Source organism: Pelodiscus sinensis, chromosome 12 (genome assembly GCF_052426305.1).
Source record: "Pelodiscus sinensis isolate ZL-2025 chromosome 12, ASM5242630v1, whole genome shotgun sequence".
NCBI classification, from domain to species: Eukaryota; Metazoa; Chordata; order Testudines; family Trionychidae; genus Pelodiscus; species Pelodiscus sinensis.
The window spans coordinates 33,256,234-33,400,412 of record NC_143063.1 but is presented as its reverse complement, the minus strand read 5'-3'; the positions used below and the strand labels follow the sequence as shown (position 1 = coordinate 33,400,412).

At 39.6% G+C, this 144,179-nt stretch overlaps 1 long non-coding RNA gene across 1 annotated transcript; it reads right to left on the bottom strand.

The window, feature by feature from the left end:
• Nucleotides 1-27,455: 27,455 nt before the first annotated feature.
• LOC102452250 (uncharacterized) lies at nt 27,456-135,976 on the bottom strand. Its single transcript, XR_012906806.2, has 5 exons — nt 135,715-135,976; nt 82,444-82,618; nt 37,007-37,122; nt 35,749-35,973; nt 27,456-28,662 (listed from the first exon to the last, which is right to left on the bottom strand). It is a non-coding gene; the product is annotated as an uncharacterized LOC102452250 (long non-coding RNA).
• Between the last annotated feature and the right edge of the window lie 8,203 nt (nt 135,977-144,179).

Sequence of the window (144,179 nt, the reverse complement as noted above, 5' to 3'; positions counted from 1 at the left end):
GGAATAATGCTGCTAAATTTTGGTCGATAAGAACTGTGTTCATGTGCATATTCAGCACCTCTAAGAAGAGAGCACATTGTAGCATAAAGGATTCACTATTCAGTACTTTATTTAGATACAAAACGTCTGCAACATATTAGGAGTTGCCTCAGTGATACTTATTATACACAGTGCTGGTTTCCTGAAATGGCAATTAAATCCCACCTGTTCTACAAGGCATTTCCTACCCAGCAAGGGTATTACACTGCAATGAATGCTTGCTGGCCTGAAAAGAAAGACTCTCCCTTCTTGCAGTAGATAAGAATGATAAGGCTACGGTACTGCAACCTGCAAAACTGACATTCTTTAGTTCACACTGATCTGGTCATATTTGCCCTTTTTCCAAAAAAGAAAACAATCACTTTAAAAGATTGCTCTCATACTAAAAATCAGAAGTATTGGTCGTCCTGAAATACTGCATGCTCGATCAATGCATAATGCTGATTGTGACTCTGATCATGCTCTTGTTAGAGCCAAGCTCCAATTTATGTTTAAAAAGATCTGTTATGAGAAGCCAAAAGGTCAACCTGGCCTGAACATCATCAACATGAAGGATTCTGACACTCGTGCAAAGTTTCAGTGTGCCTGAGTTTGTTCTTAAAATGATTAACCTGATTCCCCTGATTCTGCCTTGTGGGAAAATTTTAGGTATGAGAGACAGGCTACTTCCAAGGATGTCTTTGGAACAACAAAGGAAAATCATCCTAACTGGTTTGCAGCATCTGAACATCTACTGCTCCCGTTTATAGAAAATGGAAAGCAAGCTCCCACCTAAGTCTACTTCAACAATCATCCAACCTCAGAACACTCAAATTAAAGAGGCTAATGCTGTGTTTCAGAAAGCCACCAGAGAATGTTTCCAGAAGTAAACAAGACCTATACAGAAAGATTCAGATCTGCTCTGAAGGAGGGGACCTTCTTGGTACCCATAACAGAATTATAGTGGTGCTTGATCCAGCCTGTGAAAAGACCACAAACCTGAAAGCTAATGCAGGACAATGTAGCACTTTAAAGACTAACAAGATGGTTTATTAGATGATGAGCTTTCGTGGGCCAGACCCACTTCCTCAAATCTGAGGAAGTGGGTCTGGCCCACGAAAGCTCATCATCTAATAAACCATCTTGTTAGTCTTTAAAGTGCTACATTGTCCTGCATTTTGCTTCAGCTACCCCAGACTAACACGGCTACATTTCTATCACTATTCTGAAAGCTAATGGTGTTGCCATATTGACTAAAGGCAAAAACAACTTGAGCGATAGACTGAGCCTCACAAAGGCCTCTATTCAAAGGATGTTGATATCTATTGTATTGCCTTAGCTTCCATTCTCCAACTTTCAAAGACACAGGAGCTGGACCAAATACAAACTCCTGAAGATGTAGAAAAGGCTATCAAAGAGTTCGCACCTGGCAAAGCAGAAGGGAATGGCCAGATACCTCCAAAGCTCCTAAAGGTGGAGTGAAGAAGCCTTGAAATTCCCATCTATGCACATCTCTGTGCTTGTTGGGAACAAAGACTTACACCTCAAGATCTGAAAAATAAACGGGACAGAGTAGACTGCAACAAGCGTTGATGGATATATTTGCTTAGAAAGGTCAGCAAGTTACTTGCAAGGATCCTGTTGAAAACACCCCATAGTGCTTGCTGGGAGAGTCAAAGCTGAGAGCATAGGTTCAGACCCGGATACTCCACAACTGATAAGTCCTTTTAATTTGCACTTGTTGCCAGGGGTGGCCCGTGGATGTAGGCAACCTCAGTAGTTGCCTAGGGTGCTGTGTTTAATACGGTGCCCAATGATGATGTCATGCCATTGAGGACTATGGAGGTGGGTGCGCTGATCGTGCATTCCACTTAGGGCACCAGTTGCTGGAAGCTCTCCTCAAACCACTCCTGCTTGTTGCAACAAAACAGCTATGAACAGACATCTCATTAGGTAGCATTCATTGACCTATGTCGCCTATCAAGTTACTTACCTATCCTGCTAATAATAGGGTTGTGTTAATTTAGATTAATTAGGTAAGAGTTAAGAGCTGTAATGCAAGAAATCTACTAAAGGCTGGTCTGCAGCACAATGTGCCCTGCCTGCCCAGTGCCTCAGACTGGAGCAACTGGGGGAAGGCATATCTACCTGGCCAGAGGGCTACACTCAGGGGCGTGGGAAGCAAGCATAGTAAAGCTGCTCTCAGCATTCCCGCAGGCCCTTTGTGTTAGCTTGACTGATGTTTGGTTCAGGTGTAATACACTAGACCTTATATCCGCCCATTTGTGAAGGCACAGTCACAAACAAGATTCACTGGATGGGACATGTAGAGAGCATGCCTCAAGACTGGCTCCTGTCTTGATTTGCTCTATCACCAAATTTAAAACTGCCTGCAACACAGAAAGGCTAAAGATCTGATGGAGTGACAAGGTCAAACAAGGACTGAAGGAATTCAGCATTCCTCCTGACAACTGGGAAAATCCTGCCCACAATTGTTCAGTTTGGAGAAGCCGGGTTAAGACTAGTGCAGTTACCACAGAGAGCCCACTGGAGAGCCTAGGCTCAGGCCCACAAGTGAGCCAAGAAGCAGAGTATGCTTCAACTTCCATCTTGTGAGTGGATCTATAGCCATCGTGGGAAGGTTTGTGGCAAATCATGCATTGTGCTGTTTTCACCATACTATTGCTGAGCACTCCTGACAGACAGACTCTGTCACATCTCCTTTTATCTGTCAAGATGCAGATGGCCATATAATACAGTACAGAAATCAATGAAAACTAGCCCATTGAAGTCTAAGCAGATAGTGTGGGGGGGAGAAAGACCACATTACACCTGAGTCCCTTTTTACTCTGTGTAGGGACTGAGTGGGAAGCACCCCTGAGCACACTGGAGAGAAATGAGATCAGAGTGCAAGTGATAAACTTATATTGGTACCCAGGTACCCCCTCCCTGCAGCCTTCAGAACACATGTAGCTATAGCTCCATGGGAGTTGTGATGGTCTCCAGCCACCCACTCATCACTATCACCTGCTGGTTTTCACTTAGGAGGGAGGAGTTCCTAGACACAGATGCATGGAGGGCTAATTAGTTTACCATCCCACTGTCATGACTATTGGTTTTTGCGGTATAGACTTATTTGATCCTGACCTTTCCCAGCCTCAGGTCTATGAAAGCACCTGCAGACCAATGCATCAACTCATTTGATCCTTCACACTAAACTTCTGCTCTTCAATGAAGAAGACCTACATTTCCTCTGAGATGTCGTGAGCATGGGATAAGACTTACTCTTGTTTCAAGAGGCCCTTTTCAGAGGTCCTTTGGTCTCTTTCCCCAGCCCCAGTACTTATTTTTAAGTGATCCATATGAGGATATAACTCGTATAGCTGTCCCAGTCACCTGCTTTTCTATAAATGTTGATCAAAGAAAATAAGTAGCAGACATGACCTGAGAACTGAAGTTGTGGGGGTTTTATTTTGACCATTTGGTCTACTAGGAGCTGTGTTTCTCATTCTCTCTCAGTCTACTTTCAGAATCTCCCCCAAAGCAAAGTTTGTTGCAAACATATGATACCTGCACAACTAACACAAAGCTTTATAGTCAGAGGAATTAAAATTCCATAGAAAGGGAAGTCTGAATTCCTAGTGAGAGGGAATGTTTCCCCATAGATTGTAGCTTTTATTCAGCATATATGCAAACTCAGTTTGGTACTTTCCATTTCAAAAGCAAAGCATTTGTTTTTATTAATTATTAACATTGACTTCCAAGCATAAAAAAATATGCCAAAGAAAATCAAGTGCTTAGGTTATGAAACCCTGTTGTTCTCACAAGGTCATTAAGGGAAGGGGATAATATTATGCCCTTGTTCTATTTTGACCTTTGTCCTGTGTTTAATTTTCATCTGCAAATTCCCTTGTGGCTCTGACCCAGATATTGCTTCTGTTTTTTTCACATTTCATTTTCAACTTGAAAATTTCAAGCAGAAATATTCCGGCATCGAGATCAAAAGTTACAATAAAATACACGAAACTATAAGGCCCTGATTCAGCAAAGTTTTGAGCAAGAGCCTGAATAAATTTAAGCATATGAGCAGTTCCAATGATTTCAATGTGTTTGTTAATGAGTTTAAACACAGGCATGTGTACAAATGCTCAGCTGCTTTGGGACATATTTGCTGCAGACTTTCTAATTGTTCTAATTTAAAGAGTTTTAAAATGATGTTTGAGATTTTGTTTGTATCATTTAGAATGGATTCCAAGTTTTATGACTGACAATAACTGTATATTCACTGGCACCAAGACATACAGTGCATCAATTTTCTTTCATTTTTGTTTCTCAAACACTACGACAAACACAACACTATAAATATGTGACATGACTAAATGATGAAACAGCAGCTTCCTGCTGAAATTTTAAAGCGAGATAGACATTGTTTTAGCTGAAGAAGCCATTTAGATCCCAGCTGTTCCCACTGAAAAGATGTGGCAGCCATCAGCAGAAATAAGAAATGTTCCCTCTGTACATATTGAAATGAGTTTTATTTCCTCTCAGTTTTGTGCTTTTGCCAATGAAAGAGACAAGCTAATTCTTCCTGATATCTCCTCCCAAGTGCACATTTTTAATGAGAGGTATCTTAGCACCCATTACTGCACGCAGGTAAAACTTTGCAGCTTGCTACTGAGCATAGAAGAAACCCTATGTATGATGATAAGCCATTCAACAGCCTCAGAGTTGGAGCTGAGAGGAAGAGAATAGTTTACATGTAGCTATCAAAATTACTTTGCTACATTTGTGTGGTTTGGGATAGAATAAGAAATAGATGTTTGGGGGTAGGTAGAATAAAATAATGTGACATACCCCAGTGTGAGATGCCAGGTAAATTCTGACTTCTTCACAGTAACCACTCCAAGGGTATGTCTACACAGTAACGCTATTTTGGGATAACGGACATTATCCCGAAATTGCGTTCTGCCATTCAAAATAATGGGCTTCTTATTCTGGCTTCCTGTAAGCCTTGTTGCACGAGGATTAAGGAAGATGCCGGAATAACAATTTATTTTGAAATTATTGCTTTGTATAAGCTATTTTGAAATAAACTATGGAATCTGCCTAACTCAAATTGCATAGCTTATTTTGAGGTACATGCTACTCTGTAGACATACACTAAATTTTTTTTAATTTGATGTGGGCTCCAACATTGTGACTGATTATGAACAATCTAGTAATACATTCTACAATGAGAAGATTTAGCCAATGTTGCTCAGGTCCTTAATTCAAATACATTTTGTTTTTCTTCATTTAATTCATTGCTCTGGAGTGGGGCTGGGGATGAGGTGTTCAGTATGCAGGCTGCCCTGGGGAGGGAAGACATCCTAAGACCTCTCTCTCTCTCTCTTTGCAGCAGCTTGGAGCCAGATGAGAAGTGTATGTCCATGGCTGCTCCAGCTACAGTGGGCATAGCCTTGGGAGGATCAGATAGACACACACTCTGAAATGTATAGTAGATAGCTTTCCTTTTTCCCCACCTCTGCCCCCTGCTGGCCCATTAAGGTTATAGCTAATCTGGTTCCCATGTCTGGTCCTTGCTGCCCCCTGTGGTCATTCTGCAGTATAACTCCCTCCAACTAGACCTTTCCATTTTATGAGAAAAATAAATCAAATTCCATGCACATCCCACTATGCTGGCCCAACCATGCCCTGACATTGCTTTAAGTTATGATAAGAGAAAGCTACATGCAAAATTTGGTGGTCTTAGCTTTTACCATTTAGGAGACGCTCTTGAACAAACAGTAACAGACTGATGGACAGACAGACAAAGACAGATGCACATTTCTAAAATATATAGTAAAACATAAGAATTCAATAACCTGAAATCTTATCTTGTGGGTATTAATAAACTTAGCATGTCCTGGTGTATATTCAGAATAAAATTGCTAATGATTGTGATAGAATATGTGTCAATATTTTCATCCAAAGGGAAGGTTAAGAAGCTGGAACCACTAACATCTGTCCTTGGAGACAGGCATAAAATGCATCATATTAAAGATTTTGCTTCTTTTTCCACAGGCAATCAATTACAAAATATTTGATTAAGAAAACATTGCATTAGTATTGTATTCTCAAGCTACATCTTATCATTTTCCTGTAGCATACTGTAATGACAATCAGAATAACTCATTATTCCAAGTAAGGAATATAGTCATTTTCTTCTTAATGATTGAAGTGAAATGTATCTTTGGGGACCATTTTCAGTTTACTCTTTTACCCTAAAATATTTTCATTGTTAATATTTCTCACAGTGCTCTTGCAGCCTAAAAAGTGTATTTGCAGTATCTTCGTGCATATCACTTTAAACATGAATATTATTTCTAGTTAAATACAGAGTACAATGTAATGTGCTAGATAATTGCCTACAAAGGTAGAGACTTGAATACAGTTAACCAAGCATAGAACTACTGAACCTATTTGTATGATGCATGCATTTCATCCAAGAACTGACAAAAAGTAGATAACTGACCTTCACATACTCCTGTGAAATACATAAGTATCACAAAACTGAGGTAGAGAGAGGTTAAGTGACTTTTCCAAGGCTAAACAATATATGAGGCAGAGCAAAAAATATAATAAAGAATTAGATTGTTAGTCCTTATCTGAAAAAGCTATCTTTTTGGTCTATGTTTATACAACTCTTAGAAAATGATGTTCTGATTGAGCATTGAAGCAATTATTGCAATAAACTAACTAAAATACGAACTTGGCGCCCACTCTCCTGCTTTAGCTACTAGAAACACAGCTCCCCAGGGAATTTGAGGAAAAGGCTATACAATTATTTAAGAATCTCATGCTGGTTTCCCCAATCTTATTATCTATCTTCCATTTGGCAATTTTTACATCTCAGCTAGAATGTTAGCTCTTACTCTGAAAAATGCCCCAAAGGATTCATATGAGTAATTTTGGCAGATGATTTCTAGGAATTTAGAAAAAATGGCATTCACCTTGAACTATCAAGGCAAAGATATTTCAAAATAAGATCTAAAGTTAGACCTCTGAATACAGATTAGCAGCCAGATTTTCAAAACTATGTAAGTATATAATGGTGGAAATCAGTGTCAGGTGGCATTTTCAAAAGCATCAAAGTGAGTTAGATACCAAGAGCTCATTGTTTTTTTATATAGATAGGTGTCTCACTAACTTGCTTAAGAACTTTTGTAAATCTGACTAGGTATGATTCTCTTAGGTGTTTAAACATCTTTGAAAATCTGATCCACAGCAACTCACATGAAGTCAAGTAAATTTTCGTAACCCGTGTGATGGGATGGACCGCCTCTGACCCTCCGAGGTGAATCCACCCCAAACTGACTCGGCAGTCACCCTCGCACTCCTCAGGGTGGGCCAGGGTGCGTGGAGACTTTGTCCACCGTGCACAGCCACAGTGGCCCAGCTGAGTGGCGGGGGTGAGGTTAGGCGCATGAGCAGGACGTGGAGGCAGGAGGAGCCAACGCCGATGGGGGGAGTGACATCAGCACGGGGGCCAGGACACGAGGACGTCAGGAGGATCAGCGGGTGATGTCAGGAGGCGGGTAGGTTAAAAGGGAGGCAAGTTCCAGGGAGAAGGGGGAAAGGAGGAAAAGCAGAGGAAGGAAGCAGACATGGCACAGAGGAAGATGAGACTTTGGCATGGGGAATGGAAGGGGGGGTTTGGCGTGAAGGAGGGGAGAGGAAGACAGAGCTACCAGACCACGGGGTAGGAAGCAGCCCAGGGCGGGGCCTGGAGGTTTGGCCGGTGAGCCGGCGGGTTGCGGGCTAAGACCCCCACCAGCTGGACAGGTTCAATCGAACCTGCCCTTAGTGCCCTGGGCTGGGGCCCATGAGAGAGGGCAGGCCTGGACTCCCCACCCCATGGCCAACCATACGTAGAGACTCCACTAGGAGAGGCGCCGGACACCTGGGGTTCCCGGCGCTGGAACCCCCCCCTCCTTAGGGGTTGTAGGACAGTTAGGGACAGGCCACCCGTATACTGAACTGACCGGTGGGCTCCGCACCTCAACACCCAGAAAAACACACACACATATTTAGGAGTCTAAATATGGACTCAGAAGGATATAGGATTCCTATTTTATTAATATTGTTCCTCCTTCTCCCAAGAAGCTAGTCAATATTCTCAACCTTGATGGCTTGTTTACATTACATGCATGCTCTGATATTTCTTTGGCAAAATCCTGTGTATTTACAAAGTTCTGTTTTCTGAACACAGTAGAAATCAACAACAGATAACAGTTTCCAAACTTGCCTTTCTAGCCTTTCAGGACCACATTCTCAATTGCATCTCTGGTTTTCGCTGTTTTGTGACACACAGGCACAATCCTACAACGAAACAGGACCCAATGAAATCCCTTGGTTCCCACAGCTTACTTGCTGATAAGCTTATCATGAAACCAATGACCTTGACTTCTGTGCTCCACAACTAACTTATTGTATCTAGGAACTTTTTCCATTTAGTCTGAAGAGTAAAAAGCACACCCATCATTTTGAGGTAGTCTGTGATTACATAAATATCAAATACACTTTTGCTGACAGCCATTATCACTTTCCATCTTAAAAAACATAACCTAGCCCTAGACCAGACATTTTGAATCAAATCTTGCCATTTTCTGAGTTTTGAAACAAACTGTTAGTCAATTAAGATATACCTCTACATTCCCAGCACAAGTGTGTTCTAGCTGCATGAAGGAATAGGCAGATAAGTGATTGGTAAGATAAATCACATTTCCACTTCACGTGGCCTTCATTGTACCAATCAATACTCTAGAAATGGAGCTAAGTATAAGGGCTTGTTTAATAGTCAGTGTTTGAGGCCACAAATTACCAGCAGATTGTCTAGGATTTATTGTTAAAAATAGCACATTTGCATTGGAAAGGAGGGGATTATTATTATGAGATAGGTTAGTTTGTTCCATTAAACTGATATGTAGTCTGTGAATCCAGATAGCACATCCCAAGCAAGTCGATACACTCTACAACTGACACAGAGATGTAGAATGTAGCTCTTAAAATGAATTTTAGTTTATGCAAAAAAGAAGGAAGAGGGTCAAACAGCAAAGGGAAATTGAAAAAGTATAGATGTCATGACAAATAGGTACAGAGGCCTGTGAGCTATGAAATGACACTATAGAAATAAGGTGCATTAGATTTTTTCCAATGTCAGATTAAATGCATGTTCTAAAATATTATAGCTTTTAATGATTTAACCCCAAAGTAATCTGGGAATCTCTATCTAATAGAAATAATCTGTAAAGCCCTGAGCCTGCAAGATTAGTTTTGACTTCCATCAACTGTGCAAGTGCATATTATCAATCATCTTATTATAACACGATAGGGAAAAAAAAATCCACAAATCTTGTGCACTTTGCAAAAAAAAATCCACAAATTAAAGTCATTATGATTTGAAAATGTGATCAATTTATTTTCTTCCAGGTTAAATCATTGCATAATACATTTTTACTGAAAGGAACAGGAAAAACTTCAGAAGAATAATGTATAGAGTTCTGTGTGGAGACAAATTTTGATCCATGGATGTGTATATTTGCAGATGAAATCAGTATCTGCTGATAACAGGGCAGGAAACCAGTACCCCAGGCTCAGCGTTTCCTTCAGGCAGAGTTGCAAGAGTCAGTCTCCCTGGGTTCGAAACACGGCAGGACAATCAACCATCTGGGCTCTGGTTTCTCAGTCAAACTGGGCAACAGTCAATAAGAGTCAGTTTCCCTAACTCCAAGCATGGCTGGGTGATTAGCACCCCGGGCTATGGTCTTTCAGTCAGTCTAAACTAGTTTCAATAATAGCCCAGGTTTTCAATAATAGTCCAGGTTCTCTTTCTTCAAGCAGGGTGGGGTAGTTAGCAATCAGGAGCTCTGCTCTCAGAGTCAGACAGAACCAGTTCAATAGCAGTCTGGGTCCCATGGCCTCCAAACAAGAGAGGGATGAATGCCACCGCAGTCTACTAGCTCATGTAAGTGGTTGTTCAATATAGTACATCTTTCTGGCCTACAGAGAGGAAGTACTGCCACCCAGGGTTGGGGTGATAAGAGGGTTGCAGGCCCACCCAACTGCACTGCATCCCAACCGAGGGCCCCATCAGTGGCAGGGCAGTCCACAATGGGACAGTGGGAATCTACCCATATCATGTTGACCTGGACTCAGGCTCACCAGGTACCAGACTACCACCTGGCCCCCTGGTTATTTCCACCATCCCCCCTCAAATGTATCAGGATCCCTGGGAAATCTTCCAACTCCTCTGGGTACAGTGCCAAGAGCATCAACAGCAGTTCCCCAGTGTCAGTGCTCTTTGGAAGTCTGGGTTGATCCCCGGGGCAACAGTGGCTCCCCCTTGTGCTTGCCTCCAGGTGCCTCTACTTTCCCACAACTGAGCAGTGGGGCCAGGCTTTTTTTATTTCTCATCTTGTCCTGCCCCTCTGCTTCCTTTAAGGTGGGACATGGTCCTCCTGGCTCCACCCACCCAGGGCTGTGGGGGGGAGGGCATAGCTACTCCCTACAATTCCATCTAAATTTATTTCAAAAACCTTACTAAAAACCAAGATATAGCACAACTGCTGTTTCCCCCCACATCCATTAGGCCAGTAACCCGGTCAAAAAATAAAATAGGTTACTTTGGCATGATTTGTTCTTTATAAATGTAGATTGGCTATTACTTATCTTCTCATTATCCTCTAAGTGCTTACAAATTAGACTGACTGGACTACAATTCCCTAGGGCCTCTGAGTTCCCATATTTAAAGACAGGTACTATGTTTTACTGTCTCCAGTCCTCTGGAGCCTTACCCATCCTCCATGAATTCTTAAAGATAATTGCTAAAGGTTTTAGAGGTCTTCAATATATAAGCATGCCCAATGGGTTATCACAAATGTGAATCCCCTTACAATGTCTATCAAAGCTAATGAAAAGAGTCTTAATGACACTGGATCAGACTCAACTCAAGTGAATTGTCATAGTGCTGTTGAAATCAATGAAGCTATGACACTCTACACCAATTGTGAATCAGGTTCATTCAAGTCAATGCATTCTTTTACTTTAATTCAAATGGAATTCAGATCAGGCCTCAGTGTTTTCAGGTCAGCAACTCAAGTGATTTTTTTTTTTTTCAGGGCTCACTATTATGTTACTCTGAATATCTTGTCTACTGACTTCCCAGCTAGACATCTGGAAATCACTATGTGCAGCAGGAACAGAATCACCATTGTATGGAAAGATTTGTGCACTTTGTTTGTTGTATCTCAAATGAAACTCTAATTTGGTTTTCACAAAAGCTAACTGAAAGTAATTTAATTGCAATTGATTGTTAAGAGGATACCTTTTCCAGTTTATTGAGTCTATAAGAATGTTGTATAATTAGTTCAAAACTGCACAGGCAATAATGTAATTATACTCTTAGCAACTTTAAACTTCGAAGCAATGTTTAAACAGTTAATTAAAAAATTAAAAGATAATGATATATTAAATGTCTTTAATGTTGATTGCTAAAAATGCTAATCAATATTTGTTAAGTAATCCAATTAACTGGGTAATCTAATTTCCAATATCTCTGAAGCTATTCAAATATAGTTTTATAAATATAGCTTTCAAGCTTTATAAATATTCAGATAAACATTTAATGTAAATTAACAATCAATTACACATTAAAATCATTGCATTAAACATTGCATTATTATTATTTGAACATGGCATTATGGAGAGTCTCTGAGTAGTCAAGGACGCATTCCTGTATATACTTGTGAGCAAACTGCTGTAAATTGCACGGGGAACCATTCTGACATAAACTGGGGTGAGGACTGAAGAATACAACCACCTTTGAAACTTCATCCATTACAAGCTGTGTAGTTTAATCTTGAGACATAGCAAAGAATCTAGTGTATAGTCATCTCTTCTCTGCCCATAAGGATCTGCTCAGAGATGACAATTTAGCAATGTTTCACAAACTTTATGAGAACAAGACTCACCGAGGCATGCTTTCTAATAGACTTTATAAACATGACATCCATTATTCCCTTTTCAAATGTGAAATAATCAAAATTATGGAAATATTGGATGTCACAGCTTTTTTTCCCATTGCTTTTCAAACTAAACTCTCCTCCTCCCCCAAAACTTTTGGATTTGTAATATAATTAGAGCATAATTTTCCCATTTTGGGGGGATTTAAAAGCAACCAGATATATCATGTTGGACCACAGGTGTTGCTGGACCAGAGAGTCCCAGATTAGAGAGGTTTCACCTGTACTCCTAACCTGAAAGTTAACTGGGGCAGAGACCTTCATTTCTGGTATGTTGTATGGCTCTTGTTGCTCTAATAATGATCATTAAAGGGTAGGTTTTGCAAGTGGCTCTGTCAGGTGCAAGCACATTCCCGCAACATATAGAACCCTGTTGACAGTGATGGGGTATTCTGCAAGTAAATGGATGTGAGCCCAAGGGGCTTTGTTTTCAGCATTTGTCCATAAATAACTACTGTATATAGAGAACCCCACGTGGACACAGTAATATTGTGAGAGATTAAACGTTAGTGCAGACTTTGCTTTTACAGTACTCTGTGTGTTAATTTTTCGTATGCTTATTGAAGCCTGACCCTGCAATCCAATAGATAATGATGGACTGTTACATCTCTCAGGAGCATCACTGCAGTTGAAAGGCACTGCGGGGGCATCGAGGCTCACATGTATCGACAAGATTGCAGGAGCATGACCTTAGTGGAGGAAAAGTTCATGTACCTGCATTGCAGCACAACAACATTAAAACAGCATGAAATTAGCAAGTATCATTTTCCTGTTTCCCAGGGTTAGCAGGGCACCTTACATTTCCGAGGGCCAAAGAATTCCAAGGAAAACCCAAGGTGTTCCATATCAGTTTCAGTCCAATCAACTTTTAATTTTTATTTTAAATATTAAGGCATTAAAAGTGATGCTGCTTTCGATCCCTGAGGCTTATTTCAAGAAGGTAAGTTAAATTCATTGCTATAATGCCTGGACTTATTGATTTTTTAAGTTACTATGAAATGTCCAAGAGAGGCTTTAAAAGAAGTCATGAAGGGTGAAAAATAGAACAGGAAGTGAAAAATTCTCTGAACTGAAGCATTTAACACTGTCTACAATTTAAGATTTCACAGTGTTTGTTCTCTACATTGTGTCAGAACTATGGCTCTTTCTTTGACAGCCTTTTTTAAAAAGTGTGTGACAGTTTTAACTGTAAGCAACACTGAAGGACAGGAACTTGATTTCATCATTTCATGGTTGTCAGCTCAACAGACAGGAAGGTATATCTTAGGACAACACACTTCTCAGCAGCTGCTTTCATGAATAAGAACACACTTCCATCATTAGTCTTTTAACCTATATAACGTGACAACAAAATTTATTACAGCAGCTAAAGATTCGTGACATTACCAAGAATTCAAAATAGTTCTTTATATAATTTGCATCTGCTGAGTACTTGAAAGAGACAAGGTATCTGAATATCAATTATATTTGTCCTGTTCCCACTAAACTAGATTCAGAAGTATTTTAAAGGCTTTAGAAATATCATCACATCAGAGGACACCAAAGGATCAATGAGGGTTACAGAATCTTGCCACCTCTGTGGGGGAGGAGAGTTTGCATTGTCCATGTGGTCTTGACCTTTTCAATGTAGGTAGGATGGAAGGAGAACCCTGTTGCAACAAGTGTTTGATGTGTAACTAGTAATTTGTCAACATGCAGCAATTCCAGTATATGATGTACAGGAGTTCCAAGGTTATAATCCTTCCCTCACCTCAACCCTAAAATACCCCATCTAGAGCATCTAGTATTGCCAGAAATGCTAGCTTTTTCCATACCTCTTGTGCATCTCTCCATTAGGAGCCAAACATTTATTCCTTTCTTATCTGTGGGGGAGAGGAGAGATATCGCCTCTACTTAATTTTCCTTGCACATCACTGCAGGGAACAGACTTCTTTGTGAAAGTCTTAATTAAAGGGTACAAAAATATATCAATATTGTCTATGTGCCAAACTTTTTAATCTTTGGTTCTTACTCTGGAAAACTCCCATGGCAGCAAAAGGGAGCTTTACCTAAAAAAGTCCAGAGTGGGGACTGTGCAGTAATTAAAGTTTAGAGAATTGTCTAGAATTGTCAGTATTTACCTAGCAAGTTCACATTATGAGAATGTGACAACCAGCACAAAGCATATGGAGATTCTAGGCTAAGGCATGACAGTTGTCAAATAAAGCAGTAGTGGAAGAAAAAATTAATTTGAGATTGCTGGCATTTTCCAGAATGCCAGTCAAATGAAGATAAGGGGAAAATACTGTATTGTACATACTCAAACACAATGGGATGGATTCTTAAGGGCAGCCCCATAACATGTACAAGTTTGGGGTGCACAATTATTTACAGGTAGAAACTCTGCGGGCATGGCAATACTAGGAAATTATTCTCAAATAACTTATTTTGAAATAATAATTCCCCAAATAACTATTTTGAAATAATGTATTCACACTACAAGGAAGCTTCAAAATTAGTCCGAGGCAGGCTCCCTTAAAGTGCACGTACTACCTCGGCTTAGAACCCCAGGGAACACTGGGGTGTAATTACTTTGAATGACTCTGGGAAGCTGTTATTTCAAAATAGCAGCAGTGGAGCATCCACACTACCTCCATTTTGAAATAACTAGTTCAAAATAAGCATTATTCCTTGTGGAAAGCAGGAATTTTTTTTTAAATAATCAGCCCCTCATTTCCAAATAATGGGGATGCTCTGCTTGTGAGTGTGGACACTCCGCTTGTTACTTCAAAATAAGGGGAGTTATTTTGAAATAACTCCCTAGAGTAGACCAGGGCTAAAACTATGCCTCTGGATTGACCTGCTAACCATCTGAACACTCAGCTAGTAGTATAAAAATAGGATTTCTATGTAAATTTAAGAGGCAAAGTTTAGACCACTTTGAAAGTGTGCCACTATCCATTTGGTGTATCCAAATGGCTGAGAGGAAATTTTGAAAAGAACAAAGGTGGGATAAGTGACTAACTCTTTGATTCTCAATGGCATTTGAAGGTCTCCTCGTAAGCCCATGGTGAGAACAAAATACATATTTGGTTTATTTACAAATAATTCATTGAAAGTGTCTCAGAATCAATCCAAAATGTAATGGAGAGATAGCACACAAGTCATATAATACCTGGCTTTATTTTGAATTGATTAAGTAATAGGAAATTCTATAAAGATAGCTTCCAGAGGTGTCCCAATCCTTTATTCCAATTTCTTTTCATGATGTTAGTCTGGAAATACTTAATGTAACTAATATTCTCTTCTTTCTTTTCTACCCTAACCTTCCCAAGAACAGAGGTAATACCTTAAAAAAATCTAGCCCGTTATTTGCCAAACCTGTTAGAAACCAGGCCCCAGATGTATATTACCTGCAAATAGTTAGTCACATGGTTCAAAGAAAGACAGTTTCAGTGGTATGCATGAGTACACAGCTGCCACTACACATGCTTCAAATGCTGAACTTCCTTGTCAACAGTGTTAAGCACAGTTTCTTCAACTTTAAAATGGGGTAAGATATCTACACCACACCCAATTTTCACACACTGAGGTTTGAGTGGCTTGTTCAATGCCACAAAGCATATATCAAGGCAATCTATTCAAACCACACACAAAGATGCATCTTTACTGAAAGAACGATTCTAACAAAACAGTCAAAACATGCACAGGGTAACAGTGGATAAAATGCTAAGCTGTTCACTGGTTGGGAAATTATTACTCTACCCTGTGGGATCAGGGAAATACTGTTATCATATTCCAGAGCTGGCACAGAGGTCCCATGGGAATTCTGTAGCAGAGCAGAGATTTGAACCAACTGTGTCTTAGGTTGGTGACCTAAGTATTGGGTCACCCTTCCTCTCTGAACAAGTTTCCCTTCTGATTCCAATGGGACTATTTGCAAATAAACAGGGTACTACATATTGTAACAATTGCCAAAACCAAGTGATAGGTAAATATTATTATAGAACAAATTGTATATCTTTTTTTCTAACAACAGTAATTAGTTTAAGAGATCAGGGTTAAAAAGATATGTCATTCCCAAAAAACAATCCAAGGTGTTTGTGACTTCCTTTAATATGGGAGAAAAAAATGGTAGTTGTATAAATATACCTGATTTCAATCATATGCAAATAAAGTTAGCAGAATAGCCTTCATTTAAAAAATATTTATTTTAGATACAAGAGATGAAGTGATTATAGTGGTTCCCATACTATAATTGAACTGTTCTGTATTTTAATAATTATACATTTTGGAGGGAAATGGGATTATTTTTTACCTAATCTAATGTAATCTATTTCTATTAATTAATGAAGACTTTTTATTTTTCCCAACCTAGGCTATATTCAAACCAGTGACCTAGAAATAAAATCTTCAAAAGCTCATTAGCAGTGATTTTCAGCTATGACTGTTCCAACAAACACACTTGCCTTTTCTCCCTGGATTGGAGAAACCAAGTGAAATACACGTAAAGCTATAAAATATTTTTTGAGCAAGAAAAAGAAAGGAGCTGGAATTTCAAATGTCTGTTTCTTTATAAATATCTGATCTGGTCACCCAAGTTCTCAAATGGATGACTGTTCTGCCAAAATACTAGTGTAAGTGCATCACAAAACTTGTGACACATTGCTTTTTATGGAGTAGTTAGTTATTCATACACAGATTATATTAGTACATTTCTATAAGTGACAAAAATAACTGATGCTTATGGGAAAATATATGACATTTGGGTGTATCCTAAGAAATCATCTTCAGAGGATTCAGTATGATAGCTTATTGTTATAGAAAAGTCGTTCTTCCAAGAGCTAATATCTGAAATCCAGCAGAAAATATATTCTACTTTCCACTTTTATAGTTTTCTAAAAGAGATTCTGGATAAAATAAGATTAGAATAATAATTGCAAGAAACACAAAATCAGGTAGACAGCTTCTTCTCCTCCATCCCCAAATAAATAAATGTACATTTTACGTTTTGACAAGTTTTTGCTGTCCTTTGTAGCTCAATAGGTACCGTAGATAATTACAGTCTCCTCCTTTTGAGTCCTAGGTTTAAGTGAATTCAAGAATGAAGTATGAACAAGTATCAGAAGAGTACATACTGTGCATTCTGAAAAGCTGGCTTAATGGTCCAGGACATCATATCCTGCAACAAATGAGTATCCATTCTTTAGAGTATACTCAGGACAGGGAAGCAGTCATCATGATCTTCATTTTTCCAAGTGTCGCCAATGTATTCAGGTGCTTGGCTGTTCAAAACTTGGCATCTGAATAACAAAACCTCAAAATCAATGTAACATTTAACTTGAAGCAATTGTAGGGTAGCAAATAAAGGAGGAAGGTGCTGACTACATTTAGTCAGGTGAGCACATCTCTGCATCAGCTGAAGTCGATTTCTAATAGCAAAGGGTAAACACGGAAACAGGGAATTGCAGTCATCAATCCCAAAGAAGAAAAAAGGCTTGAATCCTCACTCGAGTATCAGCAGGAGACATAAAATGCTGCAACCTCCTAGTTATGCTTCTCTGTTGGTAATGAAAAACCTTGGAGACTTTAGATATGTGAATTTTGAAGGCTGAGTCAAAAATAACCTCCAGTTTGTTGTGTCAATCGCTAACTGTTAGACATCAAACAGCAGAACTAACGGGGTGGCTTTTTTGAGAAAGGACAATACTAAGATCAAATTATCATGGCCTTTGTCACCCTAAAATGGCACTGTAAATAATTACCCTACATTTAGTTCTTCACTCCAGATGCAATGCTAAAAATGTAATGCAGAATGCACAGAATTTGTAAAAAAAATTTATAACAGTAGCATAATTTAGATAGTACCATGATACTCAACTCTCAGTTAATTTTTTTGAATTTTTCAAATCAATTTTAGAGACTTTTTAAGGGATGGATGTGTAATTGAATACTAAACTGTATTATATTGTTGTGCTGATGTTTAAAATGCATTATTTAATGCTAGCTTTAGCCATACCAGGCAGAGTATTAAAGGATCTTAAAACACTTTTGGTGTGTATAAGCAAGCTTCATAGCCAATCTATTTGTGGGATAGAGGACCATGACATGGTGCCAGTAATAAATGAAGACCATAAAAGAAGAACAGAACAGCAATGAAGTTTGCATACAAAAGGACTAAAGCAACAAAGATTGGAGAATCTCATAAACATGGCACTTTTCAATGTCCCGGAGTATTTCAGCTTTATCAGACTTTCGCAGTGGACACACAGGAAACTGTTTTACAAGATTTCAGATTGCAAACAAATTCTACAAAGAAACTGGAGATATACAGATGAGGGATGTTAAATATTGGTTAACTGAATAGTTGATTAACCTCATGAATTCTTATCGGTTAGTCGACTATTCTATAGTCCCGGGGGTGGGGCCGGAAGCCAGTGCACTCTGGCCCCAATCCCAAGAAATCCCCTGCAGCATGGGGCAGCAGCATGGGATGCCAGCTATGAGCTAGTCCACACAGACTTCTTTCACGTTAAATTATTTCTGAGCGCAAATACAACATAAAGGTATATGGGGATGCTGTGGATATACTCAGATCCATGATGGAAATAATTCATTCAGATGCAAAAAGCAACCCTAATAGATATTCAACTTCAGAAAATTCTAAGCTACCTTAGAAACAGCTATCTCAAGAATCTGAAGGACTCCGAAAAAAACTTGCACATGCACAATTAAGTAAATCAAGTAGACTCATGATTAAAGGCAATCACATCATAATTCCAAACAAAACGAGAGGAGAAATCAGTGTGGATACTGGGTATCAGAAAGGACATAAAGAACAAGGAATCTGCATGTGAGCATCACAGAACTTAAGATCAATATACCACCAAGAATCTTTATAACAATGCCTCTGCCAAAGAAACCTTGGAAGAGACCAGCTGCAGATGTATGCAAATTTAAATGACATCATTACCTGATCATCCTGGACTATTTTTTGAGGAATATAGTAGTAGCATACTTGGAGAACATGACATGCCACCGTGCTATCAAGAAAGTGATGTGCACTTTTGCTCTTTTCAGTATTCTAGAACAATTTGTGATGGACAATATACCACAACTCACTGTAGCAGATTTTTAAGTCATTTCAAATGAAATAGGAATTTGATCATATTACTAACATATAACAGTAACAGCTAATGAAGAGACTGATAGAGCTGCACACTCAGCCAACAAAATACTCCAGCATAAAGATTCATTCTTCTCTCTTCAGAGCAACTGCCTATAGTCCAGCACATGTCCTGATGGGAAGATAGCTCAGAACTACTGTTCCAGCTCCAGAAAAGTATCCATCCTCAGAGTAGCCAAACATGAAGAAAACAGCCAAATTGGACAAGGCAGCTTAAAGAGCTTACGAACACTTTTATAATAGATGTCACTCAGGGTATGTCTACACTACCACCCTAGTTTGAGCTAGGGTGGTAATGTAGGCAACTGGAGTTGCAAATGAAGCCCAGGATTTGCATTTCCCGGGCTTCATTTGCATAAAGCCGGGCGCCACCATTTTTAAATGTCCGCTGGTGCGGACTCCGTGCCGCGCGGCTACATGCGGCACGGACTAAGTAGTTCGGACTAGACTTCCTAGTCCGAACTACCATTACTCCTCATTGCACGAGGAGTAACGGTAGTTCAGACTAGGAAGCCTAGTCTGAACTACCTAGTCCGTGCCGCGTGTAGCCGCGCGGCACGGAGTCCGCACTAGCGGACATTTAAAAATGGCGGCACCCGGCTTTATGCAAATGAAGCCCGGGAAATGCAAATCCCGGGCTTCATTTGCAACTCCGGATGCCTACATTACCACCCTAGTTCGAACTAGGGTGGTAGTGTAGACATACCCTCAGATAGACAACTGCCATGGGCAATGGGTGAACTCCTGGCTTGGGGAGGCGGCTGAAGCCCTGCCCCTTCTGGCTGAATCCCTGCCCCTTCCATCCACAACAGCCTCAACCCCCTTCATTGCGTCCTCTGGGACCCAGCTTCCCTCTTTGAGGCCACTGGTCCCTGTTGCTGGTCCCAGAAGGACAGGGAGGTCATGCAGCTTGGCCCCAGTACCCTGTCCCCAGTGCGCCATAGAGCTGGGTTGGGGATCACAATCCCAGACACTTCTGAGTGACAGGTGGGTGGTGCTGCCCCAGACTCCCTGGACCATGCCACCTAGCCAGCCTTGAAGACCATGATTTCCTTGCCCCTCCTTCCCCGCAACCTAGACACAAGACCCAACACTGGGCTGCCAGATCTGTCCCAGGGGCACATGTTGGCCACCAGCCTGCCTCCTTTGCTCAGGAGCAGGCAGGAGGGAGCCTAGAAGTAGAGAATGGGGGGACCTTCTTAGGCATTTTGAAAATGCCAAATTTTCCCATTTCTATGATACCTGCTGCTCATGACAACTCCTGGGTCTAGAACTTGGTGACCATATTAATGTCAAATTGGATGGAAAAGAGATAAACAACCCTACTCTCATAAAGATCACACCCAGATCACATGTCATTGAGATGGACAGTGGGGAGTTCAGGGGAAACAGTTGACATCTACAGTTTGTTCCTCAGAGAGAGTGTGATGGGGAGAACATACCCCATACTGAAGTCATGGGGAGTAAGACACTGTGGGCGGAGGAAGTCTCGATCCTATACCCAGACTGGGCATGCTCCAAGTGCTGGAGCAGTATAAGAGGCAGCAGAGCAGCTTAGTCTGGGCTGACCAGGGAAGGAGAAGGACCTCTTGCTGGAGCTCCTGAACTGCTGCAGACTGCCACCCCAGGGGTGAGAACCGGAGGCCCGAGAGACAGTCACAACATGACCCCTGTGGGATTCCAGGGAGAAGCAGCTACTGGAGAGCCGGAAGACCCAACTATTATATGGGACACTGATTCAACCAATATGGTAGGAAGTGACCCAGGGAGGGTGCAGGAGTGTTTCTCTCTCACCCTGGTGTCCTAGGTGCATTTCGGCCAGATTCCCCACCAAGGGAGTGGCAGACTGTACTGCTGCTCACAGGGCCCTGAGTTGGGAACTGGTGGATGAGAGTGGGCTTGGTCCCCCTACCAGGGCATTAGCCCCAACCGCACTGACTCTGGTTAGTGGGCCATACTGCCCTGGAGTAGCGGCTATTAACTGATTGTGGCTAGTAAGCCATACGTCCCTGGACTGTGGGCTATTATTTACTGACTTGGGCTGGTGAGCCATATTGCCCTGAATTGAGGGCTATTCACATACTCGGGCTAGTGAGCCATATTGCCCTGAACTGAGGGATATATATATTTACTCTGGCCATTGGGCCACGCTGCCTGACGAGCAGGGCTGCTTATAGACTTGGGGTTACCCAGACACTGGTGAAGTTTCATGGATTATAGAGATGGCCAACTCCCTTGTGGCCAAGGAGGTGGTGTGCAAGGAGTGCTTACAACGCCGCGTGAGGTGGAGAATGTGGGCACATCTAGGACCTGCTAAGAGGTCCCAATAGTGAGAAGGTGGGGCAAAGGAACCCCCCTTGCCTCCTTACCTTTTGTTTTTCCAAGAGTAGTTTGTGCGGAGATGGATATGGATAAGTTCTTGCTATGATGGCAGGAAACCAGCAGCAGCAAGTGACCCAGCACCCACAGCAACAGTCACAGCTAACACAGCAAACCCATCAACACCAACTACAGATGACGCAGCAGCAGGAACAACAGCAATAGCTGCTTTGAGAACTGATAACTCAACACCAGGCCCAGCAAGAACATCTGTTTGAACAGATCCCTGATCTGCTGCAACCAAGAGGGTCTGCAAGCCCAGTCACCTTGGGGAGAGGGCCCAATGACACTGGACTAGGGCTACCCATCCGCTTGATTAAGATGGGACCAGGAGATGACCCTGCGGCCATTTTACATAGCACTGGCACCATGATTAGTCCATTTTTGGTGACCATGCTCAGGCTCCCAAAAAGCCTGCTAATTCATGCAAATGTGCATGTTTTATATGATGATAAAGTGGAACTATCCTCACATATTTGCAAAGGTCACAAAGAGCCATTCGATAACTTTTTTTTTTTTTGGTAGCATAAATCATTTTTTCTGACCCAGCCCTTCTGAGGAAATACTGGAAAGTACAGGTGGAAGTGGGATCTCAAAATTCTTCCAAACATATTCCACAGTTAAATAGGCTGAGAGAGATGTTTGATTAGGCAAGTAACGGCTGCCTGAAGAAACGGGACAAAAAGCCTCATAAGATTTGACCATCACTAATAAATATCCATACCCAATGGCATGATGTTGAATATTGACACTGACTTACTTCAGAATTACAGTTATTAATAAAAAATGATGATATATTTTTCATCTTAAATACTTCATATTTTAGCATTATAAGGCAAGTATTATATAGTTATTATGCTATTATTATTGTTATTAAATACCGTGCGACAGTATTGAGAGATCCCAACTAAGATTAAAGTCTCCATTGCACTATGGAGTTTTCTATAGACAATCTAAATAGACAAGGCAAACAGATGGTGGGAAGAGAAACAGGCTAAAGGTCAAACACATTATCCAGACCCTGAATTAGAACCTAGGTCTCAATTATTTGCCCTAGCCACACTGCCTCTTGAGCAATTCTGTTATTGAAGAAGTCAGGCATCAACCCTATTAGCTATGACAGGCTAAGCGAGCACTATACAATGAGCTAAATTGAAACCTGACAGTGTGCTCGGCACTGCACAAGGCACGGAAGACATGATGGGGCCAGATCATCAGCGAATGTAAATCTGCAAGTTCTGTTTGCTTTAGTGACGCTTCAACAATTTATAAGTAGCTGAGGGCCTTGCCTGTGCGCCAAGGAAATTATAATTCAGATTTATGAAGAAGACATTTTGTATCTAATATAATTGATTACAGCCTGGAATGCGAACAGAACCTAATTTGTACTAATGAATCCTATGCATAACACAGCAAGGCATTTAATAGTATGGAGACCAAAAAATGCCAAACCAGATGTCATTTATGGTGATGACAATGTGCGCAGATGGTTATGTTTCCCGTCCCTCTCTGTCCCCTTCAAGTTTGATAAGAACGCATTTGAGTCAGGAGATTCCTTTAAAATTCAGTGCATATTAATTCCATGCCACAGTACTCCATGTACTCTATCCTTCACAACCCTATAATAGTTATCTTTGTACTATGGAAATGCTTGTCTGCTCTGGCAAATTTTGATAAATGGAACTTCAGATTAAAAAGAATATAATCAGGATTGAAGTCAACATATCACTTGGGGAAAAAATAAACCTGACTTCATTAAATTACAGAAGTTCAGCATGTGTGTGAGATATGGCAATAAACAATAAATCTAATTTATATCTATAAAATATGTATTAGTATTCACATAATGTATATTTTTTCAGTTAGCCCATACATATTTTTGTTGGTGGACACACTTTTTGTGTGTCAAGAGGAAAACATATTTTGTTTTGTTTTTTGCAAAAACAACACTCCATATCAATGTTAACTGAAAGTTCCATACATCTATAATATAAGCTTTCCCTAAATTATTTTATGTTTGCCAGATCTGCAAACCTATTGTCTTTATGTTAGGTTGTGCTTTCATAAAACATGAGTTGCTCAAATTCTAAATGAAAATTTAAAACATTATTTGCCAAAATGTCAATCAAGTTTCAAGTCAACTTTGGTGTCTAATGAATAACAGCATAGCTATTTTGGTGTATCAGAAAAGAATCTTGACTCACTAAAAAAGCAATTTAGAAAAGGCAGTTTGCACATATTCTTTACTGTCATTGAATGCCATAAAACCTATACAAGGTGGGTTATATAACAGCCCTTCTCTTGTATTAGAAGTCTACACAAGATTATAAAATTAAAATATAGGAAGCAAAAATTTAGGATTGGTTTTAATGAAGGAAAGACAGGTGTTTAAATTAATGAAGACTGTGCAAGCTAAGTAAGAGAACATAATAGAAAAATAAAATAGCTACTCAGACAAGACAAATAGGAATGCATCAACAGGCATTGTACAGAATTAGAATGGCACAGCCAGGGAGACAATCTTTTTATCACAGCAGAAGTATATACTAAAATTTTCACTTCACATTGTAATGTCATCTAAGGAACAGATGGCAAAATGCCACTTGAACAGGAAGATGTCAAGAAAGAGTATTGTCAAACGCTATATAAAGAGCTAAGTGATGCTCCAGATATTGCTTTGTAAGTGTAAGGCCATGATCTACAAAGTCTTTAAATATTCCCATTTATGAAGCAAAAACTAAAATAAAAAATTCTCTCTGCAAAATCTCCTTCCTGTACTCTAGCTTCAGAGAAAGATGACAGCAGCCCCAATGTATTTCAATTAAACTGTAAAGTCATAGACTGCTGTAAATGCTACATCATTCTAAGTATACTTCAATAGTTTATAGCTGACAAGACCTAAGTAAGGACTGAACTAAGATAATTGCTGTCACCTTTAGGAGAAAAACAAACAAACAAATACTTGCATACTTCAAAAGCCTCAGGGGGTAGCCCAGTTAGTCTGTAACTGGAAAAACTTAAACAAGGAATAACCTATCAGCACCTTAAAGACTAACAAACCATGTAGATGGTATCATAAGCTTTTGTGGGTACAACCCACTTCTTCAGATGAATGTGAAGAAGTGGGTTGTACTCATGAAAGTTCATGATACCATCCACAAGTTTTGTTAGTCTTTAAGGTGCTGCTAGACTACCCATTGTTTTTTAAGTTTCTGCTTGCATACCTATAATACTTAAATCAGCTACAGATCAGCTTTCGACACTTCCCAATTCCTTCCAAAGCATGGATGTAATGAGCTACTCATTATTATTTTTCTATAGTAAAAAGAAGGGCAACCGGTTGACCTCAAAGTGGAACTGATGTTTTGCTGCCTTCAGCTACTAATACTTGCTACTAAAAATGACACAGTTGAATTCCCTCACTTTTTCATTTTTCCATTTATGATAAGATAGCAATGTGGGTGCTGCTAGAGGGTTTGGGGCATAAAGTACAAATTGTTGGCTGGGTGATGATCAGTAATCTTGAAGTATAATATAGAGACAATGTAAGTTTCAGCTTGTTCCTACAGGCTGTATAAACAGCCATAAAAGCACTCAGAAGAGATTGGTCATACTCCTATGACAGTATAACTGAATGCTAATTATACTACCAGGAAAAAAGGCATAAGTGGCTACAGATCTCTATTTCACTGTGTAGTCAAGCTTCTAGGACTGAAAAATCCTGCTGATAATACTTTAAGAGCAAAGGAAGGTAACGGGCTCTGGCAACATGCTCTTGCTGATAATATGGTTTGGTTATTTAAACAAATCCATGTATCCAATTATGAGTCATCAAGCTAACAAATGTATAATAAGATCACAGAGGGAAAAGTGAGTTGTGTGCCAGGCATTTCTGATCTCTCAGAGTGAAATCCACCATATGGCAAGGGACAGGATAATGTACTAAGACCTAATCACCAGAAATTGGTCCAATAAAATATATTACCTCACCTTGTAAAAAACAATGAGTACTCCAGTAGCACCTTAGAAATTAACAAAACCCACCTTGTATCTCTAATAGAGAGCACAGACAATTTCCTGGGCTGCTGCATGGGTTAATTTCTTCATAGATAAAACACCCTTCATCCACATGGGAAATATTAAGGACAAAACTTCATATTTTATGTTATTGTACTTAACATGTTAAAGCAAAACAGATCTTCCAATGAAGTCCAAAGCACATCTCGCCCTATAGCCATAATAAATACATAATAAATTAGAGTTTGCTTATTTTTCTTTTAAAAAACCAAAATGGTTGCTTGTGTTCCATTTTAGTATATCATTGATTAAAGACTTATTTTATTTGTAAAGAGAATATTTACCCAGAGTTTCTCGGATCCTGAATTCAATTAATTTTTGTTTTTCTTCATTTAAACCATTGCTCTGTAGCTGGGCTGGGGATGAAGATTTCAGTATACAGGCTCTCTCTCAGGGAGTGTGGACAACCCCAGCCCTCTCCCATTGCAGCAACTTGGAACAGCTGAGAAGCATCTCTCCACAGCTGCTGCAGCTCCAGCGAGCATAGCTGGAGGACAGGTGTGCATGACGTCCCCTGGCTGGAGTAGGTCCAGGTTTGTTTGCCCCTCACGCTCCAAAGCTTTCGAAAGTGAAAGTAGTCCGGGGGGGAGGGGACAGAAACCCCTCCCCTTTTTCAAAAAGCTGCGTAAACCTCATTTTTTTGAGGAAAAGTGGCTTTTTAAAAAAGGGAGGGAGGTTGCCCAAAAAAACACATCTAGACTACTTTGCATGAATTTGCATATACTCTTTCAAATCTTCCCCGTAGTCTAGACGAGCACAGAATGAGGAATATAGCAAAGTGTGCACTTTTCCCTCACTCCCTGGTGAAGGGGAACAGCCAGCAATAGTCCCATATGAATCAGGGAGGGGGGAGCTTAACCCCCCACCTTCGCCCTCCCTAAAACGCTCTTGTGGGTGGGAGGTTCAGGGGTGGGACACTCCCAAATTGAGGGTGGAAATGTGCCCCAGCTAGCTCCTTTCACCTGCCTCTTGTTTCTGTATGGTTTATGAGAAGCAATCCCATTGCAGGCACATCTCATTTTCCTTACACAACCAAACCCTTACTTTGTTTTAAGTTATGATAAGAGGAAGCTATATATTGAATTTGGTGGTGCTAGCTCTTACCATATAGGAGATCTTGAACAAAGAGACAGACAGACAGACTCTCTCAAATATACAAGTGAAAGAAATATAGTTAATATATTAACTTTTCCTTTTTTGTTTTGCGTGTTAAAATTTACTCCTTATATAACTATAGGCAAAGATAATTGAGCCTATAGTGACAATTCTGAGTACTTACCTATGTGAGTCATTCCATTGAGTTCTCTGGTTCATGTAAGCATGAATTTGTTTACATAAGCATTGCAAATTGTATCCCTCTGTTTCTAATCCAGGGTGTAAGCACAAAATAAAAAAAATATTAAAACAACTTTTTAAAAAGACAATCTTTCTAAAAGCGCACACCAAAAGATTAAAAATATTTTTTTAAAAAGTACACCAAAAAGTCAAAAGTAAAGTTTTACGCTAGCAATGTAGGAGAAAGATTGTAGGAGAATGATTCAAGATACTTGCTAACTGTTAGCCATACAACCTTTCTCCTACATTGCTAGCTTAAAATTTTATTTTTGACTTTTTGGTGTACTTTTGAAAATTATTTTTAGTCTTTTGGTGCACTTTTAGAAAGATTGTCTTTTTTATTTTTTTTTATTTTGTTGTTTTTTTAGGTCTTAAATCTAGTGTGTTTAAACTAATAAAAACTCCAAGGTTTGTTTTAATATGTTTATGTATGTTGAGCTAGGCTGTTTTACAAAATGCTTTTTGCACTAGGTATTACATTTTTAATTAAAATCAGTTGTGTTTAAGACAAGGATAAAGTAATTGAGGTGATCAATCGTTTTGTTGGTTAAAAGGAGGAAGGCTTCAAAGACGCTATAATTCTTCTAAGGAGTTTTTTGACAAACATTGTCGCCCATGATTTTGTTTGGATCAATTTCATCGATCTCTATGCTTTCCAAAGAAGAGACTCGACTGTGCACAATAAATGGTTGAGCTAGTGCAAACTATTGAGAGCCAAGGTTCACAACTGCTCTGTCCACCGTGGTCCCTTGTAGTTTGTGGACAGTGATTGCATAAGCATGGATGATTGGAAGCATTCGCTGCTCCACCAAGTCATACCCAAAATTCACTTGAAATTGATATGTTATTGGCTCGATGATGTGCTTTGCGACATCACCTTCTAATTCAATTTCAGCTTTAGGGATATCGGTTTTGTGAATTTGGTAGTGGCAGAAGTAGGACCATATTATATTGGTGATGGTGCCAATTTTGCCATTGACCAAGCCTTTTGCTTGATCAACATAGTACTAAAGCATAACTTTAACACCTACATGTACTACAATTATCTTTGGAATGCCTGCCATTTGATTGATCGTTATTGGGATAGCTTGATAAAGATTAGGCACTCGTCTTTTCTGCTCAATGAGAGTATCTTGCTCTGTGATTGTGAACATTTGGAGGTTCGCATTGTCTAAAGTTGACATAACTTGATTATTGTGGTTGCCTACCATTTTACAAGTTGGTATGATTCTCAAAGCTTTTCTGGGTGAAAAGTCCCCTTTTTGTTTGCTTTCCTCACATTTATGCAGTAAAATATTTAGTCGTTCTTGCGTGAGTTTTTCCTCCAGAAGATTATTTAAAATTTTGATAAATGTTGTATCCCCTCGCTGTCGCGTGTTTTCAGTCAATTCACAAAGCTAAAAGGTGACAGAGCTGCACAGTAGGTCTCATTGAAACAGGTTGCTTATAAATGGGACTGCCTGATACTGGTGTAAGTTGAGGGAGACCACTGAAGATGATGTTCAGGACTCCCAAAAGTTCATCAACATTGATCAAATATTAGTTTATAGAACTTGTTACCCATAGCTTCTTCCTCTGGATGTTGTTATGGTGGATTTTCTGCTCCTTGTTCTTCTTCCTTCGGGGCTTTTCAAAATAAAACAAGATGTACTATTTACAGTATTTCTAATTCATTAGAGTATTATGAATCAAGTCCACAGATATTACATCCAGCACTACATTATTTTGCTTGGTTCCTACTACTAGTATCTTACAGATGGTAAATATTTGTCCTTTGACTATAATATTTGTATTGATTGTTTTCCCTGCCCTCTACTTAATGGTCACATATATGTGACTTTCTGCTCATTTATTTAAAATCATAACAAACCTTGGTAGTAATCTAACTTAAAGACAGATTTCCTCATTTTCAAGATTAAGTCCCTATCCTGTATAAAATGTGAGACTATATAACATCAGAAATAGCCATACAAAAAGAAAAGAAAGTCAAGTTTACATTGTATGAGGGTGAGTAGCATACAAGGTTTAAAAAAGAGCAATCAGGTAAGTTCATAGAATTCCATGTAGGTCCTCAGCACTGGAGCTGAGAGAGAAATTTTGCATGAGATTCAGATGGGCCCTGTTCATCCAGAACACGATGGGAGGTAGGCGTTATGGAGCACCTCATTATTTAACTGTACAGTGGATGTTCAATGCAGCTGCTCCATAAAAGTAGGCATATAGTAACAGATAAATGGATAAAGGATTTGAGGAGAGGTGCTTGGTAATTGAGAGACTGACAGTAGCTGGGGATTTCTATAATTGATATGGCCTGGAGCCAATGCCCCGCACCCAATCATTATAGTTCACTTTACCTCTTTGATGAGGGAGATGATTGGTGGGGTCTTGGTAATGGATTTGCTGAATCTGGATGGAAAGAGGGGAGTTGGTGAAGCCTTCTCCCTGGGACTGTAAGGTCCCAACAATGTATCTGCTTGAGGGGCCTCAGTGGAATGTGTGTGCGTGGGAGGGAGCTAGTAAAGGCTCTCTCTCTCTCTCTCTCTCTCACACACACACACACACACACACACACACACACACACACACCCACCCACCCACCCACCCCGCCAGGTCAATTATGGCAGAAAACAAAGGAAGGTTACCTGCACTGTACATGTTCTCTGCTGGCTAGTCCCAGACATCTAATAGTAAATATGTGGCCTGATTAAACCCATAGCAAATGTCTCCTGTCCTTCTTTTGGCATACCCAGACAATTGCCTACACTCTCCATAAAAGCAAAAGTCACTTAAAGCTATGTCTAAACTGCACTGCTTTTCCAGGATACCTCAGGTATCTGGAAAAGCAATGCTGTGTCCAAGGAATGTGTCCACTTTTTTTGGAAAAAAAATCATCCCTGTAAACCTTGTTTTATGAGGAATAAGAGATGTGTTGAAAGAGCACTTTTTTCTGAAATTTGGCACTGTGTAAATGTGCTGAATTTTGGAAAGTCTCTTTAGACATATAGCGGAAAAAGATATGCAATTTGTGTACCACAAATTGCGTTTCTATTTCTGACGTACCATTGCAGTGTATACCTAGCATTAGAAACAATATAGCAAAAGTGCACCAATATGTTGCTACTAATGAGCATCTACTGTATTGGCTTTTGAAAAATGTTTAAATATTTCTCCTGTTCTCCAATTATACCTATAACAATTTCTTCTGAGTACCATATTTATCCCATTTAAACCCTATTTTGAATGCTTACATGAGGGCTGTGTCTACATTGGCATCCCTTTCCGGAAAAGGGATGCTAATGAGACACTTGGGAATTGCAAAACCACGGGGGATTTAAATATCCCCTGCGGCAATTGCATTTACATGGCTGCCGCTTTTTTCTGGCTCGGGGTTTTTGCCAGAGAAAAGCGCCAGTGTAGACGCGATTTTCCAGAAAATAAGCCCTTTTCTGGAGGATCCCTTATTCCTACTTGAAAGCCCCTCCCCCCGGCGCACTGCGCACCTTACAGCTGCACCTGATTGCAGTTCTAAGGGACACCGCATGGCCCCCGGCCCCGGGTGCGCAAAGCCTGATGGCAGCTCTAAGGGGCAGTGTGCAGCCAGGTGCATAGCACCCCTTACAGCTGCCATCAGGCACCCCCCATTGGTTGGCACCCCAGGCAGCTGCCCAGCTAGCCCCCCCTTAATCCGGCCCTGATATTGGTTTATAAAGGAGTATATACAATTTTTTGTAAAAAAGTGAAGCATCGAAGAACAGGGGTTGGCTAATCAATAGGTTAGAACAAAAGTTGATGATTTTAAGATCTAATGAATTGAATAGCTAATATATTTTCACTGTAGATCGGCAGTCATCAATAGCAGATCAGGATGTTTTGCTTACCTGAAGCATATGCAGGCATGGAGAACCACAGTTTCCAGTAGCAGTGGTTTGTTGTTCCTGACAATAGGAGTTGTGGGATATGGCAGCCAGTATGTACCTCTCCCAGCTCCCATTGACAAGGAAGAGCAAATCGTGGCCACTGGCAGCTGAGGGGCTATATGTCTGAGGACAACAGGTAAACAAAACTTTCCAGCCCACCAGCGGCTTACTCTGATGGGCCAGGAGCCAATGTTTTTTGCCATTTTTACCTCTCCCTTTTGGGGAAGGTTTATAAATGAACAGTCAAGTGAATGAGTACATGTGGTAGGTAAAATTGTGTGCCCTGTGTATGCAGATCAGATTAGATGACCACAATGGCTTATTCTACCTTTATAAATCATTGAGTCTCTGTCAACTGTAATGAGATGATAATGAGAACTTTACGGCTACGTCTACACTGGCATGATGTTCCAGAAATGCTTTTAACAGAAAAGTTTTCCGTTAAAAGCATTTTCGCAAAAGCACTTTTTCCGGAAAAGCGTCCGTGGCCAATCTAGACACGCTTTTCCACAAAAGAGCCCCGATCTCCATTTTCGCAATTGTTTTTTTTTTTGCGGAAAACAGAACTATGCTGTCTACACTGGCCCTTTCGGGCAAAAGTCTTTCGGAAAAAGACTTTTGCCCGAATGGGAGCAGCATAGTTTTTCCAGAAAATCACTGATGAATTTACATTAGATCATCAGTGCTTTTCCGGAAATTCAAGCGACCAGTGTAGACAGCTGGCAATTTTTTCCGGAAATCAGATGATTTTCCGGAAAAACTTGCCAGTGTAGACACAGCCTACTTGAATGCCAGGGTTTGGCCTATTCTTATCCATCTTACGCCTTCACAGAAATTGTCTAGATAGCAGAATTGTGGGGAAGGTTGCACTACAGAAATGGGAGCAGAATTTTGGCAGTCAGTGCATGCAATGCAAGAAAAAATGCTACAACATCAACCACTAAATCTCTTATATTTATTGATCCTGATGGCATGTAGTAAAATTGGCTCATTCTTTAATCTCTGGCAGGGTTCTTCATTTATTCAGTTTTGGTTAATGAGTAGGACCCTGCACTTCACCAGACGTCATCCTTTCTAGATTGACTTATCTCTATTGGGATATGGAAATGATTTACATGATTTACATACTCATTTGACAGTGGTTATTTGTGCAGACTCTTTCTTCTGTCCCATATATATTCTGGTACTATTATGAACCATTAGTAAGTGTCAGCATATAGCTTTGGTGCCCCCCCCTCCCCCTCCCAGGAGCACTCAAAGAACTGAATTGTGTCTCAGTTCTCTTTTATTATAGGGGAAGGTGAGTTTTGAGAACCTTTCTCTTGGAGTTTCTTATTTCTCGAGCTGCAGGCAGCAGTGCTGGCTGGTTTGTTTACATATTTATTTAAACAGAGGGTTGTGGCACCAATACCCCACACATTTGCATAAGAAGAATAGCTAGCAGGGCACACAGCTTTGCCAGGCCCCTAGCAAGGATGAAGAGGCTGGCTCCACACTCCTGGAAGGAGCAGTGGTTTGGGTGGAAGGGGCAGGGCAGGAGCAGCCAGCCCTCAGTATTGTCTGGAGCGCGCCATGCTGGGTCTCTCCCAGAGTGGTCTTCACATCATGGCAGTACTCCTGCGGTGATTTAATGGGCCCAGAGCTCTAAATTCCATCATTGCTGTAGTAGTGGTGTTGGCAGCTGGAGCCCTGAGCCCTTTTGAATTGCTGGGCCCTGGGACAACTATCACCTTTACCCCTATGTTGACGGGCCTGGGAATAGCAGCTCCACCTTAATACAGGTAAACCAGCAGGCACCCCACACATCCTATATACATCTTAAAGGTGAATTCCAAGGATCAAAATGGGTCTCCCAGTGGTATCAGATGGCAGAACTAAAGAGAGGAATAACTTTTACCATGGGAGGCCTACATGGTTTCTCCAAAGCCATTCACTGATGAGGGTGTTACAAGAGCAGACATTGTGGTTGGAAAGAGAAATGCAATGAAGGAAGGAGGACAGAAGAGTGGAAAGAAGGAACAAATGAGTTCCCAAAAATGAAGGAAGAGGGGAGGTTGAAGATGATGAAAGTCTCACACATTACTCACTGGCTGGGAGGTCAGAAGACACTGTGGTGGAGCCAATAGGGGCACTGGGTGGAGGCACAATGTTGAGGGAGATTAAGTGATAGGCATCAAGAGTCTGAAGCTAGAACAGTGAGCTGCTTGGTGAAGCAGTCAGCTGAGTGCCCTTTTGACTAAATGATACAGGGTGGTATTTCATACAAGGGAAGTGTGCGGAGGGTGAGGTTTAGAGTCAAACAGGTTGTCAGGACTGTTCCTCACTCCGGCATTTAAATTTATTTATTTAAAAAAATGATTTTTATTACAAAAAAGATAAACTTGATAAAGCATATTTGGTTGCTAGATGGTATAGAGTAAGGAAGATAAATTAAAAATAGAGAAAAGTCTCTGGGCACAATGCTAGATGGTAACTGGGGAGGGGAGGCATAGATTCTCATAGAGCAGTTCAAACCAAACTAGAAAATACAGGGAAAATACCCTAAACGTGACTAAATTCACTTTTTTCCCCCTTCTACTTAATTCCAGTCTCTTCTTTGTTCAGTCCACTCTTATGCTCCAAATTCCTTGGAGGCACAGTAGCTGGGTTTAAATTATTCTGTCTCTCTCAGCTCCTGGTTTTTCTCTTCCCCACAAAGACTATGTCTACACTACAGATTTTTTGCAGAAAAACTGCCATTTTTCCACAAAAACTTGCAGCTCATCCACGCTGGAAGCATGTTCTTTCGACAGTAAATTGACAGTAAATTGAAAGAACAGAGGAGTTTCTGAGCAATTGGTATTCCTCTTTCTAGGAGGAAGAAGCCTTTTTGCGAAAGAGTTCTTTTGCAAAAAAGGCATGTGTGGATGGGGAAGAGGGGTTTTTTGCACAAAAAGAGGAAAGAGGAAAAAGCACAGGTGCCCTGGTGACCATTCTGTGCACACCAATCAGTGCTTACTTTCGAGAGAGCATCCATGCAGCGTGGACGCTCTCTTTCACAAAAGCCCATCATTTTTTATGTGGCTTTGCAGTGTGGATACGCTCTTGCGCAAGAAGTTTTTGCAGAAGATCTCTTCTGACAAAAGCTTCTTGCGCAAATAGCCTCCAGTCTTGATGTAGCTAAAGAACACATTGAAGGAATCTTTCTCCAATTCAAATTTCAATATTCTATCTCAATTGGTTCTCTAGGCCTCCTGGTCAACACATTTAGTAGCTACCTGAGTTTAACCCCTTAGGCCGTGTCCAGACTCAGGGTTTTTTTCGGGAAAAGTAGCCTTTTCCCGAAAAAACTTCCCCTGCATCCAGACTCAAGCCGCGTTCTTTCGAAATTATTTCGAAAGAACGCGGCTTTTCTTTCGATGGCGGTAAACCTCGTTTCACGAGGAAGAACGCCTTCTTTTGAAAGTTCCTCTTTCGAAAGAAGGCGTTCTTCAATATAAAGAGGCCGTCTTCGAAAGAGAGCATCCAGACTCGCTTGGTGCTCTCTTTCGAAAAAGCGGATTTCTCTTTCGAAAGATCCGCCTGCAGTCTAGACGCGATCTTTTGAAAGAGGCTCTTTCGAAAGATGCTTTCGAAAGAGCCTCTTTCGAAAGAAGCCTGCAGTCTAGACATAGCCTTAGTGACCAGATGCTGGTCAGCACTCCTGGGTTGCGTCTAGACTGGCATTATTTTGCACAAATACTTTTAACAGAAAAGTTTTTCTGTTAAAAGTATTTGCACAAGAGAACGTCTACACTGGCACAGATGCTTTTGCACAAAAGCATATATTTTGTGTAAAAGCATCCGTGCCAGTGTAGACGCTCTCTGTGCAAGAAAGCTCCGATGGCCATTTTAGCCATCGGGGCTTTCTTGCACAAGAAATTAATGTTGCTGTCTACACAGGCCCTCTTGCGCAAAAACACTTGTGCAAGAGGGCTTAACCCTGAGCGGGAGCATCAGAGTATTTGCTCAAGCAGCACTGATTTTGTACAGTACAAGGTCAGTGTTCTTGTGCAAATACTCGCGGCCAGTGTAGACAGGCGGCAAGATTTGGCAGTCTAGACACACCCTGCTGTCCATTACACAGGTCAACAGAGTTGTAGTTGAATTCACTGTAAATGAGAGAAAAGGATTGAAAGAGGGAGCAACACATTAAAATCAGAGAAGAAAGGCAGGGAAAAGTAGTAGATGATAGCAATGTGGTTGAGGAGTGAAGATTATAATTGAATGAGGTATTTCTCAAAAGGAGGATAGTAATAATAGGGAAAAAAGATAGTGAGAATATATTCATATTTGGTAGGCTGATTATTCATTTCAATATGGAAAGCATGAATATTGTCTCTTCTGCTTATTTGAAGGTTGTTGCTTGTGGAGTTTTTGTTTGTTTGTTTGTTTTGCCTAGCCTTATGTAATTTTACTATTTTTTCCCCACAGAATAGAAGGGATGTGACTGAGATATGGAAAGATCGCATGCCTTACATGTATTATTTTGATGCCTTATCTTTTGGTATTGTGAGTTTTATATCAGTGTACAATCTCTTCTGTTTCTACTGTGCTTTACTGCCCTACCTTTCAACTTAAAATAAAATGTCTAAAGCTACAGTTTTCATGGTTAGGCATGATTGCTATGTGTAAATTTATGTTGACTATTCCTAAATGACTATTCCTAACTTTCTCTTAACAATTAAAGGGGCTATGTAGGTATTTTCTTTGATCTACTTGTGCCTCTTATTTCCAAAGTGGTGAAAATAATTCTGCTAAGGTTTTTCCTACTTACGTTTTCAATTGTTTTCCAAATCACAGAGTGAATTTACTTCAACTTGAGTTCATCTGTCTCAAGAGAGCTCCAGTTTTTTCACTATTTCTTTTTCTTGTCTGTAGGAAATGCATGTCTATGTTATCTGTCCCCAAAGTAGGTGCATTTACCAGCACTATTATCTGAAGTTGTTTATTGGAAACAGTTTATAGCTTGATGACTGAATTCCTCAATGTTAAGATTCATCTGGATAATTGATAAATTATATATTCAGCATTTTCTAAATAAGGCAAACAGTTCTTATTCACACAATTCACATTTTTTCCAGCAAAACGTTATTATTGAAATTAAATACTATAGTGGCTTCTCAGAGAATAGTATCAGAAGCACTGACTTTTAATGGGGCAATGCATTTTAGAAGCAAGTGCTGAGTGAATTGTAAGTGACTTTACAAAGGGTTCAGTATTCCCCTTTCCTCAAATTGCTAGATTTGACAAATTCCATATAAGATTTATTGCATATTATGACTGCTTTGTGTAACAGGTCCAAATTTGAATTCCATATATTTCTTAAACAAATAAAAAACACTTCACAGCTACTTGAATTTCTAGGTTTTGATGCTGAAACACTAGGTTATATTAAGTTTCTAACCCCCCAGTTGTGAACACTATATGTTGATAATTTATGGTAATTATGTTACAATTGTAATGCTACAACTGGTTTTGTGTGCCACCGAAGCCTATTCAATTACAAATGAACTGCGCAAATTAAGCAAATAATGAAAATCTATACATTTTCATTAACACAGTTGTTCCAATGACTGATCTCTGAATAAAGTACATTTTAACTTTCTATGAACTGCAAGATCTGATTGCGTGCATTTTCCCATTGTGCTGGTAGCATGCAGAGTATGAAAGGAATGTAAACTGGTGGCAACAAAAGCAAATTTCCAGTGGTACTTAGTGTACTGATTGTAATGCACATGTAAGATTTTCATGGCATTATGCAAGATTAATTTGTCATTAAAAAAAGAGGTTGAAGAGCCCATGCATCAAAACTTAAGACACGAGGTTATTGCTTTTGACTGCTCACCCACCCACAGGAAAAAATTCCCAGCATTGTATTTTAAAATCTGCTGTCCCTCGACTGCATTCTGAAAGCTTTAACATATCCCAGGAGGCAGCATGATAGGTAATCACTAACTTGTAGCTCACTCTATTCCCCAGCCCTTTATAAAACATTCCAGACAATATGCAGTAAAACACATTTAGAAACTTACAGATTACGGTATTGATCTTCCTCTCACACAGAGTCACAAACATCTCTGTTCCACATACATAATATTGTGGCCATAAATACATTTGAATCCTTCTGTTTCCTTCATTTTGGGGGTGGCTGCAATAAAAGACCAACATTAGGTGGCCAAATGGAGTATATATTTCTGTGAGATTTTATTAAAATGTTGATGGTAGTTTAGATCTTCAATTTTAATATGGAAAAAAAAAACAGCAACAAAAAATTGCAGGAAATCAATGGAAAGAAAGGAATTTTCAGCTGGTATATTACCACATTAGTAATCATAGGGTAAGGGGATCTTAATGTAATGCAGTGACTGTACTAAGAATAGATACAGCTCTTTAATATCTATAAAAATACACACTTTACTTACAGTCAGTAAGATTATTGTGGTAGCCCTGACTGCCACAGACAGAAGAACATAGTGATAGAGTGCCTGCCATGTGCTGGATATCTGAATTAGAACTTCCTCATGATTTACAGAACTCCAGTCTTTCCCTTTCTAGCCAGCTCCCTCATAAAATGTATTGTGTGGACCAGACCGTCGACAGGGAAGACAAACAGGGTAGCTGCCCCAGGGCCTGGTGAGTTTAAGGGACCTGAGACTCCAAGATGCAAATGCTGCTACTCACTCAGCAACAGCGTATGGAGCCCCTGACCCCTTTGAATCACTGCCAGAGCGCTGTGCTAGGCACACCCTGGGGCTCAGAGCTGGGGTAAGGGAGGCCAGCAGCACAGCCCTACGCAATGCTGAGGGTTGGCTGCCTCTTCCTCCTGAGGCTCCACCAGAGCTGGCCCCTTCCCACACCTTGCCCTGAAATCCGCAGTGGCTATCAGTCCTGCTGTGTGTGGAGCAGTATTCTAGAGTGCTGCTAGAGAAAGGATTGCCCGTAACAACAAGAGTTCCCAAGAGTACTAGGAACACATTTTGCACTTATTTTCTCTGATGTAGGCTGTGTTGAACATATGAGAATAGTCCCAAGTGGAGGGAAAAGAGACTTCGGAAAAGGACAGATTTATAGTTAGGATGTGGAACTGGGACTAAGGAGATGGGGGTTTAATTCCTGGTACTGCCATAGACTTCTTGTTCGGCCCTGGGCATATGGTAGTTTCTCTCGAACTCAGATTTACATCTATGATGAGGGGGCCGCAATCTTAACTTGACTCACTATTTGTAAACAAATGATAAAAGCAAGCAAGCTTTGTGATTACATTTAAGGTGAACAGGAGCAGGTCTAATATGTCACATCATGTGGGATCCAAGTCCCAAGGAAAGTGTTCCAATATTTGGGTTGCTGAGATCAAGAAATTAACTGTGGCTGTGGCATGCTAGGTACAATATCAAAATCATTTGTAGTTAATTACAAATCACATTCAGTTTCAAGTGTTCTGTTTTCCAAGGGTATAAAAGCCCTCCATAAAAAGGTATCAGTTAAACCCTTAAAATTGCAAGAGGCTAAACTGATATAATCTTGCTCTAATTCAGGTTGTTGTGATTGCTTTTCTATGAGGGTAATGAAAATAAATTAAGAAGGTCATGTTACATATTTTCATCGAAGTCTGTACAATTTCATAATGGTATTTTATACTTCGTTGTTTCCAAGAAGTTGAAAGAATTTTTAATTGCAAAATAAAATAATTATCACACACAAAATACACATGCAAATAATAAAAACCTAAATTAGAGTTTTCTTAATGCTTCAGAAACATATTACTACTGAGCATTTACCTTATCATATCTAATTGAAGTCAAAGTCTGACAATGGCACAGTATAAACTTAAAACTATAAACCCAAGTGATTTATCATCCATTAACAAAGAAGCTGGAAGACTTCTGTCAGCCCATAAATACAAACGATTGAAAACACAAAAGTAATCAAATTAACTAGTATTTTTGAGCATATGTTTACATTGCCACATGAGATACAATAGTTTCAGTTTATTTAAGAGAAAATACAATAATGAATTCCTGCATTTCAACTACAAGATTTAGAATGTTGTTACCAGCATATCTATATTCAGGGCTACTAAGGAACTTTAATGATTCAAACTAAAACAGAATGTTCATACACTAGAAAGTGACAAAGGACCTTGTCCCTCATCAAACATGAGTGTAACGTGGAAACATATATAAATATAGAAAGGTAGATTTGGAAGGAGCCTTGCAAAATCAGCTAGTCCATGCCTCTGTACATAAGAGCATAAGAACAGCCGTACTGGGTCAGACCAAAGGTCCATCTAACCCACTATCCTGTCTGCCAACAGTGGCCAGCATCAGGCGCCCCAGAGAGGGTGGACCGCAGACAATGATCAAGCGATTTGTCTCCTGCCATCCCTCTCCAGCCTCTGACAGAGGCCAGGAACACCAATTCTATCCCCTGGCTAATAGCTTTTTATGGACCTAACCTCTATGAAATTATCTAGCTTCTCTTTAAACTCTGTTATAGTCCTAGCCTTCACAGCCTACTCTAGCAAGGAGTTCCACAGGTTGACTATATGCTGTGTGAAGAAGAACTTTCTTTTATTAGTTTTAAACCTGCTCCCCATTAATTTCATTTGGTGTCCTCTAGTTCTTCTATTATGGGAACTGATAAATAACTTTTCTTCATCCGCCCTCTCCACACCATTCATGATTTTATAGACCTCTATCATATCCCCTCTCAGTCTCCTCTTTTCTAAACTGAAAAGTCACAGTCACTTTAACCTCTCTTCATATGGGACCCATTCCAAACCCCTAATCATTTTAGTTGCCCTTTTCTGAATCCTTTCCTAGGCCAAAATATCTTTTTTGAGGTGAGGAGACCACATCTGTACACAGTATTCAAGATGTGGGCGTACCATAGTTTCATAAAGGGACAGTAAGATATTCTGTGTCTTATTTTTTATGCCTTTCTTAATAATTCCTAACATCCTATTTGCCTTTTTGACCGCCGCTGCACACTGTGTGGAAGTTTTCAGAGAACTGTCCACGATAACTCCAAGATCTCTTTCCTGATTAGTCATAGCCAGATTAGTCCCCATCATACTGTACATATAGTTGGGGTTATTTTTCCCGTTGTGAATTACTTTACATTTATCCACATTAAATTTCATTTGCCATTTTGTTGCCCAATCACTCAGTTTTGAGAGATCTTTTTGGAGTCCCTCACAGTCTGCTTCTATCTTGACTATCCTAAACAATTTGGTATCATCCGCCAACTTTACCACCTCACTGCTTACCCCTTTCTCCAGAACATTTATGAATAAGTTGAACAGGATTGGTCCCAGGACTGACCCTTAGGGGACACCACTAGTTACCCCTCTCCAATCTGAAAATTTACCATTTATTCCTACCCTTTATTTCCTATCTTTTAACCAGTTCTCAATCCAAGAAAGGACCTTCCCTCTTATCCCATGGCCATGTAATTTTCCACAAGAGCCTTTTGTGAGGGACCTTGTCAAAGGCTTTCTGAAAATCTAAGTATACTATATCTACTGCATGTTGTCTACTACCCCTTGTCTGCATGTTTGTCAACCCCTTCAAACAACTCTAACAGATTAGTAAGACATGATTTCCTTTTACAGAAACCATGTTGACTTTTTTCCAACAAATTATGTTCTTTTACATGCCTCACAATTTTATTCTTTACTATTGTTTTAACTAATTTGCCCGGTACTGAAGTTAGACTTACCGGTCTGTAATTGCCAGGATCACCTCTAGAGCCCTTTTTAAATATTGGTGTCACATTGGCTACCTTCCAGTCATTAGGTACGGAAACCGATTGAAAGGATAGGTTACAAACCACAGATAATAGCTCAGCAATTTCCCATTTGAGTTCTTTTAGAACCCTTGGATGAATGCCATCTGGTCCTGGAGATTTGTTAACATTAAGTTTTTCTATTTGTTCCAAAACCTCCTCTAATGACACTTCAATCCGGGGCAGTTCCTCAGATTCATCACCCACAAAGAACGGTGCAGATTTGGGAATCTCCTTAACGTCCTCAGCTGTGAAGACTGAAGCAAAGAAATCATTTAGTTTCTCCACAATGGCTTTATCAACCTTGATTGCTCCTTTTATATCTCGATCATCTTAGGGACCCACAGGTTTTTTAGCAGACTTCTTGTTTCTAATGTACTTAAAAAACATTGTCTTTTTTTGTTTTGTTTTTGGCTAGCTGTTCCTCAAAATCTTTTTTTTTTTTTGCTTTTCTTATTACATTTTTACACTTGATTTGACAATGTTTATGTTCCTTTCTATTTATCTCACTAGGATTGGACTTCCACTTCTTAAAAGATGCCTTTTTGTCCCTCACTGCTTCTTTTACATGGTGGTTAAGCCACGGTGACTCTTTTTTAGGTCTCTTGCTATGTTTTTTAATTTGGGGTATACATTTAAATTGGGCTTCTGTTATGGTGTCTTTAAAAAGTTTCCTTGCAGCTTGCAGGGATTTGGCTCTAGTTATTGTGCCTTTTAATTTCTGTTTAACTAACCTCCTCATTGTTGTGTAATTCCCCTTTTTGAAATTAAATGCCAGTGTGCTGGACTGCTGAGGTGTTCTTCTCACCTGAGCAATGTTAAATATTATATTATGGTCACTATTCCCAAGCGTTCTGTAACGGTTATCTCCTGGACCTGATCCTGTGCTCCACTCAGGACTAAATCGAGAATTGCCTCTCCCCTTGTGGGATCCTGCACCAGCTGCTCCAAGAAGCAGTCATTTAAGCCATTGAGAAATTTTCTCTCTGCTTCTCTTCCTGAGGTCACATGTATCCAGTCAATATGGGGATAATTAAAATCCCCCGTTATTGTAGAGTTCTTTATTTTGGTAGCCTCTCTAATCTCCCTCAGCATTTCAATGTCAGTATTGCTGTCCTGGTCAGGTGGTTGGTAATATACTGCTAATTTCTTATTATTGGAGCATATAATTACTATCCATAGTGATTCTATGGAACATGTTGATTTAATATTTTTATTTAATTTGATTTTACATTATCTTTCACATACAGTGCCACTCCGCCACCCACCCGGCCTGCTCTATCCTTTCGATATATTTTATATCCCTGTATGATTGTGTCCCACAGATTTTCCTCATTCCACCAGGTTTTAGTGATGCCTATTATGTCAATCTCCTCCTTTAATACGAGGTACTCTAGTTCACCCATCTTAGTCAGACTCCTAGCATTTGTGTAGAAGCACTTTAAAAATTTGCCACTACTTATTTGTCTGCCCTTCCCTGATGCATGAGATTCCTTTATATGCAGTTGTTTGTCTGCTCTGGCCCATGGTTTGTCCTCTCCCCTCCTCTCTTTCTGACTACAGCTTAGAGAATCTCTATCAATGGATTCTTCTCTAAGAGAAGTCTCCCTCCGATTTACATGCATCTCTGCACCAATCGGCTTTCCCCCATCTCTTAGTTTAAAAACTGCTCCCTGGCCTTTTAAATGTTTAGTGCCAGCTGTCTGGTTCCACCCTGGTTTAGGTGGAGCCATCCTTCCTGTATAGGCTCCCCCTCTCCCAAAAGTGTCCTCAGTTCCTAATAAATCCAAACCCCTCTTCCCTACACCATCGTCTCATCCATGCATTGAGACTCTGAAGCTCTGCCTGCCTACCTGGCCCTGCACATGGAACTCGAAGCATTTCTGAGAATGCCACCATAGAGGTCCTGAATTTCATTCTCTTTCCTAGCAACCTAAATTTGGTCTCCAGGACATCTCTCCTACCCTTCCCTACGTCATTGGTACCTACATGTACCACGACCACTAGCTTCTCCCCAGAACTACACAAGTCTATCCAGATGCCTCAAGAGATCTGCAACCTTCGCACCAGGCAGGCAAGTGACCATACGGTTCTCTCGGTCATCACAAACCCAACTATCTATGTTTCTAATGTTCGAATCACCCACTACTGACGCCTGCCTCTTCCTAACATCTGGCATTCCCTCCCCCTCAGAGGTATCCTCAGTGCGAGAGGATACCGCAACATCCTCGGGAAGGAAGGTTTCCCTCTGCTCCCATTGAATGCTCTGTTCCCTTGAGACTTTCATCCTCCTTAAGAGCACTGGGGCTCTCAGACCGGAGGTGGGACAGTGCTACAGTGTCCCGGAAAGTCTCATCAACATAGCTCTCTACCTCCCTTAGCTCCTCCAGTTCAGCCACCCTGGCCTCTAAAGCCCAAATTTGGTCTCTGAGGGCCAGGAGCTCCACTCTGCTGCTGGGCTTCTGTCTCCATATTTTCTTATGAATAAATTTAAGTATAAACTGGGCTTATTAAATCTCTGGAATATAGATTATTGTAAAAGTTAGGTTTAAATTAGAAAAGTCTGTACTGGGACTGGAGCAAGTATGCCTACACTATCTTAGGGTATGTCTACACTGCCACCCTAGTTCGAACTAGGGTGGCTAATGTAGGCATTTGAAGTTGCAAATGAAGCCCGGGATTTAAATATCCTGGGCTTCATTTGCATCTTGCCGGGCGCTGCCATTTTTAAATCCCCCTTAGTGCAGACTCCATGTCCGTGACTACACGCGGCATGGAGTAGGTAGTTCGAATTGGGCTCTCGTGGAACGAGAAGTACCGGTAGTTCGAATTAGAGAGCCTAATTCCAACTACCTACTCTGTGCCATGTGTAGCCACAGGCACAGAGTCCACACTAAGGGGGATTTAAAAATGGCGGCGCACGGCAAGATGTAAATGAAGCCCGGGATATTTAAATCCCGGGCTTCATTTGCAACTTCGAATGCCTACATTAGCCACCCTAGTTCGAACTAGGGTGGCAGTGTAGACATACCCTTAGGTTTGGCTCTAATCCATTCTTGCAATGATAGCTATACTACCACCTTTACTAGAAGGTGCTCCAGCGTTACAGAGTTAAATCTTAGGGCTTGTCTACACCAGATGGTGGATCTACACTGCAGCTGTTGATTCACCAGCAGTCAATGTATCATGTCTATTTAGATGTAATAATTCCATCTCTGAACACTCTCCTGTCAATTCCGGTACTCCACCAAGGTGAGAAGAGTAGCCAGTGTTGATAGGAGTTCAGTCCCCATTGACTTTACTGTGTGGAAGACACCATGGTAAATATGGTCCGGGGTGGGGTGGGAGGGTAAAGCAGACTAGGCCTTAGAGTCAGTTGTGTTGGAACAACTAGTTTAGTGGAGGTGCTGAAAGCCATTCAACAAAACTGTAAACCTGGTATTTGATAGAAACCACTTCAATCCAAAGAGTGCTGCCTCAGCATCTCTAGTTCCAGCACCTGTTCTTAAAATTAGAATCTCCCTTACCACATATTAATCCATTGCTTCTTGTTCTACCTTCAGTGGATATGGGGAACAATTGATCACAAGTCTTTTTATAACAACGCTTAACATATTTGAAATTTGGTATCAAAGTTCACCCATCAGTCTTCTTTACTCAAGATTATACATACTAGATTTTTTAAAAACCTTTCTTCATACGTCAGGTTTTCTAAATCTTTCTCTCCTCTGGACTTTCTTCAATTTGTCCATATCTCTTTTAAAAATAGCACCCAAAACTGGACACAATATTCCAACAAAAAATCTGACCAGTGCCAAGCACAGCAGGACATGACATTATTATTAATACACTCCTGAATTGTATTAGCCTGTTTTGAAACCACATCAGACTCTTAGGTTAAAATCAATTTTGACCAATTATAAACTTCTAGGTCCTTTTCTGCTACCAGTTATTCCTCATTTTGATGCTTTGCATTTGACTTTTTCATTCTTAAGTATAGTACTTTGTACTTATCTTTATTGAATTTCATTGTATTGATTTCAAACCAATTCTCCTATTTGTCAAGGGCATTTTGAATTCTAATCCTGCCCCCCAAAGTGCTTGTAAAACCCCCAGTTTAGTATCATCCACAATTTATATAATTCCACATACTTTCCACTCCATTATATAAGTCATTAACTAAACATTGAGTACTACTAGCCCCAGGACTAACCTCTTCTCAGATACATTCTCGGGGTTTGATGATGAGCAAGTACTCTTTGGAGTATAGCCTTTCAGCTAGCTGTGCACCCCCCTTTCAGTAATTTCATCTATCCCATATTTCCTTTAGTTTGCTTAATAAATGTCATATTAGACTGTTAAAAGTCTTACTGAAAGTCAACATGTTTTATGAGTACTGCTTCCTCCCATCCGCTAAGCTGGAAATTAGGCTTGTCATTATTTGATTTTGACAAATTGGCTGTTACTTATTACCCTATGATCCACTATTTTACAATCTGATCATTTAATAATTTGCCCCATTGTTTTACCAGATATCAAAGTTAAGCTCTCTCAGATAATTCCCTGGGTCCTCTTGGTTTCCATTTTTAAAGATGAGTACTATATTTGCCTCTCCTCTGGGTCCTAACCATTCTTCATGAGTTCTCAAAGGTAATCACTAATGGTACAAACATTGTTTCATTTACTTTCTTAAGTACCCTCAGATGAACTTCATCAGGCCCTCACAACTTAAATACATTTAACTTTCCTCAATATTCTTTAAACTTTTCTTCCCTTCTTCTGACTTGTGTTCCTTCCCCCTTTTATTATTGGTGTAATTTTAGTCTTAATGAGACTTTCTCCATTCATAGCCTGACAAAGTTTCTGTTTAAAGTCTCTATTCACCATTCTACAGAAAACTCACAGATATCTGAAGACCATGTAATAATCTGCTGCCTTTATATCATGGAGGCTGGAAATGCAGAGCTATCAAATAATCTTGAGAGAAATCCAGAGCAGGATGAAACTGATGGTTCTAGATCTGCAGCCGGCAAGAGTAAGTCTCAGGTCCGACACTGGATTCCCAAAATAAAAAGGATGCCACACAGGTATCTGTCAATCACAAACAGTTTTATTTCTTGACAGCTAACAGCTGTGCCCCATAGATGGAAGAACAATATAACAAAGAAAGCGGCATATATTACGTCCCTTCCCGCAAGCCTGGGACCCTGGGTAGGCTGCAGACGAAGCGGGAGGTTGTCTCAGTTTCCAAAGTGCTGGTACCCAAAGCCCATCGGTGAAGTCCAATTTGCTAGGCTCTGAGGCAGCCTTAAATACAGTTTTCCTGCCCTGTTTGGCAGTTTGGAAATTTCCAGGGCTTACTCATTAGTGCCGATGTAGAGCTTAGCTGTTAGGTATTGATCTGGCTCTGATCTGGTTCTTCTTGTCCTTTGGCCCTGTTTACGTGATCAGTACGTTAAGGTAAACAGAGTTGTTTATGCATTCTTGTCCTTTAACCTTATCTTGTACTTGTTCCTTCTATGCTGGCAACAATGCTTATCGTAAGTGGTGTATGTTCCCAAAGACTTGCTTCTGGCTCATCAGATATAGGGGAAAGGGAAAGGAGGGAAGAAATGCAGGCCTCACCACCCCTAAACTAGCACGTTCAAAGTTCTTCCGCAATTGACCACTACAATATCCAACAGTATTTTACTCAGTTTTAGCTCCTGCTGTAATTAATTCACTTATAATCTCCTCCCCTCACATCAGCTGCAGGAATGCCCTGCATTCATTGAGGCCCAACTATATCAAATACAAGGGTAGGCTGATTGAGCCATCAACTTCTGCTGTTTGAATGAATGGAAGAAGCATGAGCAATGGGATGGAAAAAAAATAAAAAGGTACTGTATTTTGGTTTGTTTTAATATGGTCTTTGACCCATAACAACACTTCTCTTTTAAGGCTTTTTTTTTCCTTTTCTGATTATCCACAAACCACTGGGAGCTGTAGAAATGTAGATTTATTCTGTGACTTGTTGTCTTTCTGTATCATTTTGCTTTTTTCCCTCTATCACTAATGCAACATGTAACCCAAAGGCACTGAGAGCACTGAAAAGGGAGAATGAAGTCTGCTCTACAGCCTTAAATGAGAGCCAGTTGGCTTTTAGTTCATGCAGTAGAGGCACATGACTTTAGCCCGTAAGGTCATAGGTGTAATCCCTCCTGACTATGACCCAGGTTTGTCAGCTTTACAAGCCGGATCAACTGCTGGGAGGTCTCAAAAACTCAAGGCGTGCTTCCTCAGCTGAGAGAAGTATGTAACCCAGAGGCATTTTTACCACTAACAAAGGAGAGTGAAGTCAGCTCAACAGCCTTAGATGAGATGGAGTAGACTTTTAGCTTATGCCGTAGAGACACATGACTTTAGCTCCTAAGGTTGCAGGTTCAATCCCTCCTGCTGACAACTCGGGTTTGTCAGCTCTACAACCTGTTGAGGTATTTCAGTTTACACAATAAGCTTAAAGAACTACCTACTTTCCAAAATCACTTTCATCCTGTCAGACACAAGATTGTATGACTACTTCCAGAAAGAGAAATTCACCTAAGTAATTTAGTCATTCATTAACTAACTGATTGCTAAGGCAAGGAAAAAATGTTTACTATCCTCATGTAGCAATATTCTCAGCAGTATTACCCTGTTACCAGGTTAGAGGGAAATGCATTTTAAAAAAAACCTTAGTCATTATACATTGAGGAATAAGAATGAAAGACTAATAAGATCCTCATGAAATCACCAGTTCCCCATAGACCCTTGAATTCTTAGATATTAAAGACTCAAAAAATGCTTTAGTGGTTTTGTCATTTCTTATCTTGTAAGCCCAACACTCAATATATATTATATTCACATATGTTAACTGCCCTAATGGGGTATTAAGGAAGAAAAGTGCGTACAAAGTCTAATTAGGCATTTTAAAAAGTAATTTTATACATACTTTTATGATCAAACAATATATTATAAAACAAATATTTAAAACTTATCTTAAAACCTAGCTACCCTGATAAGCATAATTTAGAAATCTTTAATGAATTCACCTCAATTAGCCTTTAATTAAATAGCTCATTAAAAACTGATTTGAATACTGCTCATGAAGAAATCCTTGTTCAACTGTTATGACAGAGCAGGAAGTTAATGAAGCTAATATTAAACAATTTTTGGAGCACTCTGAAAGTCATATTACTAGGATAAAACCCTGAACTTTCTATGACTTCCAAAATCTTACCATAATGCCCAATAAAGGGTTCCTATATTGTGACAATGCAAGACACACTGCGGTTCTAACTGTATGTTTGTGTAAGAAATTCCCTAGTCAGAAAAGATATATATATTAATTGATGAAATCTGCTATCAATCTTTCTGCTACCTTTAAAAGACAGGGCTGTTTAGAAATCCTTGAAAATAGTATATATTTTTCTCCTTTCTATTCTTTTGAAATATGAAATAGCCACCATGATCCTTAACTTTTCTCTTTCTTGGAAAGACACACACAAACACAGCAAGTAAATTATTTCAAGGCTGACATCAAAACACTCACTTGCTATTGCATATTAGCTGCTTCTTCCACACAGTGTGCAGTGGGGGTCAAAAAGGCAAATAGGATTCCAGGAATTATTAAGAAAGGGATAGAAAATAAGACAGAATATCTTACTGCCCCTGTATAAAACTATGGTACACCCACATCTTGAATACTGTGTACAGATGTGGTCTCCTCACCTCAAAAAAGATATTTTGGCCTTGGAAAGGGTTCAGAAAAGGGCAACTAAAATGATTAGGGGTTTGGAACGGGTCCCATATGAGGAGAGGTTAAAACAACTGGGACTTTTCAGTTTAGAAAGGAGGAGACTGAGGGGGGATATGATAGAGGTATATAAAATCATGAATGGTGTGGAGAGGGCCGATAAAGAAAAGTTATTTATTAGTTCCCTAAATAGAAGAACTAGAGGACATCAAATGAAATTAATGGGTAGCAGGTTTAAAACTAATAAAAGAAAGTAGTTCTTCACACAGCGTGTAGTCAACCTGTGGAACTCCTTGCCAGAGGAGGCTGTGAAGGCTAGAACTATAATACAGTTTAAAAGAGAAGCTAGATAATTTCCTGGAGGTTAGGTCCATAAGAGGCTATTAGCCAGGGGATAAAATGGTGTCCTTGGCCTCTGTTTGTCAGAGGCTGGAGAAGGATGGCAGGAGACAAATTGCTTGATCATTGTCTACGGTCCACCCTCTCTGGGGCACCTGGTACTGGCCACGGTCGGCAGACAGGATACTGGGCTAGATGGACCTTTGGTCTGACCCAGTATGGTCATTCTTATGTTCTTATGTTCTTGGAAATTTCTTTGATAGAGGGAAAAACCTACATTAATGGCCAATCCAGAGAAAAATTATATTTTTCACAATTTAAAAAAGTGAAATTCTCTCTGTTTTCAGCTTGAATTCTCTTTGAAAATACAAATTTCTCTACTGCTTGTAGAAACATCATTTGGGAATGAAAACCTTCATGAAGAAATCGGTCCTTTCCCTTCAACATAAGTTTCTTTTTCTTAAGGTGAGAAAAGAATAAAGGGCTTAATTCACCATTGTACTACATCTAGTATGTTCATTTGCACCAAAGCAAAGCACTATTTGTCATCACTTTGTAGTTGGTCTATACTGGCACAAATTAGTACAGGCTGCCCCCGACTTGTAACGCGATCGGCTCCAGGCATAGCGTTGCAAGTTGGGGGTGTCGTAACTCGAGCCCACTTTTACAATAGGTGTTGTACGCCATCGTAAATGCAGTGCCAAGGACATAAATTGGAGGATTTCAGCCCCTTCTGCACTTATGGAAAAGGTCATAAGTGCAAGGGTCATAAATCAGGCCGTCGTAAAGCGGGGACCTCCTGTCCATGAGATATGATACAGAGCTATGGTGATTCAGGCCTAAAATGATTTCCAATATTTGATTTAAATTACATAATTGTAGGAACCAAGAAGCAGATATACTTAGTACTCATTTTTTTTTTTTTTGTTTTGGGGGGGATTTTTGGTTGGATTTTTTTTTTCTAAACTGGTACTCTCATTTCTAGTTTCTGCTTGATAATAGCTGCTTACGTTTAAATGCACAAATGACAGATGGTCTTTACATTCTTCTTTAAACCAAATCTCTTGGGTCATTTTGACAGAATACAGAAAAAAAAAACCTAACATTTTATCATTATTTGGAGAAAGGTCATCTGGTCAAGGCTCTATTGTGAAAATTTGTTTGCACAAAGGTTATTTTGAGGCCATTCCCGTAAGACCCCAAGTTGCTGGCATTTCTGAGCTTTCACAAAATGCTAAGAACTCATTAAAATAACTTAAAACAGTGAAAACAACCCAGCTTCAAATGACAATATCCATTTAGGGGATTCCAAAAATATTTTAGATTTAGGAGACAAAGCCATCACAAACCACATAGTACTAAAGCAATTACACTTTTTACACCTGGTGGAAGAGCTAGTCATACATGGATAAAACTGAAAGGTTCTCTGAACATCAGATGGAACTGAACAGTTCTGACTTCAGCAAAGTTCTACAACAGACCAGAAAGATGGAAGAACCATCCATGTCTTCATCTATTATTTTTACACTACCTGCAGCAGATGTAGGCAAAACACCCTCAGCCCATAGATACAGCAGGGACTTTCCGCCAGACATGCCTGCTTGTCTCACACCTGCATGCCACACAGAAAAGCGACTTCTGGGCCATTTGTGTTCCCTAAACTCTGAGCAGCGGGGAGGGAGGAGTGGTGCTTCATGCGCTTCTCCTGCCCCCCGCACAATCCCATGGTCGGTTTCTGACCAATGGGAGCTGCCTGGTTGAAAAAACAGGCAGGGTGAGAAGCATCACTCCCTTCTTCCCTCAGGTTCTTATTCACAGAGCACATGGCCCCTGCAGCTTGTGTGGGGCAGAGCAAGCTCCTGCCTGAGAAACATTCTGGGCTGCTGGCTGGGAGTCTCACAGGTAAGTCTCATGGCCAGAGCCTACCTCTAGTACACCAGCTCCTCCTGCCCTAGGTCACAATCCCTTCCTGCCCTAGGTCATAACCCAAACCTCTGCACCCTACCTCACAACTGCCTCCTTCATGCAAACTCCCTCCCAGACCTCATAGGCCTTTTTGCACCCCAATCCCTTGTCCCAGTGAAAGGCAAGACAGACTCTGTGAGCCAGATCTTGCCAGATCTGGTTGATACAGCTGGCCTGCTGCTCCCCCATCTCCAGGCCATTCGAGACCTGGGGACAGGGGAGCATGCGAAGTCTCCTCCCCCACCAGGGATGTGTGGCCCCAAAAGGAACTGTGACTACTTAAGACAATTAAGTGGGCCCCCCCTTCAAAAATTATTGCCCACACCTGACCTGGCTTAGAGCATACTAGCTGTTTTGCAGTACAAAGAGATGACACAGGCATTTTCTTAAGTGACATACAAAATAAAATTCCCATCATCACTAAGGAATTGATGCTGCTCCCAGTCAATTCACTGGGAAAACTTTCATTAATTTTAATACGGGTTGTGCCTCCCTTAATAGGAACTCCCTAATCCGCCAACATTTGGGGTCTGGCATGGATGTGCCTGGACCAGACCCCAGGAAGAGGAAGGTCTGGTTGTTATGCAAACGAAGGGCAAGAGTGCCATAAGGGGCACTGGCGACTCAGTCAGTCTGCTCTTATTAAGAATGCAGAATACTGCCCTTAATTAGGAATAAGGGTTTTTAACTGCAAAATCTTTGGTAAAATTCTGAGTATCAAATTCACATTTCTGAATTAGATAGAGTGCCGTCATGTGAAGCATGGAAGAAGATAGCTCTGACAAGTGCTTCATCTCACATTACATTTCAGTCTTTGTTTATTTAACATAACTGGATTTCTGGATTAATAAAAAACCTGCATCTATTTGCAATGAACTGCAGTGATCCAGGTCCCTCATCCTCCCCAGAAACCAGAACTCTTTCAGACGGAATATTAACAACGGGCTGTGAGGTCACCTACCCAGGGATTTTGCTCATCACCAATAAAAAGTAGTGAGCATTTGAGGAGAGAATATATAACTGGATTGGGAATCTCACTAAAGATTAGAGTTCTCTCTTTCTGTCACATAATATACAGCACATACATCTCAAAGAAATGACTGAAGTAACAAAATATAATTTGATAGAGAGAGGGGAACACATAAAAAGTGTGCGCAATGGTTGTAATTCTCCTATTCTAATTGAAATCATGCATAATCTCCCCAATATCATCGCCTTTTTCCCTTAAAGCAGTATCCACTTATGCTTATCAAGTACATTGATCAAGAAGGTTTAATTTAGGGGAAAAAAAACACTCTACTGTCCTTTACCTGTAACATCATTTGGAAATTTTTTATGCTACTTCTGGGTTCCCCATTCCAAGTAGCTGTATTTTCTAGGTTTCACAATATAGATACCCCAATTTGGAAAAATATGAGAACCCACTACTGCCATCCCCATCCTTATCTTACACAAACCTTTGTCAATCCAAACAGTTTTTCCTTTAATATCCCGAGATGCTTGAAGAGAGTTTCTTTTTTCATTTCACCCGCCATTTTTTATGTCAGAGTTCTGGCTAAGACTAGAAGTGAAGTGCCAATATTGTAAGAAAAGCTGTTCTTGATGAATTTCTGATGTAAGTGGAAGTTCTGGAATTTAAATGAATGTTTAGACATATAAATGATTTCCTGATCAATTTTGCTTCTGAAGTGCTTCAAGTACACTACAAACAAGCAGCCTATATTTGGGATTCTAATTCAAACAGAACATAAACACAAAGCATTCTGAGTCACAACAAAGATCCAGGAGGGAAAAATTCTGTGGACCAAATTAATGGCAAAACTTCATTAATTTCAGAGGAATTGAATTCATTACACAATCCCTACAATTTCCAGAGTTCAATAAGTAGCTTTATATGACATTGCTACATTTTTGCAGGGAGAAGCTACCATTTTGTGAAACAAAATTTATGATGAAACATGTAACAAAGGAGATGCACGTCTCATTGATGGAGATTTTACTATCCCATGCCCTCATTCTTGTTCTGTTTCCCTTAACATAAAATAGAAGTTATGGTGACTTACAAAGAAAAACTGCACTATATGAACCAGTGCTTGACCCCCAAAACCGTCATGTCTCTTTCCCAAAAATTCTGTTCAGTAGCAAAATGATACACTGCATCAAGCTGTATGTTGGTACCAGATGTCATGATCAACTATTTATTGTTCATCATGAAATGAAAATTCTTTGAAAGACATCTAAGACAACATAACTTTGTGCACTTCACAATAGAACTATAGAGCTAGGAGATTAGTCTTATGCATCTAGCGAGAGATGGCAAACAAAGAAAAATAACTAAAATGCATTTATCTTAACTCATCATACAACACATTAAGCACTTTACATTTTTAAAAATGTTATTGAGCACTTATCAAATGGATTTGTCAATGCTTAGCTGAAATGTACTTCAAATTACTGTTGCATATTAATATGCCTCTTGATATTTAAATGTTTCACTGCCTCAAGGAATGAAGTATTTTACTCCAATAATATCAATAAATCCATGGCAAGACAACGCTGTTTTTTCTGCTTTAATAATATCCATGGACCTACTTGCATAAAGCTGCATTGATGTCTTTGCTCACAGAAGCAGAGAAAGCCCAATGATATCAGTGTGGGAAAGGACAATTTTCATCACTTCGTTTTGAAAAAACTGGGACCCCAATACTTAGAGGCATTTCTGAATAAGATTAATCCTAAGGACATGTCTTCACTACCCACCAGATTGATGGGCAGCAACCAATCCAGCGGAAGTCAATTTATCATGTCCAGTATAGATATGATAAATCAACCACTCAGTGCCCTCCCATCAGCTCTGGTACTCCATCACAATGAGAAGCACAGGTGGAGTCAATGGGAGAGCATTATCCATAGACTTTCCAAAGTGTAGGTATTGCAGTAAGTAGATCTAAGTACATTGATTTCAGCTATGTTATTCACATAAGTTAGATTGATGGCCCACAGTTGTGTAGACTAAGCCTAACTTTTCAAGTGTACATAATTTTACAAGGATTATATATTGACTCAAACACATGCCCTGATTAGTTAGGTCAAGTGCAAAGTAAATGCACAGCTGGACCAATGTGTTTTTCTCTTCAATGAAATACTTAGACTATGACTATGCTAGACAGCATCCAGCAGCACAGTGGTGCTCTCTAGTGTAACAGCTCTAAGCTATGTGAGAGCTTTTGTGTTACTTAATCAATCCACTTCCAATGAGAGGATGTACCTATGTCAGCAGGAAACACTCTCCCACTGATATAGCACTGTCCACATCAGCGCTTAGATTAGTGTAACTCAGTTTAGTTGCTCAGTGGGGTAACTGATTCGCATCCTTGAGGCCACATCTTCACTTACTGTGCTGGAGATCCATCTTGTGGCACTTGATTTAGCAGATCTAGTTAAGACCTACTAAAATCAGAAGTTAAGGGTAGCTCCAATCGATGCCAGAACTCCTCACAGTCATGAGGAGTAAGGGAAGCTAACAGTAATATTTCCTCCCATCAGCCTCCCTTTGAGAAGACAGCGCCAAGCTCGGCCTAATGTAAGCTGACTCCAGCTCCATTTACATACCTCAATCAGACTTTGCAGATCTAGTGTAGACCTGGCCTGACTGACATAAGTTATACCAACATATGTGGTAGTGTAGATATAACCTAAAAAGCTGCTCTCTCTGGATTGCACAGTAAGTTTTGTGTGAACCCCCCTGAAAATGGAGACCAGAAGGATCTATAATGCAGAGTACTTACCCATGCACCTTACCTTCCTGTTCTTGCATGAGGCTAGTTTTGAGGAAAAAGTAGTAGTCTTACACCTGTATGACTCCATAGCTTTTCCATTGCCCAAGACACTATTTTCCCAGGCCCCTGGGGTAAGGCAGGTTGCCATGGCCTGGCCAATGGACAATGCCAGAGTAAGACAGATATTCGTCCAGCTATATGGCCATATCTGGAAGGCAGACTTGAGTGAATTAGTAATTATTAGTGATTTAAACTCACCAAATCCATCATGTGATATATTTAATAAACAACTGTTTCATAAATATTTGCTAAGTACATGCTGCCAAAGCATCTATATGCATTCTAGACAGCTTTACAGTGACTATTTCTTAAAATATGCGCCTTAAAACTTATTTTATATGGTTTAATTTCAAGATTAAAAGTAGGTCTCCTGGTAGCAGTACTGAAAATATTTGATGAGAATGCAGGTCGTTAACAATAGCTGGTGTTTGCATTTTAAAAGAAAGCCTACTTGTTTAGCCATCTTTCATCTGTCACATGAATTTCATATTATTTTTGCATCTCAATGTCTTCAAATGTGCTATTCCCACCCACCCACACCCCCCAAAAATCAAGATACACTAACTGGTGTTCTCTCCACAAAGGAAATATTTCTAGTGCTATTGAATGTACCTCACTGTGGACACACATATTTCATAATCATCTGAGAATATTCAACAAGGAGTATACTCTGCTTTTTAATAAGGAAAAATAAAGCAAAACACCAAGAACCCATGCAAGAATCCCTAGGGGACCTTGATGAAGAAATCTGCGCAAATGAAACACAGATAATGTAGTCTCAAATTAAACTACTCCTGTTTTGCATACTGCCCAGATTCTCTGCAGTGCACACATCCTAACCCTGAGCTCTTCCCCGGATATGTTCCTTATCTTGGTCCTTAGAAGACAGTTTGAGGTTGTCCTCGCCAGTTAAATGTTCCTCTGGCCAGATCTGGGACTTTTTAGAGACTTTTTATGCCACTCTGATTCAAGACTCTGGGTCCGATCTAAAGTTCATTGAGAGCAAGTGATTTAATAGGCTTTGGAAATATGTTCCACTGGGCTGATTTTCAAAGGTACAGGAACCACAGGTTATACAATGGCATGACAGATTTTTTCACCCATTTACCACAATTGTGCATACAATTGGAAGCTAGGGTACATGAGATTGCACACAACCCTGGGTTCTTGGTCTTCTGAAACTAAGATATGTAAGGTCATAAATGCATCTGAAATAGTAATAGCAGATGGCAGTTTAGGATCTCATTTTATAGCCCTTACTCAAGAAAAATCCTTCTAATTTAATGAACAGAAAACAGCTCTACTCAAGAAGGCCTGAGGCAGGAGACACAATGTATCAGGAATTCTAGGTCATCTAAACAAAGCAGAATCCAAGGACATCCGAATACTTACTCCAAAGAACCTTCACAGTTTGTTTTATATGTACAAGAATATTTACCCAGAGTTGCTTGTGTCTTTAACTCAGACACGTTTTTTTTTCTTCATTTAAAACATTGCTCTGGGGTAGAGCTGTGGATGAGGGTTTGCAGGCTGTCCCAAGGAAAGAGTACAGCTCCGATCCTCTCTCACCACAGTAGCTTGGGGCCAGAGAAGAAGCACCCATCCATGACCACTGCAGCAAACACAGCCAGGGGAAGGGTGCATGTCCCAAGCTGAGGGATAGACAGACCGACAGACAGACAAACTCACTGAAATAGCTGCTCCTTTCTCCACCCCTGCCCTCTGCCATCCTTTTCCCCATCTCTGGCACTTCGCTGTCCCCTTGTGATCATTTTGCAATACAACTGTTCCTTCTACCAGACCCCCCTCTCCCTTTCCAGTTTATGAGAAACAATCAAATTACATGTGCTTCCCTTTATCCTGGCACAACCAGACTCTGGCCTTGCTTTAGGTTATGGTAAGAGGAAGCTGCATACCAAATTTAGTGGTCCTAGCTCTTACCGTTATTGAACATATGGACTCACAGATGGACAGACAGACAGACACACATTTCTAAAATATATAGTAAGAATTTTTCATGGGCAGTCAGACTTTAAAAAAAACTTAGAAGCTCCACCTGCCAAAACTGACATTTGCTGGTACCAACTGGAGCTTATACAACAAAATGTCTATCCTTTGCTAATTTCATAAACACTTATTTTGTGGGCCTTATTTCCCCTAGGTGTGTTTTTTTTTTAAGGAAACCAAACTATTTCAGAACAGATCTTCTGATAAGTTTTAGTGCTTGTGTGTAGGTTTTTAGGCTTCAGGGTGGTCTTTTATGCTTATTCATTATTAATTATACTCTTGTGTCAACAATTAATTTGAAGCAAATCAGGGTGTGACTCTACCTTGCTCCGTATAGGAATAGCCAACCATCTAGACCCAGCTGACAAGCATTAACAGTTTGTTAATGTACTCTGATCTAGTCCCATATCAAAGAGGACTAGGGCAAAGAACATTAAGGAAAAGTTAATGCATGTCACTAAAGTCCAGAGCATCTGCAGCAGGCTACTTTAAGGAGAGCTCCACCCCAGCTTGCTGCAAATATATATTTATATGGACAAGCCTTTAGTCCCATTTTGATTTGTGTTTCCATGGTCAGTTGTACTGACATTTACTGTAGTGTTTTCTCTGTCATACTCCATTATTACTCCTAGCCCAAGTTAATTAACAGATTCTGTGATACACTAACACAACTAGGAATGATTAAGGATCATACATAGCTTTTCTCCCCCTTACCATTGAGACAGTAAAAATCACAAAATTACCTAAAGATAGAGCTGCATAGATCATAATCCAAACATAACTGAGATTTGGGGGGAAGTGATCTGCATTCAAAGCACTGTGACTAGACCCATCTCTTTTACTATAAATATTAATAACACAGCACCTTTAAACCATGCACAGGAATCCCTTGACTCATTTCTAGCCCAATATATGTCTGACACCACTTGCAGTTAAATCAGTATAAATCTGATCAGGGTCAGACCCTCTGGATTTTGGAGGAAGTTTTCTCTGTTTTGCAGGAAAATGGGTAGTTTTTATTTTAATAAAGAGACATTTTTAGTTATCAGACAACACATCACGTGTCTTTTCTTTTTTGCTACTTTGAATTTTCCAACACTGAAAATAGTAGCATGGCCACTCTCTTCCTGTATGTTGCTTCTCTCTTCCTATGGCATTTAAAGATTGAACAGAAGGAATGTGGATGCATTGGACATGGTCCAGCAGAGGGCAACCAAAATGATTAGGTGGCTGGAGCACATGACCTATGAGGAGAGACTGAGGGATTTGGGCGTATTTAGTCTGCAGAAGAGAAGAGTGAGGGGGCATTTGAGAGCAGCCTTCAACTGCCTGAAGGGAGGTTCCAAACAGGATGGAGAGAGGCTGTTCGCAGTTGTGATAGATGGCAGAACAAGGAGCAATGGTCTTAAGTTACCGTGGGGGAGGTCTAGGTTGGATATTAGGAAAAACTATTTCCCTAGGAGGGTGGTGAAGCACTGAGATGTGTTTCCTAGGGATGTGGTGGAAACTCCATCACTAGAGGTTTTTAAGTCCCAGCTTGACAAAGCCCTGGCTGGGATGATTTAGTTGGGATTGGTCCTGCTTTGCACTGGGGGCTGGACTTGATGACTTCTCAGGTCTCTTTTAGCCCTGGGATTCTATGGTTCTGTGGAATAGTTCCAGGGAGAAAGCATAGCTAAAATGTGCAGCTGTGATTCACTACAGACCTATGACAAAGACTTTATGACATTTTTATGACTTAAGCAAATATAGGCAATTCCCTAAAACTCCAAGGCCAACTCTCATAAATTGGAATAGTTTCCTTGAAGCTCACAGAGCTACACAAGTGTAGACCTGCTGACAGCATTTGACCCACTATTCTGGAAATTTCATTGCCAACATGCTAAGGAACCAAATTGTGATTTTTCTTTTGTTTTATATCAGCAGTTGCCAGGAACTGGTATGAAAACTTTAATATTGCCTTGTGCTAAATCTACAAGCACATACATTCTTCATATAAAGGACTTCAAGATCATGTCATTATAGAGATGTCAGTTCTCTGAAGTATCAAAATAATACACTATCAATAGTGCATTATACAAAGCTTCTGGTGGTCAGAACAAAAAAATACTTACAAAAAAGCAGCATAATTTTATGATACACTGTGAACAGAAAAAGCACACTGGAGACTTGTATCTATATAATATTCATTGTATGAAATAAAAAAACCTGGCCCCTACTTTAAATAAGTCCTATATATTTTCCCACAAACCAGCCAATGAGGCTTTTCTTTCCAACATGCATTAAATGCTAAAAAATTGTATGACTAAAATATTTTAGACATTTACTGGTTTGATAAAAATCTTCTGAAAGGTTCTCTTTTGTCTCCCCCATTTCCTTTACTTTGCATTTCTTCCAGCACAGCAGAAATAGCTTTGTTATTTCAGCTGGTAATAGTTTAACAGTCCTGTTGTAAATTTTGCAGAAACTTCAATAAACACAAAATGATGTTTGGTGACTGTAGCATGAAAAAAAATAGTTTCACACAGTCTTTTTTGTGACTATTAATAATATTAATAATATTTTCATGGAGTCACATGGTACCTAATGACCTAAATAAATCTTGAGAAAATAGCAACTCACTTCACTTTTTAGTATGTATAATCTTAGCCTTGAAACATTAAGCATTATATTACATCCAAAACACCGGAATTTTGGGGGCAATCCAATCCAAAATAACCATGGCCTCCTGGGCCACAAGAACGGAGGAAGTCTGTCTATATTATCTCAGCAAAGAGCCAATTTATTCAGAATAAAGGTTATTTGTTGCAGATGCTCCCATGCAATCTTGCATTGCAGTCAAAGAATTGTGGAGCAATCTGAAGGTAAGGAAGGAGAGAATTCATACAGGTTCACAACTGCCATGATAGGATGACATACTCCACCCTGAAAACCAATACAACTGGTAATAATCATCAACATTTCAATTGACAGAATTCCCAGCACACATCTATAGTCAAAGTGACAAGGTGGGTGGAACAATATTTTTTATTGAAGTAACCTCTGTTGGTGAAAGAGACAAAACTTTGAACTTACACAGGATTCATCTTCAGAGTTGCACAAAATAGAGTCAAAGTGACATTCAAAGCCACTAATATTCAATCTTCTGGCATTATGGAAACAAAGTCTGGGAAAGGTTGGGTTGTACCTGTTTTGATTTGTGTGGTAGTACTTCCACAGTATGTTTTGCATGGTATTGTACTGGGGTTCCATTCAGACCCTTTGGTTGAGTCAAACACAGTCCGTGTACAAAATAAAACAAACCACTTCCGGGTACTATTCCAACAGTACCTTGCTCCGTGCCCTCTTTAATGTCTCTCAGTTTGTTCTCACTCTGGAAGAGAGTGGTTCCCCCAGGACTTCCTTCCTGGAAGCAGTATCTTTGTTCCCTCAGGGGACTTTTAGTCCCAGCCTTTTGGCTGAGTCAATATAGTCCAACTAGCCAATTAGCCTGTCATAAGATGGGATTTTTCAGGTCTCTCCTCCACGTCGGTCTTCTCTCCTGAGCCTCCGGTCTCTCACTTCGTCTCTATCCGGGATGTACACTCATCCAGGCCCCGCCCCATGGGTGTGTACGTCACCGCCTTGCCCCCCTTCGCCTCCTGCCATGGCGCTCAGCTGACTTCTGCACCGCTCAGCCGGGCCACTGCGTGGGAGAAAGCGGCTCAAGCATCCGTTTGGGCCCTGCGCTCCCCATTCAGCACCCCCGTGCTGCATGGGAAGTGTGGACCCCAAACAGCCACTTGCCCTATTTGCTCCCATGCGGTGGCCCAGCTGAGCGGTGCAGAAGTCAGCTGAGTGCCACGGCAGGAGGCAACAGTGCCACCCAGAGGGAACAGCCAGCGATTCAGTGTTACAGAGTCTCAAACATTGGGCTACTATATATAGGATTCCCCTTTTTGGAATGCCTCATTTTCTAGGCCACTTCTCCTAGTGACTAATGAACTGTCAACACTGGGCCACTTATTCCAGAAAAGCATCTGCTTTTCCGGAATAAGCTGAGAACTGTCTACACTGGCCCCTTGAATATCCGGAAAAGCAGTGACGATTTACTGTAAGAAATCAGCTGCTTTTCCGGAAAAACTATGCTGCTCCCGCTTGGGCAAAAGTCCTTTTTCCGGAAAACTGTTCCAGAAAAGGGCCAGTGTAGACAGCACAGTAGTCTTTTCTGCAAAAAAGCCCAGATCACGAAAATGACGATCAGGGCTTTTTTCCCGGAAAAGCGCGTCTACATTGGCCACGGACGCTTTTCCGGGAAAAGGGCTTTTCCAGAAAAGCATCCTGCCAATGTAGACGCTCTTTTTCCAGAAATACTTATAACGGAAAACTGTTCCGTTTTAAGCATTTCTGGAAAAAGGTGCCAGTGTAGACACAGCCATGGTGTGTTCAGGAGGACCCAGTACTGTCTTGTACTCCATGCCCCAGCCCAGGGACCTTGTAGAGAATAGCTGTCTGTTATGTCCATTCCAGTGCTGTTCTAATTCCCTGGTCTACTTCTCTGTGGCCCTGTGTCCTCTTTGCCCTTACCTCAGGACTGTGTCTTGTTTACTATGAACTCTCCAAACTGAGCTGTCAGTGGCATTCCTACTCTTCTGGCCAGTCAGTCACCCAGGTCTCACCCTCCTGGAGTGCCACACAGCAACTCACTGCTGCTTTGTTATGCAGCTATTTCATATGCCCTTCCTGGCCTCTGATTGGCTATTTCACCTGCAGCCACTCTAGCCTGTTCAGAAGACCTCTCTAGTGCCTTATTTCCAGTGCAGGGTGTGGCAGGAGCACGAGGCTTCAAACAGGAGGCCTCATGGCCTAGTCTACCCTGTCACAGATGTAAAGGAGGAGGACCATACTAACACATTTATCAGAATATATTATGTTTAAAATTTAGAAAAAAAATCCTAAATGAAGCTGAAATACCTAAGGCATAAAATCCACAAATATTTTCACCTTTAAAAAAATACATCTGAGAAGAATTGAGAATTATGGAGATTTGCTCTTCAAAAACATCTCTTGCAACCTGCCAAGCCTTACAGTGAATCAATGCGTGAACAAAGACCAAGTTAGAGATGCACACAATAATTCATACATAAAATTTTGAAGGAATCAATCCCCCAGCATTTTGTGTTAACCACCTCATTCCCATGGCTCTATTTCTGATATACTTCATTGTAAATAATAAAGAACAGATGCTAAATTGTGTGGAACATAACTAAGACTAAAATGAACTACATTCCTCAAAAAATGAGAGGCAATTTAGAAGAATGCTTCCTTTGGAAGGATGCTCTGTGAGATTTCTTGTTGATTGGACCCAAGGGTCTGCACTAGATGACCTATAAAGGACCTTTCCAGTACTACATTTCTATGATTCTACTTTGGAACAATTTATCTCAAATATATATTAACTCCCAATTACACAGAAATACTCTCAAGCATTTAACTTAAAATGGCCTGGAACAATACATGAGGAAAAAAATAAATGTGCATATAACCTCTATAGGATTAAATTTCAGGACAATCAACCACAAAAATCTCACTGGATTTCTACAACTCGTAAGGAAAGCTAGTTACCTTTTTAAAAGATAGCTTCTGCAAGTGCTTTATGAAAAGGTATTTTCTTCATATGCCATAGGTGTGCCCACCAATGTGCTCTTTAAGGGATGCAATTTGTACAGATTTCAGGGAGTAGCCCCTTCTGGGATGCCTCAAGCAAAGAGCTAAAAGCAAGCTATCTGGTGACACCTTAAAGGCTAACAAGTTTATTAGGGCAGAAGTGTTCATGAGATACAAGTCACTTCTTCAGGTGCCTGAAGAAAAAGTGAAGGAAGGGACACAGATGAGAGTTTAAATAGTTTAAACAGAGACATAGAATGACTTTCATTATAATAAGTAATTTCACCTTCAGGTACTCTCACCTTCTCTTCACTATTGGAGGTGAGCCACATTCACTCTGATTTAATTAGCACTGTCATTACACTCCCAACTATATAACCCTTTATTTCTTTCTTGTCAAGCTGTTGAAAAAGTGAGACAGCTTATGCCCCAATAAATCTGGTAGCCTTTAAAGTGCCATTGGACTCCTTGTTGTTTTAGTTTGTACAGAGAGTGATGCAGTCTTCCTTAGCATCTTTAGCCATTCTCTGCAATAACTATTTTGGAGATAGAATTCAACTAGCTGGCTTCAGTGGCTGTGAAAAGAAAACAGTGGCTTCTTAGATCTAGTTTAACTGCCAAAATTCTTATAATCTCTATGTACAAAGCAGACAGATCTGCAGATATAACAAATGGTGTAGCATCCTTATAAACTTTGCCAATCATATAAAATAAAGTCAATAAATTATGAAGACATGTAGCAACAATTTGTTGAGCTTTGTAGCTATCAAATACATTAAATATTTTGTTTAACTTACAAGATTACTATGCTGCCACACACTCACACTATGGCTGATGCCATTATGATTTTATGTTAGATATCATTCCTACTTGCTAAACAATTTTCCACTCCTCACCTACAAATAATAAATATGTTTCCCAAAGTCTTAAGTAGCTCTTTTCCTCTTTTTTATTTCTGTGTTCACTAGATTATGTCATTTAGTATGTTACGTGAGTGTACGTTCATACAGTTGCACAATTTGTTTACAAAAGGCTAGAATTAATATTCCTCAATATTACAAATAACACATACTAAATATATATATAGATACAAACCTCTCTCTCTCTCTCTCTCTCACTCACACACTCACACACACACTATACAAAAACACTATGTGTGTGCATGGGTGCGAAAGATGTTGGATCGGAAATTTTCTTTCAGATTCTCTTGTTGAGGTAAATAGTGGTTCACTGCAAGATAGGTGCTTAAAATCACTAAGAGAAAAGACTTTTTCTCAGGGTGTGAAAGTGATTTTGGAGACATCTAGAAGTGAGAAATATGGCCTGAACATTTCTTTAAATATATTCCTGAATTATTTTCTAACTAACAAAGTCCTTGGAAATCTGTGTTGTCACTATGGCAACTTGGGCTTACAAACAAACAACCTCCCAAGAGGTATGAAGATGACCTGTGTGAAGAACATCTCCCTCTTTCACTTCTCTTCAGTTTATCCTCTCCAGCTTTTTATTCTGATACTATGCATATTAATATAGCTGAGAGGTTTGAAACAAAAATGGCTGAAATAACTTCTCTCTGAGGACAGCACTAATTGAAGGAAATGTACAAGATACTTGGACATTGCAAGTTTATATTGAAAAAAAATTAGGAAAAAAGTAAATATGTAAAAGAGGGAGGAGTATCTCAAATGCCAATCAGATTTAGATTCATAAAGTTCCCTTGCTATGTAAGTAAAAGAGAGATAGACAAAGCCATTCAGCAAGATCTATCCTCTAGCACAATTCTGCATTCAAGTATGCTAATTCCTCTTAAGTTCCATAAACATCCCTAAACATATTACATTGAGAACTAACAAGACTGTAGTGAAGGATGCAGTCCAGAAAAGGAGAAGTGGCAGCCTAACATCAAGAACTGTGCATTATCTGAGCAGAAGGAAACAATATGACTAAGGAAAAGATATCAGCATACAGATATGAAAAGAACATACCAACAGCCATACTGGGTCAGACCACAGATCCATCTAGCCCAGTATCCTAACTACCAACAGTGGCCAATACCAGATGCCCCAAAGGGAAAGAACACAACAGGTAATCCTCGATAATCCTCACGTGATCCCTCTCCTGTCAGCATTTATAGACAAACAGAGGCTAGGGACACCATTCCTACCCATTCTGGCTAATAGCCATTGATGGACCTTACCTCCATGAATCTATCCAGCACTTCTTTGAATGTTAAACTCCTAGTCTTCACCACACTCTCTGGCAAGGAGTTCCATAGGTTGACTGTGCACTGATCAAAGAAAAACTTCCTTTTGTTTGTTTTAAACCTGCTGCCTATCAATTTCATTTGTTATTCCCACAGTATAAGAACTTGGGGTAAGTAAATAACTTTTCTTTATTCACTTTTCCCACGCCAGTTATGTCTATAAATGTCTATCATGTCCTACCCATAGTCTCCTCTTTTCTAAGATGTAAAATCCAAGTCTTTTTAATCTCTCTTCATATGGGACCTGTTCCAAACCCCTGATCATTTTTGTTGCCCTTTGAACTTTTTCCAATGCCAATATATATTTTTTGAGATGAGGAGACTACATCTGTATGCAGTATTCGAGATATGGCCATACCATGGTTTATATAGAGGCTATAAAATATTCTCTATCCCTTTTTAAATTAATCCTAACATTGTATTTGCTTTTTTGACTGCTGCTGCAAACTGAGTGGATGTTTTCAGAGAACTAGACACAATGACTCCAAGATCTCTCTCTTGAGTAATTGTAGCTAAATTAGTCTCCAGCATATTGTATGAATAGATGGGATTATTTTTTCCAATGTGCCTTACTTTACATTTATCAACATTAAATTTCATTTGCCATTTTGTTGCCCCATCACTTGGGCTTTATCTACATTCCCAGAAGAGGCAATGCAAATGAAGCATAGATTAGCATTTTGTGCTTCATTTGCATAATCTCCCAGGGAAGCATAAGGATCTTGCACAAAAATGATTTTTTGCACAAAAGGAAACGTCCACACTGCTTGTTTTTGTGCAAAAACCCCTTGCACAAAAATGGACTGGAAGAGATTATGCACAGGGCTCGACGATCGTGGTGAAAACCAGTTGCCAGCCCTGCACTGCTCATGTGCGAGACCCACACTGCGCATGCGCGAACCGCCAGTGAACAGGGCAACCAGCTGAAATCTACTTGCCACAGGCGAGTAGATAATAGATTTGTAGAGCCCTAATTATGCAAATGAAGTGTGAGAAAATGCTAATCCATGCTTTATTTGCATTGCCTTTTCCGGCAAATTGTGTACTGTAGCCATAGCCTTAGCTTGGTGAGATCTTTTTGAAGCTTTTCACAGTCTGCTTTGGTCTTTACTATCTTGAGCAGTTTGGTATCATCTGCAAATTTTACCACTTCACCATTTACCCCTTTCTCTAGATCATTTATAAATAAATTGAACAGGATTGGTCCCAGGACAGACTCTTGTGGAACCCCGCTAGTTACCTCTCTCCACTCTGAAAACTTACCATTTCTTCCTACCCTTTGTTTCCTGTCTTTTAACTAGTTATGGGTCCAGGAAAGGACCTTCCCTCTTGTCCCATGACAACTCACTTTACTTAAGAGCCTTTGGTGAGGGGCCTTGTCAAAGGCTTTCTGGAAATCTAAATACACTATACCCAATGAATCTCCCTTGTCCACATGTTTGTTGACCCCCTCAAAGAACTCTAGTAGATTAATAAGGCATGATTTCCCTTTACAAAAACCATGTTGACTTTCCCCCCAACAAATTATGATTATCTATGTGTCTGATAATTTTATTCTTGACTATAGTTTCAAGTAATTTGCCCAACACTGACCATAGACTTACTTGTCTGTAATTGCCAAGATTACAACTAGAGTCCTTTTTAAATATTGGCATCCCATTAGCTTTCTTCCAGCCATTAGGTACAAAAACCGATTTGAAGGACAAGTTAGAAACCACAGTTAATAGTTCTGCAATTTCATATTTTAGTCCTTTCAGATCTCTTGAGAGAATGCCATCTGGCCCCAGTGACTTGTTACTGTTAAGTTTATCAATTTGCTCCAAAACCTCCTCTAATGATACCTTAATCTGAGATAATTTCTCAGATTTGTCACCTAAAAAGAATGGCTCAGGTTTGGGAATCTCCCCGATATCCTTAGCCGTGAAGACTAAAGCAAATAAATCATTTGGCTTCTCCACAATGACTTGATCATCTCTGAGTGATCCTATAGAATCTTGATCATCCAAGGGCCCCAATGGTTATTTAGCAAGCTTCCTGCTTCTGATGTACTTAAATATTTTGCTATTACTTTTTGAGTTTTTGGCTAGCTGTTCTTCAAACTCCTTTTTGGATTTTCTTATATTTTTACATTTAATTTGACAGTTTATGCTCCTTTCTATATTCTTCACTAGGATTTGACTTTCACTTTTTAATATATGTCTTTTTATCTGTCACTGCTTCTTTTACTCGGTTAAGACAAACCACAGTGGCACTTTTTTGGTTCTTTTACTGTATTTTTTAATTTGGGGTATACATTTAAGTTGAGCCTCTATTATGGTGTCTTTGAAAAGTTTCCATGCATCTTGCAGAGATTTTACTTTTGATATTTCACTTTTTAATTTCTAACCAGCTTCCTCATTTTTGTGTAGTTTCCCTTTCTGAAATTAAATGCCATAGTGTTGGGCTGCAGAAATGTTTTTCCCCACCACAGGGATGTTAAATTTTATTACATTATGGTCACTATTTCCAAGCTGTCCAGTTATATTTACCTCTTGGACAAAATCCTGTGCTCCACTTAGGACTAAATCAAGAATTGCCTCTCCCCTGCTCCAAGAAGCAGTCATTTAAGTTTTCAAGAATTTTTATCTCTGCATCCCGTTCTGAGGCGACATGTACCCAGTCAATATGGGGATTGAAATCACCCACTATTATCGAGGTTTTTTTATTTTGATGGCCTCTCTAATCTCCTTAGCATTTCATAGTCACTATGAGTATGTCTACACTACTACCCTAGTTTGAACTAGGGTGGTAATGTAGGCAACCGGAGTTGCAAATGAAGCCCGGGATTTGAATTTCCCGGGCTACATGTGCATAAAGCCAGGTGCCGCCATTTTTAAATGTCCGCTAGTGCGGACTCCGTGCCATGCGGCTACAAGCGGCACGGAGTCCGCACTAGCGGACATTTAAAAATGGCGGCGCCTGGCTTTATGCACATGAAGCCCGGGAAATTCAAATCCCAGGCTTAATTTGCAACTCCGGTTGCCTACATTACCACCCTAGTTCGAACTAGGGTGGTAGTGTAGACATACCCTATCACTGTCCTGATCAGGTGGTTGATAGTATATTCCTATGGCTATATTCTTATTATTGGAGCATGAAATTACACTACTCCTACTCAGCCCAGCACTCCTCCAGGTCAGTGGTCTGCTCACAGTGCCCCTCATCGAGCCCCTGGACGAGGGATTGCAGGCAGGCCATCTGCTCCCTCACAATGTCTCCCTGAGTGCAGGCATGACCCTGTGCTGTGTGATTTCATAACACAAGAATCCTTAGTGGTGGCTTGTTGTGGGAAGGTGTCCCTCCACGGAGGCTGGAGTAAAGCAGGCCTGTTCAGGAACCTTGTGAGAAGGACTGAGGGGTTCCTGTGTGAGAGCATCATGGGTTTGAGTGCTCCAGACTGACACCCACATACAAAGGCTGTTGTGCAACCCCCAAGCCAAGTAGGCTAAGTGAGGAGCATGAAACCCACCACCTGTCCCTGCTTTGTGTATAGGGAAAGTTATTGAACTCACCTGAAGTACCTTCCCCTATGCTTGGGAGACATTCTAGGAGAGGAGGAATTGGCTTCAGGGTGAGGAACAGGTCCTGACTGGTGGGCATGGTGGGCAGGCCTCCTCCTCTTCTCCTCAACCCGCCCACCTGGTGGCTGACAACAGGCATGTCTTGGCTGGACTCAATGATGATGGGGGGAGGGGAGATGACCAACCCCCTTCCAAGGATGGCTTCAAGCTAATCATAGTAGCAACACATGTGTGGTGTCACCCCAGAGCATTCACTCTGCTCCCTGGCATTTTTGTAGGCCTGACAGAGCTCTTATTTTCATCCAGTCCTGGTCAAGGAGCTAGGTATGGCCTTCATTGGCCAGGTTGGCGGCCATCAGCTGTACACATCAGCATTGCACTTTCTGGTGCGGAGATCCTGGAGGCTGGTCTCCTTGCCCCATGCCTGATGAGATCCAGGACCTCTGCACCAGTCCAGGTCAATGCTTTCCTGCAGCCCTGGCCAGTGGCAGCAAAGGGTGCTGCGGGAGTGCTGGCAGCTATGGGGGGCTCAGAGGGAGCACTGGGGTATGCCATGGTTCCATCAGCTGCTGCTGCTTTATGGCATGGGGCTTGTAAAGTCGGCCATGTGCCATAACCACTTCTCCAGCATCCTTTTCCACAGGAGAAGGAGAGCAGTGGAACTGGCAAGTGTGGCCAGAAGTGCAGCTGTGAGAGACTTCTGGAGGCTAATTATTTTGAATTAGCAGCACCGGATTCTCCACCCTAACACTATTTCAAAATAATTTAGAAATAAGCGTTATTCCAAGAAGAAAGCAGGAGAACAGATTTCGAAATAACCAGCCTGTTATTTTGAAATAATGGGCTTGGTAGTGTAGACATTCCGCTTGTTATTTCAAAATAAGGGAGTTATTCCAAAATAACTCCCTAGTGTAGAACAGGGCTCAGAGTTAGAAAGTTTTTCTAAATATCCAACCTAAACCGCTCTTGCTGCAATTTAAACCCATTGCTTAAATCTAGCTGAGAATTTAACTTTGTCTCCTAATTAAAGAGTTTAAGTAGCCTTCCTTTGCTCTGAGTTTTTAATCTTTGTTCACAATACTTCCAATTAAATTGTGGGAAAAAAAATCTTGTGGCTTTAAAATACAATATTTATATTGGATGGAGCAACCTTTTTCATTTTCTGTATTCAGCATATTAACAATTATTGCCATATCTGTATTTTTCTTTCATAAAAACATATGAAATTCTAAGATTTAGATAGAAATCTTTATATTCCATATAGGGCATGATACTCTGGAACCAAATAGTAGTGTGTAGTTCACCAAATTTTACTAACAAAGTTCTCCATTAAAAATACAATTATTTATGACAGCAGAATTGAGCTGAAAAGTTGTGCTACTCTATCACATGACACTATTTAAGAAAGAGTAGTAGCAAGGACACTATTGAGCTGCTGTATAGAAAATCCAATAGTTTTGAAAGAGTAGATCTTTGAGATTCAGGATATCCAGGGATTTGGTATGATACTGAAGCATTAATCCTAGACACAAAAGCCAGAAAGAGCACATGCTCTGCTGAAGAACTGTCCCATTTGATGACATTGTTTATGCTACAAATTATGCAATAGCTGGTATCTGGGCACATGTGCTTGGAAAACTGCCCGCAAACGTCAAGCCAAATGCTCCTCTGGTGTAAAATGATGCAGTTCCATGGCTCTCCATGTAAACATAGCCACACAATTGATGTTTGTTGTCTTATAAGTGAGCCTAAAACAGCCTTCAAAACACGTGGGCAATTTGTACATTTCTTAGTAAAGGCGAACAATATACCACCTCTTTGCTGTAAAAATGAATGCTGATGCGTGTGTGTGTTTATGTGTGTGTAAGTGTAAAACCCTTGTCCATAAAAAGGGATCTTTGTTTTGTGATGTTTAAATGATTAATGATGGCAGAGCTGTGATGTGGATCACTAACAGCAGTTCAGGACATGGCTTAAGTCAATAAGAAATAGTAATAGAAATGTAGCCGTGTTAGTCTGGTGTATCTGAAGCAAAATGGAGGACTATGTAGCACTTTAAAGACTAACAAGACTAATAAACCATCTTGTTAGTCTTTAAAGTGCTACATAGTCCTGCATTTTGCGTCAATAAGAAAGCTGTTCTCACTTTTATCACCAGAGTGTAAATCAGTTGGGTTTTTATTTTAAATATTTTAAGCTAGTGCATATTAGAATAACCTCTAAAGATCAACTGAAATCTTAAGGGTAAGTTCTAAAAGTATAAACTGCCACACAATGCAGCTTAAGTTTTTTTTGTTTTTGTTTTGCGGTATTTTTGTCTATTGGAGAACTTGCAAGCTATAAAGCTACTGAAATTATTGGAACTTGGGCACCAATCAAATACAATTCCACCTCAATCTATGATTATATAAACAAGTGAAAACCTTGTGTTGATATATTTTAAAAAATCATGCTATATCAAAACTTTTCATATTGTTCATTATTTCCTTTCAGTTATTACACAGATAGAATATAGAGTGTATAAACTGGCTCAAGATTCAAGTTACCTTTCTCCACTTGAAAAGTGACCATTTATTCATACCTTTTGTTTTCCATCTTTTAATCAACAAGAAGACCTTTCTTCTTATCTCATGACAGCTTAATTTACTTAAGAGCTTGGTTAGGGACATTCTCAAAGGCTTTCTAAGGGACATTCTCAAAGGCTTTCTAGACATCTATGTACTCTATATAAACTTAATCTCCCTTGTCCATATGTTTCTTTACCTCTATAAAGAATTATAATGGATTGTTAAGGCATGATTTCCCTCTATACAAACCATGTTGACTCTTCCCCCAATAATTATATTCAACTATGTGCCTGACAATTCTGTATGGGTATGTTTACACAGCAAAGTTATTTCAAAATAACAGCCGTTATTTCAGAGTAACTTTACTAGCATCTACACAGCCAAACCGCTATTTCAAAATTAAATCAAAATAGCAGAGAGCTTATTTCGAATTTGGTTAACCTCATTCCATGAGGAATAATGCCAAATTTGAAATAGCTATTTCAAAATAAGTTCTGTGTAGACACTCCTCTCCCTCCCCCACCCCCTTAAATAAAGAGAGTTTGTGTTAATGAAATACATATATTGTATTTTACATCAGGAAAGGGGGTTAGGGAGGGGTAAGTGGAAGGACGTGAGGGAGGAATGAGGCACAAGCCCCCAGTGGGGCAGACCAGGGAGGCTCTTAGTGCTTCTCAGGGTGGCAGCTCTCCCACATGGCCTCCTGGATACTGACAGCCCCCTGATGGACCTCCCAGATGGCAGCCTGCAGAAACTGCAGCAAGACTCGCAGCAACACATCCAAGAGAAGCATCAGAGTGTCCAGGGGCAGCTCTGGCTCCATGTTGCAGATTACTGTGGTGTCCCGAGTGAAGGCAACCAGAGCAAGCAGAGACAAAATGCTTTGCTGTCCTTCACTGAGGTAGGTAAGCAAGCAGGGAAAGCTGAGAACTGGCTGTCCAGGGGGGTCCCTTTAAGCACAGGCCTCAGAAAGCCTCAGGCAGCATCAACACAAAGTAACTCTTGACCTGATGCCTTGCCAGACCTGTTTCTGGCCAGCCTTAAATGCTATTTAGTGTCCACTCAGAGTGGACATGCTATTTCAAAACAGCAAAAAGCTATTTCAAAATGCATTTTGTGTGAAGACGCGTTATTTCGAAATAAGCTATTTTGAAATAACGCTGTAGTGTAGACATACCCTACTTTACTATAGTTTCAACCAGTTTGCCTGGTACTGAAGTTAGACACACGGGCCTGTTATTGCCAGAATCACTTCTGGTTCCCTTTTTAAAAATTGGCATCACATTGGCTATCTTCCAGTCATTTGATACAGAAGCTGATTTAAAGAAGAGGTTACAAACTACAGTTAGTAGTTCTGCAATTTCACATTTGAGTTCTTTAAAACTCTTGGGTGAAAGCCATCTGGTGCTGGTGACTTATTACTGTTTAGTTTATAAATTTGTTCCAAAACTTTCTCTAATGATGCCTCAATCTGGGATAGTTCCTCAGATTTGTCATCTAAAAAGAATGACTTAGGCCTGAGAATCACCCTCACATCCTCGGCCATGAAAGCCGATCCAAATAGTTCATTTTTTTTTGTCTGCAGTGGCCTGATAATTCTCTAGTGTTTCTTTAGCATCTCAGTTGTCTAGTGGCCCGAGGAGTTCCGATATACTTAAAACATTTTCTATTACTTTTTGAGTTTCTGGCTGGATGTTCTTCAATTTCTTTTTTTGGCCTTCCTAATTATATTTTTACACTTCATTTGCCAGAGGTTATGCTCCTTTCTATTTTTTCTTATAATGGATTTAACTCCACTTTTTAAACTATGCCTTTTTATCTCTTATTGCTTCTTTAGCCACGGTGACACTTTTTGCTTAGCCACAGTGTCATTTTTTTGGTTCTCCTATGGGTTTTTTTTTATTTGGAGTATACATTTATGTTGAACCCTTAATATAGTGTCTTTAGATAGTTTCCATACATCTTGCAGGGATTTCACTTTTGGCATGTGTCTTTTAATTTCTGTTTAAATAACTTACTCTTTCTTTGTAGACCCCTTTACTTAAATTGAATGCTATGGTGTTGAACTGATGTAATGTTTTCCCTACCACATGGAAGTTTAATCTTATTCTATTATGATCAGTATTACCAAGCAGACTTGTAATAGTCACCTCTTAGACCAGATCCTGTGTCCCAGTTAGGACTAAATCAAGAATTGCCTTTCTTCTTGTGGGTTCTAAGACTAGCTGCTCTAAGAAACAATCATATAAGGTGTCAAAAATTTAATCTCCTCCTGAGGTGACATGTACACAGTCAATGGGAACAGTTGAAATTCCTCATTATTATTTAGGTTTTTTATTTTAAAATAAAATAAAATAAAATAAAATAAAATAAAATAAAATAAAGTGTGTCTGTTCTCTCCTGGGATTTCACAGTTCCTATAACCATCCTGGTCATGTGGTCTGTAATATGTTTCTACTGCTATATTCTTATTATTAGAGCCTGGAATTACTATTCATAGAGATTCTATGGTACAGTTTACGTCAGTTAAAAATTTTACTTCATTTTATTCTATGGTTTCTTCCACATAGAGTGACCCTCCCCCACCAGCATGACCTATTCTGTTCTTCTGATGTGTTTTGTACCCTGATTTTAGTGTCTTTTTTATTATTCTCATTCAACCAAGTTTCTGTGATGCCTATTGTATTAATAACCTGATTCAATATGAGGCACTCTAGTTCACTGATCTTATTATTTAGACTTCTAGCATTTGTATAAACACTTTCAAAACTTGTCACTTTTTTGCTGTCTGCCATTACAAGATATGATTGACTGGGACTCCATCTCATCAGGTCTTACCCATGTTGTAACATTTTTCATCTTCTCCTCCTCACTAGGACATTGAGGATCTCCATTAATAGATACTCCCGTAAGAGATGTCCCAATAAGGGCCACATGCTCCTCTGAAACCATTAGTTTTCCCACAGCCTTTAGTTTAAAAACTGCTCCATGACCTTTTTAATTTTAAGAGCCAGCACTCTGATTCCATTTTAGTTTAGCTGGAGCCCTACCTGGCCCTTCATGTGGAACTGGAAGCACTTAAGAGAGCATGGAGATCCTAGATTTCAATTTCTTACCTAGCAGCCTAAATTTGGCCTCCAGGACCTCTCTCCTACCCTTCTTATGTGACTGGCTCCTACTTTTACCGTGACCACCAGCTCTTTCCCACCACTATGCATAGGTCTATCCAGATGTCTTGAGAGATCCACAACCTTTACACTAGAGAGGCAAATCACCACGCGGTTCTCTGAGTCATCACAAACCCAGCTATCTTGGTTTCTAATGATTGAATCCCTCTTTCCAAATAGCTGTCTCTTCCTAATAACTCAAGTTCCCTCCCGCAGAGAGGTATCCTCAGTATGAGATGATAGCACATCATCATCTGGAAGGAGAGTCCCAGTTATGAGAGAGTATTTCCTTCCACACCATTTGGACATTCTCATTCCCTCAGTCTTTCGCCATCTTCCATAGCATAGAGGCTTTATGACTGAATATGGAATTGTTCCACAGTGTTCTGGAAAGTCACACCTACATATCGCTGTGCCTTCCTCAGTTCCTCCTTGTCTCCAAAGCACCTACATAGTCTCCAAGATCCAGGAATTTCTTGCACTGAATGAATACATATGCCACTTGCTCACAGAGCAGGTAATCATACATGTTACATTGGGCACAATATCCTGGATAGTCCTCAGTCTGTTGCGGAGATGAATCTGTAGGCAGTGACTTACTTGGTATAGCTCGGGTGACCCTTGCAAGTTGCCCTGCAGTCCTGGAGGATTTGGACACTGACGCTGGGAGGTGAAGCAGAGGACCAAGGGATTGGGCCACTGAAGCAAGAAGGTGGAGCAGGGTCCAGGGGATTGGGTGGAGCAGGGGCTAAGGGGTGGGAGATTGGGGCTGTTTGAGCCAGCACTGCTCTTGACTGGCCCAAGACATAGATAGCATTGTGTGCTACTTAATTTAGTGGTGCCCTAAGTGCTGTGTGCATTTACTTTCTGCTAGCTGGATTTTTCTCCTGAGGACAATATCTCTTCCCCAGCTGTAGATCCCTGATCCCTCAGAGGATTCTCTGTGGGTCAGGCATAAGTGATGATGATGTCACAGAGGCAGCAAGGCCCACATCTAGGTATATAGCTTCCCATCCACATTGCTATAACTGTCTCAGATTTTCTTTTCTCTTCCTTTTCTCCCGACCAACTTTATGAGGATTACTTTACTGGTTAAAATTATTCAGTGAGTTACCAAAACTTTAGCAAAAACTGATGTGCTTTTCAGTGGGACCATTTCAATGTTTCCCTACAAAGTTGTTTCCTAGAATTTTCCAGCTGAGAAACAAAGAACTGGTCCTTCTGTTAACAAAATTGCTGAGAATTTACCAGTGGGAAGTTTGCACATCTGTTTCTTTGTCTCTCGTTTTGCTACATGTACTGTAGTAGAGATCACGTGATTCACTCTTAAGGTCTATCTATAATGTCTAATATTAACAGCATGATTTTTCACATTTGTTTTTTAACATGAATTACAAGGAATTATTTTTCTTTTGTTTTTGAAAATCATTAACATTTTAAACCCTTTTACAAAACACTGTCTGTCTAGGCTGCCTGACTTTGATGTTTCCTTTTGATAACCTTTTCTGTTTGAATTTCACAAATAAGCAGTAGCTCTGTAGAAGTTTTTTACTACTAGGTATTGTTTGGATTCAATTCAAATGTAATGTTCCCAGACTGGGAATGATAAATGGGGCTTAGTTAATATCACTCTTTACTTATTATTCAAAATAAATTTTGGTACAAGCAATGGTAGCAGAGAAGGGGGAATGGAAGGCAAGTTTGTTCTTTTTCTTACTAGTCCAGATAAGATGCATTTGTATGGCTTTGGAGTTCAGTAGCAGAAATAGAATTGCTATATAAATGTCAGCTTGAGCTGAGAGATCCAACAATTCGCTCCCCACCTCCCACCTCTTAATTTTGATTATTGCCAGACAGAGAACCAGCCTTCTCTGAATGCAGCTTTCAGAATGGTTTCATTGTAGGGGGGAAAAACAGGCTCACTTTACCAATGGAAAGGCTGTTATCTTGCAACAGCTGTTTATAGTTAACTATAACCCATACTTAAAGTCTTTAAAGTCTGCTTCTTATTTAGTTCGTATGTGTTTGGGAAAGGCTTTTGGAGACATTTAACCCATTGCCATCTCACATGAAAACATGAAGCAGTTGAATCACGAGCTGGAAATTGCTACATGTCTGACATGGAACAGTACTCGAGCCAAACCCTGTGAATAAGTATGACTGCTTTTTGTTTTCCTGGCTTGGTACTTAACAGCTAATGAGAGGTTAAAATTTCTAGACCTAAGTCAGCAAAAGCCTTGCCAAAAACATTTAGACAAACACAAATGACATACAATATAAAGCATTTTAGTATTAAATCATGTGGGAATCTGGTGACAGGAAGAAAAAAAAATAAATACACACACTTTTTTCTGGCCTTTCCTTTTTTCCAGCATTCACAAGATTTCTTTCAGGTTTTTCTTGTATTTGATTTCAAAGTATTCCTTGCTAACAAACAAAGCTATTGTTGTTTAGGGTTTGCAACGTAAAAAAAACAAAACACAGAAAATTACCAGCAGTTGAACTTCAGTTCTGATCTGTGATGTGTGACAACTCCCAGGAGAGAATAAAATGACTAGTCAAACCCCTACATACTGAACAATAAGAATATGTAAACTACAAGATGAAGAGATGGGGACTTGCTGTAAACAGAATGTGTTGCTAATGGAGAACAGGGAAAGGAGAAAACATATGTGCAAATTAATTCATCTCAATCCTGCCTTCAAAAAGCAGAATTGTTTAGTGTGGCCTTATATACCCTTTGCTAACACTTAACTTATATTTCATTACTACTCAGCAGGGGGGAGCATAGCAAGACATATTTGGATTTTAATGCTGACCTCAGCTCATAAGTCTCGAGCAACATGAATCCTATTCATATTTCTAAGGACATCAGGTTTTTTGGAGCTTCTACCACCACTAGTCTCCAAGGCCATGTTTACACTACGCAGAAGATCGACCGGTTGATCTTCCGGGGTTCGATTTAGTAGGTCTAGTGAAGACCCACTAATTCTAACAGAGAAGGCACCCCTGTCAGTGTTGGTACTTCTGCTCCTCACGAGGAGTAAGGGAAGTCAGTGAGAGGGTATGCTCCCATCGTCCTCCTACTGTGTGGACGGTGATTTAAAATACGTCGAGTTTAGCTACATAATTAATATAGCTGGAATTGCATACCTTAATTTGTCCTGCCCCTTTTGTCTAGGCCAGGCCCAACAGTGATCTCTTCTGGCCCAGCTGTAAAGTAGCTTTTCTCCTTCTACTGACCATGTTCCAAAAAAGGTCTTTTCTACCCATTACTAGAGCTTAAGAAGCAACTGATTTTTTAGTTTGATTGATGTCCTGAAATCCCCTCCCCAAAACTTCACTGGAAAAGATATAACACAAATATTTTTATTTTCTCACGGACGTAAAACCAGAAATATTTGTTTCAGATAGAACAAAACCATTTTGTCTGACCTAAAACAGTTTTGATCAACCTGAAACTGCATTTTTCAGCAAACTGTCAAATTATCAATAATGTTTCTAACCAATCTATGGTTGTATGTGTCTGGGGAAACTAAACATGGCTTCAGCTTGCTTTTATTGATAACGCTCAAGTCTCCCATATCTCAGGTCCTCTCTACAGGGGAAAGTGGCAGCATTTGACTTTACCTCAAGGGGATTTTAAATGGAGGGTTTGTCTACACTGCAGAGTTTTTCCGGAAAAACAGCCGTTTTTCTGGAAAAACTACACTTACATCCACAATGCAATTGCATTCTTTCGACAGAAAGTCGAAAGAACACAGGCATTTTTCTCGACAGTGGTAAACTTTTTTCTACAAGGAAGAAGCCTTTTTCTGAAAGAGCTCTTTCAGAAAAAAGGTGTGTGTGGATGGGGAAAGAGTGTTTTTTTCTTTTTTCAAAAGAAGAGGCCTCCAAAAAAAAAAAAAAAAAAAGCGCAGGTGCTTTGGTGGCCGCTCCATCCATAGTAATCACAACTTAAACAAGAGAGAGCATCCAATCAATGTGGGCGCAATCTTTCGAAGAATCACATTGCATTGAAAAAGCACTTTTGTTGTGTGGACACTCTTTCTAAAGAAGTTTTTCTGGAAGATCTCTTCTGGAAAACCTTCTTCCAAAAGAAGCCTGCAGTCTAGACATAGCCTGATTTAGCTAAACCAACAAAAGCCCTGTGGGTATGGATACTCTTATTTCAATTAAAAGTGGTTTACTTCAGTTAAGCTTAAATGAATCAAGAACAGGTTTAAATGAAACAAAAATAAAGCACTCATAATATCTAAATACTTGTGTTTACACAGGTCTTTCATATATACAGGATCTTACTGGAAGTCAGTGGAGACACGTACAAAAAATGGTGTAACAGTGAATTAAGTCCACGATGTTCATGTCCATTTTGATAAGGATTTTATGAGAATTTCCTCCTGAACTATTTTGCATAGACAGACAATGTAACTGTGCACCTAATAAATATCTGTGCATGCTATACTCCAGACTAAAAACAATTCCCCATAACAAACAGACATACACAAAATTTCCCTCCAGAAGTATAGAGTTTAAAAAAAAAAAAAACCCTACAACACAGTTCCTGCTTTTCTACCCCATCTCCCACAGAGCTGAGCTGGGAGACGAAACCACCACACCCTTTTCTCCCCAGAGCCCAACCGTCTGGCCTCCCCCAGCCCAGACCTCAGTGTCCAGAGATCCAGAAGCAGAAACAGCCTGATGCTGGATTCAGGGCGTTTGTGGAATTTCCTGTGTGCCACTGTCTCCTTTAGGGTTGCCATCTTTCCCGACTAGATTGACCGGATGCCATTCACAGCAATACCATCTACTCCATCCATTTGGGAAAGTTGGCAACCATAGTAGGCAGGGAGCTGCAGTTGCTGGAAACCCTCCAACTCCCTCCAGTACCCACCATTGTGTCTTCTATGTGGGAGCAGGGCTCTCCTAGGTCAAACAATCCCTAGCAGCAGACACGGCACTACAGTCCATTTCTGCAAAGAAAAGGAAATTCTGCACACAAAAACATTAATTTCTGGAAAATTCTGCATTGTTCAGGGCTCAGAATTCCCCTAGGAGTAAATAATTACACGTGTGCAACACTTACATGCGTAACATTTAACAATAATAGTTCTAAGACCGTGCTTTCTATATACAAAAAATAATGAATATAGAATAATAAAAACCTCAGGAGTGATATTCATTAAGGTTGCAGACAGTTCCTGTACTGTATCCTGAATAGGTCTTTTTCAGGTTTTGAATATTTTAAGTGAATTACATTATTTGACTAATTTATAATATTCTTTCGTGCTTTGTCCCCATCCCAATACAGCCACCTGTTAGAATGGCACAGAATAGGGTTTCAAAACTAAAAGACTGAGTAAGTTACATAGTACTTTCTTCCCTTCTCCTACTCCTCTGAATTGTGCTGGTCTATGATTAACAACATTCATTAATCCAAGCTGCCTTTTTTAAGCAGTCTGATGTTTGTGCGTCACTTTGAAAGCACATTTTTTATGAAAAGTATTTAATATATTCTAGTGAAAATCTTGTGAATACTTTGACATTATACTTATTGTTTAAAAAAGGTCTCTCTCTCAGGCCCTTGAATTTCCCTGTAATCATTTTCTTAGGATACTACAATGGTGGAAATGGTCATGCTGTGATCAACTGGCTGTGTATACATTGGCTAATCGTATCACAATGGAATGTAAGAAGACAGAGTCTGTAAGTTATCTATCAACAAGTCCACAGCAGCTGAAGTATACTGTAGGTGTGTGCCCAGGAAGTGTGTCATCTTCTAGATTGTGGAAATCACCTAATTATTTTATGTGAATCATAAAAGAGCTTGATCTAGAGGTATAGTGAGCCTCTGCATCTTGTATTGATTTCAGTGGGAATTAGTGTTTGTAGAGACCAAGATCAAATGCTCTGAAGTATGATAATATCCAGCTAATCAAGTTTATACAAATTAATCCATAGTAAACACAGTCTATATATCACAGCCAACCTCTCCTTGCAAAATAGGACGTAGGTGACTTGGCTTCCTAGAGGGGTTCCTCCTCCTCTGGATCAGTGGGCAGCCACTCCGCCCCACTGCACTGTCCCTTTAAGCCAAGCCCCAGGTCCATGCCCAGCCTTCCTTCAGGCAGGCGGCATACCACAAAGTCTGCTTATATATATGTACATAGGCCCAGCCCTGGGGCAGGGTGGGCAGCAAGTCCACAAAGTCCTGATTGGGGATAGGCCACACCCTGCTTAAGGGCGTGGCAACAAATAAGCAAAGTCAGTTTATACCAAAAGGCCAGGCCCTGGTTCAGGGTGTGGCAATAGCAAACCCAGTTAGTCTTTACAGGACGGCCAGGCCCGTGGTTCAGGGCATGACAGCCACAACCACCATGAGTTTTGGGAGGCCCTGGTCCTCAGTCAGGGCTGGACAACAAACAAACAGAGTCAATTTAAAGGGAGGCTAGGCCTTAGTTCAGGGTGTGTCTGCAAACACACCAACACAGTTTAAGGATAAGCCAGGCCCTTGGTTCAGGGCGTGGCCGCAAAAAACCACGCGTTTGGGGGCTCCTTGTTCAGGACGGGTGCAGACCAATTACTGGCAGTAGTGGTGAGGAGGGAGAGACTGCCACCTAGTAGGTGGGTCATGGGAGGGAGGACGTGCAGGCCCACCCATTCCACTGCGCCCCGGCCCAGGGCCCTAGGAGCAGCAGTGCAGGCTGTTATTGACTCAGCGGGGGCTCCAGCCCGAAACTCGCCAGACTTGGGGCCTCTAACAGCCCCCCAGTAACCCTTGGGCCACTTCCGTTCTCCCTTTCAGCTGGTACCTGGATTTCTAGCGGCACTGGTAGGGAGTCCAGGGCAGGTTCATCCTACTGGGGTCCCAGTGGTCCGGTCCAGTCCTCCTCTGCTTTCAGGTCTGCTGGGCTCAGCCAGTCCCCTGGTGCAAGCAGGGTCAGGCATCTGGGCCAGTCGGCAGGGTCAGGCTCTGTCAGGGTCTCAGGTCAAGCCTCTGGCCTTCACAGCAGCAGCAGCAGCTTCAACTTCTCCCAGTTCCTGGGCAGGGGCTTGGGCACAGAACCTGGCTGGCCCTCTCGGTCCTCTGCGGGGTCTGCTAGGGTAGGCAGGCCGGGCCGGCCTTGGCCTCCCAAGCAGGTAGCTGGTCGTTGGCATCTGGCTCCCCGAAGATTGGAGACCCAGGCCAGGCCTCGGTCACAGCCTCCCAGGCCGGGAGCTGGTAGTTGGCCTTGGGCTTCGGAAGGGTTGGAGGCCCAGGCCAGGCCTCAGTCTCCCAAACTGGGAGCCCGGAGCAAGCCTCTGTTCCCTCTGCAGGATCAGCCCTGACTGAGGCTGCTGGCTGGGCTTTTATAGCTCTGGCCCCACCCCCTGACCTTCGGTCAGGGGGTGGGGCGGGGTCAGCCTCAGCCCAACATGATGGCCGGTGGGGTTCCTCCTCCTCTGCGTCAATGGGCAGCCACTCCGCCCCACTGCATAGGAGCACACCTATTTGCATGCAGAGAAGAATCCTACCTTTCCACATGGAGCGGAAATATCACATAGAAGTAGACACTTATACATGCAGATTAGTAACCTTTATCATACATGTGCATTATCTTATAGAAATAGCTGGTTACATGTGCAAATTTGAGTGGAGATTGAAAGTGTATCTGTTAGATTTGTAAAGAGTACATTGAAAAACCGATAAGAAAAGGTTCGTGTATCTGAGGAAATCACACAACTGATGAATTAAAATCCTCTTGATAATGGATGGGAACCAAACACTGAAGCAATGTGAACAAAAAACACAACACAACCAAAAACATACATATGATATTGCTATTTCTATTTGTGAGGAATTGATTTTATTTCACATTACCTCTTATGAGCAGATAGTCACATCCGTATATCAAAAGGTATTCAGCTCCCCTCACAGCCCAATTCTTCCACCTACTTTTTCTTCAGTGAAAATATGGTTCTCACATACCAAATTCATTTTTGCTCTATCCCAGATTCTTTTGTATTATTTAGCCAAAAAATGGAACTTAAATGTCATGAGTAATAATTTATTCATTTTTAAAGCTTCTGTGCACCATGTATGGATGAAGTATCTATTATCCATAGGTTTTTCTAAAGCAATCATCATAATATTTACATTACAATTGAAATTTGCAAGTTATTATGCTATTAAAATATATATATATTTACAAGTATAATGTATATACTTTTACTGAAAGTTTAATGAATTGCCTATTCCCTCCAAACGTTATACAGTCAGTCTAATTATTGAATCTATTACCTTCACAACTAGAAGGACTAAAAATAAATTTTTGAATGGTTTCCATAGGAACTTTTTTGACACCCAGAAAACAGCTTCACAACCCACTTTGGGGTGATAACCTGAAGGCTGAGAACCACAGTTTTATAGGATTAGTATCTCACCACTTGGCAACTTTTGCTTCAAACAAAAACAGAATGTTTCTAATTAAAGGAAATACTGATCTTTTTGTTTCAAAACAAAAACATGTCTACAGAAATGTGAACAAAGATAATTAGGCTGGCCACAACTCATACCTTTGAAATAGAAAGGTCTTGCTGTCCTTGTTGTATTATTGTGGGTTGCTCATTTGTGTCATATGGCCACTCTTTGATTTATTGCTTTTGGTGTTCCTTTCGTCTGGTCACATTTTTGGAATTTCCCTATTCAAAAATGACAGTGGTCTTCTCCAATTCCTTTTCAAAAGTGGACCTAGAAGAGATGAAAGTCAGATGTGTAGCACAATTACATTTGATTTAAGGATCTATTCTAAGCAACATTAAAATGGCTGATTCAAGAGGACGACATACCTAAGCCTGGGAGATAATGCTATAATGCTCTCTTTTCAAGATAAGATGATAAAACAGAAAAAGAGCTAGAGCTTTTCTTGTACAGTAATTTGCAACCATTTCTTGGTATCAGAGCATATTAAAACAAATGAAATTTGTTCCAATCTGGAAGGAATATCTAGAAGTGGATTGCAGAAGAGAAGTGTTGGGTATTATAACAAGGATTTGGGGATGTGTCAGATGTTCAGAATACAGAAAATGAGTCCTCTTGTCAGACGGGTACAAAGTTGCCAGAAATTTCCTTCCAGGGAATGTGGTTATAGGTTGGACATTTCTGATGTTTTAAATTATAATACTCAAAGGCTAATAGGAAATGCTTAGTGAGTTATGTTCTTTATTTTTACATATGCTGTTGTGCATTATATTTGTTCATGTTTATTTGGAAAGCAGATGTGAGGCTCTCTCTTTAGGAGAGCTATGCTTTGGACTCAACTCTACCTAGTCTGACTGAGCAAAAGGTCTTACTTGTAATAAAAGAACTATCTCCCTCAGTTTTGTCAAAGGTGCTTTTGAAAGAACTTGCAAATATTATACTGGTTACTGCTGGACAAATGATTTTACCACATGATGTTATTGGGAATTTGTATGCCCAGTCTAAATAAATCAATATCAGGGTTGATATAAAACCCTTCAAAAACAATGGAAAGATTTATATTAACTTCAGGGGGTTAGACCGATCCTTTGATTACATATACCATAGTACAGTGCCCGTACTCTGCACTGTGTATAGTGTCTTTCACTCTCTTATTTCACGTGCACAGATCTGAAACCAATATAACTAGCTTGGCAGTCACAGAAGCATTCTCTTTACTGGAAAAAAAGCCAACAAGAAAAAGGAATAACTTTCAGCAATTAGGAGCTTCTGGTGGCAACACCTGCTGATAGAACACTGCTGTGGCCATCCTGATCTCATCCAGAGCACATATTTGATTGTTCTTTACAATATTGGATAGTGTCCAAGAACACAAGTTTAGAGGCCTACCAAAATAATCAGGAACGTGAAGTGTCCTAGTGTAATAATAGTAATACCACATATATTTACTTTTGAGATAGACCAACTAAAAATAAAGTAATTAATAATCATACTGAAGTCAACCAAATTATTCAGGTGTGAAGCCAACATAAATCAGAGGAGAATCAGAACCATAGAGTACATGAAACACTGTTTAAAATTCTACATCTATGGTACCACTTTCACTAAAATGTGCAAAGTCTTACATTAAGAAAATCTAGTTTGTGTTATAATAATAAATATATTTTGTCGGTTTCCCAAACGGAAAGAAGAAAAGACTGTGCTTAAGATGGTACAACTACTTGCCACCCATTGAGTCATACTAAGACTTGTTCAATGTTTTTAATTTTTCTGATCTCACTTGACATGTAATTTTTTTTTTTTGTGGTTTTACAAAAGCAGGGCCAAAATCTGTTCACACTTGCATCAGTGAAAATCCAGAGCAGCTCCACTGACGTAAGTTTGAAGTTAGTACAGATTTATGCCAATATAACCACGAGAAGAATCTAGCCCAAAGCGTTTGGTGATTAACTGCATGATTAGTCAGTCACACAACTTTTTGTTTCTCTGAATCACAGAATGATGTGGGTTGCAAGAATATAGGTCATTCAAAGAGTTTGAAATGTCTGAAACTTTTTTTAAACCACATATGAAAGACTTTATTAAAAGTTTAATGTGGATGCAATTTAAGGCAAAAAGAACAAATTGCACCATTTCAAAATGATAAACTGACTTATACTAAGACTTGTGTAATGGTGGAAACTAGTTGTACCATATTATAATGTAACCACAGTCTTTTTCTTTTTCCATTTGGGAAATAGACAAAATACATGTATTGCTATAACAGTGGAAAACTGAAGCAAAATGCAGGACTATGTAGCACTTTAAAGACTAACAAGATGGTTTATTAGATGATGAGCTTTCATGGGCCAGACCCACTTCCTCAGATCAAATAGTGGAAGGAAATAGTCACAACCATATATACCAAAGGATACAATTAAAAAAATGAACACATGAAAAAGGAGAAATCACATTTCAGAATCACATTTCAGAATGCGGGCGGGGGGGGGGGGGGGAGGAAGGAAGGAAAGTGTCTGTGAGTTAATGATATTAGAGGTGGGGAAAGTTAGATGTCTGTGAGATAATGGTATTAGAGGTGATAATTGGGGAAGCTATCCTGGTAATGGGTAAGATAGTTAGGGTCTTTGTTCAATCCGCCCCCCTCCCCCGACATTCTACGACATAGTACTGGGTCATGATCCCTAGTTTGAAAATCATTGATGTAGAAAGCCACAAGAACAGCAGCCCAAAAAAATAAATCACACGATTCTAAATTGTAAACATTATTTACCACAATTCTTGAAGGAATCACAAACACAAATGGGACAAGGAGTGAAAAGTGTTGGGTTAAAACAAACTGGGAAAGGACTAAAACTACTGCATTTTGTGGCCAAAGGTGACTCCTTGCTATTGTACAAAGATAGCCATCATTGTCATGCTTATGCAACCAGGGATATATCTACTAATTCTTCTTCTTGCTTGCTATTTCTCTATTTTGACTTTTATACTCTTCTTCCAAGTCTCAGGAGCATATGCCAGACTGTCATGCAGACTGGTCTATCCGAGGCCCTCTTATGTCAGGTCCACATACTGAATCTTTGATCTCCCCCTTAGTTATCCATCCAGAAGCATTGCAAGAACCATCTTACTAGTCAACAATGCATTCTCATTTTGTCAACATAGCCTAGGTTGCCTATCAGCCTTCAGCTGGAGCAACCTGCTGTAGTTCCCTTATAACCTCATTTTGTATCCTATCACCAAGCATCCAATGGCTTGACAGTCTCAGCATCCTAATTTCTGCAAAGAAAATGTGTTGATTTCTTTTCTTGTTGCTGGCGAAGTCTTCACTCCATATGTGGAGATGGGTCAAACTACATTTTTATACATTCTACCTTTTAATTCACAAAGAATTGGAGTTGGCTCCTGCTATTTGCTGCAAGCAGCTTTAGTATAATGTCAGACATCACTCATGAACGCTCCAATATTACCACCATTGATCATAGATACTTACATTCCTTCACTCAAAAGTCCCTTCCTGGGATAATCTTTATGGAGAATTCTTTGATCACCACAGACTCAGTTTTACCAACATTCACTCTAAGACCTACTCAAGACTACACTGCAGCTGTTCAAAAGAGGTTTGCATGGTTTCACAATCTTTCACATATAGCATGAAACCATCAATGAATAGTATGTCTCAAAGTGGTTCCCTTTATATATTCTTATTTATCATGTCCATGATATCCACAAACAACATTATGTCAGACCCACTTGACTATATTCATACTATGACATTTTGGTAACATTTTTCCAGTTCTTATTTAGTCTTCAGTTAGGGCATGCTGTGAATGAGCCCAGTTAGATCTCATAACTAATCAGAACCAAGTTATATTATTACTTGCCTAGGAAACAAATAGCCATTTATAATTCAATAATACTTCTCTTCAGAGTGTTTGCTCTCAGGGACTAGACAAATTTAAGTTCATGCATTTCCAACTGGATATGGTTCTCTTCCTGTCTTGAACCATTGTATTCTGTTATAGCACATTATTTAATAATCATGACATTCCATGGTAAAGTTGGGTAATTAGTTCCTTATTAGAGCTAGCAGAAATATTTCATATCCATTACAGTTGCAATTCTTGGATAAAACATGAGATAAACAAATTATTATTTCAGACTGCTAGCCTACCGTAAATTACATATATGAAAATCCCTGTGTAAAATTGGGGGAGAAGATTCTTCTTAAAATGGAATGAACCGTGTATTCAACAGAGAAGTTATCAACTGTTTACAATTAGCTATTTGCTAAGGTTAATGGTGGATTTCTCATCACTGACAATTTATAAACTATGATGAGAGGTTTTCCAAATGAGCAGGTTTAGGAATTATTTTGGGGAAAGTATGGCCTATATAGGAGTTAGACTAGATGATCACAATGGTGTCTGGTGGCCTTGGAAATTATGAATCTATACCATCAGATCATGTTAGTCAGAATCCACAGAAACAACAAGGAGTTGTGTGGCACTGTAAAATCTAACAGACTTAGTTGGGCAAAAACTTTCATGGGCAAAAACCCAGTTTGGCAGATGCATCTGGACTTTTGTTCATGAGAGCATATGCCCAAGTAAATCTGTTAATCTTTACTCCTTGTTGTTTATCTATGGCATTCTTCTTTGCCATTCTTTCCCTTCTACCACTGTTTGTCATCATTTATAATTTTTCTAATAATTAAGCCATTTCCGATAGACATACATTTTTCCTCTTCCACAACTCTCTAAATTATGCTAAAATGACTGCACTGTAACACTGATAGGTGGAACCAAACCTGGGACCTCTGGAGCTTAGTGTATGAGCTGAAAGCTGGCTGGTTCTCAGCTACCACTGTAGAGGAGACTCATTCACACTGTAAGTGATCTCAGTCCCAGAAGGTGTGTGGGTTACATATACACAAATTTAAGAGCACTTGTGTTTGTGCAGCAGGCAGTTTGATAGTTCATCTGTATACAAGAACTTCCACCCCACCAACCCACTGAAATGTTATTGTTAGATGAAGCCTTCAGTCCTTCATATTGCGGAAAGTGTCCTAGTATATATTACAGACAAATAATAATGGATTCTTTGCTCCACTTCCTTGTCTCCTGTTTCTGACCTTTGTGTAAGAAATGCCTTTTTTTTAAATCAGGAAGACCACGTCTTGTTTGTACAAGTACAGTTTTTTTCTGTTATCTTTCAAGCTATGTAAATAGAACAATAAGACTTTTTTCCCTCCTTGTCCCCAAAATTCTGACATGATTTGTTTCATTTTTATGTAAAATGTAATCAGCTTGATAATAGGTCACTCACAGAAATAGGCTGCTTGCATGATCTCCTGCTGAAATGCTAATTGCATGATAATACAATATACAGCGAAGGCCTGTGAACATTATTAGATGATGCATTTCATTTTGGTCATGCTGTGCACTGGGGTGTTAAAGAAAGTGTCAGTTAATGCCACAGATACAGCTAAGTTACAAAACTAAAAATGAATCTTTAATAATGTTATAATAATCAAAATGCTGGTCATGTCTGCACACTTAATAAGCACTTATTAGAGTAGCATTCAGCTTTTCAACAAAGCTTCTTTTTTCATGAATATGAAATGACTTGCTAGCTTCACTATGAACAGACGACCTGAAATCCAATGTAGTATAGGCCTCAAAACCAGAAACATTCAAATGACTGCACGGGAGGAGTTGTAAGTTAATATTCAATACAAAATTGAAAGTGAAGCAAGCAGAGGGAGTTGTAATCACACATGAAGAGTAAAGTAGGAGATTAATGTTACATGCAAGAAACTTTTAACATTTGTTTATGGATTTTGTTGAAAAAATTAACTTTTCTATTTGTAGACCATCTGTGGAAAAATATTAGGCTCAATCCCCTCTAAAATTGGCTAATTTTACATCTCTACGTCAAAACAGTGACTTTCAGGACTGAGCTCAGACAAATATCAAGGTGCACATTGAAATATGCAAAATCAGCATGTACACATTTGTATTGTAAAATTCCAGTATAATGAAATTTGGGAAGAAGGGAGTGAAGGCAGGGAACAGAAACCTGCACATATGAGACTAGGTCATAAACACTTCATACAGAATGCACCTTCTCAGAATGCCTTTCTGCACCAAACCATATGATTTCAATAGGATTCAGGTACCGCTTCTTATAGAGCTGTTTGCAAGACTCATGCCTATATCTGTACAAATGGCATTGGAGCCACAATTGTCCATCTCTCATTATGTTACATGTTGCTCAATGATCTTAAAAACTACTGAGGAAAACTTTGATTAAGGAATCAATCTACTGCTAATTCAAAGTTTGTGGGAATGACCACTGACTGGAAGACATCTTGAAATGAGAAATATGCCTTATAAATATATCTATTGTTCCTCCTTATAGATATGTTTCTAATACTGAAAAATGTGAAAAGTAACTACAAATTTTAATGAGTTCTTCCAGGGTTTAACCAGTCAGAAAAAAATGCAATATAAATTCACTTTTTCTGGGTTTAAGATCTGACCTCCATCCTTTGTTCACCTATACTGGCCTGAGGCAAGCTGAAGGCAAGAAGAATTTCCCAAGTAGGGATGAGGGATGGAGTGTGTTAATAATAAGGTTGATGTCAATTTAAGAAGAAAATAATATTATAGATTGTTCAAGAAAGAGAAACATTTTCATTCCATTTCCAGTGTTGTTGTACAGAACAATGCCTCTGGACTGATTTGATCAGATTATAGAATTCTAATCAGCTGTTTCTGATGGTGAATCATAAAACGAATACTTAAAGATTTAATTGTGTCAAAAAGAGCGCCAAGAAGGGGGAGTGCAATAGTTTGTTCTGTCTGTGGCATCCTGAGTCTTTTTTCTTAGATTCAGAAACATTTAAGTAGAGTGGTATCAAATGTATCCTGATGGATGGTAGGACCTTAAATATTTTTAACCACTTAACTAAAAAAGTCATAGCTGAAATGAAAATACTTTTCTGTCCAATTGCAGCATTTTTTAAAAAAGGGGGTGGTGGTGATAAAATTCTTGATAAATTCAGATTTAACAGAAAGTATTCTTAGTACATCTTGTGAAGTAGCTTGTTTCCCCAAAGGGAAATCTACTTCATACACACGAGAACTTGCCTTCTGTGTTTTCCTAGAGATTTCTCCAGCATGGAGGTCTTCAGAACAAGCCTTCCTTTTACATGTAGAATTCTCCAACAAAATAAAATACTCAGCACTCATCATGTTTCAAAGACATCTAAAGGGCTATTTTGATGGTTTAGTGAGTAAACATTTAGAAAATCCAGGTTTAAAATAGACCCTTCTGACTGAAAATCTTGGCATACACTAGGGGTGGGCAATAATTTTTGATGGGGAGCCACTCTAAAAATTTGGAAAGTGGTCAAGGGCCACACACTTCCATGGCATTAATGGAGGAAGTATGGGGCCTGGGGTGGAGGTTGGGTCCCAGATCTGGAAGGGTACATGGGTGCAAGAAGATGCAGAGGGTTTGGATATGCAAAGTAGTAGAGCAGGAGTAAGAGGCAGAGGGCTGGGAAAGGGAAGGTCTGGGCTGCCAGACGCAGGCTCTGGCCAGATGTCTTACCTGGCAACAGCCAAACTAGCCTGCCTGCAGAGCTAAAGGCTTGCAGAACTTAAAATGTTTCTGCCTGCCTGGTCATGTGCTCGAGTGAGTAACTGAGCAGAAGAGTAGAGAGGTTTGTGGCTGCCTGTTATTCAAACAGGCAGCTCCCATTGGCCACTCTCTGGCCAGAAACTGGCCAATGGATTGCATTGGGGATTGAAGCAACATCTGAATCTTCCTCCTCCTCTCTGGTTTTTAAAGAGAAAATGCTTCGCAGCCGCATTTCTGAGCATCAATCTGGGCAAGCAGGGGAGTCTGCCTACGGCGTCCCACCACAAGGCAGATCTGGTGGCTTGGCGAGCTGTATCTGGCCCACAGACTGTATTTTGCCCTGGCCTGGCATACACTATACAAGTGATGGTTTTCTGTCTTGAAATGAAGTACATTACCAGTATAGAAAAGGTTGCCTTCTCTGTACTACATAAGTTCCCATATTTCTACCAACCAGTCCTGTTTCCATCTACATTTTTGCTCCAAATTGATCTTAATAACAGTAACTCAGGAAAATACCAAATGACACAGGATCTATTAAAAAAGCAGAGAAGATCAAAGCTTGTTAGTGCTTTGTACCTTAATTTAAAATTGATAAACTGAACTCTGTGATTAATGTTAGTTGGAACATATCAAGACTTGAGGTAAGAGCATGACTGTACAGTTGCTAAAGGTGGCTGTTCCCTACACATTGCAAAATGAATACTTCTTACCTTCCCCTGTGGGAAAGTGCTGGCATAGCTCAAGAAGTGGATAAGTGTGTCAAGAGATCATCCCATTAGCAGAGAGAATTGAAGGCCTTCTAGGAAACTTCCTCCCAGGTCATGACCTGTTTATATGTGCAGATATTTTGTGCACACCAGTTCATCTCTACTCCACTGTCTCTACCGGCTGAAACAGAGCTTTCTGATGTTTAATTTCTTCATCCATTTGTTTTTCCCCAGAGTGGCTGAGATGTTTATTTTATAATGGAAATCTTTTGAAAGTTTGTACCAATGTTTATGTGTATATCATATCAATCTCTCACAACTTCTGCATCTACCCAGGGTTGCTTTCTATGTAGTGTCTTAAGGTGGTAGTATTTCCAGACAAAAGCTTCACTCTGATCAGATTATCTGACTTTTTTTTCTTTTTGAAAGTACTCTGTCCTTCCAGAAATAACTACGTTACCATGCAGTCAGTTACCCCCACATACAGATCGTGACACTACTATCAAAATCCTTATGTGCACTCCATGTCAGGTTATATTTTTATGGTTCTGAGTACAGCTACTGAAGATGCCTTTCCCTTTGAAAAGTCAGTATTTATTACCTGGGAAACAAACATTGCACTGTGAATATCAATAAAATAGATAAATAAGCAAGCTGAAATCTCCATTATCTCTTAAGCAAAATGGCTCCTCTCCGGTGTTACCATGTTTCCCAACCATACTTCATTTGTTCAAGAAATCTGAATAAAAATACTGAACATAGAAAACAGATCTGAAGAAGCTGCCTATGAAGTTGACCTCAAAGACAAGGGCTCACATCAAACTATTTGAAAATTGTCATGGTACACAGAAGAACATGACAGAAGTGTATGTGAATTCAAAGTTCAAAGGTATGGCTTGCCAATTCGGCATCAATGTCCCTTCAACATGACATACACACTGTACTAAATCATGTCACCAGTAAATGTCTGTCCATTTCTTTCTGTTTCTTCCTCACTATATAAAATCTACTAGCAGATGTACCCAACGTCGTCTGGGTCCTTAACTGTAGTAATGTTTGGGGGTTAATTTCTGTAAATTAAAAAGAAAATGTACATGCTTTATTTACATTATTGTATGGGAGACAAGGGCTCAGAGCAGGGGGCGGTGGTGCAGGAGTTGGGGCAGGAAGCGAGTGGTGCAGGACTCAGGCCTGGGGGCATAGAGGAGGGAGCTGGGAGGCCAGGGGAGGCACTTACTGGAGACTGTGAGTGTTTCACTGCTGTGGCAGCAGCTTATCCTGGAGAGCTAGGGCTGCACTCTCCTGCCACCAGCTCCTCCTGTAGGGCCGGAGCTGCAATCATTGGTTGGTGGCTTCTCCCAGGAGGCCTGGCTTATATAGACTGGCCCTGGCCTGCATCAGGCTGGGAGAGGCTCAGGGGACTGGCTCTAGCCTCCATTAGGTCCCCTTCCCTGTTGCCTGCAGCCTGTCAAGGGGCAAGGCTCTGAGGCCTGCCAGCTGTCCATAGGGGGGCAGGCTCCAGGAGCTGATCCAGGCTGTTGGCTGGGGAGGGGGAAGGTCCTGGTGCTAGCCCCAGCCTCCAGTGGCCTCTTTCCAAATGGGGTAGATCCAGATTCATCTGCCCCCTGCACTATGTAGCCAGAGTGAAGAATGTAGCAAACTGTGCACTTTCCCCTTGCTCACTAATGAATGGGAGCAGCCAGAATGCTCCCGTATGAATCGTGGGGGGAGGAGGAAGAGGAAAATTCAAATTCCCCCCACCCCAACCTCTCTAAAGGGTTGCTTGGGGGTGGGAGGTACAGAGCTGGGGCAATCCCACTTACCTCGCTTTAAGTTATGATAAGAGGAAGCTGCATACCAAATATATGATAGATATATACAATAGATATATAGATTTAGTTTATTACTAGAAACAATTACATTCACATTTCTGCTTATTTGGTAACTTTTTGTTCTGAAAACCTGGGAGCTTTCAGTTAGTATTTGTGTAGACCTGTTCTGGTTTTGTATGTGATTTACAGTGTCTGTTCTGATTATTCTTTGTCTGTTCTGATTATTCTTTAACGCCTCAAGTTGTGTTACCTACTCAATCATATTTAATAGGTTTAAAAATCAAAATTGAATGATAGCACAAGGAATAAGACTCAACTATAAACCATGCCACACACTATAACTGAAAATTTTGGTAGAGTATGCATTTTACTGCACTAGTTAAATATAAAAGTCTCCTGGATGCATGTGTTTTTAAGATTCCACAACAGCAAGGCTGGTAACTGCAACAGCAATCATTAGATGCCAAGCAAGAACTAAGTAAAAATCCAGGATTTGAATGTTTTACCATTAGAAAATGTTTATAGGACACATTTTCCCTAAGTCAATGTTTGCAATTTCTGGATCTTCAAAGCTATCCAGTTCTGTAATAAAATCTATGTTCAAGAAAGATGTATTCAAACTGGAACAGGTGCAGAGAAAGGCTACTTGGATGGCCAGGGGAATGAAGAGTCTGACTTATGAGAGGAGACTAGAAGATCTTGTCTTGTTTAGCCAAGCAAAAAAGGGGCTGATAGGGATACAATAGTGGTAGATTGATATATCCTGGGCTAAAAACTAGGGCAGAATAAGAGCTGTTTAAAACTTAAAGAACATTTTTGGCAGAACAACAAATGGGTATAAACTGGCCATGAATAAATTTAGGCTTGAAATTAGAAGGTTTCTAACTTGTAGATGAATGGTATGAGAGTATAATCTAATTAGGTTCAAACCCCTAATTAGCTCTAAAGTAGAACTTGATAAATTTATGAATGGACTAGACTCAATACCATTGAAAGTTCCTTGCAGGTCTACATTCCTATTTTCTTCTAGCACTGAAGAAGGAATAGAAAAAAAAAATCTCATCTGCTTTCTCTCCTGTACTCTCTTTCTTATCTGCTTCAATATAGGGCTCCTGCCTTGCCTCATATCTTTTTCAGACACTCTTTTTGCTACAGATATAATGAAACAGTATGTATATTCTAACACCTCTCATGTTCATATTCAGCTTGAAGGTCACTTCTAGCATGTGGCCAATTATATGTAGCCTCCATTATCTTTTTGAAACACATGGTTGACCAACAACTTTATGTTGGAGATGTTTGCCACATAGGATGTGTAATCTCCTTAGATAATCCTTGTAAACCTCATCACTCCTAGCTTATCCAGACTGTTCCCAATACATATCCATAAACCTCATCACCAGTTTGGACAAGGTTTCTGCCAGCTCCTCTAAGCAGTTCTGTCAGCTAGCAAGTCTGGAGAATTTCACAATACCGACAATGGTCTTGTCCCTGGATTGAAAACTGTTTCCTTTTATGAGTGCACCTCTTCTGCATTTCAGATTCAAAGACAAAAGGTACTTTGTTCCTTGTCCAGTCTTGACACACACAATACCTTCTCATTTGATGTGCAAGGGACACTGACTCCAATCTAGCAACAAGAATCAAATAGCTGGGTAGTATTTTAATCACATACAACTGTATTCTGAACAGCTTAGATGGCCATGTAACACCCCTATTTATGTCATTGCTAAATTCAGTCCAAAGTTCCGTCAGATTACACCATGTCTGAATGTGGTTCCACAAATTTCAGTACGAAGAGGAACAATGTGCTAACTTCAGTGAACACACTTCCAGAGAAAAATCTCATCTCATACTATCCTTGACAATTTGTGCATCTGGGAGCTATCCATCTTGTACCACCAATATTGGACATTTTACAGACGCATCTCACCTACATGAAAACCATCAATGTTACACACAATTCTGAAAACAATTTATTTTACATTCAACACCTTCTCTAAAGCTGTTTTTGTTTACTCTTTGAAAAGGAGCAATCCGTCAAAATTCAAGTCTTCCCTCAACTACTGAACTAGCAAAGAGAAATTGGTTAATTTTTTCCCATAGGCCTGTTGGTTTTGAATACGACGTTATGATTTTTTCATTATGTAACAAATGAGTAATATTAAAGAGTTAGGGATATTGTCCTGAATTCATGAGACTCTTTAAACTTTGTTACTATAATTATCTCATAATTTTAAGATGCCATCATATGTCTAATCTTGATCAAGTTAATGAGGTGAACCTTATGTTACTTGCAAATTGCATACCAGTCTTACCTCCTAAATGCTACAAAAATAATTCCATCCACTTCAGAACTGCTGATCAACTTCTAAACACCATTTGCCGTGTTTACATTTTTCAGGTGTCCTAATCTTGAACAGGTTTATCATGATTTCTGTTGTATGTTGCGTAAAGTTTTCTAACCACCACCATGTATAGTATTGATCACAAAATGCATTATTCAGAAATGCACAGACTATCCTGGAAATAGTTTAGGAAAATTTTTGCAGAAAACTGGTGTTGCAATGAAGTGCTAGATTGTGTTAAAAAGAACAAACAAGGTGATATTAAAATATTTGGGCCCTAATTAGATTTCATTTGGAACATTAATCGCCACTCTTTAGATTCATTGGATAATCTTGCAATAACTGCTCTAGCTGCATACTGCCATTAGAAATACAGATGGATATTTATTGCTTTAACAAATCAGTTAAGTATTAAAAATACAGAAGAATTTCATTTCATCTGGCCTGCACAACTCTGTGCCGAGTCCCCTCTTACTTCAAGAGTAGGATTTAGGAATGGATTTTCTTAAAGCTGTTTTTGCAGAACTCTAGGATCTGCACACAGACCTAAGAGATAAATCTCTGAACTGTACACAAATATGCAGATTTTGCATGTATATAATATACTAAAAAACTGTCCCCTATTGTAATTACAGTAAGGGTGTGTCTAGACTACAGAGGCTTTTTTTTTTCTAAAAAAGTGGCCTTTTTTCGAAAAAGCTTCCCCTGCATCTAGACTGCTGCTGCATTCTTTCAAAAGTAAATTGAAAGAACACGGCAGTTTTTTCCGACCGTGGAAAACCTCGTTTTACGAGGAAGAATGCCTTTTTTCGAAAGTGCTCTTTTGAAAATGGTGCTATGTGATGCAAACTGTACTTTTTCGAAAGACAGCATCCAGACTGCCTGGGTGCTCTCTTTCAAGAAAGAGTGGCTTGCTTTTTCAAAAGTACTGGCTGCAGTCTAGATGCCCTTTTTTGAAAGAGGCTTTTTCAAAAGTATCTTTCGAAAGAGGCTTGCAGTCTAGATGTGGCCTTAGAGCTTTGCAATCTCAGAGCTGCATTTCTTCTCTCTTCTTGCTCTCTTTACTTGTTTCTCTGACTGATAGATTTCTACCAATCCCCCAATGTCAGTGCCACATATTCTGCATCCCTTGCAATCTAATAGTCCCACTTCTACCTCCCCTTTTGTGCCAAGGATGGAAGGTCTTGTCTAAGAGCTGAGGCTTTGCCCTCTGTTGTGTTAGTTTTGATGGATAAATTGGCTTAAAGGTATCAATAGAAAACAGTCACTGTCCAACATTAAAAAACCATGGTAAACAAGTACCAGGTGAAACAAGAACCAGCCGGGGTGGTGATGTCATCAGGGTCCCGCTCATTCTGGCCATAACATCACTTAGGACCAGGATGAACCTGGGGTTCCAAGGAATGGTGGAGCTGGTAGCCATGATGGTGACCCTTTCCACCGCAGCCTCCATCTGTTCTGTCAGTTTAAAAAAAAATAATCCCCACAAACTCTTTCTGTTAACAGATCACCACAAAAAGAATGGTGGGTGGAATAGCCCAATCCCCTCATTATTTTGTCCACCAATAAAGCCTAACGTCCAACATACCAATTTTGGATCATTTACATCTGGTTTCACAGCTCCAGTTTCTAACAAGCATAATTCCAGCACAGTCCTTGAACTATATAAGCTTGGACGTTTTGTTCAGACTAAACTGGTTATTAGGTCTCCCTTCTAATTTAGTTATTCTTCAGGCTCAGATTTTGTTATGGATATTTTTAGGAAACACCACCACACCTGCTGACAAGAAGGGACAAAGGGGGCAAATCCGGTGATTCAAGGTGATTCCAAATGCCACAACAGGGGTGCTGACCATCAGAACAACATTGGGGACTTCCTCAGCCCCACCCCTTCCACCTGAGACCCCACTCCTTCCTGGAGTGCTGAACTGCCCCCCCCCCCTTACCAGGGACCGAGCAATAGTGTCAGCTTTCCTGAAATTCAGGAACAGGTCATGAGAAATACAAATTCACAGAAGCTCATGACTTGTCCATGATTTGTATTAAAAATATCCCTGACAAAATGGTGATTGAGGGGCATCCAGAACCCACAGCAACTGAAAGCTCTAAGGACCCCTTGCAGCAGCTGGGACCTCGGGTGTCCCATTGTAGTTTGTTGCAGCTGAACTTCTATCGGCAGCCACTCATGACCCACCACAATTGAAACTCTACAGAGGGGTCCTTACTGCCAGGTCCCTAGCCACCTACACAACTGAAGTGCTGAGGAGTACGTTTTGTGCCATACAGTTGGGCAGCTGCAGGAAGCGCCACCACCTCCATGGCTGCTGAGCCACTGTGGGGTCTGATCACCAACTGTCGTAGTTGAGCTGTTGAAAGAGTCCTCTCTCTGCCATCCTCACTGGCTGGGAATTCCTGGAAACTGCTACTGTATGTAAGGACTGGGAGCTAGCTGCCAGCGGCTGGTGAGAGTTGCAACGCTGCCTCCTGATGGCTCCAGCCCTGAGGCAGAACATATCACAGAGGTCTCTAGGAGTCATGGATTCTATGATTTTCATGATCTCTGTGACATAATCATTGCCTTAGTTATTCTGTTTCCCTTGCACACCTTTTCCCAATCAACATTTGTTATTATAAGTTATGGTAACATTTTATGAACTTTCTTTTTTAAAAACAGTCGAGCTCACAATTCAAATAAAATGATAGGTCCAATTGCCACAACACCTGTTTGCAAAGCCTGTAGTCATGATATGGGGAGGCAGGGGTCTTATTCCCATTATGTCCCATCATAGATGTGCAGGGTTGGGTCACAATGTGAACCTCTCCCCCCATGCGCACACAGGTGCTCAAACATGAGTGACGTGAAATAGCAGCAGATTTCCCCCACCATCAGCACTGCCTGCACCAGAAGATGGACCTTTCACCACTTACATCACTTCTTAATGCAGGTGCTCTTGGGAGCCTGTCATCCAAATGTGGTACCGACAAAACCCTGCTTTGCTTAAAAGATTTAACAGGTGCACTGCCCAGGGTAGTACAGATGAATTTCCAGATCAAGTAACACATCTTGAAATGTATCATTAGCAGCAGATTAGAGGCTTCAAAGTAACTTCCAAAACAAATATGCCACATAAAACAGTGTTTGATCCCCTGAAAATTAAGAGCCAAGATCTTTATTTCTTGTTTGAAGGTAGCATCAATGTTCTTGCCCTGGTTTCTATCTGATGTATTATACTCTTAGCTTATCCAGACTGTTCCCAATACATATTCATGAAAGAATGTTAAAGAAATAATGCACTGTCAATTCCTGAGTAAGAGTGTTTTTAGACCAATTATTTACCCCATTAACCTCTGGTCATTTATAACAAGCTATCATATCATTAACACAACAAGTCAATAACTGCAGTCAGTACGTTTCCAGCCCTATGCCCACAGTGTCCTCAGACTTCAAGTAATAGTATGATTAATAGGATAGTCTCATACACATATAGTGTGCTGATAAATATTTTGCCTGATACTGCATATTAAGTTTAGTTGATCTCAGTAATAGTCAGCTCTTCCTTATCATAGCCCTACCCAATGTTCACCGCTCTGCGCTGAGAATCAGGATTTCCAGATGTGATATGTTACTGTGTTTCACATTGGAATGGAAATAGTTCCTGAGAATCAAGTACTTGCCAAGATCTTCTTAAAATTAGCATTTTCTTTGTACATCTCCTTTCTGTCAAGTCAAGGCTCAATTAAAAAAACAAACCTACCCATGTCCATGGTAAAAAATAACTTGCATAAGATTAATCCATGTGGTCCTCCCACCTTGCGGGAAAAGGTCCCCAGTAGTAACATCAGTGTGAGCCCTATTTCCTACTACATCATTCTGCGGAAGGAACTGAGAGCTCTGCCACCCAGCACTCAAAATACCTTTGATGGAATTTTCATAAGCATCCAGCACTGAGCTCATTCTCTTTCCATTGGCTTCAATGAGAGCAGGGTTGGGCCAACTCTCAGTGTTTTTCAGAAGCCCATTCTTTATTGCCTTCAAAGTCTAGTTGCAGCCACTTTAACACTAACCTCTTATAAGCACAGATACGCTATGAAGGAAAATATTCATCTGGAGTCAAGGCATCTATCGCTTCCACCCACTGAAAGGAAGAAGGAGGAGAGGCAATCAGAGAATTTAGAAAATAAAGAAGGCTAAAAGATAATTTGCATGATTCATAGTTTTCTCCATTGCAATTCTTTTATTAGCAATACTAATAACTGAGATTAAAGTAGTTGAAGGTGGAGGCCAAACTGATTTTAATAAACCTCTTTAATAAGTATTTTTAATGTAGAAGGCATCATTATATTGCTCAAATAGGATGCGCCAGACTCACAAACTGCAAGGTGCTAAGGCGAGGTATTAAAAATAAACTGATTATCTATCATGTTAAATTAATAACCTTGCCATGTACCAACTGATGTCAGTACTATAAACAACAATGAAACCCTCCAGAGCAAATATCTGATAGATTAATTTACAGATTAGAAGAGTAAAGTTAGCATACATCAATGTTCTGCGTTCCAGAGGACTTAGATGGATTTGCATCTTCCCACTGCACTTACATTATGTACGACATTGTCAATCTGAAGAGCAAGAAGTGCATACAAATATATGCATATATACTACATTAAATACTTGACTTGCTTTTATACAACAAGGGAGGTTTCTAGGGAAAAAAGCCCTCAAGACAGACATTTTTAATGTTAAACTGCTTAGATCCATCTTTTTCAAGTGGAACACAGAATATTTAATTAATGTAACAGTTGTACATATAGTACACAAACTTATTAGCTTCTTATTTACTAACACACTGAGAACTACCGTTTCTTAGAGCAAACCATGCTTTTTCCCCCCTGCATAACTACTTTAAGCCCACAAAAGGATGTTTTTGCTGTTATAATACAGGGGTAATGTGTATTCCCCATTAGCTCTGTATAACAGTTGGAAAACTAATATGAAATTTGAAAGAAAAGAAAATTTGTTACCCCCATACTTTATCCTTGGCTTGATTCTCTTCCTATTGAAGCGTTATACTAAGCTTTCAATCATACTTCTACAACAAAGCACTTACACTATAATCTTCTGTTGAGAAAAAATGATAACTAGTTTTCTTTAGCTTACACTTTTGGAAAAATCTCAAAATCAATCTTTCAAAATATCTTCCTGAAAGCCTAAAACTGAATAAAAACCCTGCAACAACACAAAGTAATCAGCACTGATCCAGAATACTTCTTTTAACTTGGAATGAATACAGAATCTTACATTTTAGAATTCTATCCAGACCTTAAAAGAAGAATATGTTTATAGCCTAATAGCATATTCATAGAATCATAGAATCATAGGACTGGAAGGGACCTCGAGAGGTCATCGAGTCCAGCCCCCCGCCCTCAAGGCAGGACCAAGCTCCACCTACACCATCCCTGACAGATGTCTATCTAACCTGTATATTAAACCATTCAAAGTATGTAAACCTTTTTACAGATTCCATTAATTAAATATTCCAGGTTTTCTACATTATGTTAAAGTGATCCCTACAAAGAACTTAGCCTGATGTGCAATACATATAATTTTTCATACAACAATTTTGTAAAAGACAACATTTTATTCATATATTTTGAAAAATACTTACGATTTTAATATGGCCTACTTTCTGAAAAATTATATCTTACAATATATGTTACTATGAACCCAAAGGAAGTCTCTGCCTACTTCCAAGAACCTCCACGTAAACCGAAAGACATTCTTCATACAATAAAAATTATGTGCATCACTTAACTGATAAAGGTTTGGCATTCATACATTGTTTAAGGGTTAACTCCAATCCCAAATGCTACAGAAGAATGGCTTAGTCTACAGAAACTGGGTTTCATCATTCAGGTTACAGAAGAGGCAAAATGCTAGCACTCAGCAATAATCACCACTGCAGAGTGTTCTCTACAGAGCAGAGCAATGCTGAGCTACGTGATTAAACTTCTTTACCCATACTGATGAGTTGAGGGGCAAACACTGGTCTGAAAGAGCAATGGAGAGAAAATACCCATTGCCCAGGCCATGCCCTGCAGCAAATGAAGTACATAGTGACCTTTGGAAGGATCTTCTGTGACAAGATTAATAGTTTAATTCAGTGTGCTCAAAAGCTACATTTAACTGGAATATAGATGGTACAGTCACGATTGCCAATCATGGACACAGAAATAGATTAAAAGGGTGAGAAGACATTACCCAAAACATGAAATCATTGCTTCCTGACACGTACTAGGCATGCAACAACCCACCAGCCTGCAGCCCTTGTTCTTTTGCTCTTATTCCTGTTCCACTAAGTGTAATACCTAGCAGTCCCTGGGCATTTCTATCACCCTTCTCTGCACCCTGTAGATTGAAGGCTTGTTTGTGAATCCTCTAACAAATTTCAAGAAATAATAATTCAGATGTATGCAGCTGGGACCCTGGAAGTGGGAAAGAAAATCAGAATCCACTGCTTCCTCCAAGCAAGGTATTTGACCAATGTGTTCACAGGGCATGGAAGACAACAGAATTGCCCACAGCCCTGTACGTGAAGAACATGAGAGGGACAACGAACAGTGCAGAGCCACCAAAGGAGCTGTGTAGCATTGCCTACTGGAGGAGGGAAGACATTGCAGGGATTCTACTGTCTAACCACTCCCTCCCGTGAAGAGACCTTTTTACTGCATTTTGGACTCTTGTCCAAGTTGAGGGAAATGAAAACAGGGATAGGATTTCCCCAAGCTCTAGAAGTCTGCAAGTAATCTAGCACTACATGACTATTTGACCAAATAGAAAAGCCTCCTAGAAGTCAGATCTTCTTTTCTCATGTTGGCTAGAACAAAAACAGGAATAATTGTCCTAGAGCACTAACTGTAGAGTACGTTAAAAGGAAATGAGCATTTTTCCCACTGAAGGAGAGATGTTTTGCCAAGGTCTGTGCAACATCTTGATCAACAAAACTATTTTTATCCATGTAGCACTGAATTGCATAAAAAATGCTGTCTGTATTTCTACAATGCTAGTGGAGGTAGGAGTGCTTTGGCCAAAAAACTTGCCCATCAAGAATACCACCTTTGCTTTTAATCCAGAACATGCTACTACGAATTATAAAGTTATTTTAAATACAGAACCACATAGTTCTGTTTTCTTTTCCAGGAGAAGACTAACTTTATATACACTGTGATTATCCATATGAATTTACAAGTCAAGAAAGCATAGAAGAAACCCTGTACATCATTTTTTCCCCTCTCAGAATCTGCAATTTGTTCTATGTGGCTGTTGTCTGCTTCAATGGAACCAGTTCTAGAAGGTGGTTGGAAGGAGATGATGATATCTCTGAGAAGAAACATTCAGCATTTTGGAAGGGTGAAGCCCAAAAGTGACTGAGTAAGTTATACTGAAGTAAACAATTCTGGTTTACTTAGTTCCACTTGAGCTCTCTTATTGTACAAAATTGACTCAACTGAAATTGCTTCAAATATATTTTACTATGAACCCATCTTTTTTTGAATTTCAAAGCATGCTTAAAGGAAATTACCATCCAACAGTTTATTAAAACAAATAAAAAAAAACACCAGTGGAACAATTTAAACCGAACTGGTAGAAAAACCCTTTTCACCTTTTGGAACTTGTTCTTCAACATTTCCTCATCCCCACTCCAAAAAACAAAAAACATACAAAACCAAATCTCAGATAAATGGCATTTGCAGCAGGCCTGAAGGGAACCTAGTCCAGGCTATTTTGAAACTAGGGCAAGCAAAATATTGCTGGGGTTTGAGGCCCTCACATATAATTTCTTGCTGCTTTTCCACCACCTCATTCACATGATAGATACATAGAATGAAGAGAATCCAGCTTGAGCACAACTATGGCAGTATGCTGTGAGAGAGGAGTTGTCTCTCCAGGATGCACAACTGTAGTCAGTTAAGCTGTCTTCATTTTAAAAACATCTCAAGATCCTGCTCACCTATGGATAATACTCTTACAATATATTTTATTTAGTTGCTTTTCTTTCTTCCTTCAATGCTACACTTTAAAAAGTTTTGGAAAACCAAGACGGTTCTAAGGACACTTTATGTAGCTGGTGTGGTATTTGTCACTACTCCCCTCCAACACACTACATAAGAACGGCCGTACTGGGTCAGACCAAAGGTCCATCTAGCCCAGTGTCCTGTCTGCCGACAGTGGCCACCACAAGGTGCCCCAGAGAGGGTAGACTGAAGACAATGATCAAGCGATTTGTCTCCTGCCATCCCTCTCCAGCCTCTGACAAACAGAGGCCAAGGACACCATTTTATCCCCTGGATAATAGCCTTTTATGGATCTAACCTCCATGAAATTATCTAGCTTCTCTTTAAACTCTATTATAGTCCTAGCCTTCACAGCCTCCTCTGGCAAGGAGTTCCACAGGTTGACTACACGCTATGTGAAGAAGAACTTTCTTTTATTAGTTTTAAACCTGCTACCCATTAATTTCATTTGGTGTCCTCTGGTTCTTCTATTTAGGGAACTAATAAATAAAGAAAAGTTATCAGCCCTCTCCACACCACTCATGATTTTATATACAGGCAGTCCCCGGGTTACGTACAAGATAGGGACTGTAGGTTTGTTCTTAAGTTGAATTTGTATGTAAGTCGGAACTGGTACATATTGTAGGGGAAACTCTAGCCAAACATTTTTTTTAGTTTTGGATAGCATAGGGAAAGGTTAACTCCCCTCTAATGTTTGTTTTGCTGTCTGTTCCCCTGTTCAGAAAATTTCACATCTATTTCTGTCCCTGTGACAAACTCAAGACTAAAGGAGTAACTCATCAAATACCAAACAGCTCTGCACCATGCTTTGAGCTAATAGCTTTATTTCCACACACCACCCAGGGTTCTAGGAGGAGGATCCTTTTTTTGCTAACACAATGAGGCCAGCACTTTGTTTGTTTTGGTGGAGTCTTTGTTTGCCCAGGGAGCCCAGCATGTATAGGGGGAGGAGGGGCGGAGAGGCTGCTTTTGTCTGCTGTTCTGCAGCCTGTTGCTCAGGGGAGGGGGCAGCCTGTTGCTGGCAGGGGGGAGAGGGGAGGTGTGCAGGATGCGAGGCCGCGGGGGGGGGGGCAGCGGGCGTGGGGAGGCACTTTTCCTCTGCCCGGCAGCTCTGCCGGATCCCTGTCCCTGTGGCCAGCTGCTCCAGGCAGAGGCCAGTTGGAGCCGGCCAAAGAGGAGGAGGAGGAGGATTCTAGGACCCAGGTGAGCGAGCCCCGGGGACGCTGCTGCACTCTGGGAGCCCGGCATGTATAGAGGGGAGGAGGGGCAGAGAGGCTGCTTTTGTCTGTTCCGCAGCCTGTTGCTCAGGGGAGGGGGCAGCCTGTTGCTGGCAGGAGGGTGGGGGGGGGGCAGCGGGCGTGGGGAGGCACTTTTCCTCTGCCCGGCAGCTCTGCGGGACCCCAGTCGGAGCCGGCCCGAGGAGGAGGAGGATCCTAGGACCCAGGTGAGTGAGCCCCGGGAATGCTGCTGCGCATGTGCGGGAGTTGCCTCACCCCGTTCGTATCTAGGGATCCGACGTAAGTCGGATCCACGTAAGTCGGGGACTGCCTGTACCTCTATCATATCCCCCCTCAGTCTCCTCTTTTCTAAACTGAAAAGTCCCAGTCGCTTTAACCTCTCCTCATATAAGACCCGTTCCAAACCCCTAATCATTAGTTGCCCTTTTCTGAACCCTTTCCAAGGCCAAAATATCTTTTTTGAGGTGAGGAGACCACATCTGTACACAGTATTCAAGATGTGGACGTACCATAGTTTTATACAGGGGCAGTAAGATATTCTGTGTCTTATTTTCTATCCCTTTCTTAATAATTCCTAGCATCCTATTTGCCTTTTTGACCACCGCTGCATACTGTGTGGAAGCTTTCTGAAAACTGTCCATGATAACTACAAGATCACTTTCCTGATTTGGTGTAGCCAAATTAGCCCCCATCATACTGTACGTATAGTTGGGGTTATTTTTCCCCGATGTGCATTACTTTACACTTATCCACATTAAATTTCATTTGCCATTTTGTTACCCAATCACTCAGTCTGGGCAACAAACCACTACCACGCACGTACACACACACTGGAGACACAATGGGGAAAAACTTTATTATATTATACAAAACAGCTTCTCCTACACTTTTAACCCGAGTCCTATATAGTAACAACCCAATGCAGATTCTTGCTAGCCGTTTTGTCTTTCCCAAACACCCATTGAAGCAATATTCTCAAACCACTTCACAGAACATTTAGTTATAGTATAAAAGCATTATATACACAATGACTACTGCATTTCAGAGAAAAGAAGAAATTATATAGTTACACAGAGATAAAAGCATCATGTTTGGTTATGGAATCATATATTCTGGGCTCACTGCTTGGGCATGGCAAACCTACAGTCTCATATTTCCTGTTTAGAATGATAGCTTCTTTTAATAGAAATGAACTGTAGTCTTTAATAAGAAACGGTAATATTTGCCAACCTTAAGGTCTTTTTACATGCATATATATATATATATATAAACAGCTTACTAAAATAATAAAAAGCTGCTTGAACTAGATATGTATTCAACATAGGCAATACTATGAAATTAAATAAATACGATTTAAGAACATCTCATACCACACATCACCCATGGAGGTGATGAAATATTTAGTACTTTTGAAGAGACACACGTCAGTTTGGATCAGAAGCACTGGAATACAAAGGTTCCTTCTTTAATTGCCCATAAGACTTTGTTTTGTAAATTAAAGAAAATGTCTTCTGTAGACATTTTTCTATATACTTTCCCTTTTAGCTGTTCATTAGCAAATATATGCAAGCTACTTGAAAAAAGTCAATCTTTGTTTTCTGTTGAAAGAAGGCTGCCATCTTGGGTTTAGGGAAACTGGAGGAATCTCTAACTATTCTTGAAAGACTAGCACTATACCTTGCTTTATATTCTTTCAGTGGACAGCTAACACTGAATACACATAATACTACTCAGTGCTGGACTAATGCCCCCACCCTGCAAATGGGCAATGAAGACCCTGAACCACTTCAGCTATGGTAAAATGCACTTCCAAGGCACAGCACATGGGTAACCAACTCCCCAAAAGGATCAAACCCCAAATAAATCCATCACTCACTGTATACAAATTTTACACAATGGAAATTCATTCTGGTAAGCCCCCTTTTCCAATGAAAGAAGGAGATGCACACAGGTTGTTCCCCACAAGTAACACTTATTTACACTGGGATTAATAGTAAACAAAAGTGTTCTTATTAAGTAAAAAACAGTAGGATTTAAGTATCTGCAAATGAAAAACAGATCAAAGAAAGTTACAAAATTAAAAAGAGGAGAAAACCCATAGCTAGTTCTAATACACTAAAACATATTTCAAACAATCAGTTTTTTACCTAACGAGCTGTTCTTGTCCTAGCCATAATCTTCAGGTCAGAGACTTTTACCCTGTCCTGGGTTTCCAGCCCTCTTTTTGATGTGTCCATGCCATCCAAAGACAAAGGGACTGATAGTTTCCCATTGCTTAAACATATTTTTTCTTGGACAGGAATCTTTTGTTCTGTATCCTCCTCTTCCATGGTCACACTGATATCTCAGTACAAGGTGGATGGTCACAGGAATTCCAAGAACCAACCACTGCTTAGACTAAAGCAAAACAAGGCTTTTTATATGTCGTTAAGTTGATTACCCAGTCATTAAGTCTTCCAAGCAAGTTTGCTGGCTCTCATTAGCACATTTAAAATTATAAACAATATCATACTTCATATTTCTAACTTTACACACAAGAATGATACAAACACCAAAATGAGATATACAGATCCATCAGACTGTAACATTAAAATTGATGTTACATGAGGTATTTTGTCAGAAACACTTCCAAGTTATGCATATTCATAATCATAAGCCATTTCATAAAGCTTGGGGGGGACTTTCATGGCAGCTATCTGAGAATTGTTTCAAAAGTGTGATTAAGAGACCTGAAAAAACTGAGCATGACTTTTGGAAGGAATAATACATTTACTATAATTTCTTTCTAGGTAATACATGATCAGTGCTAAACCATTTACACCATCTCCTACAGAATCACTATAATCTATGCTTAATGAGAAATGACTGGATAATATGGTAGCCCTTGCTCTGTATACAGTGGTAGGAATAAACAGGGCTCAGTGAAGTGGAAATGCCTCATCATAAACAACCCTATGTCTCCTGTTGACACCATACCAAATGTCTTGCAAGCCTGAAGTAAACTGGATGCAGAGGGTGAAACCCTTGGCACCATTAACATAAATGGCAAAACTCTCCTTGACTTCAGTGTGTCAACATTTCACCCAGGCTATAACTATACATGTGGCTTAGCTGTTGTCCCTGTGCATACAGGCTCTTTTGACTGTTTCCTGGAAGTGTTCATTCCTCTAAAGCACTATTCTTCCTTTTCTTTCCCCTAAATAGACTCATTTTTTCAGCCGCTCTCCTTCAGGGCTGATGGCCTATTATGACCATGTATGAGGTAAGTACTGACTGAATTAAAGCAGTAAGTAACCCTCCAATAGAAGGAATGGAATGTGTGTTTGGTGCTATCAAAAACCAGCTGTTGCCAAAGCGCACCTATTACTCTAAAATGGGTTACTGATGCCACAACAATTAGATATAGCCAACAGGGGTTTGCTAAAGTAGCAATTATCAAAAAATCCCAAGATCATGTATTAGTAGAAACATATGTAACATCTCTGACATCTGGGAGCATCAGCCAGACCTCACAGCGAAACACAAAAAGCCCTGGACTTCCCCATGAGCTCCTATCCTCCTGCCTCCCTCCATGACCACCTGGGAGAGAAGACAGAAAAGTGTAGCTGGGGGTAACCAACACCATATGGTTCCCTCTGGATACTGCTGCTGCTGACTTACCTACAATACAGTTGCATTATCAATATTATTTGCCAAAACAGAAAACTCACCGAGGATAAAGTTGTTTCTAATATAAGCCTTGACAATGTGCCTGTAGCTGTTACAGGTGAAAAATGTTTTATAAATCTGTTGTGATCTGGGACCATGAGCAACTCAAGAGTAACACTCACTGACTCCCATATCAAAGAACTGTTTGGTACATTTATTTCTTACTGCTATCAACATAGCCAGAGCTGGTCCAATGAAGCATTTACAATCCTGCCACCCTGATGGCAGACCCTCAAGGCATCCTCTCAGTAATGTAATTACACTGTACCATCTCCTCAAAAGTCAGTACAATGTATACTTTAAGTGAACACTTACTGTCACTTTAAAGATTACATATCATGGAAGTGTTCTTATTCAATGTTTTCCTATGCACTGGGAGAATTTGCATTGCTTTAGGTGATTTCCACTTTGAAGAACTTTTAATTCACAGAGGAGCTGTCCCTAACTAAGAGTTTTACATCAGTGGGTAACCACTCTCCCTTTGAGAGTTTTCATGTTATTGTGTAATTCCTTCTTTGAAGATTTACATATTGATGGAGTGCCTTTGAAGATTTATACATTGTTGGACGGGAGTAACCATTTGAAAAATCTTCACGTGTATGATCTACCTTGAGAAAAGTATGCACCATGAGGGCTTGGCCTTTTTAAAAGTAGCTTCATTGTTAACTTTCATTTTAATAAAGTAATGTGTTCTTTATTTAATGTAGGTAAATCTCTCTCTTTTTTTTTTTTTTTTGCTAGGTACCTGGCAATGCTCTTCAAGTATTCTTTGTTTCCAATCTCATCTAGATTTACTATGAGGTATCATGCGATGGCACAGCAGTCCAAATATTAACATGCAAAAGCAAGTATTGCATGTTTCTCTGAAATAATATCATCCTTGAAGTTCAAGAGGCAACCTTTCATCTGAGAAAGATGCAAGACTTTTGCTGAGGCTTAGAGTCTCCTTTGCTACCAACAGGAGCACTAACACAAAGCTGAAATTAGAGGATTCAGAAGTTTAGCATTAGATTATGGAGGCTTTGAATCTAAGGTGCCATTAATTTTTCCCAAGCAAGTAAGGACCAAGTGTTAGCCTCTAGTAGATGCAGTTCTTAGGGATCTGGTATAGAAAGTACAGTATACCTCATTTTTTGAGGAGTACAGGATCTTTCGAAAAAGGGTTTTATTTTCAAAAGATCCCAGTCTAAACTGCCATTTTTCTATTGAACAACCCTGTGTAGAAAAAAAAAAACGTGGCCGCCATTATGCAAATGAAGCACGGGAAATTCAAATCCCAGCTTCATTTGCAATTTCAAAATGTCTAATTTACATCCTTCTGTCAAAAGAGGGATTTAGTCTAGACACACCCTAGGAGTCCACCAACACATTGTGTTCCTTTGTTGGTGATCTCACTAGAAAACCAAGTTATAGGTAAAGTATGTAAATTAAACTCTCATTCCTAGGAAGGTTTTATTATGGTTGTCCATACAGAAGCAGGCCGAATATATATTGAGAAAAACCTCTTTGTGCAAGATTCTTACTAAGGCATGCACCTTTATGAACCAGAAATCTCTGCTCCAGCAGGATCAGAGAATCCCAGTGTGCTCACGGGTTGGGGAGGGCATGGTGGTGGTGCTAAGGGGGTAGGTTGGCACATGCACCCATGCGATATGGGAGGATAGTGGTGCATGGCTCAGCTAGGAGCTGGGAATCCCAGTGTGGGGGCAGGGAAGGGACGACCAGCAGCAGGGGGCCGGACCATGGAGGTCCAGCCATCACAATGATTTTTCATACATGATTATAAAAATCAAGTCAGTATGACTTAAAAATTATTGTACAGTAGATTTCTGGTAATCTGGAACCTTTGGGACCTGGATGGTGCCAGATCATCGGATATGCCAGACTATCAGGAGGTACTATAAGCTAGTTATATATATATATATATATATATATACATACATATACACACACACACACACACACACACACACACACAGAGTATATAAAGTGTTTCTAACCCTTTTTACTGTAGTACAAGCACTGTCCAGTGTCATACAATGCCAGTGGCAGACTGACTTGGTCCCGTCTGGTTTCGCTCTGTTCAGCTGCTGCTGCCTTGTGACTCGTTTTTTGCCGAAGCTCACTCACTAGGGTCTTGCCATTTTGATGCCAGACTATTGGGAGTGCTGTACAATTGGATGCCAGACTATTGGAGTTTTACTGTACATGGTTGAAGAGCACTAAATGACCTTACAAGTAAATATACAAACAAGCCAAGAATGCAGCCAAAGGTATGCACCACACCTGGTTTGTAAGAGATGATTCTACAACTATAACACATTTAATAACTAGTCCTGTACTAATTAGGCCATTTAGTCCTAGTGGAGAGTTTGATCTTCATCCAGATTTTGAATCAGACACTTTTATAAAAAGTGACTTTCACAGTGCATATTTTAGATGCAGTTTTAGAAATACATACACATGAATACCTACACCTAAAGACCTTTAACCACGAAGAGTTACAGAGATTTGATTCACTATAAAAGGTGTGGCAAGACCTCACCATGTCATGAGCAACACAGTAATTGCTGCATAGAACCCTTTTTAAAGATTAACAGATCCCTCACAATTATGTTTGTAACATAACTGGAATACAGTTAGCATTCTCCAGCACCCTTTATCAAATGTAATTACATTCCCTATGGGAATTTGGTCAGACAATAGCTGCACACTAACAATGCATACAAATGTATTAAAAACTGTACCAAATTTGAATGTCTGCACTGCTACCATAATAGCTGTTAGGTAGGTACAACAAATTCCAGATATCAACTTTAAATGTCACATAATCCACCAGACCTCCATGGTTGCGAGGCTAGATTTTTTTCTGAACATTAATACTAAATTTTAATAGTTTGGAAAGCAATAGTGACATTAAAGTTTAGATTTATCAAATACTATCTACCCTAATCCTTATTTAGTTGGATATTTTGATTAGAATGTAAAGGGTTTTTAAAAAACATTATTTACTGTTATAGAGGGGCTAACACTTCTAAAGTCAAGATCACCCAACATTTACAGTATGTTTTATTATTTCCAGTATTTTGTATCTAACTTTACTATAATGTATATGATAAATGCAAGAGTGAATTTTGATTGTGCTGAAATTTCAAAAAATATAATCTGTTGGCTCATTTTGAAAGTATGCAGATGATATGGCTCATTTTGAAAGTATGCAGATGATATGTTTACAGGTCTTAGCAGCTTTTTATTGTTCTCCTATAATTTAAAAACCTGTTAAAGAGTACAATTACTTTTGAAGAAATTACGAAGACCTCACACATACCTACACCTCAGTAGGGCGTGTACTCACAGCATTATAAAGGGACCTAAATTAGGTTTGCTTGAAATGATCTTGGTTTAAGGGGGGAAAAAAAACCCCACACACATAGAACCAGCTATCACCTTTACATATGAAAAGTTTAGCTGACTTTTAAGACTCAGATTTTCAAAGTAGTCCAAGATTTTATTAAAATTAGTAGGAAGTAAGTGTGCAGATAATTTACATTGCATTTAAAATTTCAGTCTAAAAAGAACCAGCATACATGCACGTGTTAATCTCCTGATACCTGTTGGGGGGACTACAAATGGAAAAGCAAGAAAGACTACCCTCACAGTATTTTCTACATGACTGATGCCATAAATGTTTACTACAAAAGAAATAATTTTTTTAAAAAGGTCATACTTTCAGTATAAATTCCACAACAAAGAAGTTAAATAGAAAACTTAAAATTTTCGATATATATTTGAAATTAACCAATTCTGTAACTTATTTGAGGTTCACTCATCACTATTCAAAATTCTTCCAGTAGAGGGATGTGTGTGGGGTTGGGAAAGGGACAATATGAACAGGTGTCATGACAAAAGTTCCACTAAATAAAGAGATAAGACTGAGTTGCAAGGGCATACCCTTGCTATTACACATTGGAAGAAAAAATTCTTTGTGCAAGGTTTACTACAATGATTTTCCATACATCGTCATAAAAAAATCAAGTCTCTATGAATTAATTGCTGTAAGAAATAATGTTTTTTTAAATGAGTGGCAATGAGATCACTTTGATAATGTAAGTGCCAGCAATTCAGTAAAAAATGATTTCCTTACGTCTTTTGAAAGCTTCCTATTGCTGTACAAAGGAAATAATTCTTATGGGGGGGAACCAGATGTAGCAATCTCCATTCATTAGCGGGAAGCTGTTAAAAATTTGTGGTGATGCATTACATTAAATAACTACTGTTCAGCTCCAATTGAAAATATTTAGCCTTTTACTCTATTAAGTAATAGTTGGGTATTTATTCTCTCTCTCAAGAGGCAAAGTAAACCTTTCCACCCACATTTATAAAACATTAAGCTGTTTTATAATTGTGTGTCTGACATTATTCCTCAAATAGGTGCAAATAACATGCCCACTACTTTAACAGTATTATTTTACATTAGTTTACTGTCCAGTCACCCATCCATCTTTTCTCTGTGCTATACGGTTACTCATGCAGAATACTTCATGTCAAATACAACCAAGAATGGGCCACAGAGAGAAAAAAAAAATCCATACGCTCAGGTGCTTAATCCTTATACAGCAGACTTCCAATAATCTGGAATCTTTGGGACCCAGGAAGTGCCGGATTATCAAATAAACTGGAGTATCAGGAGGTACTCCAGCAGGGGGGCTGTGACGGGTCTGGGGGAGAGGGGGGTGTCAGGCAGGGAACGGCGCGGCGTGGGGCAAACCAGGTTCTGGTGAGGCACAGCGCTGTGGGACCAACCCAGCAGCACCTCAGTTGCTCTGCCCCACAGCTTCCCCAAATCCGCCACTGCTGAAAGTGACCAGCGTCAGATTTGGGGAAGGGCGGACAGAGTAGCTGGGGTGCTCCTGGGTTGTTCCTGCAGCGCCGCCCCTCTCCTGAGCAGCGCTGCAGGTCCAACCCAGAAGCACCCCAGCTGCTCTGCCCCCGGCTTCCCCAAGTCCGCCACTGCTGAAAGTGACCAGCGGCGGATTTGGGGGAGGGTGGGCAGAGCAGCTGAGGTGCTTCTGGGTTGGTCCCATAGCGCCGCCCCTCACCTCAGCAGCGCTGTGAGACCAACCTGACAGCACTCTAGCTGCTCTGCTCTGCACCGCTTCCCCAGGTCCGCCGCCGGTCAGTTTCAGCAGCGGACTTGAGGAAGCGTCGCGGAGCCGCTCCAATTGTCCGGCTGGCCGGAGCACTTCCAGGTTCCAATCAGTGCCAGACTATCGGGAGTGCAGGACCACTGGATGCCAGACAATTGGAGTTTTATTGTAATATAATGGCTCTCCATAGTTAAATGTGAAGAGAAGGTATTGGGTGATATGGTGGCCTCATTTACTTCAGTGAGATCAACATTTCACTCATGTCCTGACAACTCCGTGAGCAATGCTCCCCAGCATTTCTTTCCAGCTGAGTCTCTCTCCCACCCCATGAGTATGGCTAGACTAAAAGTTTTTGTTGGAAAAGGGTACACAAAATGCACCCCACATTTTGCATACCTTTTTCTGATTCTTTTGTTGGAAGAGGCTTTTCTGACATTTGGCCCATCTACACTGGTCCAAATGTCAGAAAAAACCCTCTTTCAAAAGCCCCCTTCTTCCTTGTAGAATGAGGAATACAGGGGCTTCAGAAAGAGTGGAAAGAAAAAAAAGCAGAAGAGCAAACATGTTCCCTGGACACAGCGCAGTTTTTTCAGGATACCAGCCGAAATGCCCCCACAGTCTAGCCATACCCCATGTGCTAGCTAGAATGTATTCTTTCATTTGTGTTTTTTTTCTATCACCTCTCATCTTTCACAGTAACTTTCAGCAGGTTAACATCCTGTCACAAGACCTTACTTGCATTGTTATGAGATGGAGATGCAATTTCTTTGGTATAAGATGAAACAGAGACAGAAACATCAAAACAATAAAAAAGTTTGGGTGAGAGGTGGGAAATATGGTGAGGGGATTGAAAGTATAACATCTAGACCAATCAGTAAGAATAAAATTAACAACTGGTCATCTTAGCTCTTACCATACCCACCATTCCTTGTCACCCCACACTTTGCATTACAAAAACTCAGCTATGTTTGCTTCTTGTCCAGGGTGGCACAGTTTTATCTTGTGGCAGTCAAATGTAAATGAGGTACTACGAAAGTTCAGGGCCAAGACACCAAAGGGAAACATCTACAAAGGACATGGCCTATTTATCCCACTAAGAAAAAAAAAATAAAAAATAGTTAAACCTTTGCTATGAAAACCTGCCAGCTGCGTTTGTACCAGAAGTGAGTTGAAGATGGCATTAGCACTTCACAAGGGCTTGTGCCACAACTTTCCAGTGATGAGTCATGAGATTCCAGGCCTTTCCTACTGCATCTCATTTAGAGTATTTGGCTCACTGTAAAAGGAAGCCACAAAGTTAAATGCCGCCACACTGGCAGAGTTCACCTGGTTTCCCACTGAAGTGATAAATTGCACACAATTTTTGACACACACTGTAAACTGGGCAAGGTTTCCTCATAAGGTTCGTGAACCTTACCGAATCAATGAACACAGCCAGAGATTTGAGTCTGTAATAAAACAAGGTGAATTGCAGAGGCTTTTGGAGACATTTCACACAGCTTTGGTTTCTCTTACTCAGATTCCACTGGGTCCTTTGGGTTGTGGAAGTTAATATGTCTAGAGAAAGAGAGAATATACTCCATGCAGAGAAATCTGCTGATTTAGAAAGTTTAGGGCTCAAATGTACACTAATGCCCAAGGCTAGACTAAGGTAAAATGAGCAGCTGCCCCTCTCATCACTGTCCTTTGCACAGGGCCAAACACAGATCCTGCTTAGTTCCACTGGTCACATTAACCTCCTGGAAAGAGCTGCAAAGAGTAGGGCCACTCCCTCCCTCCCCAGGGGCTGACAAGTCCTGGCACTGAAAATATGTGTTGTAACTGACCCTAAAAAGTTCATTCCTCCAAGTTCCAGGAGAAACTGTGGTGGAATCAGCATGAATCATTGTGAGATTGCACTGCACCATGGTCCTGTTACAAGGGGATAGTGGTTCTTTCAGAGGGAAGAAACTAGTGACTGATCAGGTGATCCCAAATTAGTCTGAGAGAGGGCAGATGGACCCTAGTGGAGCAGATCCCTGAAGCACAACAGGAAGGAGCTGGTGAAAGCTGCCTGTGCCCACAGGAAAGAGAGAGAAGGAGCAGCAGAGAGTTACCTAGGTGAAGCCTGCACAAAGCAGAAAGTTCTGCAGGCCTTTCCTGGGAAAGAGGAGGAGTTCCCAGAAAACTGGCAGAGGGAGATATCTGCTGACCTTCTTGAGCCAGAGAGCTGTGGCTACAGAGTACCAGAGGTAGATGACTGCTGGTACTCTGAGCTGGTGACCTGAAGACAGATATCCCAAGAGGACTGAAGGGGTGAGGCACGGTCAGAGACAAGACAGCAATACCAGGTAGGTGAGCATGGTAAGAGATACTGGAGCTAAGAGGATCTGAGCATAGTGAGAGATGCCAGGGCTTTATGTCAATAGCTGGGTGGGAATTTGGTTCTTCTTGGTTTATAGTTAAAGGATTTTCTGTGGTAAAACATTAACCACATGAGGGCTATTTATACTCAAAAGTTGTTTGGACTCTCTCTGACTCAAAAAAGGAGAACATGTGATATTGTCTCAATTTCTGGTGAAGTCTGGTTGTGCTGTGGCTTCTTGCAGGAGGACATCTCCAAAAGAAGGCACCTCACTACAGACTTTTCCTGTTATCACTCAGCAATCCTTGATCTTCCCTGCTTGAGCCTTTCAGCCAGCATCACATTTTTTTTCCACACTCCATTTGTGGATGGAAGAGACAAGCACTGAATTGCCTTCCCTCAGATTAAACCCAACCAGGTGCAGTCTCCTGTACTTGAGGGCATTCCCTCCCCTCTTCATTCAGCCTACTCCAAATTCTCCCCCTCCCCCAATCACAAAACTAACCATAGTATTTCTTGCCACATTCAACTGAGCTCATGGATCTCTCAGGACAGAGAGCATGTCTCATATCCACCTACATAAAGCACTGTACACACCTTCAGCACAATGCTCCCCCAATTCAAATAACAACCTCAAGAGATTTATTAGTTCTTGCTTTTATGGTTTAAATACCAATAGCTTTAAAAACAAATGTCCGTTCGCAGCAGGGTGCGATGGAAGATTATGAATCTTGATTGCTACTACTCTCCCTCATCTCCCAGTCAGCATGCATCACTCACATCACAAGCTGTTATCCACTGCTGGAGCTTGCAATAACTGAAGCTATGCTTCAGTGACTCTTACAGTTATTTATAACGATACATGCATGTTATTTAGATGCAATGATTCTTTAGTTTGAAAATAGGCAGAATGCTCCCAAAATATGTCATTGTGGAGCACTAGGACTCCAATGCTGCCCTACGTACATTGCAGGTGCTTAAAGGAAGGCGACTTTAAAAAAAACAAACACAAAAATGATAGGATAGATTGTTTTCATATAAAATGACCACAAAATAATTCATGCATCTCTTATTCTAACTGACAAGAGGCCCTTGCACAGACAGCTCTTGATACCAGTACTAATGATCTGCAAAGAGGGAAACACAGCAACTGACGTTTGTCAGAGCAGGGGACCACTCAGAGACCAGGACACTGACCTTAGAATACCCCTCCATGCTTCTGTGATAGAGTTTGAATAAGCCATCCATGGATTTTGAGTGAAATGGGCAGATAATCCTACCCTACTCTTTTGTTTTGAAAAACTGTGGTTCTCGATTGCAACAGATGCTTCAAACAAATGAGAGCTTGGTACATTTAATAATATATCATCCAAAGCTTTATGACTAAAATATAACAGAGGGAACGGACATGAATCCAAATTGCTGTTTTAGTGAGGCTGACAAAAACATAAGCAGTTCAGGATTTGTTTCTTCGTTAATATGCATTAAGAAACCAGCTTCTGCATAGGTATGCACCATATATTCTATTTTTTTCTTCCACCATAGTGCCTTATTCATGCTCTGAAAAACTATAACTGAATATAGCAAACACAGCATATATAGATGTAAACATGGAGGCTACGTCTAGCTTGCATCCCTTTTTCGTAAAAGGGATGCAAATTAGACGTATCGCAATTGCTAATGAAGCGGGGATTTAAATCTCCCCCGCTTCATTAGCATAAAAATGGCTGCCGCTTTTTTTCGGCACGGAGCTTTGCCGGAAAAAAGCGCCAGTCTAGACGCGGATCTTTCGGAAAATAAGGGATCTTTCAGAAAAGGCTTTATTTTCTGAAAGATCCGCGTCTAGACTGGCGCTTTTTTCCGGCAAAGCTCCGTGCCGAAAAAAAGTGGCAGCCATTTTTATGCTAATGAAGCGGGGGAGATTTAAATCCCCGCTTCATTAGCAATTGCGATACGTCTAATTTGCATCCCGTGTACGAAAAAGGGATGCAAACTAGACGTAGCCAGAATGATTATGTAGAGATGTTTTCCATCAACCTGGGTGTTTCTTGTTACTCCTTGCTTTCCTCCTTCCATAGAATATGTTCACCAACAAGAAATTAGGGCATTTGGAGTTACTTTGTGCTGTCAATGGCTACAAACTATAGAACCTCAACTAGAGCTTGTTTAGCCAATGCAGACTGATCTCTTACCTTTCCAATTTTCCTGCCATGAGAAAGAACCATTCTGAAAATATATCCCAGACACTGAATTACCTCCTTCATTGAAGAAAAGGTTATTTATGTTAGTCAGGGCGGAGATACAGTTTAACAAACTATTACACAATGGTACATTTGATTTTAAATTAAATGTCAAGCATAGTTATGCAACGGTAAGCTAGCTTCAGCTGTCTGACAAAAGTGTTGTGCACTGCATGAGAAAAGGAAGAGGTAGAGGTAGAAAGCAGGGAAGGGGGAAAGGAGTAAAGCTCACATATCTTAGAATGAATGTCACTAGAATGGAGATAGACAAGTTTTGCTATTCCCAATCCATCCTGATGCCCTGCAGTAATGTGACCTGCCTGGTCCCTGAAAAATACAGGTCAACATGAAAAAGAGAAAATGAAATGAGAAGGGAAAGATTTACAAACCTGTGACAGCTTCCCAATTCATCACTGAGTACAAGAGTAAATTCCATATTCAGTTTTAGACCTTCTATTCTTTCTCATCGTTTCCATTATTTAACCAAGTTGTTGTGGGAACTGTGGCACACACAACAATAGAAAAATAATGTAGCATGAAAAGTTATGGGCTCAGTCTCCAATATCTACCATGTAGAAAACCCCAGTGAGGAAAGTGAGTACAATGTTCAACATTTTACATCAGACTTACAAAGTGATTTTCCCCACAGCATGCAGGAAGTTCATGGCAGAGCAGAAAACTCAACCAAAGTTTCAAAGTCCTAGAACCTTAAGCATGGGATCACCCGTCTTCTCAAAAGGGAGATTAAATTACTCAGTGTCTCCAAACAACTTATTTGGAGAACTGGGAACAGAAATCCAGGTCTCTGCTTCCTGCACTTTACATAAAACAACATAGTCTCCAAGTTGGAAATATTTTACATACACTTTGCGTAGATGAAAAATGGCTAAACAGAATGCAAAGGAGTTGAGAATTAAACATTCTCTATTCTCAATCCCTGTGAAATGTTGCATGTTAGTTGTTTAAACCAATCCCATTATTCTGGCATCCTAAAGTAAACAGCATAGCTCCTAGGAGATGGGGAAGACTAGATAAGATCAAAGCTGGGCTGTGCCTGCAAAGTGCAAAAGGGAGGTACAGCATGGCAGCATACAGACATTCACCACAAAGGCTCATCATTCTGAAGGGCCCTAGAGTAATAGTCACAAATATGATGATACAAAGCAGGAAAAATTATACATTTGTAAACTACTATACAGTAACTGAGAATGTTATTTCTTTTTCTAGCTATATGGGAAAACACTGTACTCTGCACACCACCACCATGTGGAAAATATTGGCAACTGCTGACTTTCTAATGGCTACTAAGATTGATACTCATTCCTCTGATTGGGTATCTATTCATCCATCAGTGTTCATAACCATGGATTTGAAACAATATAATGTATGATTCTGGAGAAATGAGGGGTCAGGACCTTCTGCTACTGTTAATCAGTGCAGTATCATTGACATCTCTGAAGCTATAGCAACTTACACCAACTGAGCAGTCATTTCAGGATTCTTCACATTTCACAGAAATAGACAGTGCTATCATTGATCCATGTTTGACAGTAGGAATAACACTAGACTGTCCATTTCTCCAGCTTTCTCTGGGAGATGAAAGTGGGGGATTTCATCAGCTTAAACAGAAATGAAAAGATTCACATGGTCATCATGACTAACTATACAAATTTGATAGTCTGGAGAGTCAGCAGAGCAGATTACATTTTGAAGCATATGGCTTTTACAGCATCAGTTAACTTGGGTCTTTTTACTATGAAAATACTAAGAGCAACTGTCATTTTTAAACTTAGGAAATTATCATGAAGCTCAGCTAATGACCAAATAATGCATATTACTGGACTAATTAGTAAGCAATTTTCTCAAAAGGCTGAATTTCTGAGAAATGTGACAATGGATCCTTTATCTTGATAAAATCTTTCTGTATCTATTACTGACAAATCTATTCCCACCAATGCACAAATATATACCAATGGACAATTTTGTAACCTCACCTCTGCTATGCCACAGCCTATGCCACAAGAATGCACATTCAGATGCTAGCATGTTGCTTATTTAGATATTTTTGGTTTCTAATTGGAGCCAAGTAGTTTTGTGAATTTTTTTTCAAGATGGGGATAAATACCCATGTACAGAAGAAAAACTCCCCCAGAATCGCCTGACACCATTTACCTACAGCAACCAGAGAAGCAGTAGATTACAGTGGTGAGCATAGCTCTACTTTGCACTATTTCTTGTTCTGATCACAATGGATCTTATTCTTTTTTCTTGCTTCTACCAATATGTTCCCATTGACCTGAGCACAATCCTTCCTAATTTACACTGAATTAAATGAGATCAGTACTGTTTCGTTAGATAATAAGCACTTTGTACCAGGATATAGCCTTTATTCTGTTTTGTTTAGTATTGATTGCATTTGTAATTCTGCATAAATGGTAGTGTTATGATACCCCCCCTCATAGAAGAGTTCTGTACACTTTAATAGAAAATTATACTATTTTTGACTCTCTCACAGAATTCTATAACACAAACAAAGAGGGAAAATGTTTAGGAAAGAACTTATGACAGTAATGGATTTGAAGATTACTTTCTCTCTCAATTCTTATTACATTTCAATAGAACTCTATTGGATATTTTTGGAATTTTCAAAAGATGATGAGATCTTGTCTAGGTTAAGAGACCCAACTCCCAGTGAAATGTAATGAGAGTTGACTGCCTCAGTCACTTAGGTCTCCTTTGATATTTCCAGTCTAAATCCCTATCAAATTCTATAGGACTGAAAACAGAAGTATATTTTATGTAGTAGACTTCAACAGTGAGCTATAAGGTTTCTCCTAATACTACTTAGCAAAAAGGAGACTTTTGGTAGACTGCACAGATATATACCAAACAACTCTTGGTTTGTTTGGATTTTTTTTCAGTGTTAAATTCACAGCACTTAACCACATTTTTCACTGCAGAATTGCTTCTGAAATAATGACCAATACAGCATAGTGAATTGAGAAACACATCTTAAGTAATATTTTTATGAGAGCTGGCTGAAAAATGAGCTATAATGCAAATGTTTCATCTGAAAAATTAAATTGTTTTAATTCTGAAATACCACTGTAAAGCCTCATGGAACTGTAATAAACCATAGTCTTCCCTCTCAGTAAAGGGAGGGACATATGTCCATGGTGCATCATGGAATATAAAGTCTAACAAGGAAGGTTGGCCCATAGAAAATGGGAACTATACCTCACAAGGCACTACAGATGTATTAGATTTTTTTTCAAATTATTCACAAAACTATCTTCATTTTTGTTCCTTAGTTTTTCAAGATACTAACCCCCCCCCCCCAGTATTATATAACTGCTACAGATGATGGCACTGGTGAGCAGTAGGATTATTCCCTCCAACTCAGTTTTGAACCAATGCCCCAGTGTGTATCAGGAGTAATTTTTCCTTTGGATTTGCTATCTTTCTGAGGCGACAAATCATTTGATCTCCAATTGTTTTACCTCAAAGTTAATAAGCAGTTTTTACCAACAGTCTTAGACAAATTCTCTCTTGGATTATTCCCTTATGCTTGTTCTAACTCCACCTGAGTTATTCTTCTTTGCTTCCTATCCTAAACTGTTGTATATCGTTGTGCTATTCAGCACCTCAGGCGGCGGGAGAAGTGATCTCTGTGTATCCATTACCCCTCTGGGTGTTGGGAGACTTTATTAACTATTATTTATATAATGCTATGAAAAATTGAGACAGTCAGATGAAGAGAGCAACATAAATCCAAAGTATTATTTTCAAGACATCATATGTACCTTCTTTAAAAAAAGAATCAATACAATGGTGATTCTAGAGGCTAATAGAGACCATTCTGCGAGAGGATAAAATAACTTTAGCCTTTATAAGCTCAGGCTATTTAGCTGCTCTCTCTCCATAATAACTTCTTGCAACAGCAGAGACTCCTAGATATTTATACAGTTAATCCTGCTTTATTCTATAGCTAATATAATATTATAGGAAAGTGTGAGGGGCTCTATGGTAAGCAATATAAATATGTTTTCTCTCCTTGCCACAGGGCACATTATTGGTGTCAAATGTATACCTTTAAAGGGATGGCCGTACTATGATGACTTAGGCTCGATAGGTTAATGGTGGTATTATTAAATTGCATCTCCACTGCAGAACCAGTCCTATGTAACACAATTATACAGTGTGAACTCTGCATCCTATTGGATTGATATGAGAGTTGCGTGGGAGGGAGAAGAGTAAGTTTTTCAGTAAATAATTTTGTCAGAGGGGACAAACCCCTAGGCTATGTCTACACTGCCCCCGTTTTGTGCAAAACATATGCAAATGAGGCAAAGCATGGACTATAGCTGCATCTCATTTGCATAATTAGCGTGGCTCCTTTTTGCGCAAGAGGCTTTCGCACAAAACCCCCCTCTTGCACAAGAGCTGTTCTTCTGCATTTTTTCAGGAAGAACGGCTCTTGCGCAAGAGGGTGGGTTGCGCAAAAAGGAGCTGTATAGACTGCTCCTTTTTGCGCAAAAGCCTCTTGCGCAAAAACAGAGCCTCATTAATTATGCAAATGAGGCCTGGCAATATTCCACGCTCCACCTCATTTGCATATGTTTTTGCAGATAAGGCTATAGTGTAGACATAGCCCCACTGAATATGCATCAGACATAGTGGCATCTCCCAAAGGCAGAAGGAGAAAGGTGTAGCCACTGGGAGGTGCCTGAACGATGGCCACCGGGAGTCTTGAATAGGTGACAAGGAAGATAACGGCTCATATTTCAACTTGTTCTGCAAGGGATGGTGTGAGTGGGTGGACAGATGTTCAGGTTTATAGTCTATTGTCTTTCTATCTATCTTGCTGAGTTACAGTGTCTGTGGCTTTACTAAATATATTAATAAATTATATGTAAACAGACAAGTGAGAGTGTTGCGATCATTCATGTTGGGATTCCCAACTAGATAGTAATACTGGGCTGGATTGAGACAAAATCCTGTTAAGAATTTCCAGTTATCATTCTGAGAGTCAAGTAATCAACATAACAAATGCAAAATCTGTAGTTGGGGCTATAATGTAAATCCTTTTGCTGTCAATAAATCATACTTCATTGAAGTCTATGAAGTTCAACTAAACAGAGGAACCATAGACCAACTGAAGACAGAATGCAACGGAAGTGATTTGGTGATGAATATTAGCAGAGATTTAAGTCATGTAGGACTTTTGTGTTTTTTTTAAATCTATAGTAAATTTTGTTAATTCTTCTTTTGGAAGAAAATTGTTTAGAAACCACTTAGCAATTATATTTTAAAGTGGCTCTTGAAGAAAATGGTGCCTTAAAAGGATCATTTAACTTTGAAATGTAAAGTTCTATCCATGTATGGAGAAAAACTAGGCTTCAAATAATCTTCACTCAGGAACTGCCACCATTTCCCACACAATTTTGGAATTGTTTAGAGTAATCGCAGGGCTGAAAAATGATCATCAATAACTGTGTGCTTAGTGATTTAACTCATTCAGAAAACAGCCTTAAGATTTTATTAACAATTGGTTTGTTATTATAAAATAATCTAACAGTAAATGAAAATAAAGTTTAAACTCCACCCCCTCCCATCCAAAAAACCCCCAGACTGCTTGGTTTATTAATAAATTTGACTTCTGCTAGAAATGTTCCCCATTCATCACATTTATCCTATTCACTATTGTATAGTCCTCAGTAGATATACTATACCAGAAGTTAAGCTACTATGAGAAGTGATGACTGTTTCCAAGCTGAAAATAGGTGTATACTACTTTCAGCAAGCAGTTGGCATTTCATTATTTAGGGATGACATGCCATTACTGTGATACATCTAAAGGTTAAAATTCCAGCATGCAGCTGAAAATTTTAAGTGGTATACAGCATGGAAAGTCACTATCATTATTTATAATGGCTTTCCCAACCACAAAATGCAGCGGATGGCACAAATTAAATGTTTGCTGGGTGAAAACTTCCTCTAATAACAACAAAGAAAACAGCAAACTATATGTGGTTTGCCCAAAACTAATTGTAGTGTAGCTTGAAATGGGCTAGGAAGAAAATATAGCCCTTTACTGCTACTCTGAAGTAATCTTGCTAGCTTAGTGTCCATAACAGTAGAGGATTAGGCTGCATAACACTCAAGAGAATGAAAAAAAACCAGACTAAGTAACTTTTACAGTGCTTTATAATCCATTTATATTCCTTTTACAGTGCTTACTATTTTTACTCATAGTGAGCAAGCTTTATTTACATCACCTTAAACTTCAAACCCTAATTTTACTTCTTTGAAGGTTTTGATAGAGAAATATGCTGTGGAAGGGAATCCAAAGAAGCAAATAAAGTTTACTTCTAACTATACAGAATACAGCTGATTCCACTGAAAGAAAATGATGCACTATATTCAGATACATTTTAAAATGTGTATACAACAGAAGCATCTTAGTAAACATACTAGGTTATATCATGGGAGACCACAGCGAGATGCTTACCCTATCATGAAATGGGCTAGGCAGAAGCATACCTCACAGGCTTGGTTAGAAAGCAAGCCTTAATGGATCAGGTTGCTTAAAAAAAAAAAAACATGCTTTTAGTAGGACACATATAATTAATAGAGAAATAAACACCTCACAAGAGGTGGACCCAAGCAGGCTCCCACCCAGCATAAGCTCAGCACTTCCTGGGGGTCTGCAGAGTGACTCAAAAGAAAGCTAAATACTGTAAGCAATTTACAACCTCTCATTTAACCCAAACCTACCATTTCACAACCTATACCTTTGCCAAGGAAATGCACTCCACATTACTTAACAGAATTCTACAGGCTGGCATGGTCCAATGAGCAGGTATGAGTACAGGAAAAAATAAAATAAATGGGAGCCTAGTAAATATATTTTTTTGCATTTTGGGCCAAAGATTAGCCTCATCTTCAGACCTAGAATATATTGCTCATTGTTCTACATTTCAGAAGTGTTGGTTGTCCATGCTGAGCTGCATTTTGATACAAGAGTTGCCCGCACAAAAGAAAATAGTTGTACCATACTGTCTGGTTGCTGTAACAATCCATCTATGGCCTCGCCCACCTCACCTTCTCTCTATTACACATGGAACCTCCAAGTATCTAAAACAACCTCCAGCAGGTTGACTATTCTCATGGACCCATGATAATGGCCAATTCAAATACTTACTTGTCTTTCAGTCAACTCTTTGACAACGGGTTCTCTGTTTTTCACATGTTATTTAGCAGCATTATTGTTGTTGGGTGCCTTTTTTTTTTTACTGCTTGTACAAAAAGTTGGACCAAGAAAGAGAAATTGCTACTCTTTCCTTTCCATATTCAGAGCTATCATCTCATTACGTAGTCATTTAACATTTAAGCACATGTAAATAAAGAAGGCAATATATTTTAGCAAAAGGCTTTTTACAAGTCAAAACACTGCAGTTGTTCTACAGAAACTTCAAGTCTGTTTTGACACATCAGGAGTGCAATAAAATTGTGCTGACACTTGTTTACAGAACGAGTGGCAATGTTACTTTGAAGTTCTAAGAAAAAGGTATTAGATAACCGGCATCCCAAAGGATGCCCCTGCTTTATTATAAGTCATAAAGGGATTGTATCCAGTCCTTAAAGCTATAGGCCAGATTGTCAGCTCATGTATATTGAGATAGATCATTGACATATATGGAGCCATTCTGGTTTACACCTACTCATAATGTGGCCCCATGTAATGACCAACATAATTCAATGGTCTCTAGTTTACTGATGATGTTTCTTTCAAGATGTCTGCATTGGCCTATGCATGCAAATTTGTTAGATCTTCCTCTCTTCTACTATATCATCGGATCAAGTAGAGCAAGAACTTCTGCCTGTTGAAAAAATAATATGGGGCTTCTTTTTCATTCTTTCAGAAGCTAGAAGAGGAGTCAGCAGTTGAAAGAAAAAGTTAAGTTTCCCTCACCCATGGCCACTTCCTGGACTGACTTTTCAAATTAAAGCCCTGGTTGTGCAAGTTGCTGCCTGTGCCAATACAGACGCTGATGGACTTATAGACATGGCATCATGCAGGAGTTTGCCAGCCTCAAGCAGCTTTCAGGATTGGATAAAAGTCAAATCCTTAAGGCCTTTAATAGCCCAAACTGTCATCAGAGTCAACAGATGTTTTACCCATCTAGGGCCTTGTCTACACTTACCAGGAGATTGGTCCGCATAGGACCAATCTCCTAAGGGGTCGATTTAGTGGGTCTAGTAAAGACATGCTAATTCAGTCTCTGCTCATGCTCCCATTGAATCTACTACTCCACTGCATTGAGAAGAATAAGAGGAGTTCACAGGAGAGTTTCTTCCATCGACCCCCTGCAGTGGAGATGCTACATAACTCAAACTAAGGTACTTTGACTCCAGCTATACTATTCATGTAGCTGGAGTTGCATACCTTAGTTAGATATTGCCCCTTAGTGTAGTCCTGGCCTAGGAAACCAAACAGTTAACCTTTAACAAAGCAAGGCATTTCAGTGCTTCATAAGAGGAAACAGAGGGCAATGTTTGTTCTTTAAGGGTACACTGAGTGGAGTCCTATCTGCTTATTCCCACTATGAGGTGAATCCTTCAATCTTGTAGAGTGTTCACTACTCCAGAGGTAAGGAAGATATTAAAATTCTGAATTATCCCAAGAAAGCTAATGGTAGTCCTGTAACTAATAGCTTCTTCCCCAGGCATGCCAGTGATTTGGTGGGGGTGGGGGGGAAGGAAATGATGTCTTACACAAAATGATATAGGTGGGCTTTTTAAAAATACAAAAGTTCCTTTGGGGTATCAGAGTTTGAAAATAGGATGTAATATACATATTCTTTCAACTCTACTCATGGAGAAAAAGGATTATACATAAAAATAGCAGGACTTTTCATCTCTCAGTGGGTTTCCAAATTGAGATTTTAGGCTCAGCCATCCAGAAAAAAAAAATTCGTAATATTATACTGTTGTACAACTGAATGTTTTTTTCCTCTTAATTCATCATTGCAACTGCATTTAGAACTGAGAAGGTGATAAAAACTGACTTGTGGCATTTCTGAAAGAGCTGCTGTCATTGTAGCCTTTGATTTTAAAAATCAAATGAAAAAAAACTCCATATCCCCATACAGCAGATCACTGTCTTGTTAGGGTAGATGTACCTAGTTGAACCAGCAATTGCGTGTTCACTTTGAAAAAACAAATTCAAACAGTACCTTCACACTAAAAAAAGCACAGAAGACATTTGAATTTACATGAAACAAAATAATCATTTTTACCCTACATTGTTCAACGGGGAAGTGATAATTTAAAATGTGATAGTTAAAGGCATCTAATTAATTTGTAAAGAATGTTTAAAAATTGATCATCTGAGAGATTTTCTTGGAAAGAAAGGTATTGTTTGTATTTCAAAATGCTTGCAGGTCTAGCTAACTATATGCTTTTTATCAGCTTCTCAATTAAAATATTACAAAAGTAGTATCAAAGTCTGACCTGACTTTCCCCATGAGCAAACATACTGAAGACAGGAACTCTTCTTCTCTCAAGACACTACTGGCCACATTTTTACAAGTACTCAGCATCCCAGTCAAGGCTACATTTGTATAACTTTTGTGTTCCATTTAGGCCCCTACATGAAGCAACCAGATTTTCAGAAATGCTCAGGACTCAGCACCATCAACTGACAATGACAGTTGCTGGGTTGTGAACTATTTTGAAAGTCTGTCCCTATGTTGATGGGATCCCTACTCATATGTTGGTACATTAGCACAAGAGAAGCTGAAACGCCTTCAGAGCTCAAAAGGTTTTTGAGGTTGAGGAGTTCAGCCCCATTCTGCAACCAACTGCCAGAGACTTAGAGCCTCCCTCCAGAATATCCCACATTCAGTTCCTTCCACCAGCACTCAGTTAAGATGCTTGTCTTTCCCTGTTGTCTATTTCCAGGTCTCTACTGGGTCCCACAAAATTCAGTTTAAAATGGTATTTGCTTTTTACTGATTTGCCCTTTTCTGTTTTGATTCTTTGACACCCTGTAGGCGCTCTTGGTAATGTTGACATCTCCCTTGATGCTTTCATCATAGAACCAAAGTAATCTTTGAGTTGTCATCTGAAAGTCAGGAGGAATTTAGAACATGCAGGCACTCCTGTGTAAGTTTTGGCACATCTCTGCCTCTTGTCCCTTGGCTGTTGATATTCTATCAGTGCTTAGTGCATTCTTGACACTTCACTGATAGTATCAGCTTCCCATCAGTGTGATAAGCTTTGATGAGGTATCCAGCTTTTCTGCTCAGTCATTTATCCTTGCAGCCCCTTTCTCTGCACATAGAGTTTCTTTTCCTGTGCTTTTGTCTCTTCTCTGCTAGAATCCACTGAAGAAATATCAGTATAAAATTGTCCCTCAACATCCTTTGGCAGATTGTTTTCACTCCAGTCCACAGGAGAGATACGGTTGTTTTTCAGTGCAAGATTAATCAAGGCTATGAAGCTTAAAGCAAGTGGTAATAATACAGAGGTACACCAGAAAATCCAAGTGTCCATGAGCTGTAGTCTTTATGAATTGTAATGCATGTTATAATGTCACTGGGACTTGCTGTGGTACTTGAGAGCCAGAGATTGTTGGGAATGGAGAATAGTTATGCCAGGGAGCTGAAACAGTGATGTACTCTATGCACCGAGTGCAGTATTACCACAACACAAAAAAGTGTGTTAGTATTGCTCATCAGGTGGCATCAGTACAGAACTTGCATTTGGTGGGAGTTTACTGTTGTATTGTACAAACTCATTTCAGCCTGGGCAGGGAGAAAACAAATCCTTAACTTATAAAATCTCTTAAGCAACATATTTTGTGGTCTGTTTCCCCAATTCCTGATCTGCAAATAAAGAAAGAGCATACTATTTTCCTCACAGGATCTCCCCCTTCAGCCTCGGCACCTTCTCTTCACAGGACACTACTGCTCTAACAACTGCTTGTTATGGCATAGATATGATACACCGCGTCTCGCAAAACTTTCATTGATTTCTAAATCTCCCATGGTCTCCTGAAAACACACACTAGACAGCACTAGCCAAGAGGAGGAAGATGAAAGGAAAAACAAACCAACCGTGTTTGTAAGTTAAACCAGTTAGGAGATAAGATAAACCAGAAGGCGCATGAGAGATTTTCAGAGTCAGCAAATGGACATACCTTTTTTAAGGTTTTCTAAATTTCCAAGGGGGAAGTTTCACAAAACACATCTTGGGGGATTGATGCCTTTTTGAGAAATTAGGAGGATTGAAAAAAAAGCTTCCCATTAAAGTATGGTATTTTCAACCTTTACTATGCCATGGTCACTAGCACTCCATAACATTGCATTAGGTCAAATACAACTTGACAATCTGCTAGATCAAGTATGTCATCCATTCTCAAATGACCCTTCCTTTCCAAAACAATGTTTTCTTCAGGAAGAACTCCACAATAAAATGTCCCCATTTTGTAATGCCACTATGACTCCTAATTTTAGATTTAAAAAGAAATTATTCAGGTTAAATAGAACGGTGCAATTTTAATGACTTAAAATGAGCACCAAGCACATGTATCTAAGGATAGAATTTCACATTATGAACATGAACTTGGTAAATGGTACTTTTGAAAAAAAATATTAAAAAAAACCCACACCAGTTGTCTGCAGCCACCAAGGATGAAATAGGTATTCACAAATGCTCCTGACAGATTTGTTATGCTTCCTCCATCTCAACAAATGCATGAATTCTTAGCCTCAACACTTTCTAGCTGTTTAGAACATGCTTTAGGAAGTCACAAAGCTTCTAGAACAGCAATTTTGATATTTCCAGGCAGTAAAACTCATTCTCATTTGGAGTCTTAAAAACTGGATGGAGTACAAGTGATTTTGAGTAATGCTTTTTCTTTCCCCTGCTAGTCAAATTATAAAGAAATGAGCAGGAGAAGAGTAAAAGCCAGAAGGAAACATAATAAAGTAATCATAAGTTGTATCTTAGATACCAACAGCTGGCAAAGCCGCGAACCTAAGAAGTCCTAAACATTTTCTGAAACCCTTTGATTTTCTGGTTTCTATCATCCTTGCTAGTTACATCTAGACTTGATCTGAGGTTAGCGTTGGCCTGCCAAAATATCTAGGGCCAAGTTGAGCCCCTGAATGTAATGAGAACTGCATATTTGAGAACACAAAAGTACACTATAAATGGATTTTGTAACTGGAAACTGAGTTGTGGCCTAAAAAAAAAACCTACTGCAATATGGGTAATGAATATAAATATTAAATATAGCAGACTTCAAGTCACCAACAGAACTATTTCCAGCAGATCTTTCTGAAACACTTGAAACTGGTGGATTACCATGTAAGGTATATTAGATTGCATTCTACATTCACTGTGGATTGGGACAAACATAGATACCGTGTAAGTGAAATGACTGTCACAAATATACAATACTATATAAGGTGAGTTAGTTATAGGAAAACCTTATCAGTTCTGTGAAGGACTAGCACATTTTGATCATGTACCTCTAGTTTTCTTTAGCAGTTAAGAAACGTGAACCATATGTGTCAAAGAAATCAAAATCTCTTGCAGACTTTGACTTTTACACAGCACTGCGTGGAGAAGTTTAGTAGAGATTCTGATTTTTTTTTTTTTTTTTTTTTTTTTTTTGCCAGTCTCCAGGTTTAGAATTTACCCTACATGGATTTGGACACATCTTGGAAACAGATTTTACCCACTTTAAAATTCTTTCTATTGTAAGGAAATGCCTGTTAATCAAAACTACATAGATTAAGCCTGAACATTGGTTTGTGCCTGTCTGACTCTTTAAATATAAAAAGATTTTGCTACCATTGCCTGACAGAAAAATCTGATTGTGGTACATATTACTACGTTATCATTTCTCACAGCTGCCACTGTGATTGCAGTTCTAGAGATGGTTCAATGTTTGTCACATTTCATGTTCTGTTTCCCTTTTTTTGCATTTTGTGAAACTGTTTTTTTCCGTTGAGAAGATATGGGAATTTAAGATGGAAGATGTTAATGTAACTATATTTTTCAGCTGTTATTTTGTTATCTAGTGCAACAGGAATAAGATGTCCAGCAGCATGCTGAAGCTATATGGGCACCTAATACTGACATATCAGATGACTAACGCTATCTAGCTTGATTAGCTCTCAAGCCCCAATCTTGTTTGTGTAAGATTCCCTCTCTTCCCCCCCAAGAAGGCAACTTATTTTTCTAAACAGGTCTAGAAAGTTGCATCACTATAGCTAATTATCAATTGAAAGAAACACGGATTGCAGTAAAATAGAAGCAGTGATGCCATGTAAGTTTTCTGTTAGAGGACTCATACCACACACAGCTGCAGACCTCCCTGAGGGAGCAAGTTGGTTGCTTGTGTCTGTGCCTGTACTCCCATGGGTGGCTTATGCCAATATTTATTCTACGAGGCTGGACACACTACCTAAATGGCAGCCTTGCAATGCAAGAACTAAGTAAACACTAAAGCTTTTGGATATTGTTAAAGATTATGAAACCTACCTGAGTAGTCAGCATTACATTTTTGGCTGATGTATTGCAAATTGCCTCAATTGCTATGTAATTTACCCAATATATAATAAGAAAAACCAATGTTTGAAGCATTGTGGGCTAGATTTTCAGATGGACTCAGTTCCTTTGTTGGCACTTAAATAAAAACAATATAAAATCCTATTTTGTATTTGTGAAATGTTTCCAAGAAAGTTGTATTACTTATTTTCCTGGAACATTAAAATAAAATTGACAAAGATATTATAGAACACAGCAAAACATTGTTTAATCTCAAGTTTGCATTTAGATTTTGTTTTTCCAAACACAGATCATGAAAATTTCAATTCAAATAAAGACAAAACTGCAACTTTACTTTCATACTTCTTAAATGAAATTTTATTGAAATTGGGGGTTGTGTGTGAAATATCTGATTTTAAGAAAGGAATGTTTTAAAGAAAAATATTAGGTACAGATAATTTTTACTAGTTCTATTTATGACAGGGATTGAAATATCGGTCAGAAGCTGAATGCACCAAACATGAATTCATATACCGTAGTGGGAGTTGTGTCTTTATGATAATTTACCTGTCTGTACTTGAGTAAAGAGATGCAATACAAAATGTACAGCATTCTTGCATATCAGATACTACAGCTAATCCATATTTAACAGAAAAATTACCTCGAAGACTATTTCTTCTGTTCTGAAGCCACATTTGTCAAAAGGAGTTTAAGAGGAAATTCACCAACAAATGTGTGTTCAGGTAAACATGGCTCTCATCTGCAATGGATCTCAACACAATCTATTAAAGCGATAAATCTAGTTGCCATTGTGGAAAAACTTGTCCTCTCCTAACTCACACCTCTTATACATGGAGAAAAACATGAAAATGATGAATCTGCTTGTCCTGATAAGAGGTAGAAGACAATAAAAAGTTATGATAAGCTGTTACATAAAATGTCTGCAGGATACTGTAAAATATAGGTAGGGTTGTTGTTTTTTCTTGCATTTTCAAAAACAATCATTTGCCATATTACCATCAATACATTTAAGAGGCTTTTTCCCCACTTAAAAATAGTAAGAGACAAAATTAAGCACTCTCTTCAAAGCAATAATTTACCAGGCCTAAATGTAAGCTTAAAGACTTTCTAGATCTAGCAGAACAGACTGAAATTCCAATTTAGCAATGCACTTAAGCATATGCCTAGCTTTAAGCATGACAGCAGTAGTGCTATTGAAGTGTTTGAGTTTAGGCACATGCTTAAGTACCTTGCTGAATTATGTCCTGAAAGAGCATTTCTTTAACCTGCCATCAGATTTTGGGGTGGCTATTTAATTTACAAAAAGAAACTGGACCTTGTTCTAGCCCAACATAAGGCAAAGGTTTGGAACTGTGAGTAGAGCATACAAAGGACACCTCCTTACACTCCTTCACAAATCAATACCTTCTCAATATGGGGCATGATCTTGAGCCAGATTCTGCTACCATTACCTGGATTAAGTAATACCTTACTCCCTGAGTTAAGTCATTGACTTAATGAACACTACTTCAAGCATGTCACTCTTCAAGTAAAGTAAGGTGCTTTAGCCCTTTCATGAACCCCTTAGCAAACTGCATGACTGAGACCCTTAATTGTTTTCACTGGGAAATGAAGATTCTCAACATCATACTGGAGATGCCCTACAGTCACAATCCTCCAAGATCAAGTAAATAATACCCTCAAATCTGATTGGAGTTGTATGCCTAACTTTTCCCTGGGAGTACCCGGCACTCGGCAGTTGAATCCTATGCTTCCAAATCCATGGCAAATGTGTTTAAAAATGGCTTATGTAGTCATGTTTCTTCCATGTACAACAAAATATTGCATCTGTTCTTTGTTGGAGATGTACCCATCTGTAAACTCTCTCATTTCTGACCCCAAGTCCTATCATCATTTGGGTCATCAGTAGCTCTAGATAGCCTTCATACCAAAAATACAGTTATCAAAGTCTATATATTAAAGTTAAGTATTATATTATGCCAGAGTTAAGAAATTGCCAAAGAATTTCTTGGTGCAACGAGTGTTTTCACTCCGAGTCTGTCTGCTTATTTCAAAACTCTCCAGTCATACCAGTATAACTCCAGAGGAGATTTCTCCTCCCCCCAAGAAGTATGCCTGATGTAACATTTGTCAGTGAGTAAGGACGTGAACCAGGCCTCGGAAACAGCAAGTCCTTGGTGGGAAAAGAAAAAAGATACAATCACAAAATGTATCTTCCTTTGTAACCTGGCTTTTATTTGCTAAAGATGGCAAATTAAGCCTGTCTGAGGCAGTTATAAAAATATAATGTATTAGATTCCCATGGCTCCCCCGTTCATTAAAGCTTTTCTTCTTTAAGAAATCTGCCCTGCTCTAAAGAACATTAGAAATAAGGATTGTATTTCAAATGAAGGCAGAGCAAGCAGAAAAAGCTTTCCTAATTATGTTACTAATTACTTGAACAGTCCTCCATTTGACAATATAATTGTACCAAAACAGAGTGGAATGTCTTCATTACACTGCAAATAAGAAGAATGTGTGGTTTTTCCTCTGTTAGAATTTATATATACTATGATCCAGACACATAAACTTTACCTGAACTTCAGGAGGCCAGAGGAATTGTCTAAAAATGAGTTTTTCAGCGCAAATATGCACATTACAGAATAGCTCATATTCTATGTGTTTTTCAGTAGCTCTCTCTCTCTCACCAGCTCCATAGCACAGGCCTAGAGAAAGCTTACATCAAACCCAAACAGCAATTGTGTATTTAAGTCTTCCCTGCTGGTCCTCCATTTTAGTGTCTGTGCTGCCCTGTATTTTATTTATAGTCCACAGAAGTCAGTGCAAAGTCATTGTATTTCTGATGCATCCTGCAGCAGTTAGAGGTGCAGGCTACCAGTATACCTGAAGATTTCAGCAGCAGTTAAAGATGAATATCAGAGCAAAACCCTATGCTAAAGGGGCAGCTAATTACAAGAAAAGGTGACATGATAGCAATCACAGAACAGTCATTCGCCAATCCCAACCATCCTGAATTCATTAAAAAAAAAAAAAAAAAAAAAAAAAAACACACGCCTTGGTACTTTTATCTTCAAAGCACTAAATATGAATAGTCAACTTTCTTGAGGGGCTAATATTAGCCCCCCCCCTTTTTAAACACAATTGGGACTATTGAGACACAGTGATTTGGTGTCAAATCCAGCTCTTACTGAAATCAAGAGAAAACTCTTATTCACTTCAACAACACAGACAGGGTAAGGCCCTAAATAATTTGCCAAAGACCAGGATATATTGGGGTTAGACAGAGAATTAGAATTCAGGAGTTTCTAGACCCCAGTCTTGAGCTCAGAACACTAGATCATATGTTCTTATCAACATGTTCTTCTCTCATACAATGTGCAGCACAGAGCCTCAGTGATTATTGGGGCTTCTAGATGCTACCAAAATAAACAATAATAATCTTCTAAGACTTGAAGGGGAAATGGGGGAGATGCACAGAATTCATAAAAAAGATCAGAAAAAAAATAGCAGTCTTCCTGCTGCAGAGTGTGATCATTTACAGCTGAGGATACAGACAAGAATGGCCTTGACTGCTGTGCAAATGGTTGTTGTTGGGAGTGCTGATGTACACAACTAGATTTGTGAGGTGCCTCTGGGTCTCTAGAGAGAGCTTTTTTTAAAAACTGCAAAATATATTTCATCTTTACTTCGCAAGTTACACTGTTTTGAACTGCCTGCAATGAAAACAAAATCTGTGAGCAAGTTTCCAAAAGAGAACAAAATCTTATTTCTCTTTGATAGTAGAACAATGCCGAATGTTCTGACCTTGTGGATTCAAAGCAAGCATAAAAAGTGTTATGGAACAATTTGTGATGCTGTGCAATTCTTACCATACACACTGCTATATACTGTGCTCTCAGTATGAATGCTTTAAGTCATATTAGCTGCAATAGTAAACATGTATAAAAAAAACAAGTATTTTATAGGGCTAAGTACAACCAAAAAACCCACTAGATCCAGAATCTCAAAACACATCTATCCCTATACTAGTGATCATAGAGAAATACTATCACAGATATGGTGACATCCACATGAAAAACTGCAGAGGCATGTGATAAATTATGTTTGTCAGGTAACAGTGATGACTTCACCTACACTCTGACTCCTATTTTAAGTGGGACTATCTCCAAAGTTCCAAATCACTGAATAAAACAAAACCTATCTCCCAAATGAAGCACCATCTTTTAAAAAAAATATATTGAGCAGGCAGATAAATATTTCTTATGCTCCTCTTCAGAAATGCAAAGCTAGAAACATAAGTTTCAGATCACAGGAAGGGGTGAGATAATACTCATCTTGAATTTCCCTCATTTGGGATCATTCATCTATGGCTTCAGCCTTAACAATAATGAGGTCCACCCAAAGTCACCCTAATAAAAACATTTTCCCCACACTCCTCCCTTATCAGATGCACTTTTCTTCTTATCCTGCCAAGTTCTCAGATATTCCTTACCTTTTATGGCACATTATGAAGAGCATGGGCAACTGTACTTTGCAGTGTTGCACTGACATTTTATTTAGTCAATACCTCATAGTTTGTGTCGACATTTTCCAGCGAGTGAACCAAGGTCCTTCACTCCGCTTGACTACATTTCTCTAACTGACTGGCCATTTGTGACTCATTTCAGCTGGTCTCCCACCCGCTGGCTATTTCCTTGCAGCAGTTGAGCAACAAAAGAGAATTAGCTAAATAGCTGATCATCTCACTGATTGGGCTTCAGGAGCATGGAAATGTGTTTCTACCTTGCACTAAATCAAAATTGCTAACAGCTCTCACCCCTCACAAACATATGGAGAATGCTTATTTCTTTAGATGATCACATTTTTTTGAAACTCCCCCAATTTTCTATTTTTTTCTGTACAGTTTTGGCAATACTGAAAGTGATCAGGTTTTATTACTTTTAAATCTAACCTCCTAACTAGACCAAATAAACATTTCAAACATTCATTCTTCAGTGCCATATACTTAGTCTATTTTCATCTGATGCTGCCTTGGTTTCCCTCTCAATTCCAGGTCAACTGCCTGGTCATATTCTCCTCCAAATGGAGGAGACCCAGGAAAGACTCATGGCCACACAATGTCTCCTTCTAGGAACTGTTTCATTCTTTCAGTACCATACAACCTAGAAAGCACTTTCTGTACCCAACCAGAGAGATTTTCAGACATGTTTATTATTGGATTACAGAATTTTTTCACAAATTTAATTGTAGTCAATATTTAAAAAAGTGTGGGCAGTGTGATTTACCTTTGTATGCACACTTATGTCACATGTTTCTGTTCCTGACTAGAAAAATATAACTTCCAGGATCTAGCTTTCAGTATAGATATTTATCTTTATAATTTTTAAGATCATTTTCTGTAAGTATTCATAATCTGGCAAAGAAAAAGAACCAGAAACTCCACAAAGCTCTTCCCCATCACCAATTTACTGTATGTGGAAGGGGAACACAATACTTTGCTATTTGTAAACATACATAGGACATGTGAACATTCCAACAAATATTCATTTACTAGTAAGTTTGTAGGCAGCAAAAGAGATGCAGGCTGCTATAGTTTTTTGTTTAGGCAAATATTCTTCTCACAGACAAGTACTGACATTGTACTTGCAAATATTTGGTGCCAGTCCGGGTGCAAGCTGGAGAAACTTCATTGATGTGTCAAAGATTCTATTGCAGAATCAGGGCCTATATATACCTGCACTTTATTCCATGAATCTGTAGAATTATTAGTTCTACATTTCCAGTTTTATTGTTGCTGTTGAATGATAAAGAGACAGATAACTAGTAAGACTGTGAAAAACATTGACCTACTTCTAAATGTCCCATCCCCCGGAATATTATTGTTAAGAATCTGTTTTACATTAAAGAAACATTTCAAATCCTCTTGCATTCTTTAGCTACAGAGCTGACTTCTTCCTTCTGCAGTCCTCTGTCTACACATTCTGGATCAGGAAATGCCTTACATGGGCATATTAAATTCAAGCCTTAGATTCCAGCCTACCCAGTGGTATGTGAATCAGATTCAAACTTTTGAACTGTTTTTCTTTCATTGAGACCCACACCTGCTATTTATTTAGATTTGTAAGAGACAGATTGACTTCAAATGGTAGAAAAAACAGTTCTCATTTGAGGAGGGTTTGCTGTAATTTATTTAGCCACTTCTGGCAATTCCTAAGAAAGAGCATGCATGTCTGGAGGATTTAAAAGTTATCTAGTTTCAGTTTATGCTGCTCTCTCATCAGAAAGTACAGAATATACAGGGATAGATTTCCAAGAAGTTATTCAATTTCCCTGTATTATTTATTATTCAGTAATGATTCTTAATAGTGATTCCACAGAACCAAAATAGGAACTGAAAATGTAGGAATATGATAATCTGCCTAAGTGTATGACAGAAAATGTTAACCTCTTTAAACTGTGTCTAGACATTCAAAGGCTCCAGGAAATTTAGCTGAGGATTTGTATATTCTATTTTATTTAGGTTCCCATGCCTCTGCCCATCATTGTGGTATTTGAGCAGCTTTCAGAACTGCACAAAGCAATGAGATCTGAGGCATGTATGTTCCCTAGTCAGGGCACTCACAATGTTTTCTTCATTTCACATCAGGCAGCCTCCTATTTTCTGGGGTGTATTAAAAATATCTACTTTCTTTGTTTGAAAGCAATTCAGAGGTGGATAGGAAGAAAGGTTTGGGTTTTTTTAACTTGAAAAAGAGTGTATAAAAGGCAGCTGTTCGGGGAATTCTTCTTGAAGATAAACATCCTGATATTAAAATTACATCAATGGGAGTTTTGCCCTTGTAAGCAATTCATAATATGACCCCTAATGTTGTCAATTGGCTTCAAAACCTATTTTTGAAATTGCACCATGAAAAAAGGGAGTGCCCTCTCTTAAAAGGTGGTGTTTTGTTTTCATCGGGGATTTGAACATACATACATGGAAGCATAAAATATGTGCCTTTTTATAAATAGGCAAAACTGGACATTTTTAAAAGGTAACAGGCCAGTTCAAAGACACCTCTTGCCATTTTGAATCCATGCTTCATATGCTCCCCAGAGGATCCTGCACAATCCAGTACTCTACAATGTGGAATCATCTCCCTTTTATAGTGGAGATGTTTATATATTAAAATTATCCAAATCACCAACATTCTTTTATACCAACACACATACTTAAACTGGTCTTCTGTTAGAATTTGTGTAAGGCTGGTAGAAGCTAGCCTTATGTCCTATGCAACTTGTAATTCAACTTTGCAACTGATAACTCATCTGAAGTCTGACTTTCATGAAGATGGAGATCTCTATTTTATATCTTACATGCTGACATATGGATATGCTAGTTAGTATAGAAATGTAAATGGATATAAAGAGATCCTTCTCTTACTTGCACAAAACTTATCAGCTGCAAGAACAATGCTTGAATCCCTGAAGTTTTTCAAATGAGAAAGAGATTAAGAAACTATTTAAAAGTCTAGAATATTCAGCACTGAGTAAACCACAGATTGCCAGTTTTAATTCCTTTTATTAACATATTTGTTGTGAAATTCATCTTAAGCAAATACATTCTTTATCAGTTTATTATATGATATCAAATCCAAAGTTTTGTTTTTTATTAGTCTTTTGTCTGGATCCAGTTGTTTCTAATTTATTGCCATGTATCACTTGCAACAGAATCCTTTGAGTTTCCTCTCTGAACTTAAACCACCTGGTTTCTGTTAGTTTTTAAGGTGGACAAGGACAGTAGGTCACTTCACTCTGCACGTTGTAAAAGCAACAATTTTAAAAGGTGGCAGACGTGTGCGGATAAACAGAAACAAAAGCCTCCTATGTGCCTGAAAATCCTCGGCATTTAATAGGGTTTTAGTGAGATTCAGTCACAATTCCCAACAGAATAAATTGTTTTTAATCTGTGGGGTTCTTGGGTGCACCATAAAACAATGTTCCATAATACTCCGTTTTATTTAATTTTAAAAAGATCATCCATTTCAATTTAATTACTGCATTAGGTCAATGAGGACCAAAGATTTTTCCAGAAAACAGCTGTGAAATATTACAGGAGACAGTCCTAATTCTGCAAGCACTTACATATGGGATCCATTTTACACACAGCTATAGTCCCATTGAATTCAGTGGGAGTACTCACATCCAGAAAGTTACTCAACTGCATATGTGATTGCAGGATTAGGACCTAAAAGCTTGCAGATAATTCAGACCAATATTGGAGAGTGATACCCATCATTTTACATGTGTGCAGGGCTTCCTTACTGCATCAGAAGTATAGAAGTCATAAAGTGAGGTCAATAGGATTACTCATGAGTAAATTTTGGCTCAGGACATGAGGAATCTATAGAAAGTATATTTTTATTCCTCAATTTTTGCACCAAATATGCTTGTGCAACATTGGGATAATTTGCACTTTGTATCACTTAGAGTATTCAAGTTTAAACCACTGAAAAGAAAATGACCTAAGTGTAGATGATGTTGGAGATACCATAAAATATCTGACAATGGTGTGACACAACTCCTTTTGAATTTTTAGTATATAAATAATGCCAGAGGGCACACAATAACATTATGAATGTGTTTTTGTCTGACATAACAATAAACTGAGATGTCTGTCACAGACAGATAGAATACATTTTGAAAAATTGAAGACATCTAATTACAGTGTTATAGACTTTGAAGAATTATTATAACATATAAAAAGTTCAGTGGCAATTAATCATACTTCTGCACATATACAAAACAAACAAAAACCCTCCCATACCCCTTGAATCCAGATTAAACCTATTTATGGAAAGATCCCAGAGTACAAAATTTTAAGTTATGGCAATAATATTTGCTACTATGAACACATCTCATTTTATGGAGCCAACAGTCATCACTTCTCAAGATACAGATTTCATTATACAGGTCACACACAGTTTTTCCTCAGCTTCATGGGTGCAAGCCCAGGCTTTTAGACTCCTTTGTTGATTTCACTGAAGTGTTGCTCAGCCTCTTTGGCTATACAATTAAAATCAAAGGTGTTTTTTTTCCTGTTCCACTTTTAACATTTCCCTGACTTTAGGGCCAGTTCTGTGCTTAGGCTCAGAGTGTGCCTTGTTCAGTGAAAGCCTGCAGGAGTCATCCTTAAAGGGTGAACTGCAATTGTTTATTTTTTTTTGTGCACAAGAAGGCTCCTTTTGACCTTTCCCTGGTTGTGTGTAACAGGCTGCAGATGATCAGATGCAATTTGGATCCTAACAGATTAAGGTTTCCTTTGAATCATCTACTAAATCTTTATGTGTCTTTTGCTGTGTTTTTAGCTCCTGTTATTTAAAAGCAAATTTTCTTAATCACATACTGCATGCTACTCCATCATCTACATGTAATATCACACTGCTTGCTTTGCCAACAAGAAAACACTGCAACATTCACAACTTAAAATATATAGCTAATGGATTTAAACTTGGGTGTCTAGAGCTAAGCACAGAAATTCTGATCTTTCAAAATTCATTCTGTGAGAGCAAACAGCTGATGTTAACTGGCCTTCACATGACCACACTGCAGTGAAAAACCACAAGACTAGATATTTAAACCCATGTTTAGTAAAATAGGGCCCTGGTCTATAAAGAGGTAGAGATGTGTTTTAACTTGACACATGATGAATATTCTGATTAACTTCAATGAATGGCCTGCTTTTCAGAGAGCTGAGTACCCACAAATCTTTGACTTAAGAACATAAGAACGGCCATACTGGGTCAGACCAAAAGTCCATCTAGCCCAGTATCCTGTCTACCAACAGTGGCCTGCACCAGGTGCCCCAGAGAGGGTGGACCGAAGACAATGATCAAGCGATTTGTCTCCTGCCATCCCTTTCCAGCCTCTGACAAACAGAGGCCAAGGACACCAATTCTATGCCCTGGCTAATAGGCTTTTATGGACCTAATCTCCATAAAATTATCTAGCTTCTCTTTAAACTCTGTTATATTCCTATATAAACTTAAATGCAAGCTCAAGGTACTCAGCATCTGTGAAAGAATTAAACCATTTTTTTCCAGTGCCCACATTTGAATATAGGTCTATAAACATTAATACATTAAAATATCATAAATAATATCCATTCTGAGACTGGGCCCCATCCTCAGCTAGTATACATCTGTTTCTCTCCAGTAACTTCAGTGGACTGATGCCAACTTACACCAGCTGGCACAAAATGATAGAGAAGCACTAGGGATGGGAGCATTTCTGTTGAAGCCAGTGGGACTACTCCTGGGCTCAATGACCAGCGTATGTTAAACACTTGGCTGAACAGGGGCTTCAGGGAGAGATTTTCAAAGCATAAATGACAGGAACAAGAATGCCATTGAAAAGTCACAGAACCATAACATTTAGAACTAAATATGAAACTGGCCCTTCTTTGTCCTGCCTAAGGTGTGCATGGCACACATGATGATCCTCCACTCTTCTGGAGCATCTACTGAATGGGAGGCCAGCAGAATTAGATCTTATGGGCAATTATCATTGTATACCAGCTGAGGGGCTGCCTATCAGTGTTAAATAAGATGTTCAGGCTGAAGCCAGGCCAATAGAATTACCATGACAATATGTTTTGTGTCTACACTTGTATTTTAAAAAATGTAAAAATAAATGTGTGCAACCTAATACTGGGATGTCATCGCTCTTATGATGGTATAATGGTTTATTGAGTATTTACATTGCTCAGGACTTTTCCCAGATGCATATTACTTAATAGATATGTCCCAAAGGACAGATATGTCTGAATGTATCATGTAAATCTGCTTTTAGATATTTCTATCTGTGAGGTTAGCATATTCAAGCCCATCAACAGAGCAAGGCAAAGAGGGCAGCTGGCCCAGGGACCAGCGATTCTAAGGGAAACAGGCCCCAGGCCCTTTAGAATTGCTGGAAATACCATGCAATGAGCTGCAGAGCCTCATGCCACATAATCCAGCTGGCCTCCGAGCAGCGCTAAGCAGCCCTGCCCCTTTTGCTCCCCTCTTCTAGGCACACAGCGTCCCCCTCCATATTGCCAGGAGCCTGACAATCTTTTCCACTTCCTGAGCATGTTAAAGGTCCTAGGAACCTTAATATGAAAAATATCAATGCACATAGACAATAAAACAAATATATGCATAAAAAATCACCATTTTATTTTTTGCCTAAATTCCCTGGAGCTGTTGACATTTCAGATACCATTCTACAATATTTGCATTAGGGTTACAATATCTTTGATACTATTACTAGCAAAGGGGGAAAAACAGTATTTTTCAAAAGGGAATGATGATTTTAGGGACTCAGCCTGAGACTTATTAAATTGGTCTAATTATTAGATCAAGTTGGTTTTAAACACATCTCAGATTGAGCACCCTAAAACTAAATCACCTGTTGACACTAGTGACTTTAGAAAATCTTGACCAGATTGTGCCTAACCATTCTGAAACCATTCATTAATTTTTATTATTGTTTTGTCATTGATACATGTTACAATTTTATCAGTCTGTGGAATGCAACAACCCCCCAAAAATCCAAATATGGAATAAGGACAGGGTTCTTTGTTGTTTCTGGCATTCCCATCTCTAAATGCATGTACAAAAGAACCATTTATTCAGCTAATTTTGCCTTTTTTCTTCTGTATTAGTTATTCACAAGGAGTATTCAATTTTATGATATTGGTTATTATTCAAATCTTTCACAAACCTTGTATTCAAACGTACTTCAGCCAAGATTTGTTCTTAGGTTATTCATTACTTGCCAAGTGTGATTGGTCACCTTAGTCACGTGGGCTTTTTGGCACCCTAATTGGATGGTTAAAAATTTTATGAAGAGACATTAACTAATCAAAGACTGCAGGGGACCCAAATGAACACTTAGAGCAGTCTCAGTCATTTGCAAGACATTAGTTGCATAAATGTTTGCAAAAGACAAAAATAAAAGGAGCACAGAAACCGCTGGTGTGAATGTGAAGCTTTTATATAAACATTCACAAATACTTTTTTGCAGTAGTTATCCAAATCTACATGAGCCATTAAAAGCTTCTATTGGAAGCACTCTGTGCTCAGAACTCATTGTGGCAAACTCAGCTGTCAGTTACCCCAATGTAAATTCCACAGTGACCATTAATGAGGTTGTTCTGAATTTGCAGGAGTATAAACAAGAACATCATTTGGACCATTATCTAAATTAGAACCTGGAAAGTTTGCAGGGTGGAGCCCAATGTGGAAAAAGGAAGCATAATGGAGGATTAAAAACTTTATAAACAGTGCCCAACTGTGGAAGTAGTAAGAATTAAGAATCTGTATCTGCCACATACCATTCCTTCATTTGCTGGAGCTTCCTGAGAGCCAATAGTGTATAAGCATTCATTTTTAAGACAATTTGCTTTATATGTCCTACTGTGCTTGATGTATATTTGCTTTATTTTAAACAGGTTTTGATTTTTCTTTGTCTGTACTGAGATGGAAAACTGGGGGTGGGAGTGATTTCCAGTAGTAATTTATTTTGAGATCAACCTTAGGCTGTGTCTAGACTGGCCAGTTTTTCTGCAAAATCATCTGCTTTTGCGGAAAAACTTGCCAGCTGTCTACACTGGCCACTTGAATTTCCGCAAGCACACTGATGATCTCATGTAAGATTATCAGTGGTCTTGCGGAAATACTATGCTGCTCCCGTTCGGGCAAAAGCCCTCTTGCGCAAATCATTTGAGCAAGAGGGCCAGTGTAGACAGCACAGTACTGTTTTATGCAAAAAAGCCCCGATGGCTAAAATGGCGATCGGGGTGTTTTTTTTGCGCAAAAGCGCGTTTAGATTGGCACGGACGCTTTTCCACAAAAGCACTTTTTGCAGAAAAGCGTCTGTGCCAATCTAGATGCGCTTTTCCGAAAATGCTTTTAACAGAAAAACTTTTCTGTTAAA